The 125,121-nt window shown below is 34.8% G+C and overlaps 2 protein-coding genes, 1 long non-coding RNA gene and 6 pseudogenes across 4 annotated transcripts; 8 read left to right on the top strand and 1 right to left on the bottom strand.

Moving 5' to 3' along the window:
* The first annotated feature begins 24,992 nt into the window (after positions 1 to 24,992).
* Positions 24,993 to 26,528, top strand: LOC120190556 (mitogen-activated protein kinase kinase kinase 18-like). The gene has a single exon (XM_039193618.1). It carries the CDS (start codon positions 25,107 to 25,109, stop codon positions 26,526 to 26,528), a length of 1,422 nt encoding a protein of 473 aa, XP_039049549.1. The 5' UTR covers positions 24,993 to 25,106.
* Positions 26,529 to 30,610: 4,082 nt separating this feature from the next.
* Positions 30,611 to 31,950, top strand: LOC120190439 (annotated as a pseudogene).
* Positions 31,951 to 41,938: 9,988 nt separating this feature from the next.
* LOC120190396 lies at positions 41,939 to 50,136 on the top strand (annotated as a pseudogene).
* An 873-nt stretch (positions 50,137 to 51,009) lies between these two features.
* Positions 51,010 to 53,456, top strand: LOC120190084 (annotated as a pseudogene).
* An 11,448-nt stretch (positions 53,457 to 64,904) lies between these two features.
* Positions 64,905 to 67,113, top strand: LOC120190639 (5'-adenylylsulfate reductase 2, chloroplastic-like). 2 transcript variants are annotated; one of them, XM_039193684.1, is made up of 6 exons: positions 64,905 to 65,095; positions 65,181 to 65,324; positions 65,406 to 65,532; positions 65,758 to 66,559; positions 66,653 to 66,892; positions 66,966 to 67,113. In XM_039193684.1, the coding sequence occupies exons 1-5, from the start codon at positions 65,011 to 65,013 to the stop codon at positions 66,881 to 66,883; spliced, it is 1,389 nt and encodes a 462-aa protein (XP_039049615.1). In that variant the 5' UTR covers positions 64,905 to 65,010; the 3' UTR covers positions 66,884 to 66,892; positions 66,966 to 67,113. The 2 variants fall into 2 exon arrangements, with proteins under 2 accessions (XP_039049615.1, XP_039049614.1); XM_039193683.1 differs by having other exon boundaries at positions 66,653 to 67,113.
* Positions 67,114 to 69,838: 2,725 nt separating this feature from the next.
* LOC120189967 lies at positions 69,839 to 72,708 on the top strand (annotated as a pseudogene).
* A 29,690-nt stretch (positions 72,709 to 102,398) lies between these two features.
* LOC120190141 lies at positions 102,399 to 104,871 on the top strand (annotated as a pseudogene).
* Positions 104,872 to 106,292: 1,421 nt separating this feature from the next.
* On the top strand, positions 106,293 to 107,185 carry LOC120190142. Its single transcript, XR_005522596.1, has 2 exons — positions 106,293 to 106,403; positions 106,832 to 107,185. It is a non-coding gene; the product is annotated as an uncharacterized LOC120190142 (long non-coding RNA).
* A 137-nt stretch (positions 107,186 to 107,322) lies between these two features.
* LOC120190140 lies at positions 107,323 to 108,623 on the bottom strand (annotated as a pseudogene).
* Between the last annotated feature and the right edge of the window lie 16,498 nt (positions 108,624 to 125,121).

The following is a 125,121-nucleotide window of genomic DNA, read 5'->3' as shown; positions in this document are numbered from 1 at the left end:
CAAATAATGAGAATTTTATTTATTTTAATAATTATTATTTAGGAAAAAAAGAAAATAAATTTTTTATTTTTAATGAGTATTGAACTCATAATTTAGAGGAAAAATGTATAAATAAAGAGTTTTTAACCACTCGTTTAAGAGATTGTTGATAGTGTGTATGAAGTAAGATACAAATAATGTGTTGTAACATAATATTAGGGTAAATTATATCAATGGCCACATAACTATTTTTCTATTTTATTTTAATTACCGATCTTTCAATTCTGTCAATCAGATCACTTAATTATTTAAATGATATCGATCAAGTCACTTATTGTTACCATTTAACAGAAGTACTAAAGTGACATTTAAGATTATATACATATATATATATATTCATTGAATTATAAATGTGAAAAAGAAAATACAAAATTTATTTTAAGAATATATAAATCTTAAATTTGTTTTTTCTTTGAAGTTTGTATGAACTAGTGTTTAAAACATATATGAAACCTATCTTATTATTAACTAAATGCAAGGTTTGCTTTAGTGGTTTTGTGCTCCCTACTTCTTTACGTGGCCTATGTTTGAATCTCTCAATGGTCATTTTTCTTTCCCATTTTTTGGCATTAAATATATATATATATATATACATATATTATTGTGCAATGAATAACACAAACGTGGGCGTTTGCTAAGTGGTTAGGAGCATGTACATTGTTCCCTTGGTCTCAAGTTTGACTCCTCTAAGCCCCCTTCGTTTCTTTATAATTTAATTTTCCTTCATTCAAATGTCATCTGATTTAGGGATTAAATTTATTGAATTAAATTAAAATTATGATCAAATTTATATAATATATAAGTATTAAGGATCAAAGATATAATTATACTAATTTAGGTAATTACTACGTCAACACCCCTGTTAAATATTAACGACAAGTGGTTAAGTTGTCCGATTGACAAAGTTAAAAGATTGATGGTTAAAGTAAAATGAAAAAATAACTAAGTGGTCATTGATATAGTTTACCTAATTTTTATATATCGTTGTTACATTCAAATTAATCTATTTTATTACTTGAAATATATTATTTATAGGATAAAGTACACAAATGGTCATTCGACTATATAGTGTTATTTTGTTGAGCCCATCAACTATTAAAAGTTACAAAATGGTTACTCGAGTATTCATATGTTCCAAACTTGTCATTTTTAGGCATAAAATTGACGGTCGTCTGAGCTACACGTTAACATGTTGATTGAGATATAATAGTTATTTGAGATTATGTGATAAGATTTTTAACATATCCCTATCAACGGATTAACATCTAACTCATAATGTGTCATTTTTTTAAAGGAGAATGACGAGTTTAGAATATATGAATAGTCTGGTGACTATTTTGTAATTTTTAATAGTCGGGAGACTTAATGAAACGACATCCTATAGTCGAAGGATCATTTGTGTACTTTATCCTTGTTTATAAATGTATTTATTTTAAATTTTATATCTAATTAATAAATTTAAATTGTTATTTTTCTCAAAGTATCCATGAAAACAAGTTCAATAATATTTTTTTCCACATTTTGTAGGCTTGAAAGGATACAATACTAATAATAAATTTTAGAAATTCTTTATTCTTAAGAAGAAGATTGAATTCTCAATCACTAATTAAAATATAAAATCTTCGACTGTTTCAGAACTCATGATTAATTTTAATTTGACTTTTGATATTACCTATTCAGCCAAAAATTAAACTGCCCTACAAAACTCGAATGGGTGAATTGCACGAAGAAATCATTTATATATAATTATCTTTGCCTTGGAGCTGAAAGCCAAGTCAACGATTTGACATATCGGGTCTCGTATGATTGGCGACCGGCTGGAGCTCAGCTGTGGCTGGGTCTGTTTACCGGTGGGGAAGAGTCATTTACTAAATGGACAGTTTTTAAGAAGAAAAAAAACATTTTTTATATTGCCGGAGGTTGTTTTTCATCTTCTCTCTAAAGTTTGTAATTTTTCTTTTTCATATCATTATTATGTCTCATTTGATTAATAAACATCTGGTGCAACCAACAATCAGTTAGTCTAGTGAGATGAGGTATTAGGTTCTTAAGCAAAGTCAGATGTTCGAATCTTGGTGTTTGCGAATGGAGCAAATTGGGTTGTGAGAGTCTAGCTCGTCTCTGCAGTACCTGATCTAGATTAGTCGGTCAATAAATCAGATATCAGTGATTAATAAACACCTGGTGCAAAATTGCAAATAATAGCAGGAAGCTCATTTAAATAAAATAAAATAAAATGATAATATAGAAAAACACCAATCAACAGTGAAAAATTCTACAATTAAAATTAAATAACGTGTGTGACTCTATTTATATGGATGATATATAGAACTTGGCCTGCAAAGATTAGTCCAACGTGTTACGTACACTGATAAATTATTGAATGCATTTTCTTCTGTTATATTCGAGAAGCCATTGATTAAGATTAAATATATATATTTTTAATTCCTTCCATAATTGTTTGATAAGATCAATAAAATCGTCAGGATTTGGGAATTCCAAGCAGCAATTAAAGCATTCTTTTTCGCAGCGCAAGCCAAAATAGAAGAAGCGGGTTGGATTGAAATTTAATACATTATCTTTTCAAAATATTTAATTATTATTTATATAAAAATTTAATATTTATTAAAAAAGTAAAAGGAAAAAAAGGAAAACCAAGTCAAGAACAGAGTTGTGGCTGCAGTATTAAACATGGCTGGAAGATTAGGTGCATGGTTTGATTTATTGATTATTTCTTATTAATAAGACAAAAGTTAAATTTTTATTTAGTAACATTAAAATTTCGAGGGTTTATCTGAACATCTTATTTAATTTGTAATAAAAGTAAAAGAGTTGGGTAAATTTTGTTTTTCATCTTTGGATTATGAAAAACAGGTAATTTCAACATCAAGTGATACTTGGTTTAGCTTTTTCTCCTCTAGTTTGTCATCTATGATTCGTTTTGAAAATTGATGGAACATGTTGAATGAAGCCAAAAGTTAATGACTAATTGAATTCTATTCAAACTTATATATATAGACAAGAAAGGGACGTCGCCATGCACCTATTCTTCTGAATTTTCCTCTTTAGCCAACAAGTTGTTGGACTTGGAATTCACACCCAAACAGTGCCAAGAAACTCAGATGAAATGACATTGTCGTAACGAGGAATGTTGGCTTTTTTTTTCGTATATTATTTGTATAATTTTAAGGACAAAATACACAAATGATATTTCGATTATAGAATGTTATTTTGTTAAGTTTATTGACTATTAAAAATTATAAAATAATTATATGACTATAAAATATTATTTTGTTGAGTCTCTCATTATTAAAATTTAATAAAATGGTCATTCGACTATTCATATGTTTCAAATTCGTCATTTTCTATAAAAAAATTAACAAATGTATAAGCTGAACGTTAACCTACTGATTTAGATATTATAAAATTATATTATAATGGTGTCTATTGGTACCATCGTTGCTTTCAAACACTGGCTCGACGACATAATGTAAATTGAGATTCAATCCAAAAAATATAACTCAAACGGTTCTGGGATCAAATTTTACCATATCCTAGTCAATAAGTCCACGTCAAGCTCAAACGACATCCACTCTTTTAACATAAAAGGACAAGTTTGGAATATATCAATAGTCATATGACAATTTTTGTAACTTTCAATAGTTACGGGACTCAACAAAACAAATGCATATAGTTTAGGGACCATTTTATAACTTTTAATAGTTGAAGAACTCGACAAAACAACACCCTATAGTTGAGGGACCATTTCTATAAATTACCCTAATATTAATTGGCTAATTAGGAATTTTATTTCTCTATTTTATAAAAAATGAAAAAATAATTTATTTACATTGATTTTTTTTTGGGATAAATCATTTTTATTATCCAAAGAGCAGTTAACTGTTAAAAAAAACATCAAGTTCTTACAAAAGTATCAAGAACTTACAATCAATATTTACAACAAAACAACTTCAATAAACTATACCCCATTGATTACAAAGTGAGATATTAACACTATCATTCTTATTAATGCTTCTACCCCGTAATTTTATAGCCACTGATTCTTGAATGGCATGGAACAAAGCTTCAAAAGATCTTGAGCAGCCTGTAAATAACCTTTTGTTCCTCTCTTCCCATATAGTATAAGTAAAAGAAGTCCAAACAAGCTTCATGATAGTAACGAGTAGGGATTTACCTTTCCAAGTAGCCCAAGCCCAAGCTATGTGGTCATCCCTATTGCGGAAGACGGCTATCAGATAGAGCAAAATCGCAATTGATAATTTGAGAAAATAAAAAATGAAGATAAAAGAGATACAAAATTTACGTGGAAAACCCCTAAAATATTTAGGGTAAAAACCACGGGCAACGGTAGAAGAATTTCACTATGAGAAAATAGGAATTACAACCTCTCTCGATCTACCAAGGAGAAAACAATGATAATTCTCTCTAGATAAAAAGGATAAAACAACTCTAAAGAAACTCTCTAAAATCTCTCTAGTATTGGAAGAAAGCTAGAATGCTTTGGGATGGTTTTGAAGCTAAATGAGCTAGGATATTTATAGTTGAAACCTAAGGACTAATTTGTAAATACCCTAAAATTTAGTGACTAAATTGAATTATCCCATTTTTTTATATTTTAAACAAAAGGGGCCATGCACCTTTTGGTGCATTAATTTAGGCACCTTTCGGTGCTAGTCAACAATCTCCCACTTGAAGATTTGATTGGAACAATCATATCTTCACACCATTCTTTCTACCTTGTACCATCATGTTGCTTACGTTTCTGTCAGGCCACAAGAGAATCGACACCAGCTAAATTTATCAGCGTTGATTGCCTTCGTCATGAAATCTGCTATATTGTCTTTGGTATGGATCTTCTGCATATCTACCGTCCCTTCTTCTACCTTTTCACGAATGAAATGGTATTGAACTCGTATGTGCTTTGTCCTTGAATGAAATGCTGGATTCCTTGCTAGATGCAAGGCACTTTGACTGTCACAAAACAGAGAGACAAACTCTTGATTGTGCCCAAGCTCCTCCAATAGCATTTTCAACCAAATTGCTTCTTTACTGGCTTGTGTAGCTGCTACATATTCTGCCTCTGTTGTGGATGTAGCCACAACTGACTGTAATTTTGAAACCCAGCTTACAACTCCACCAGCAACTTTGAACACATATCCTGTAGTAGATTTGCTTTTATCCAAATCTCCTGCATAGTCAGAATCGACATACCCATTTATTAGTAAGTTTGATCCTCCGTAACATAATGCAACATTTGAGGTCCCTTTGATGTATCTTAGGATCCTCTTTACAATATTCCAATGCTCTTTGCCTGGATTTGCCATGTACCGACTAACCACTCCCACTGCTTGTGCAATGTCTGGTCTTGTGCATATCATAGCGAACATTAAACTTCCCACTGCTGATGCATACGGTACTCGAGACATCTCCATCCTCTCTTCTTCACTGCTAGGACTCATACTGGAGGATAATTTGAAGTTAATAGGAAGAGGGGTAGAAATTGGCTTACAATCTTGCATGTTGAATCGTGATAAGATCTTCCTCAAGTAATTCTTTAGTGAAAGCCAAATCTTCCTATTACTTCTGTCTCGGTGAATTTGCATCCCTAGAATCTTGTTTGCTGATCCCAAGTCCTTCATTTCAAATTCCCTAGCCAGTTGTGCCTTTAATTCTTCAATATGATCTTTGTTGGGTCCTGCAACCAACATGTCATCCACATACAACAGCAATATAACAAAATCGTTATCACCAGACTTCTTGAAATAAGCACAAGGGTCTGCATTAAGTCTGTTGTATCCAAGGCACATAATGAAGGAATCAAATCTCTTATACCAACACCTCGGCGCCTGCTTTAGACCGTACAGAGATTTGTTCAACCTGCAAACCAAGTTCTTCTTTTCTTTTTCTTCAAAACCTTCAGGCTGGAGCATATAAATCTCTTCTTCAAGATTTCCATGAAGAAAAGCTGTTTTAACATCTAGCTGCTCTAGATTTACGTTCAATGTAGCACATATTGCCAAGAGTACTCGAACTGTTGTTAGTCGAACCACAGGAGAAAAAATTTCATTGAAATCAATACCTTCTTTTTGAGCATATCATTTGACCACCAATCTTGCACGATACCTCTCCACTTGATCGTCACCATTTCGCTTGATTTTGAAGACCCATTTGTTACCAATTGGCTTCCTTCCTTGTGGTAGTGGCACAAGGTCCCATGTATTATTTTTATGAAGGGCTTCGATTTCTTCTTGCATCGCCATCATCCATAATGAAGCATCTGAGCTGTTTATTGCCTCCTGGTATGTTGATGGCTCACCGTCCTCTGTTAAAAGGCAGTATGCAATATTACATTCTATAACATAATCTGAGTGCCAATTGGGACGTCTTCTCACACGATCTGATTGACGAGTTATTGGAGCTTTAGAACTCTCTAGTTCTTGTTCATTATGAGCTGGTTCTGCTTCAGAAGAATCTCCTTGTTCAACCTCCTTTTCCACATGTATATGAGTAGTCTCTGACTTTTCAGCGCTAGCATCGTCTTCTTTTCTTTGTAGCTTATCTTCTACAAAGATAACATCCCTGCTAATGATCACTTTGCGGGCAGTGGGATCCCACAAGCGATACCCCTTTACACCATCAGCATACCCCAAGAATTTGCATTTCCTGGATTTTGGATCTAGCTTTGAAATTTCTTGGGGGTTGTACATCACGTACACAATGCTTCCAAATACATGGAGGTTTGAATAATCAGCTGGTTTACCAGTCCACATCTCCATTGGTGTCTTCAGCTCTATTGCAGTTGATGGAGCTCGATTCACCAAATAACAGGCAGTATTGACTGCTTCTGCCCAGAATGATTTTTCTAGGCCTGCATCCCTCAATATTGCTCTTGTTCTTTCTAACAAGGTTCTGTTCATCCGCTCTGCCACTCCATTTTGTTGAGGAGTGTTCGCCATTGTGAACTGTCTTTTGATGCCTTCTTTCCTACACAAGTCATCAAATTCTTCACTTGTATATTCTCCTCCATTATCTATTCTGAAACACTTGATCTTATTTCCAGAATCAAGTTCCACCCGTGCTTTGAAGTTTTTGAAAGTTGAAAACACATCTGACTTCTTCTTAATAGGGTACACCCAACATCTCCTAGAGTAGTCATCAATAAATGAGACAAAATATTTTGCTCCGCCTAGGGATGTAACAGGTGCTTGCCATACATCATAGTGAACCAATTCTAGAACACTTTTGCCTCTAGAATTTGATGTGTTGAATTTCAACCGGTGCTGCTTACTTGTTATGCAGTGCTCACACAAAGTAAGTGATACCTTTGTTAAGCCTGGAAGTAGTTTTTACTCCACAAGGACTTTCATTCCTTGTTCTGACATGTGTCCAAGTTTCTGATGCCATAGCATTGCAGAATATGAACTACATGAGGCAACAGAGGCTTCTGCTTCTAGCAAAGTTTCTCCTTTTAGCATGTACAAGTTTGCTGCTATCTTTTCGTCTTTCAGCACCACAAGCGCTCCACGGAACACCTTCATGATTCCTTTCTGTGTTTCAATCTTGTTAGCATTATTATCCAACAATCCGTAGGATAATAAATTTTTCTTCAGGCCTTTCACGTGCCGTACATCTCGAACAACTTTAATTGTTCCGTCATACATCTTCAATTTGATGGTTCCCACGCCAACGATCTCTAAGGCATGATCATTGCAACTATAAACAGATCCTCCTGAGACAGGTTCATAATGATGGAACCATTCTCTTCTTGAGTTCATGTGATATGTTGCTCCCGAATCAATGAGCCATATATCTGCAAATCGTTTTCTTCCTTCTACGGTGGTTGATGCTTCACAGCATAGAGCATCTCCATCATCTGAAGTGTTTGCGGTATTGCCTTGTGGATTGGAGTTTTTATTTAGACTCCAACAATCCTTCTTCAAGTGACATTTCTTTCCACAGTTGTAACACTTTAAATTCTTCTTGCTCCTCGACTTCGATCTACCATGTTTGTGACTGCTGCTTTGGCCACGTTCTGTTGATCTTCCTCTCATCGTTGTCATCATTGTTAACGCTTCTGCTTGTTGCAGATTTACTTGTTTGTCTTCCTTGTTCTTGCGCCGATTTTCTTATTGTAGAACAGCAGCTGCAACATCATCGAAGACTAAACTGGTGACATTACTGTTTGTCAAGTTGATGATGAGTTGATCGTATGAATCCGGTAGACTTTGAAGTAGAAGTTCAGCACGTTCTTGTTCTCCTATTTTACAGCTTAAGGATGTAAGCTGAGAAAATAAGGTGTTCAGTGTATTTAAGTGCTCTGTCACTGAAGTAGATTCTGGCATACGGAGAGTGTACAATTTCCTTTTAAGGAAAATTTTATTGTGCAACGAAGTGGCCTCGTACAATTTGGTGAGATGTTCCCATATCTCCTTAGCTGTCTTTTTCTCCTCGATACTTGACAATACTTCATCTGCTAATGCTAGATGAAAGTTTGCCATAGCATTCCCGTCCATCTCGTTCCATTTGATGTCATCTGCAAAATCCATCGGCCTTTCACTGATAGCCGCTAGACACCCGTCTTTCCTCAGGATAGCCTTCATCTTTAATTTCCACAATGAGAAATTTCTCCCATTGAACTTTTCAATATCAAATTTCGTTGCCATAGTTTCAGATAGCTCCCACTATTTCACTATCGTGAATAGTTCTCTAGAACCTTCAAAGAATGGGTAATAACTTCTTACTTTCTTATGTTGGAGGATCCACCTTTTGGTGGCAACCAAAAAGACAATAAGTAGATATTACACACTCTAATCTGACTCTGATACCAATTGTTGCGGAAGACGGCTATCGGATAGAGCAAAATCGCAACTGATAATTTGAGAAAATAAAAAATGAAGATAAAAGAGATACAAAATTTACGTGGAAAACCCCTAAAATATTTAGGGTAAAAACCAACGGTAGAAGAATTTCACTATGAGAAAATATGAATTATAACCTCTCTCGATCTACCAAGGAGAAAACAATGATAATTCTCTCTAGATAAAAAGGAGAAAACAACTCTCAAGTAACTCTCTAAAATCTCTCTAGTATTGGAAGAAAGCTAGAATGCTTTGGGATGGTTTTCAAGCTAAATGAGCTAGGATATTTATAGTTGAAACCTAAGGACTAATTTGTAAATACCCTAAAATTTAGTGACTAAATTGAATTATCCAATTTTTTTATATTTTCAACAAAATGGGCCATGCACCTTTTGGTGCATTAATTTAGGCACCTTTCGGTGCTAGTCAACAATCCCAAGAGCATGGTCTTCTTCGAATGCCATTTAGCTGCAAAACCGCATCCCATATTGAGCTAGACAAAGGACAATGAAGAAATAAGTGATCCCTAGATTCCAAAGAGTCGTTGCAAAACACACATTGATTATCAATCTGAAATCCCATTCCAATCAATCTATCTTTAGTTGGAAGTCTATTTAACAGTCATCCAAGTTATAATGTTAAACTTAGGGATATAGAGAGGGAACCAAATTAACTTGTGCCAGTTTATTTTATTCTCCCTATTTCTGATTTGAAGCCATTAGTCCTTTATGGTAATAGCTCTCGTTGAAAGGACTGTCGAAGCTCGAGACCTCATTTTAAGCGAACTTCAGAGGCTTCAGCTCATGTTAACTCCAATTTCCAAATTCCAGGAATTTACATTGATTTGATAGAGTTTTGCCGTCACAATTAATAAAAAGTGGGAAAAGTTGATCTAATTAGATAACATTGTTAAATCTTATTATCTAAATGGGAATGGTGTTGATGTTCGAACAGTAGTTTTAATTTGACTAATTAACTAATGACAGCTAATTTTGATGTATCGCAAAAGGAAAGGCAGCCGTAGCGGACGTGCGAGAAGAAAACATACTGGAACTCACCAACTTTCTCTTGCTTCATGGCAAACCAAGTTTGAAGTCAATTTTCAGCTGTTTAATGTACCGGCTAGTTTAGGTTTCATAATACATTCTACATGCATGTGATTATTATCGTTTATAATCGAGACCCTTTGATTTTTTTAATCTCACTTTTTATCTTTAATATAAAAGACTCTAATTTTTTTTTAATCTCATTTTTTATCTTTATAATTGAGACCCATAATTTTTTCAATCTCACTTTTACTTTTATAATTTATGCCTCTAATTTTTTTTTTCCATTTTTCTAAGATTTATTAATGTAATATTAGATTAATTGTTCAAAACAATAGAATATATTTTCAGTCTATAAGAACTTATTTTTTAGTTTCACTCAGGGCCCCGAAAATATACGAGACAGCTATGCTAATAAAGCATGCTTGAGAAAATTACTTGACAATTAGTTTAAGATTCTTTAACCTAATTAATTAAATATTGTTTTTGTTTATTTTGAATAACTTTATTGTTATATTTAGTTTACTTTGGGTGCATATAAGGCTTCATTATTTTCATTTATTTAGGATGAATTTACTTTAGGTGTAGGTAACGATTTAATTTTTCATCTAAGATTAAACTCTTTATTTATAGTTAACCTAAACATATTTTTTTACCAATAAGAAATACAATAGAGATTTGAGTTAAAAAAATGGTTATAATCCTTTTTCTTTTTAAAGGTGATGTTTAATTTCATTTATTTTTTTATTTATATTATTATATACAAGTTATCTCGAGACGTAACATTCTAATTATCGTTGGTGTTAATTACAACATGATTAAAGATAATATTAATAAAATTATCTGATTATTAATATTAATTATAAGTTAATGATATGATAAACTATTTTCTTGTTTATAACATCAAAACCATATCTTTTATGATTTTCTACATTTAAAGATTTGAAAGAAAAAAAAATCTTGGGTTCTACATCAATTAAGATTAATAATATTTTTATTTTAGATTTTTACCTCCATTTGTTGGTTTTTGAAACAAGGGTTTTCATGCAAATTAATCGATCCACACAAGTAGTATTATTTTTAATTTGTTTATTAGGTTTCCATGAACGTGGCTCAAACGTGTATCTCTTGATTTCCAAACCCTATTGATGGCCGACAAATCGACGACAGTCACGCATGAATTGGCCCTTTTATTATTATTTTTTAACCAATTTAACCCTTTATCATTGTTATATCGGGTAAAAACAAATTAGAAGTTACCGTCATTGGTAATTTGTCAAACAAACAGCAAATTAACTTAATTACTGCCATAGAAGTTAGTCCTCTTGTGATTGTGTTTGTACATGGAAATGGGTCAAAAAGGTTTTGAAACCCACCTGTTAGGCTGTTACTGCTGTTTTCATGCATGTTTTCAACTCGGAATTCCCAATGAGTAGTGTCGTAATCGTCTTTCGGTTGGGCCCCGGAATTGGGCTTCGACTTGGATTAAATGGATTGGAGTCGCCACCGATCACTTTAAAAATATTTAGGTGGATCGGACACCATCTTACCTGATCTGTGTTGTACCAGAAACGTGTCGGGTTCGGGAGTCGGTTACGGTCAAGGAAGGATTAGCACCCTTGAACCGCCCTTTCGGTACCAATTAATTTATCGGTTGTCTTCATTACGAGAAATTAGAAATTAAAATTAAAATTTAAAAACCCAATTCGAATCACTTACCTTTAATCGATCGAAAATATCCCTAAAAAGTCAAAAAGTGTTAGATAAAGAATAAAAAATAGTAAATAAATCAAAGAAGATAAAAAGGAATTAAAAACAAAAGAAAGAAAAAAAATAAAAATGTTAGAAGTAAGGAATGAAATAAGAAATAAACACATAAAATAAATAGTAATTAAAAAACAGAAAAAAAAGAAAAAAAAGGTTGGGGACCAAATAGTAATTAAACCAGCTATCAAACAGTGACTAAAATAGAATAGGCATAAATTACAGGGCCAAATCTGGAAATCATCAAACATAATATATGAATTAGTGACTGAAATGAAAATATAAAAAAATGAAGGCTTAAATTGAAAAAAAAACAGAAAGCTGCATTAATGGCTACACGTCAGGATTATAAAATAAGGAGGACCAAAAGGGAGATTATCCCTTTATATTCAGAAAACACGGATGGTGAGGGCGAAAACGACGTAGTTTTAACGCACCCTAAAACGGCGCCGTTTCACTGAACCCATAAAACCCCCAAAATGCATCTAATTCTCCAAATTCCTCCCATTTTCCAGTTTACACACTCTCTCTCAACAGATATCTCTCTCTCGTCCCTCTCTACATTCCTTCGCTCGGTGAGAAAGCCGGCCCCTGACCGGTAGCCACTCCGCCTTCCGCCGCCGCCTCCGGCTACCACCGGCGGTGGCCGGAAAGTCTAAACAAGCCCAGAACACTCTCCTTGACACCCCGAGCGCCAATCCAAAGTCCAAATCCCACAAATATCCCCAAAACGGCGTAGATCTAAAGTGTAAGCTTCGGTTTTTTACCCTTTAAAACCGGCGTCTCTTGAGTTCCGGCCACTCCTCGGTTATGGCTAGGCTCTTACGTACTCTCGATGAACAAAACCGAGTAACCCTCGATTTTCTGTGATTTTTCTAGTGATTGTTGCTTTGGCTTTTGGTTTCTGTTGTTTTTTGTGTTTGTGGTTTTTGGTTGTCTGATGTGTGTTTGGCTTGCTCCCGATGATACTTGGGTATTGTTCTCGTTGTGGGTATTTTGGCTTTAGGCTTGTGGTTCTGTGTAGACTGGTTTTGTGGTCGATGGTTCTCGGTATCTCTCGATGATGCTGTCTTTCTCCCCCCTTTCTCGGTGTACCCTGTTGGTATTTATATAGCCCCCAACGGGGCTGTTTCCGGCGATGACGGGGTCATTCCCGTACCTTTCGGGCCTAACGTTGTTTCACGTGACCGGGAATCCCGGGATGGTGCAGTCCCGGTTTTCCCGGCCGTTCTTGCTCTCTCTTTGACTGTATAACTTCCCCATGCGCGGCGCCTGTAACTTGATGTCTCTTCAGGGTTTTCCAAACCCTAAACCTGGACGGGCTGGGTCAGGCTCAAATCTGACTGGACCAGACTAGTGGACCCTTTGCTGGATTGATTATTGGACATGAACAATAAAAATAAAATTAATAAAAATAATAATAATACTAAAATAAAAAATGACAATTATAATAATAAAAAATATTTTCAAAAACCTATATATATATTTTCAAAAATATTTTAAAATTATATATTATATATATTTTTTAAAAATGTTTTCAAACTCATAGTTTCAAAAATGTTTTGAAATTATATGTTATATGTTTTCAAAAATGATTTCAAAAACTATATAATATATATTTTTTTTCAAAAATGTTTTCAAAAACTATATATTATATATTTTCAAAATGTTTTTTTTTTTAAAAAAAAATATATTATATAGTTTTCAAAATGATTTCAAACTATATAATATATATATATAAATAATAAAAAAGATGGACGAAAATTAGTGTCTACAGCTGCCCCTCTTTGTCATTTTTCGAGTAACGAAAAATAGGACAAAGATAAAAAGACAAAAATTTTCGTTCGGTGGAGAAGAATAACTCCCTGTTGAATTAAGATGTGGATGGCTCCTCCGTCACGAAGTCGAGTCCACCTTGAAATTATATGGGATTGAATCCGTAGTTCGGAATTGGAATGTGAATGTGGCTTCTCGCTGCCAAATTGTAGTCAACTTCGGTCTTCTTTTCGGTTTAAAGACATTGGTTAAAATTCGACTGGAAAGTAGTTCCTTGACTCTATCACGTGGTTGATAAACCTTCGAGCTGAATGCAATCGAACTCGAAGGGTCTTCATTGGCAGATAGCTATTCTCGACTTAAGCTATGCTGTCGGGAAACAGTTTCTTTGTTACCGAGGCACGGTTAACCCGAGTCTTCTTCTTGACTTAAAAACCTCGACTGCAACCGAAAAGTAGTGAATGATGTGCCGTCGAGCTGAATAGAGTCAAACTCGACAATTTTATTGACAAATAGCCCTTCTTGCCATGAGCTATGTTGTAAATGATATGACCCCGCAGTTGAGTGTAATCGAACTCGGGAGTCTTTGGCAGATAGCCCTTCTCGACTTAAGCTATGCTGCATATGATGTGCCTTGGAGCTGAGCGTAGTCGAACTCGAAGGTCTTTTGGTCACAGATAACCCTTCTAGCCTTGAGTTATGCTGTAAATGATGTGCCCTCGAAGCTGAGTGTAATCGAACTTGGGGATCTTTGGCAGATAGCCCTTCTCGACTTAAGCTATGCTGCAAATGATATGCCTTGGAGCTGAGCGTAGTCGAACTCGAAGGTCTTTTGTTGGCAGATAACCCTTCTCGACTTAAGTTATGCTGCAAATGATATGCCTTGGAGCTGAGTGTAATCGAACTCAAAGGTCTTTTGTTGGCAGACAACCCTTCTAGACTTAAGTTGTGCTGCAAATGATGTGCCCTCGAAGCTGAGTATAATCGAACTCGAAGGTCTTTGGTTGGCAGATAACCCTTCTCGACTTAAGTTGTGCTGCAAATGATGTGCCATCGAAGCTGAGTGTAATCGAACTCGGGGGTCTTTGGCAGATAGCCCTTCTCGACTTAAGCTATACTGTAAATGATGTGCCTTGGAGCTGAGTGTAATCGAACTCAAAGGTCTTTTGGTCACAGATAACCCTTCTAGCCTTGAGTTATGCTGTAAATGTTATGCCCTTGAAGCTGAGTGTAATCGAACTTAAGGGTCTTTGGCAGATAGCCCTTCTCGACTTTAAGCTATTCTGCAAATGATGTGCCTTGGAGCTGAGCGTAGTCGAACTCGAAGGTCTTGGTGGTAGGTAGCCCTTCTGGCCTTGAGCTAAGCTGCAAATAGTTTGTTTAAAAATGGCTTCCCTTTACGGGTCGAAAACGGTCATGATTCTTCCGGTGGTTCCCCTAAGCTGGTCTGGGAAAACCTACTGATAAATTCTGACAGCCGGATATCTTCCGTCGTGGAATTGAAATCTGGCTTGAAAGTGTTAACTGAAAACATGTTGCTCCTGGTGGGTTTGAACCGAACTAGATTTGATCTGAACTGGTTCTCGAACCCATCTGGAATTGGTTCTGAGATTTGTAGTTATGTAAAGTCGGTTGAGGTGTAGCTTCTTGCTGCTGAGTTACACCATCGTTCTTTAAAGGTGCTTGCAAGTCGAGTAACCTTCCTCCTGAAGTCAAAGCTTGACTCTGAAAGCTGCAAAATTATGTATGCTAAAATGATGAATGTGATGCACCTAAGTGTGTCTAAGATGCATGCAATATGAATAAATTATGTGTTATTTCTTGGATGGAGTCTCGTGCTTTGCCTGCCAATCTGGTCCATGGAATCGATCGTGCCCCATTTGCTTCTAGACATTTCATATCTGAGATTGTTCTGTTTGAAAACGTTTTTCTCCTTTTTCTTGTTTCAGGAGAGAGAAATGTAAAGTATTGTTCGCAATTGAATCAAATTGTAAATGTGAGTTCAAAAAATATCAAAGGAATCAAGAGCTCTTTTAATGCTTTCAGAGTTACAAATCTTTGACAAATGTTCAAAGGTACGAGTCGGCTTTAAGTTGGCCTCCTTTCTAAGGTTTTTTGGTAAAAAATGTCATTTTTTAAATATCGCAACATACTTTGGCACTTTAATTGGGTGCGGACAAAATGACGCAGTTAGCATGATCAATTACTAGACCTTTTATCTCAGTCCTCTGAAATCTTTCATTTGTTCAAGCTTTGTAGACTCTTCCAACAAAGGCAGTGCAAAAAATATCGGTCTAAAAATGAAATTCTAGAGTGCTTGTGTGTAGTCAACTATAACAGGTGTTCCTTAACTCCCTTAGTCTATTTTACCGAAACTTCATGCTTAGATAAATTCGATTTAATTTGCCGTTATCTGGCTAGCTGAATCCATAAAGCCGGGGCGTTTAACCAATTGCTTTAGAGGGACAACTTATCATTATAATCACTCTTATCAAGTTAACTGAAGGGTTCATCTCATCACAGAGTCTTCAGCCTGACAAGAGCAGTGGAGCAAACACCGAATTGCCAAGTGTCCGAGCAATGTCATGGTTTGAACGTAATCTACTCATAAGGCCAGGGCTTTCAAGTTTCCTCTATAACCAATTGCCTTAGCGGAATAGCTCAGTTTTTACGGATTTAATTTTCTAAGATTGTCAAGAAGAACCTGTTATAGCCTAGGTGTTTTTGAAAGTCAAGGAATCTCATCTTTAGAGTTTAATTTTCAAGCAACTGACCTAAACTGGATTCACCTACTCGACTCTTTCATTTGTAAAGATCATCATCGTCATTGAACGTCTTAAATAAAAAACATAGTAATTGTCATATGCAAATGATGCCCCATGTTGTCTGTATCTTATGAAAGGAAAATTGGTTAATTCCAAGAACGGGGTATGGTGTTTGAGGGTATATTCTGGATAAGGTCAAAGTCCTTGTTTTAAATCATGTTACTTTCTCAAAGATTCGTAACTTTGAGCCGTTTACAGAGTTTCTTAATTCAAATGATATGCAAAGAATTGCAAATTTGCAAATATGATCCATTGCTTTAAAGTAACATAAATTTGCTTAAAATGTTTTTACAAAAACTTGAGAAAAAAAAATGGAAGAAAAACAAAGTCAAACAGAATGCCTCAAATGATGAAATGATATTCCTCACTTGGATGCCCCCAAGTTGTTGAAGTCGATCCAGTTCTGGTTACGCATCTTTTGTACCACCCTCTTGAATGCGTAACAGTTCTCAATTGTGTGCCCTGGGACTCCGCCGTGATATTCACAATACGCATTCTCATCATACCACTTGGGGTATGGGGGCTTCATGGGTTCTACTGGATATGGTGACACCACATGGGTGTCAAGAAGTTGCTGGTAAAGCTCTTTGTAGGTCATGGGAATTGGGTCGAAATGTTCCCTTTCCCTCCTGGAATCTTGTTTAGAAGTACCTAACGGTACAGCTGCAGTTGATTTTGGGCTGTAGATTGTAACACCTTTGCTGGAGTGTTTGATGTTATTAACCTCTCCATCCCTCTCCCTCATAGGAGGCTTCTTACTGGCTTCCCCATCCTTAATCTTGCCTTGCTTTATGGCCGACTCAATCATTTCTCCGGCCATAACCAAGTCTGAAAAGCTTCCTGATGTGATCGCCACCAGATGCCCGAAGTATGGAGCCTTCAGAGTCTGTACGAAAAGTTTCCGGGTTTCCTTTTCATCTAACGGTGGATGAACTTGCACAGCCAAGTCCCTCCATTTTTGTGCGTACTGCCTGAAACTCTCGTTATGCTTCTTTTCCATGTTTTGTAGCATAACTCGATCTGGCCTTATGTCATTGTTATGCTTGTATTGTTCCAGAAATGACTTGGCCAGGTCCTTCCAGGTCTTGATATTTGATCGGCTTAGCTGGTTGTACCACCGAATGGCTGAGCCCGACAGACTATCCTGAAAGCAGTGGATCAGAAGTTGGTCGTTTCCTCCATATCCTGTCATCTTTCGGCAGAACATGGTGATGTGAGCGGATGGGCAACTATTCCCGTCAAACTTCTCAAACTCCGGGGACTTAAATTTCGGGGGAAGAACCAAGTCCGGGACTAGACTAAGTTCCGCTGCATCGATTTCATGGTAGTCACGGTCTCCTTTGACTATATTCATTTGGTCCTCCAATTGTTTGATTTTTTCCTCCATCTTCCTCGCTTTGTCCTCTTCGTCCAAATCCGGTACATGGTAATAACCTGGATTGTCCTTAAGGTTAAATACAGAGGACGAGGGCTTTGCTTTTGCCGTCGATGAGTCCCCTCGAAGTTCTGGTAAGATTTCAGGTGAGATAACCACTTGTGGGGTAGGTTGTATAGTTACCCCTTCCGATGAACCTGCCCCAGGTGCACTGGTCTGTTGTAGGCCAATTAACTTGGCAACGATCTGATCAACCAAGGACTCTTGGTTCTTTGTGATTGTTTCTAGAGTATTTCGACTGTTCTGGTTTATTTTGTCTTCTAGCTCCCTTTGTAGTTTTAACATATTCTCCTCGATTTGTGTAATTCTGGCTTCCATCCTCTTCTTCTTCAAACGAGTGTTATGTGGATGGGGTGTGTCCAATACTTGAGGCGGTGTATCCAGTATTTACTCCTTTTGATGAGACATGCATATATTAGTTAATGTGAATGCAAATAACAAAATGCAAAGAAAATAAGAAATGCAAAATGTCTAAATATATGATGCATGAAATGTCCGAGGCATTGATCCAAAAAAATGTGCCTGTTATTCTGAATAACCCTTATTGGTGACAAAAGTGTTACATCTGAAGAGACAAAAACTCTTTTTGACGGTACAAATCCTGTACAGCTTCTGACAAATTGATTCGTCTTTTTCACAAGTTGAATATCCTGTCGAACCATTCCGGCTCCTTTGGCTAAAATGTGCAAATAGTGAGATGCTTGCCCCAAAAAAAAAGATCTCGAAGGACTGCATCTCCGACTTTCACTTTCTTGTTCCAAACGAAAGTGTCTTTGGAGCCTTCCATCCGAAGTTTGTCGACTTGTTTTTGGAATTCATCAATTAATGGTCTGCAGCTTAGCTGGGGTTCCGCCACTTGTTATCGTAGTTTTCAAAAGGAGTTTCTGGGCCAGCAACATTTTCCTCGTCTTGCCCCTGCAACCTTTCCTTCTGAGTATTCTTTGACCACGGCTGTACTTCTGAGATTTTTATCTCTTTGTATTATAACCCCTTTGTCCATTAATACAAATTATTCATGTTTAACAAACACATTTTTTGTGGATCAACACATCGTTTTAAATGATGCAAACGATGAACACAAAAAATGAAAGGGTTAGCGAGGTAAATCAAAACAATAAAAAAAATGAAAAATCCTACCCCATATGATATCTACCCCTCATGCTTTAATTCCTACCCGGACATGATCTCTATTCCGCATGCTGATTTCAAACAAATCCTAACCGCATATTTGTCGAGTTCGCATGCTTTGAACAGAAAATAAAGCAGGAAACAAAGCATCCTAGGGTTTGGAATGAGGTCTTGGGGTGGGCTCTAATTCCCTGTACTCTCCCGGTTTAGGTTCTAAAAAGGTACTCGAGTTCTCCTTGCCGGTGCCCCCTTGGGCTTGCCAGACCCTTAGTCCTAAGCTCATTACAAGCTTGTGTGGACTAAGTTAAACTCGAGAGGAAACATTCCCTTATGCCCGCACGGTGAATAAATTCACACGAAGACATAAGGTATATGAATCCCGAAGGTTACTTGCTAGGCCCATACGGTGAATAAATTCACACGAAGGCGTCGCTTTCGCCCCCACTTAAAAGGGTTCGGAGCTCGGGTATAGAGCCTGAGATGAAAACTTTGAAAAATCTGAAATCATTAAAAAATGTTAGTACAACTATTTATTTAAAAAATAATCAAAGGTAAATAACTGGAATCGAATAAATAAATTTAAATTTAAATTTACAATTTTCGCATAAAAAGACAACGGAAAATTAATTCTGGCTTGACTCACTTACCGTCCCCAGCGGAGTCGCCAAGCTGTCGTAACCGTCTTTCGGTTGGGCCCCGGAATTAGGCTTCGACTTGGATTAAATGGATTGGAGTCGCCACCGATCACTTTAAAAATATTTAGGTGGATCGGACACCATCTTACCTGATCTGCGTTGTACCAGAAACGTGTCGGGTTCGGGAGTCGGTTACGGTCAAGGAAGGATTAGCACCCTTGAACCGCCCTTTCGGTACCAATTAATTTATCGGTTGTCTTCATTACGAGAAATTAGAAATTTAAATTAAAATTTAAAAACCCAATTCGAATCACTTACCTTTAATCGATCGAAAATATCCCTAAAAAGTCAAAAAGTGTTAGATAAAGAATAAAAAATAGTAAATAAATCAAAGAAGATAAAAAGGAATTAAAAACAAAAGAAAGAAAAAAAATAAAAATGTTAGAAGTAAGGAATGAAATAAGAAATAAACACATAAAATAAATAGTAATTAAAAAACAGAAAAAAAAGAAAAAAAAGGTTGGGGACCAAATAGTAATTAAACCAGCTATCAAACAGTGACTAAAATAGAATAGGCATAAATTACAGGGCCAAATCTGGAAATCATCAAACATAATATATGAATTAGTGACTGAAATGAAAATATAAAAAAATGAAGGCTTAAATTGAAAAAAAAAAACAGAAAGCTGCATTAATGGCTACACGTCAGGATTATAAAATAAGGAGGACCAAAAGGGAGATTATCCCTTTATATTCAGAAAACACGGATGGTGAGGGCGAAAACGACGTAGTTTTAACGCACCCTAAAACGGCGCCGTTTCACTGAACCCATAAAACCCCCAAAATGCATCTAATTCTCCAAATTCCTCCCATTTTCCAGTTTACACTCTCTCTCTCAACAGATATCTCTCTCTCGTCCCTCTCTACATTCCTTCCCTTGGTGAGAAAGCCGGCCCCTGACCGGTAGCCACTCCGCCTTCCGCCGCCGCATCCGGCTACCACTGGCGGTGGCCGGAAAGTCTAAACAAGCCCAGAACACTCTCCTTGACACCCCGAGCGCCAATCCAAAGTCCAAATCCCAAAAATATCCCCAAAACGGCGTAGATCTAAAGTGTAAGCTTCGGTTTTTTACCCTTTAAAACCGGCGTCTCTTGAGTTCCGGCCACTCCTCTGTTATGGCTAGGCTCTTACGTACTCTCGATGAACAAAACCGAGTAACCCTCGATTTTCTGTGATTTTTCTAGTGATTGTTGCTTTGGCTTTTGGTTTCTGTTGTTTTTTGTGTTTGTGGTTTTTGGTTGTCTGATGTGTGTTTGGCTTGCTCCCGATGATACTTGGGTATTGTTCTCGTTGTGGGTATTTTGGCTTTAGGCTTGTGGTTCTGTGTAGACTGGTTTTGTGGTCGATGGTTCTCGGTATCTCTCGATGATGCTGTCTTTCTCCCCCCCTTTCTCGGTGTACCCTGTTGGTATTTATATAGCCCCCAACGGGGCTGTTTCCGGCGATGACGGGGTCATTCCCGTACCTTTCGGGCCTAACGTTGTTTCACGTGACTGGGAATCCCGGGATGGTGCAGTCCCGGTTTTCCCGGCCGTTCTTGCTCTCTCTTTGAGTGTATAACTTCCCCATGCGCGGCGCCTGTAACTTGATGTCTCTTCAGGGTTTTCCAAACCCTAAACCTGGACGGGCTGGATCAGGCTCAAATCTGACTGGACCAGACTAGTGGACCCTTTGCTGGATTGATTATTGGACATGAACAATAAAAATAAAATTAATAAAAATAATAATAATACTAAAATAAAAAATGACAATTATAATAATAAAAAATATTTTTCAAAAACCTATATAATATATATTTTCAAAAATATTTTAAAATTATATATTATATATATTTTTTTTAAAAATGTTTTCAAACTCATAGTTTCAAAAATGTTTTGAAATTATATGTTATATGTTTTCAAAAATGATTTCAAAAACTATATAATATATATTTTTTTTCAAAAATGTTTTCAAAAACTATATATTATATATTTTCAAAATGTTTTTTTTTAAAAAAAACATATATTATATAGTTTTCAAAATGATTTCAAACTATATAATATATATATAAATAATAAAAATGATGGACGAAAATTAGTGTCTACAGCTGCCCCTCTTTGTCATTTTTCGAGTAACGAAAAATAGGACAAAGATAAAAAGACAAAAATTTTCGTTCGGTGGAGAAGAATAACTCCCTGTTGAATTAAGATGTGGATGGCTCCTCCGTCACGAAGTCGAGTCCACCTTGAAATTATATGGGATTGAATCCGTAGTTCGGAATTGGAATGTGAATGTGGCTTCTCGCTGCCAAATTGTAGTCAACTTCGGTCTTCTTTTCGGTTTAAAGACATTGGTTAAAATTCGACTGGAAAGTAGTTCCTTGACTCTATCACGTGGTTGATAAACCTTCGAGCTGAATGCAATCGAACTCGAAGGGTCTTCATTGGCAGATAGCTTTTCTCGACTTAAGCTATGCTGTCGGGAAACAGTTTCTTTGTTACCGAGGCACGGTTAACCCGAGTCTTCTTCTTGACTTAAAAACCTCGACTGCAACCGAAAAGTAGTGAATGATGTGCCGTCGAGCTGAATAGAGTCAAACTCGACAATTTTATTGACAAATAACCCTTCTTGCCATGAGCTATGTTGTAAATGATATGACCCCGCAGTTGAGTGTAATCGAACTCGGGAGTCTTTGGCATATAGCCCTTCTCGACTTAAGCTATGCTGCATATGATGTGCCTTGGAGCTGAGCGTAGTCGAACTCGAAGGTCTTTTGGTCACAGATAACCCTTCTAGCCTTGAGTTATGCTGTAAATGATGTGCCCTCGAAGCTGAGTGTAATCGAACTTGGGGATCTTTGGCAGATAGCCCTTCTCGACTTAAGCTATGCTGCAAATGATATGCCTTGGAGCTGAGCGTAGTCGAACTCGAAGGTCTTTTGTTGGTAGATAACCCTTCTCGACTTAAGTTATGCTGCAAATGATATGCCTTGGAGCTGAGTGTAATCGAACTCAAAGGTATTTTGTTGGCAGACAACCCTTCTAGACTTAAGTTGTGCTGCAAATGATGTGCCCTCGAAGCTGAGTGTAATCGAACTCGAAGGTCTTTGGTTGGCAGATAACCCTTCTCGACTTAAGTTGTGCTGCAAATGATGTGCCATCGAAGCTGAGTGTAATCGAACTCGGGGGTCTTTGGCAGATAGCCCTTCTCGACTTAAGCTATACTGTAAATGATGTGCCTTGGAGCTGAGTGGACCCTTTGCTGGATTGATTATTGGACATGAACAATAAAAATAAAATTAATAAAAATAATAATAATACTAAAATAAAAAATGACAATTATAATAATAAAAAATATTTTTCAAAAACCTATATAATATATATTTTCAAAAATATTTTAAAATTATATATTATATATATATTTTTTTAAAAATGTTTTCAAACTCATAGTTTCAAAAATGTTTTGAAATTATATGTTATATGTTTTCAAAAATGATTTCAAAAACTATATAATATATATTTTTTCAAAAATGTTTTCAAAAACTATATATTATATATTTTCAAAATGTTTTTTTTAAAAAAAAAACATATATTATATAGTTTTCAAAATGATTTCAAACTATATAATATATATATATAAATAATAAAAAAGATGGACGAAAATTAGTGTCTACAAGTAGGCATCGCTGTTAGTTAATTAATAGAATACTATGATTGCGAGATTATGCTTATCAATCAGGAGAGTTTGCATGACAAAGTATACATTAAAAGAGTGACATTAATATAATCAAGAAATACAGAAGCCAACAAACAGCCAAGACTAGAAATAGTCGATGAGGTGCATTAAAATATAAGTCGCCTTCATTTGACTCAAAACTTGGATTTTTCTTAGTTATTTCTCTTAGAATTGATATTATCCTATCAAATTATTTTATATTTTGTGTCATGTTTAAAATCATTAGAAATTTGTACAAGTGTTACAAGCATCATCAATGCTATAGCTTACCAGATTAAGTATCTGCCCCAACTCTAAATATCATTTATTTTGTGCTTGGTTTTTAACCTCCAGTTTCAACTACCCAGATTAGAACAATTAAGACACCAAACAATTGCATTGATGTATGCATGCGTTCTTGTTCCCTTCTTCAACTCGACACTGAGCTGCCATTACTATTTAGAGATCTACCGTGTGGGACCTCAGTTCTTAATATTGTCCATCGTCCACTATTGTGTTATTACAACATAAAACCATGCTGTGTTTTAAATACTTTCGTCCTTGCTCTGTTCCGCCAGCCCTGGTGTTAGAAAATAGCATTTACTTGCTTTAAACTCCATTTCTTGTCGAGTATTGAACTTTCTTTGAACCCTTAACGAACAAGTATGTGGCAAAGAAAAAGGGGATTCGTATGATTGCCACAATCAATTAAGCATTGGCGATAAGGCATGCAACAAACGTAGGCAAAGGAAAGAAAAAGTTACAAAACATGGACCGAAAGCTGAGTCAACCAATTAGCCAAAAGGAATATAAATGGTGGCCGTCACATGGAGAAAAGCAACGCTCCGATTGGATTTTACTTGAAAAAGACGCCATTTCGAAGATGCCACAAATGTAAAAATGGGTCTCTAAAGCAAATTACTGTAAAAGATCATAACCAACCAACTTATGACGTGGTCTTGCGTTGGTCTAGGGCTGGTCGGTTGGGTTTTATTAGGTTGCTGCCTTTCCTTCTCTCAACTGCACCTACCCTTTTTGCTTTCCCCCACATGCCTTGCACCTATATTATTTGAAGCAATGTAACTAACCATATCTAGTTATTTAAGTTGCAAGAATCAGTTACCCTATCATCAGATTTTTGGTTATGTTTCTGACAAGTAGCCATTGCGTGAACTAATTCAAACATATTAAAAAAAACAATGTACTCTTCACACTTTCACTTGTGCTAATGAGGAAAAAAGAACCTGCAAGAAAACGGCGAATAGCATCATGATTTCGTTAATGAACTCAAGACATTTAACTTTGTTTTAAAGAATCCAAATCCTAAAGTTAATATTCAATGGATAACTTAAACTAGTTCATGAACCACTGATATATTATATAACACCAACAATAATAAGAGTTTGCTTCTTAGTCTTTCATTATTAGTGTTAAATGTAATCAAAGCTAGGAATATACCATTACCAGAGGGCCTCATTGTGCCAACTAGCACCGCACTCTAAGCATGCGGCTCATGTGAGCTTACAACAACAGTATGATTCATGGTTAAGCTAAGCAAGTAAACAACCCGCCGCCCAAGCTTTTAATCCAACCTCCTTTTGCCACGTGGAACTCCATGGTTTCTAGATGGTAAGAAAGGCGGCCGCCCATTGTCCCCAAAACAAAATGTGTTGTTAAGAAGGCATTCATTTCTTTTGTATTAGAGCCGAACCTTTACCAAACTAAAGCCTCCAAATTTTGCTTATAAATGCTTAGTACCCACAACTCACCAAACCATCCAAATTCTCCAACTGAACTTTCAGTTTTCACATTCCTTTCCAATCTTAATGGATTGGACCCGTGGCCGGACAATTGGCCGTGGCTCCACCGCCACCGTTTCTATTGCCACCGCTGATCATTCCGGTCACGTATTTGCTATTAAGTCCTCTGAGCTCTCGCAATCGGAATCTCTTAGGAAGGAACAGAGCATTTTGTCTACGTTAAGCTGCCCTCAAATTGTAGCATGCAAAGGGTGTGACATTTCAGCCGAGAATGGTAAGCTTCTATACAATCTTTTCTTGGAATATGCCCCCAGCGGCACCGTCACTGACGTAATTCACAAGCACGGTGGTTCCCTTGAGGAGGGTATGGTCCGATCGTACACTCGTGGGATTTTACTCGGCCTTGAATTCCTGCACTCTCGAGGAATAGTGCATTGTGACATCAAGGGCCAGAATATACTGGTCAGCGATGATGGGGTGAAAATCGCCGACTTGGGTTGCGCTAGGCGAGCTGATGGGGCATCGACTACCACTTGGTCGGTTGCCGGTACACCTGTTTATATGGCGCCAGAGGTGGCGCGTGGCGAGCAGCAAGGATTCTCAGCTGACGTGTGGGCACTTGGATGTACGGTCATCGAGATGGCTACCGGACGAGCACCGTGGCCTGATGTTCGCGACCCTGTTTCTGCACTGTACAGAATCGGGTTCTCAAATGATGTGCCGGAAATACCATTCAATATATCGAAGCAGGCAAGGGATTTCTTAGGCAAGTGTTTGAGGAGAGACCCTGCCGAGAGATGGTCGGCAACGCAACTTCTTTCACACGATTTCATGAAGGAGTCGATGTTTCTAGTGAAGGAAACTGGCGGTTCTGACTTGGAGTCACCCAACAACGTACTGCACCCACACTTGTGGGACTCCATGGAAGAGTCGGAGACAATTGAGATTCCTTCCAACAAGTCTTTAGTGGAAAGGATCCGACAATTGGGTGAAGACAAACTTGTTTTGTCTTCAAAATTACCCAGCTGGGAATACGATGAAGATTGGCTGACGGTGAGAAGCAATGGCAATTTGGAAGCAGAAAGGTTACCTAACAGACAGGACCATAACCTTTTACATGTCGATGAATCAACAAGCAGTAATGAAGGATACATGGGTAGGATGAGCGAGGATTATGAAATAGTGGTTGATTACTATCTCACAAAGATTAGTGGGCAAAATAGTTTAACCACTAACAGCGAGAGCATTGAGAGTAGGTATAAATTAACTTCATTTGCAGCATGTGAATGTATGATTTACATCTTTTGTATCAATTTAAATTACTCTAATGATAAGCATTCTTTTAATCCACCTGTTATTGCTTTGCAGTCTGTTTTAATTGTAGTCTTTTTAAGGAAGCTGAGTTTTACTGTTGAAGTTTGTTCGGATAATCAAGTTCAAAATGATATAATATTTATCTTAATCATATTTCGTAATTTATTTTCATAAATAATTTTATATTTTGTGAATCAAATATCCCTTGTTGTTTTCTCGTACTAGAACATGGGTGTAATAGGATACAATTTATTTATCGATTTCAATTTTACTTTGTCTTAGCCATTTGAAAATAGAACTCCATGTTCACCATGTGATCATGCAGTTGTATGATTTGGATGGTTTCATTGTCTAACCACAAGTTTTTAGACTATAATTCGTATACAAATATTTAATTTATCATGTTATAAAACATTATTGCGAGAACATTCGGTTTAGACTAATACTTTCCGAGTATTAAATGCTATGAGAATATTAGCTTGCTAGCGAATTCCTGATGAATGGCTTCCATCGACATCTTTTTCATTGATGTTTGACATTATGATCAGTCCAATAAGCTTATAGAAACCAGCAATGCAACGATACATCAGACCCCATTCCCTAATTGGCCGCCATTTTCCGTTTAGTCCACTGTATTAGTTGCCATTGCCAATACACCCGCTATGAGCTATGACTCTCATCATCTCAACCCACGGGCAATGAAGAATGACCACTCCCCAAAAGGACCTAAAATAGTAACAATGGGCCTTAAGTTGCCAAGTTTTAGTGCTTTGCTACCCAACTTTGTGTACTCACCCAAAACTCTCAAAATTATCATTTCCTCCTTGAGAACCTTTGGCGCATTACTTAATTCCACCTATAAGGATCTTAATAATAAAATAAAATGTTATTCTCCTTAAAAAAATTAAAATTTGAATAATTGTGTTTAAAGAGAGTGCTCATGAATTTAATCTCTTAAATTAACGCTAGTATTTTAAAAATGGTGACTTCTTATTCTGAAGATTATAAAAAAATTAAATAATTTTTAAATTTGAGACATTAACCCTAATATTACTTTGCATGTTCACCTTTAATTTTAATCCATTCATTATCCATTAAAATTTAATTATTTAAATATTTACATGTATTTAGTTTATAATTAAAACTCAATTAGTTTTAACCATATTGAATTATTTTCAATTTAAATTATTTTTAATGATATCAAATAACATATAATATTTATATTTGTAATGTCCATGTGATTTAATACTTACTACTTGAGGTTCCCATTGCTGACTTTCAACGTCAATAACGAGCAACTAAACTTGCAACAGACAATCGCCTGTGGACCAGAGTTTTTTGTCTTAGCTCTTGCTTAACATAGTCTGAACACTCTGAAACAGCCAAAAACTGATGTATTTGAAAAAAAAACAAAACCACGTTCAACCAATACAACAATACATTTTTATGGCAATTGAGTAATAACAATAAAAAAATAATGTTGTACTCTATAAACCAATTCCATCTATATGGACTCATGAAGTATCCTGGGACTTTTCGTGCTAGCTGAAGTTGTTATTGCATTCCTTCCATACTTTTCTAATCCAGAAACCTCATTTCTCTCTCAAATTCCCACTCCTAGATGCTAACATAAGCTTATGGCTTTCTTATTTTCTCAAGCTTTCCTTTTTGGACCATAACTTTCATTTTAGTTGGTCTGTCCCAATCAATCAATCATCATGAAGGCTGCAAAATTTTGTTTACAATGCCCAAGTGAGTCACTGCTCAACGTTGACATGGAACTGCAGCGAGGCTGCTAAAAATGACATGGAACTGCAACGGCACGTATTGGTGATTTATCCATCCCACAACAGGCCAGAACTGCAATTTCGTTCAGGTAGGTTCTAAGTACTGGCAGAGGGCTCCTCTTTTTCACATGAATATATATAAACTATTACTCTATTAGTACTCGGAAGGGGAAACAAAGTGATACCGTCCATGCAGTCATCTGTACTTTGGGATACTCCTGCTTGATTCTTGATTTCACATGCATCCAGGGTCTTCCTGCATTTTAAGTTTACATTTAAACTACCACAGAGAAGCATTCAAACTAAATCGTGTTCAATTTTGCTTTCTTTAAAATTTAATATTAACTAATACATTGTCATATAAAATACATGTGTTTATTTAATGTATGCGAATATGCTCGTATAGTGTTTATAAATATGTTCATCTAACATATTTACAAACAATAAATGAACATAATCACAAATATTTTCACAAACCTATAATTAAATATAATTGTTAATAACTAAAATTTTGAGCAAGTACATTTTGTTGATTGATCTGTTCATCTTTGTTCCCTCATATTCTCTTAGGTCATGGGTTCTAAACTCACTATGAGCACTCTATTCTTTCCCATAGAGTCTAGTTTCCCCCCACATCTAAGTAGGATTAGGATTAGATTTAAAATTTATAAAAAAATCATGAATAATAAACAAAATATGTACGCGAGCACTAAATATATATATATATATATATATATATATATATTTATGAGCACTAAACAAATACATTCAATAATATATTTGTGAATAATTAAAATTTTATTTATGGATGATAAACGAACAAAATATTAAAAGTAACATGATTATAATTTTTTAGATATAAAATAAACAAATAAAATAAAATATACTTTTTAAAGTATCTTCTATTAAAAATATTAAATTTAAATAAATAAAGTAATAAACAAATTCATTCATTAAAAATAAACAAAACATACCTCTATTCAAACTATTGTTTAATAAATGATAATACTATATATATATGTATATTTATTTAAATAAATAAATAAATTATGAAAACACTTAAGCTATAAAATAAGTGTATTAATAAAATTAATTGGTATTAAAGCCCCTCCTTAAGTGTGGAAAAGGAAATTAATTTACAAGAGCTTATTTTGAATTGACCAGTCGGAATACAAAGACTTACGGAATTATAAGAAATATTTCAAACATATAGAAAAAGTCAAGATATTATCCAAATATATCCAAAGAACGAAACCCGGATCAATTAATCTCATTCAAATGATACAGTGAAAAATAAAATTGCATAAATTAAACTATCTCGACGATTAAAGGGCAGTGGCAGATGCACTAAGCTCCCATAGGGGCCAAATGCATCCCATTATTTTAGAAAAATGGTTAAATTTAGCTTAATGTGTTAAGGAAAAAAGAAAAAATTACAATTTTTGTATACCTATTATTTAAAAAAAAAATTAAAATTTTGGATCACATTCTTAAATTTCTGGATCCACCACTTTTAAAAGGGTGGTTGTTGTCTTTGGGGTTGTAGGTTCAAGTATTAAATTTTTAGAATAAATATGATCTTATTAAGATGGTTTTTGAATTTTTTTAATTTTATTTTTATAATTTTCGTTATTTATTATTATGACATAGACAATAAATAATACTAAATCAATGTGAAATGGACCTAGATTGTTATATAAGTCATCAACTTCAAAATTATTTAAAATTTAATATTTTGTTAATATTTTTCAAAGGTATTTTAAAAGATTGAGGATTAAATTTAAAAATAATTTAATAATAAATATTTATACCTTAAAAATACCTGAAAAAGAAATCAGAAGTGTTAATATGTAGTCAAAACAAATGCAAAAACCAAAAAAGTTTGAATGCAGATGACAACGTGAAGTGTGTTGAATGTAAACAGCGGCATATTTTGGGAAGTCGTCTGCAAAACTTGAATTCGATTTTCAAGTTATAAATTCAACCATTTGCGCTTATATATATATATATATAATATTATTGATCTCAAAAGATGGAGTTTATGTGCCAAAAGCAAATATATGGAAGCCTTGTGCAGAAGATGTCTATAAATGTTTAGGCTGCTTTGAGTGCTGGGTAGGAGAAAAAGCTGGTAATTAACATGCCTTTGCCGATCTCATTTCCTTTGAATCCATAAGACGTCAAAGCAATGAGTAGTTGTTTTACCGGTTCCCGTGTTAAGACCCCAGCGCAAATAATCTAAAGCGAACCGGTCAGACAAAGAGCCCTAGTCAATTCAATCACTCGGTCAACATTTTCCTAACACGACTTGATCTCCTCAAATCTGTCATTCTTTGCTATAAATAAAGCTTCCAACCCCCTCGCTTTTCATCCAATACAACTGCAAACAGATCTTTCATTTCTTTGCTCAAACCACAAATCTTCCATAACTTACTTCCTATACAAATTCACAATCGGAAGAGTTCTTAAAGAAGAAACGCCGTTATGGCTTCTTTACAAGCTTCTACTTTTCTGCTCTCTTCTTCTTCATCATCTTCAAAGCAAATTCATTCCGCTCTATCTGTTCCAAAGGTTCCATCAATTAGGTTTTCAGTTCCAAAAGCACCCGCCAAAGGGTTGTCTGTGGAATTGAATACTAGGGAAGGGTTCATCAACACAATTCCATTTGAAAAGAATCTCGTTAGGTCACCATTGGTTCAAGGAAGCTCATCCGTTTCAATGCCTACTTTACAACTTTATGCTATCTTAGAGTCCATTACCGACAGAGTGGAGATGCACAACAACGTCGGGCAACAACGGGACAACTGGAACACCCTTCTCCTTAATTCCATCAACATGATCCCGTGGCTGGCTTTACGGCAACCTGCTGCCCTGGGGCTTCTGATTTGGGTTTGAAGTTGGCGTCGACTCTCTTGTTCTCTGCAGCCACGGGAATGTTGGTGTTGATGAATAAAATCCAACCCTCACAACTCGTGGAAGAGCAACGTAATGCGACGAGATTGTTTAAGCAGCTTCAGCGACAAATAGAAACCCAACTTGCTACTGGCTCTCCAAGCAAAGAAGACGTGAAAGATGCTATGGAGAAAGTCTTGGCACTTGATAAAGCTTACCCTCTTCCCTTGCTTGGTGTAATGCTTGAAAAATTCCCTGAAAGTTTAGAACCTACAGTTTGGTGGCCTAAGATCCAGTCTCAGAAAACCAACAAAGAAAAATACTTTAAGGGAAAGGTAGAAAGCAATGGATGGACCGAGGAGCTTGAAATGGAAATGAGAGAAGTCGTTGAGGTGATCAAGAGAAAAGACAGTGAAGATTACGAGAGACTAGGCAACAAGGCATTGAAGATGAACAAAGTTTTAGCTGCCTCAGGGCCAATACTAACTGGAATTGCAGCTGTAGGATCTACCTTTATGGATTCGTCCAATGGTTCTTGGGCAGCAATAATGGCATCGGTTGCAGGAGCTTTAGCTTCGGCGGTTAACACTTTGGAGCACGGTGGCCAAGTTGGAATGGTGTTTGAGATGTATAGGAACAACGCCGGCTTCTTCAAACATGTGCAAGAATCAATTGAATCAACTCTCAGTGAAAGTGATTTGGATAAAAGAGAAAACGGGGAGTTGTTTGAAATGAAGGTGGCGTTGCAATTGGGAAGAAGCTTATCGCAGCTGAGAGATTTAGCTAAAAAATCCAGTTATTTTCGTATAGAAGGAGGCCCCATTGATGAATTCGCAAGCAAGCTATTTTAGTTTAGAGATTCACGATCACAACATGTGCAGATGTACAAGGACTATTCTTTGATTCTTTCATTCATTTAGCTAGCCACTGATTATAATATTTGTGTACAATTTTGTAAAGACAACTAAATTATGAAAATATACATATATACTTCATGGCCCATGCATAGAAACCAATGTGAATCTTTCTGTAAAGTCGATTATCTGTTTGTTTTTTGTGTTCTAATTAATTTTACTTAGAAAACAAAAGAGAGAGAATTGTATAAAGAAATAAATATATGAAGAAATGTCATCAAAGTAAAAGAAAAAAGAAATGAATAGCAGTGCATTTTTCATTGAGGCAATGTACCACAACACAAGGAAATTAAGGGTCAGAATTGGATGTCGACATTTTGACTCTTCCAGCTAATATTTAAGGATTAATTATAAGAAGAGGAAGTGTTCAACATTATACGCTTGGGACTGGGTCTCTCAGTCATTAGGGTTTAAAATTTAAGCCCAACTGGCTATTTCCAAGCTGGCTAACTGGTTTCTATGATCTACCGTTAGTCCGACTTCCCGTGAGCATATAAACAGATTGATAGCAGTGGGATTTTAAATAGTGAATAGCATCCTAGTAATAGTGATATCATTCGAAATTGTTATTATATGATCACGATATCTATAATCATCACAATTATGATAAATGCAACATAACCAAAAACATGATCAAAACTGTAATTTAAATCCCAGTATAGAGGGTCCTAGAGGCTGTTACTTGATACACAAGAACCCTGAAAAACATTTTGATTTAAGCTTGCAGGTATTGCTAGGAATGGTAACGGGGTGAAAGGTAAGTATTATATCGTTAATCTTCATCTCATATGTGTTAATAATAATAATAACAACAACAAAAACTGTTTCTATTAAATAATTAAAATACATATGTGTAATAAAATTTTACAATTTTAAGAAATGAGAGTTTATTTAAAGTAAAATACTTACATTAATTAGTCATTTTACACCAAAAACAATATTTCGTTTCAATTCCTATATTTTCTGTTCACTTTGATACCTAAATTATATATTTTCTTCTGTTTAAATCAAAATTAATAATGTTAAGGTCAGTAAAAAACATGTCATTATCGTGAATGACACCATTTATTTGTCGATATTGTCAGAGTGTTTTCACAATACTGTTAACTTTTTTTTAGTAACATATTCACATATAACTATTATTTTAGTATATGTTTAATATTTATATTTACCATTAAAAAATATGTATATTAAAAACATAATTTTAATTCATTGTCACCTCTCTTATTGTTTTTAATTGTGTTTATTTTGTATTTTGAATGTATAAATATATTGTATTTCTAATTATTGCAGTGTTTAATTGTATTCGATTTTTTCTAGAATGGAACAAAATAAAATTATGTCCGTTTTGATCATTTATAGTAGGTTAATTTTTAATTTTAAAATAAACATTTTACTTTTATATTCGTGGAAATAAATTTAAAATGCTATGCGATAAAATATTTATTTAAAAGAATCAATGATTCAAATAAATCTGATATTCAATTTGGATAGACTTGAATATTAATAATATTTAGTTTTATTATTATTATTATTATATATAATTTATAAGATAAGAGTTATATATATATATACATATTTAAAAATAAAAATACTATATATTAATTTTTTATTAGTATAAGTTAAATACAAGATAATATATGCTTCAACAACAACAACAACAAAACCCAATTCCCATATGCAATGGGGTAAGGGGGAGGTAGGGTAGTAGGCTGCCCCCAACGCCAGGTTGAGAGTAGCTTCCGTGGAAGACCTCCGGCAGTCAGAAAATTAAAAATATAGATAAAATGCAATGCATGTATAAATAAATACAAAAATACATAGTTGAACAGTAATCATATGCAATTATTAATATCATTAATATCATATGCGCGTCTGTAATGGGCAGTAATCCCTGGAAAAAAAAATCCCTGCGAAAAAATCTCTGTATATAGACAGAAACGTAAGACCCGACTAAAATTAAAAGTGGAGAGAATGATACACAGAAGTCAAACGATAGCAAGCCCAGTTCTAAGCCTTCATAAATACCAATAACAGAAACGAATAAAAAGTAGGAGTCATGGAAATTACTACAAAGGCATTAAAAGAAGACAGAGATGATACACCCTAGAGATGTGACCCACACTACTCGACTATCCTAGTATTAAGTCTCCATACTTTCCTATCAGAGGTCATGTCCTCGGTAAGGGCTAAATCCATCAAATCAGATCTCAAGCAGTCTTCCCACTTCGCCTTGGTCGTCCTCTCCTTCTGGCACGTCGACTGTAATCGACTCTACCCTCTGACCGCATCTGATGGTAGCGCCTAAGGACATGCCCAAACACCGTAGTCTTCATTCCCTCAATTTTTCGGAAACAGGCACCACCCCAAGGACATCCTAATAGCAGAGTTTGTTGTCATATCCCACAGAGTCATACCGCATGTCCATCGAAGCATTCTCATTTCTGCGGCCTCTATCCTCCTTACATGATCCTTCTTGGTTGCCCAACATTCTGATCCATACAACACGCTTGTTATTGCCATTCTATAAAATTTTCCCTTAAGTTTTAGAGGCAGAGTTTGTTGTCATATCCCACAGAGTCATACCGCATGTCCATCGAAGCATTCTCATTTCTGCGGCCTATCTATCCTCTTACATGATCTTGGTTGCCAACATTCTGATCCATACAACAGCGCTTGTCTTATTGCCATTCTATAAAATTTTCCCTTAAGTTTTAGAGGAACCTTCTTGTCACACAAAACTCCAGTAGCGGCCCTCCACTTTAGCCATCTCGCCTTTATACGGTGTGTAACGTCATCATCTACACCCCATCTTTATGTATCATAGACCCTAGGTACTTGAAATAATTCTTTGAGGGGAGAACGTGTCCTTCTATGCACTTCTACATCTTCTTCGTTTTGGTCCCTACTGAAGTTTGAACATAAATACTGTGTCTTATCAATATTGATCCTTAAACCTTTTTCTTCCAAAGCAGTCTTCCAGGTAGCCAGTCTACTATTCAACTCAGATTTTGTTTCAGCAACTAGGACAATGTCGTCGGCGAAAAGCATACACCATGGTACACCGTCTGGTGTCGCAAAGATGTCGTCATAATCAAGGCGAAGATGTAAGGGCTAAGAGCCGACCCCTGGTGGAGTCCGATTTCCACCGGGAATGCCTCGGTGTCGCCAACTGTAGTCCTGACGTATATAGTAGATCTACAATACATATCATGAATCGCTCGGATATAAATAGTTGGGATCCGTCTCATTTCCAAAGTCTTCCAGATCGTATCGCGGGGAACGTTATCATAAGCCTTCTCAAGGTCAATGAACGCCATGTGAAGATCTCTAGACTTTTCCCTATATTTCTCCATAAGTTGTCGAAGTAGATGAATCGCCTCCGTGGTAGACCTGCCTGACATAAAGCCAAATTGGTTTTCCGAAACCTTAGTAATTTGTCTCAACCTAGCCTCTATCACCTTTTCCCATAGCTTCATGGTATGGCTGAGTAGTTTAATACCTCTGTAGTTACCACAACGTTGGGGATCTCCTTTATTCTTATAGATTGGTATCACCGTGGACTCTCTCCACTCCTCTGGCATCTTGGCAGTCTCTAAAATAATATTAAAGATATTGGTCAACACTTAACTCCCTCTTTCTCCTAGGGCCAACCACACAGTGATAGGAATTTGATCAGGACCGACAACTTTGTCCCTTCCCATCTTTCTAAGAGCCATTTTGACTTCCTCAAACCCAATCCTACTTGTAGGGCAGTCATTGGCCGAAGTATGATGGTCAGATGACCCATCAACGGTACTATCTCTACAGGGAGAGGCACGCATTAAATAAGCCAAAGAAGTAACTACCCCAAATCTTAATATCATGATCTTTCGCTATAAGAACACCATTGTTGTCCTTAAATCTAATGCTACCTAGATCCTTTTTCTATTCTCCCTAGATTTTGCAAGCCTAAAGATGCCGTTTGTCCTTTTTGTGTCTAATCTCTTGTACATTTCCTCGTATGCCGTATCATTTGCTTTAGGCACTATTTTCTTGGCTTCCGCTTTGCCTCCTTGTATCTTTGTTAGCTCGACCTTTCGTCGTCATTGCATTGTAAAAAACTCCTTGAAGCAAGTTTGTTTGTCTCACCTTAGTTGGACTTCGTCGTTCCACCACCACGATTCTTTATGTTCATTGCCCTTCCCTGTCGACAACCCCAAGGTGTTTTTGCCCACCTCTCTGATGGAATTTGCCATATTTTTCCATAACAAATCTGCATTATTTGAGTTTGTAATTCCAAAACCTGTATTAGAAAAAACCTTACTCCTAAGTCATCAGCTGTCGCTCCATGTAACTTCTTCCAAAGGATCCTAGTTTTACCTAGTTTAGCCCTCCTATGAGTGTTTCGCCCGTGCGGTACGCGGAACACTAAAACCAACAATTTGTGTTGCGATGCACATGCCTCTTCAGGGAACACCTTATAGTCAATGCAAGCCCATCGATCCCGATTTCGAACCAAGATGTAGTCGATCTGGGTACAATGTCCCCCGCTATGAAACGTAATCAAGTTCGTATCTCTCTTATTAAATAAGGAGTTAGTGACCACCAAATCATGAGCAGTAGCAAATTCAAGCAACGTACGCCCCTCATCGTTCCTGCTACCATAACCGAAACCCCCATGAACACCGTCATACCCGTCGGTTGTACTACCTATATGGCCATTGAAGTCTCCCCCTATGAAAACTCTTTGGTCCTCCGGAATGCTCCTAAGTACATCATCTAACTGATCCCAGAAGCAACGTTTCTCCCCTCCCTAGGCCAACATGTGGGCGTACACTGAAAGGACATTCCACCCTCTTCTATAATAGCCTTAAGCATCATGATCCTATCCCGGTATCTACAAACTTCAACTACATTTTCCTTGAGCCTAGATGATACCAAGATACCCACCCCATTTCTAGCATTATCTACGCCTAAATACCACAGCTTGTACCCATTACACTCTCTGGTGCGAGCCCCTTTCCACCTAGTCTCCTGAATACATGCAAAATCTATTTTCCTATTATTAAGTGCATCGGTCAGCTCCAGCAGCCTAGCATTTAATGTGCCTACATTCAACGAGCAAACTCTAAGTCTAGTCTCCTTGACACCACTCTGTCGAGCCCTCCCCCTATACGCCCCATGGGCTCTAAAAGAAGGACATGACCTCAAGAAATCATCTATAGTCGAAGCTATAAGAAACTATGAAAAATGAATCTAAAGAAGACAGAAGATGCACCAATAAAACGCTAGAGAATTGAGGGGTACTAAAAAGCCTAGTTGGTTACTAAGTAGGATTTTAATTTATTGCTAGTAAGTTTATTAGCAATTATAATAAAACACTATAATAACCCTAAAAAGATTTTTAATTTGATATCAAGTAATATAATGAAATTTTTAAAAAAGACGCCAAAATAAGATCTAAAAGATTAATAAAAAACAGTAGTATGTAGAAACTACACTACGAAGCATGTAACTAGATATTTCTAAATTTACAGTCGGAAGTAGCCGAATCTAGTCAAAACAGTGCCTTGGAGGTAACGAACGAAAGAAAGGAGCGAAATCCAACTAGATCTATGACAAACAAAGAAAATTAAAGTTACCAGAAACAGAACTGAAAGAGATCGGAGAAAAGCTTCAACAATTTGAATGGAATTTGAACTGAAGCAGTGCGAGCGTGTTTTCTCTTCTTCGTCTTTTGTCAACAGAAGAATACACTTATGTAATTGATAATGGCATTTAAAATTTGGAAACTTAAGAAGATTATAACAATAATGATTAATAAGAATGAACAGAAAGCAATTTAAAAGAAGATGCAGTTGAATTTTTAAAGTAAATAAAGCAATAAATCTTGAATTTTCAGATCTGGAAAATGGTGTGATGGAGATGGTTTCAAAGAATTCCTCAGCGTATGGAATTGAAGACGCAAAAAGAAGAAAGCGTTGGTCTGAAATTTGGGTGTGATTTAGAACACAAACACATAATTCTCTTGAAAAGAAGAAAAAGATTTCAACTTCAATAAACAGAGTTAGGACACGAAAATAGAAATGAAAAAATCGAACCGAAAATACAAAAAGCTGGGCTTTGAAGTTTTGTTAAAATCCAAACGGTAGATGAGGGTGTAAAAAATGAATGAAAACAAAGAAAAGAGAAGGAAAGTGAGAGTACAAGATAATATAAGCTTGAAAATTCTTAATCATTTGATATTAAAAGCTCGTCTACCTGGAACATCCCAAATCTGGGTTAGTGATTAAAATGAGAATTTTTGAAATTTGGGGATTAATTTAGGAAAATTAAAAAGTTTAGGGATTTAATATGGATATTTCAGTATTGGATTAAATAGTAAATATGAAATGATTATAAGGGTATTATGGTAATTTAGTTTGAAAGATATTTTATCTCCCTTATTTAAGGAGATAACACGTGGGAATAGAGAAATCTGAAACCTTTCTTTCTTCTTCTTGCTTTCTTCTTCTCATGGGTTCAAGCTCAAGTCTATAAGGTAAGTTTGCTTCAGTTGATTAATTTCTTAAATTTATAAGTTGGGATGGAGTGGGTATTATATAAGCTTAAGGTTAGCTATATAAGCTTAAAAACATTAAGAGAGAAATTTGAAAGGAAATTGATTAAGGGTTGAGAAATGAATTCTTGATTTAAAGAGGTTTTTGAAGTTCTAAGGATGGATTTGACTTGTTAAAGGATTAATTAAGAAGTTAGAGGTGATAGAATTGAATTTAAAACACATGGAAAATTTGATGAAATTCTTTGATTCAAGAATTATGGTGAATTATAAGATATGGTGAAGTGTTATAGTATTATAAGAAGGTTTAAATATGTATAGATAAGTTTTAAGGTATAAGAAGGGATTAATAAGTAGAATTTGGGGTTAAACAAGACATTTTCAGGCTCAAAATGTAATTTCTGGGTTGTGTGCATCGATGCATCTTCAATGTGCATCGATGCACTCTCAAATAAATAAACATCGAGTACAGTTGGTGCATCGATGCATCCCCTTAAAATGGAAACATCGAATGTAAATTGTGTATCGATGCATGGTAGTGCATCGATGCACCTGTTAAAGAATGCATCGATGCACTGTAGAATGCACCGATGCACTTCAATGAGAAATTAAATAAATCTTTCTTTCAATCTAAGAAATTATAGATTATAGTATATCAATAGGATACTGATAGTATAAATATATGATTGTGTAAACATCGATCGAAAGCAAAAGTTCAGATAGATCGACAGAGTAAGATACGCAAAGAAAACAAGAGCTTAAGAGTGTTCATTGAGACCAGATGAGTACATGATAGTAAGTGTACGTTATGTTAAGGAATTAAGACTTGCGACGAGTCCAATTCCGATATTATATGATATAAGTACTAAAGCATAAACATTTGGTGATATGGTATATGAGTAAATGCACATGTTTAATTGTTGAATGCATTTTTATGTGTGAACTATGTAAATGCATGTATTATGATAATAGGTCATGTGATCATGAGATATATGATATGTTATATATATATATGAAATGAATGACATGAATACATGTGTTGTATAATAGTGATCTATGAGATATTGATAATAAGACAAAGATTACATGTATATGTAATATAAGTTAAAAGATAAGAAATAATATGTTATATGCATATGAGAAAAAGGTGTGTATATGGACCATGTTTGAACAGATGAATAATGTGAATTTCATGGAAATGCTACGTGAAGTAAACTACGTGACTATGTGATCATATGAAATGATAAAGAACTATGTTATATGAATATGTGAATGTGTAATGAGGTAAAAGATAATGCCCATGTCATGTGTTATGAGAGCTATATGTATAGTTGGCATGCTAAGAGTCGAGGGTCTACGTAGTCCTTCGGGATATAGTGGTCCTTCGGGACATATGTGTTATATGTGGTCCTTTGGGACATCTACGTGGTCCTTCGGGACATTCTACGCGCCCCTAGTGAGATTTATACGAGTTGTGGTGACAACATAGTGCACAACCTCTATGTACTCATATACCTTAAGTTCTCAGTAGTGTGCATGGGCTAACCAAAAAGATAATGATAAAATGTGAGTTACAATGAGAAATGTGTTACATGTTTTATATGATGATATATGTGAATGTGTGTTATGGGTTAGGGCATTTGTTATGAGATGTACATGAATATATGTTAAGGTATATATATATATGAATGAATATCAAGGACTCATATGATGATGTAAGAACATGTTATAAGATATAGAATATGAAAATAAGAGATCGTATGAACAAGAGATAAGAGATAGAAAGGATAATCATATAAGAGTATGAGAAAATATAAATGGTGACATGCATGTGTGTATGTAATTGTTACATGAAAAAGTAGGTATACCAATATGACGTTGTATTACATGATATGTACATGCATTTGATAATTTACTATGTATTTATGTCTCACTAGGTCTATGACTTAGCGTGTAAGTGATTTACACGTAGGTACCAAGAATCGGGAAGAACAGAAATAGGAGTGGCAAGAACAACAACACTGCTAGAAGATCAGATCAGAAGTAACGAATAAAGTATGTCTTTTGTCGTGTATAGTGTTGGATATGTATCTGAATTGATGTATGTATCTGAGATCAGAAGTAACGGATACAGTAAAAATGTTATTTTAATAAAAGTTTTAAATTTCCTTGGTTTTCGTCAAAAGTTAAAGTTTGAAAAGTCAATTTGATACCTCAGACTTGTATCCGGGTCGGATACGGGTTGAGGGTGTTACACTACCCCTGCAAAATAACAGCAATTCTTTAATTATTGAGGTCACTTGTATAGTATATATCATACATTAAATTTAAATATAATGAATTGAACTAATTGATCCCACTGTAAATTATTATAAATTTTATTTCATTTGATCTCAGATACATACATCAATTCAGATACATATATCCTATTTATATATTTTGTGGATTCAAAATATATATTTTTGTCATCCCGATTCCCAAAGTTTTGCTTTGACTATTTCGGACTGACTCGGATTGCACACTTGGTTGTGGTGGGTGAGTCTCCCAACAGGGATTTTCTGTATACATAAAAAACTCAAACTTGAGATATGTTTAAGCGATATTAATATGCTTATCACTTAAATCAACCCATTAGTGATTCAAAATATTTTTTATTTAGATAATATATATATTCAAATATTTTAATTACTATTCACATTGAATTTGAAACAAATGTGAATATTTAACCTTGAATATTCACTGTCTAATATACTTGTTTGAATAATGTATTTGGATTCAGATCCATTATCTACTTTAATTTTTAAAATTTTAATTAAAAGAGTTGGAAATTTTTTGTTCAAAACAATTAAATACAAAATTTTAATAGATTTAAATATCCAATATATAATCTAATTAATCATTATTATAATTCAAATAATAATGCTTGAATAATTTGTGAGTAATGGACGAATTTGGATTTTAAAGAATAACTGCAGATTCAGATTCTTTTAAAAAAGACAATTAAATAGCTTAATGTCTATTCGATTTCAATTCGAAGATCTAATTCACAAATTAAAGTTGATAGATAAAAAATATTCAAGTTTAAATAAATAGGTTAATGGTGTTATCAGTTTGATTTTAATTTTTTTTATCATACAAATAGAGGCTTAAATTCTTAAAAATAAAAGTGGGGAGAACTACATTTCAAAAGATTGAATAGTATCGGGACTGAAAGTACAATTATATCAGTAAAAATTATAGAAGCGAAAAGATCAGCCGAAGAGCCTAGTCAATTGAATCAGTCGGTCAACAATTCTAAACATGACCTGACCTCCTCAAATCTATTTCGTTGTTGCTTAAATAGAGCCTCCTCCAAAGCTTCCTCACCTTTCAAATTCGTCGGCGTCAGGTGCAAACAAATCTTTCTTCTACTCCCTCAAACCGTATATCTGTTAACTTTGTACAAATTCACAAACAGAAGAGTTCTTAAAGAAGGAAAGTCCTCACATGGCTTCTTCACAAGCTTCTACTTTTCTAATCTCTTCTTGTTCATTTTCAAAGCAAATCCATGCCGCTCTATCATTGCCAAAGCTTCCATCGATTAGGTTTTCAGTTCCAAAAGTACCCACCAAAGGGGGCAAAATCAACGAGATAATGCTCTCAAATTGTTTATTTCACGAAATAATGATCTCCCCAGATTAATTGCTCAAATGGAGTGATCTCCACAGTGTTACCGTAGGTCGCCATGGCATCCGGGCGAGCTTGGAGGTCGTCATGGCATCCAGGCGAGCTTGGAGGTCGCCATGGCATCCGGGCGAGCTTGGAGTCTCTGCATGGCTGTGCATGGCGGCATGGCAACGTGGCATGGGTCTGGTGGCAGCATGGCAAGGCAACATGGCAACGTGGGTAGGTTGCCAGGGAATCCCAGCGACATTGTAGGTCGCCAGGGCATCCCATCGACATTGTAGGTCGCCAAGGGATCCCAACGACCTATGCCTTCGCCCGAAGCTCTCACGTGCTCTGTTGTCGCTGCGCCTCTGCTCCCATGCAGCGTGAAATCAGCTACATTATTGCAGCACTTATTACTGCATTATTGCAGCCCGTGAACGTGAATGACTCGGCCACCTATAATTGAAGCAAAGTATGCCCGGTTGTTGTATTATATATTGGATGGATGAGGTTAATGAGTGAAACAATTAAGAGAGAAAGAAAGGGAGAAAATAGCAAAGGAGAAGATAACAGAGAAAAGAGGATGAAGAAGAAAGGGAAAGCACAACATCGAGGTAAGTTTTTTAATTAGTTTATTATTTTTAATTATTAGTTTGTTAGTTTATGGTTTAAGTTAAAACAAAATTTTAGTTAATTATTTAATTAGTTTGTTTGATGGTTATATATTAAAAAAATAATTAATTAGTGTGTTAGTTAGTCTAATATTTAATTAGTTTGTAGTTAGTTAAATAGTTAAGTTATATTTTGGTTGTTGAATTTATATTATATAAAAAATTAGTTTATTAGTAGTTTAAGTTTTATTATAATAAAAAATAGTTTATTAGTTTAGTTATATAAAAGAATAATTATTTAAATTAGTTTATTGTTATAATTATTAGTTAATTAGTTTATTATTAAATTAGGGTAAAACAAAAATTAGTTAATTAGTTTGTTAGTTTAAGTTATATTATTGTTAGTTTAAGTTATATCATATATAAATAAAAAATTATTTAATTAGCATGTTTGATAGTTACATATTAATAAAAATATTTAGTTAGTTTGTTAGTCGTTATTTATATATAAAAAAAATATGTAATTTGTTTGTGTTAGTTAAATGTTGTTAGTTTATTCGTTTAATATATCGTTATATTAAATTTTTGTTGTGTTGTAAAAGTTAGTTAGTTATTTAGATTATATTAGTTATATTAAATGAATTTTAAATACTGTTGTTTACTTTTTTACATTCTTCCAATGGCTGACCAAATTCCACTGCTGAGACTTGACAACGAACATATTTCAAGTCATTTGGGAATGGTGAATAAAATATTTGTTTAATGAATTATAATTAATAATATTTGTTTTAATGAACATTTGGACGAGCAGCGAGTCTTCGTCTTTGGCTACATAAAGTGCCCAAGCCACAACCCATTGATAGAAGAAAACTTGCAAGAGGCTGGATTTTGGTATGTAACATTTGTACGAGATTACAAGTTGGTCCCAGGTTTGATCAGTGTGTTGATTGAAAGTTGGAGACCAGAAACGCACACGTTTCATTTTCCGTGTGGCGAATGCACGATAACTTTGGAGGATGTGGCAATGCAACTCGGGTCCAAACTAATGGGTGCCGGTGGTAATGTCACATGAGTTTAAAAATGTGGCACAACTTTGCAACTTGTTTCTTGGGAAAGCGCCCGTACCACCAGAGTGTAGAGGGTGGCGAGTGAGGTGTCATGGTTGAAGAATGAATTTCAACTTCAACCAAATAGTACGGAGCACGAAATTATATATGCAACACGAGCATATATTACAGTTGATTGGGGGAATTTTGATGCCTGATAAATCCGGTAGTTATGTTCAACTCAGTATCTTCTTTTTTTAACAAATTTTGAGAATTGTAGGCAATATAGTGGGGTTCGGCGATATTGGCGTTCTTGTATCATGAGATGTGCAAGGCGTCATTAGTCGTGAATGATAATAATACAACAGAAATCGGTGGATGTCTGTTGCTGCTACAATTATGGGCTTGGCATAGACTTCCGTTTTTGACACCGATTAGTCGACTGCGGTTACTTTCCACTTGCTGGAAGGTAATATGAATCCTCTATTTTAATATAAAATATTAATTAGAAAAAAATTATTTTGATTAAAATTATTGAACAAAATGTCTCTATTTTTTTTTGATTGATGCAGATGGAGACATAAATTGAAGGCACGGGGTTGGTGCACAACAACATTAAGAGTTCAGGCTGAAGATCGATTAAGCCAAAAAGAGGTATGTATAATCTGTATTTTTTAATTATTATTTAAATTAACTATATTATTTGATTTAAATCAATTTTATTGTTTTTGTAATTTTACATTTTAATTGGAGATCATACATGAATGAAGAATTATTTGCGTTGATACCGCACGATATTTTAGATGGGTTTCAATATTGGTGTGCTGTTACACCATTGATCAATTTTGTTTTTGTTAAGATCCAATTTGGGGATAGAGTGCTGAGGCAATTCCACTTCCACCAACCTATTCCGCGGAGTCCATGGGATCATGACCTCCTCCAAAACTTAGATGGTTGTCGTCCGGTGAATTGGGTTGAGACGCATGACGACCTGCACAGATTTGACCTTCGTCGTAAAGAAGGCGTTAATTGGGTTGAGAAGCATGCAACCTATATTAATGCTTGGAACAATTGGGCTTCATTCATGCCAACTCTTGACGCCATTCAAGAAGACGACTTTAATTTTGAGACTTTGGTTTACCTTGCTTATTTTTGGGATAATGGAAAGCCGTTCCTCACAACAATGGTAGAGAGGCGACAATTTTTGAGGTTTAAGAAAAGATTTGGTAAGCTAAATACTCTCTACCGAGTGGGAGTTCATCTCTACAACCTGAAGCGAAAATGATCGATGAGGATAAAGCCAACCACAACCGTTCGGCGATGCGGGATCGTTGCATCACGCGTTGATGATTCTATTGTCCCGGCATACATACCAGAGTTGTGCAGCCTGAGGCACCCATCTATTCTCCTACGTTTTCGTCGACGTATGACTTTGAACACATGGCAGTTCAAATGCCCCCAATGAATGAGGAGGATGGGTACAATACTCCTGACTAACCACAACGACCACAACGTATCAGACGTCCGCCCCGACATTATCATTCAACAACACCCCGTCATCGACAACAATTATAAACTCGTTTGCTATTTATTACAAATTATATATTGAAATTAGACTAGTTTTTTAACCTTAACAATGATTTTTAGTATCAAATCATTACTGGTATCATTAGTATCAAATAATTAAATATAGTAATTCGACTATTTTAAATCATTAGTATCAAATAATTAAATATTAATAATAAATAATTATTAATAATAATAGTAAATCATTAGTATCAAATCATTAAATATTTAAAAATTAATAAATTACTTTTAAATCATTAGTATCAAATATTAATATTAATACGTCAGCTTCATTGTATTCATCTTCGCATTCCACACCTTGCCATATTTACTTGATATCCAATTGGCTTCGAATAGATGCAGCTAACACTGAACAAGATATCCTTGGATCCTTTTCAACCATCGCCTTCAAGTATTCACATATTACATCGGAGTCCAATAGTCGGTGGTCTTGTTCGATGGAGTTTCGTAAACATGTGTTCGGACCATTGTACCTCATGATGACCCAAACATCGTGCCTTTGATTTTTCGACACTCTGATCTTCCACTTGCACTCTGGGCCATATTTTACACACTTCGCGTATAGGGTTTTCTGGTTGGACTCTGCAACATAGACATCAAAATGGCATTTGATGCAGTACTCTTTAATCGCCAGCGTAGCTTCATTTTTTCCTCTGAATTGTACCCCAACTAAAAATTCACCAGAATTATCGAATGATTCAGTCATTTGGTACGGAGGTAAATGTGGCATGTCTTGGAATTCAAGTGCCCTCATCGCATCATAGTCTATCTCGTACATGTGAGGAGTAGCTTTATACAGTGTTGGAACTTCATCAATTGCACCTCCACCAAAAATATTTTCGTCGCCGCCCAAAACGGGTTCTTCGGTTTCTTCATCTTTGCTTGAATCATTATGAATTTCTCCCATCGATTTTCAGCGTCAATATCAACAACCAATTCCGGTATGTTTCTCGTCTCATACTCTGCTACTGCAGATGTCCCCCCGACTTCATTTACACTTTCCAATAGTGCCATAAAATTGTTCGAGAACCTGTATGTCGGCTCCTCAAACTGACTATATAAAGCCATTTCAGATGGATTTTGAGCCACACCTCTTGATGACCCAGGAACATCACATATGTTACGCATATCAACAAATAACTCAATAACTGTTATTTGGTTGACTCATGTAATCCAACCATGGTTCCAATATCATCATCTTCTTCAAGTGGAACTGCAACATATTTGACTGGGTTGGGGAATATCATAAACCTATACCTCAAACCATCAACTGCAGCTCGAATTTTTCTTTCTATCTTATGCTTCATTTCTATAAATGTGATGTCTTTTTGAACATCATATTATTGGTTTTTCAGACTGAAAAACTACTCCGACCTCATTTTCCATAATCTGTCCATTATAATGGACAATCGTGAAAAAGTTTGCTCATTTTTTCTACAAATAAAAAAATAAATTAATTTAGATTAAAATATTAGATAAGATAATTTCATAAAACATTAAATCATTAAATATAATAAATATACTATTATATTAATGATCAAATAAATTTGTTATTTAACTTGATTGATTGATTGATTACTAATATTACTAATAATGATTTAATATTATTATTAATCTAATGATTTGATATTTAATGATTTAATAATAATATGATTTAATTATGATTACTAATAATTATTATTATAATATTTAATGATTTAGATTTGATACTAATCATTTAGTAATTATTACAATAATCATGATTAGTTTGATAATATTTTTATTTTTTAAAATATCAAACAAATTTGTTAGACAAAATCGTGATAATGCGTTGGCCGGATTATTTCATTCAATTAATTTTACTCCTTACTAATTTACACATACAATATAAATTAAACAAATATTTTTTTAAAACAACACTAAATATTTTTAAACACAATATTTTTTTAACAGGAATTATCTCGCACAAATTAGTTATATAATCTAATATAAACTTACTAACTAACTAATTTACACATACACAACAACAAAAATGGACAACAAAAAATAATAAATTACTCACGTATTTATGCCTTCTTCATTTCCTTCTTTTACTTCTTTGTTTCTTTCTTCGAATCAATCTGAACGCGGACAATGTTGTGGAATAATGCCCTGTATATGTAAACCGTTTAATTTATTTAAACAACATAGCTCCCACAAATTAAATTTATATAATCTATATTATAATAACTTAAATAATAAACTATTTCTTTTATAATATAACTTAGTTAAAATAACACACTAATTAAGCACTAATTAATTTTTTTATAATATAACTTCAACTTCAAAGAACAACCTAATATACGTTTAAAGACACTAATAAATTAATTAATATTTTTTTATATTAATAACTTAAACTAATTAACTAATTAACTAATTTTTATATAATATAATATATAACTTAAACTAACAAACAAATAATTTATACTAACAAACTAATTAACTAGATTTTAGTTTTACCCTAAACCCTAAACTAACAAACTAATAATTTCATATAATAAACTAAATTAAACAATAAAAAATTACCTCACGAAACTATGTTTGATCCTTTATATTCTTTTCTTCTTCTCTTCCTTTTCTTTCTCTCCGCAAAGTTTATATGCTTATGCTTATGCTCCTGGTTCTGCTTCTGCTTCTACCCTAAACCCCATATCATTTATAAAGCAAAAAAGCGTTGGACAGAGTCATTAAATTTGACTATTGAAGAAAATAATATTAGCATTGAATCGTATAATTATTGAGCATTGAAAGGCTTCAATTGAACAACAATATTTGCAGCATTTAGCAGCTAAATTAAAGCTGCAATCATGCAGCTATGGATGCAACGCATGCAGCTACGGATGCAACGCATGTAGCTACGGATGCAGGAATCTTCCAGCTATGGATGCAACGCATGCATGAGTGATAGGGTTAAAGCTTGGTCGGGATGCAGGAATCTCCCTATGGATGCAACATGCATGAGGGACAGCTTGGTCGCCCAGCTATGGATGCAACGCATGCATGAGTAGCTCGAATCTCCAAGCAGCTTGGTCGTCGGGACTCCATGGTGACCTACCATGTCGTCGGGACTCCATGCACCCCACGTGCATGCCCCATGCACCACCCATGCACACCATGCAGCTCCCGCTCCTTGGTCGCCCCGAGTGAATGGCGACCTCCTTGGTCGTTGGGCGTAATCTCCCCATGCATGCACTGATCTCCCTTCCCCATGCACACCATGCAGCTCCCGCTCCTTGGTCGCCCCGAGTGCATGGCGACCTCCTTGGTCGTTGGGCGTGCATGGCGACCTCTTTGGTCGTTGGGCGTGTATGGCGACCTCTTTGGTCACTGTAGAATTAACCTTATCTCAGCAAATAATATGTCCAAAGCATTATCTCCTGAAAAAAAAATTCAAGAACATTATCTCGTGGAATCAGCCCACCAAAAGGTTGTCTGTGGAATTGAATACTATGGAAGGGTTCATCAACACAATTCCATTTGAAAAGAATCTCGTTAGTTCGCCGTTGGTTCAAGAAAGCTCATTTGCTTCAATTCCTACTTTACAACTTTATGTTATTTTAGAGTCCATTGCCGACAGAGTGGAGATGCACAACAACGTCGGGTAATAATGGGACAATTGGAACACCCTTCTCCTTAATTCCATCAACATGATCACTCTCACCGCCGTAACCATGGTTGGTTTTACGGCTTTACGGCTACTGACGGCCCTGGGGATTCTGTTTTGGGTTTGAAGATGGCGTGTTCTCTGCAGCCACGGGAATATTGGTGTTGATGATCAAAATCCAACCCTCACAACTCGTGGAAGAGCAACGTAATGCGATGAGATTGTTTAAGCAGCTTCAGAAACAAATAGAAACCCTACTTGCTTCTGGCTGTCCAAGAAAAGAAGACGTGAAAGATGCTATGGAGAAAGTCTTGGCACTTGATAAAGCTTACCCTCTTCCCTTGCTTGGTGTAATGCTTGAAAAATTCCCTGAAAGTTTAGAACCTACTGTTTGGTGGCCTAGGATCCAGTCTCAGAAACCATAAAAGAAAATTACTTTAAGGGAAAGGTAGAAAGCAATGGATGGACCGAGGAGCTTGAAATGGAAATGAGGGAAGTCGTTGAGGTGATCAAGAGAAAAGACTGTGAAGATTACGAGAGACTAGGCAACAAGGCATTGAAGATGAACAAAGTTTTAGCTGCCTAGCTCGGGGCCAATACTAACCGGAATTGCAGCTTTAGGATCTGCTTTATGGATTCGTCCAATGATTCTTGGGCAGCAATCATGGCAGCTGTTGCAGCTTTAGCTTCAGCAGTTAACACTTTAGAGCACGGTGGCTAAGTTGGAATGGTGTTTGAGATGTATAGGAACAATGTCGGCTTCTTCAAACGTGTGCAAGAATCAATTGAATCAACTCTCAGTGAAAGTGATTGGGATAAAAGAGAAAACGGGGAGTTATTTGAAATGAAGGTGGCGTTGCAATTGGGAAGAAGCTTATCGTAGCTAAGAGATTTAGGCAAAAAATCCAATTATTCTCGTATAGAAGGAAGCCCCATTGATGAATTCGCAAGCAAGCTGTTTTAGTTTAGAGATTCTTGATCACAACATGTGCATATTTACAAGGATTGTTCCTTGATTCTTTCATTCATTTAATTAACCACTGATGATAATATTTGTGTACAATTTTGTAAAGACGATACAGCCGGCTGAACTGTGAAAATTTGAAAAATGTACGTCATGGCTCATGCATAGAAATCAATGTGCATCTTTTGTATAAAGTTGATTATTTGTTTGTTTTTTGCATTCTACTTTTTTTTAACAAATGAAAAGATAAGATTTTTATAAATAAAGTGAGAAATGTCAAATTTCAAAGTAAAAGGAATGAATATGATTGCTCTTCTTCTTCAACTATTTTTGAAGGATAAGGAGGAAGAAGTGTTCAACTTTGTATGCTTGGACTGGGTCACCAGTCATTCCGATCAAAATTTAAGCCCAAGTAGTAATTTCTCACGCGAGCTAGATGCTCTATGGGCTCTAGATTTGTCCGGACCCAAGCCCACGTTGTCTGGTTTTAGTCTCCACTCTCCATGAACATAGCCCGATCGATAAAGGATCCTCGAAGGCTGCTACTTGATACATGAGGAAACCATATAATAACTGTTTGATTTTAGGTTGCTCCCATAGCCTGGATATGGCTTATATATTCTCGCTGTAAAATAATTTCAGATTTCCGGGGGGCCCTGTTCCAGGACTCCACTTTTACGACAAAATTTCAGATATTCAAAGTATTTTTGTATAATGGTTGATCAATTTAGATTCTAAACTCAGTTCAATCACAGACCGATTACATTTAACCTCGGATAAAATCAGCAACATACATTTAGATTCCTCGTCACGACAGCCGTTATGGAGGGAGTAGACACATGTGGTGCGGGTGTGGGACATGACAATGATTTGGAAGTGGTGAAATATATAGATAGTAGATCTCCACTGCTCCAAAGTCCTATAAGCACCACTCGTTGATGATGTGGTTTTGTTGGCTACTTGCTTTTTTTTCTTTCTGGATTTTGCAGACTAACCCTCCACCAATGAAACGATCTCTTTAACACTACCAATATTTAAGGTTTTTTGAAAATATAAAAGGCTATCCTCTTTTTATCTCTAAGCAGAGCAATGGTCTTTGTGCTCTCTGTGACTTTTGAAGAAGAATAACGCAAAGAAGGGTTCTTTGTAAGCCTTTTCCATTCTCTTGCCATTTTTTATTGCATTGACAGTTTCATGTCTTTAAAACATGGTTCATTATTATTTTTCATGTCTGCGAAGAAATCCATTTGATATTTGATTGGTAATACGGTGTTGTGTTGTAAATGTTCACGTCGAACAGATTCATTGGATTGCTTGTGTGATTTTGAAGACAGTAAGCATTTCAATTGAATTATAGCATGGTTCCATTCTGTTTGCACTGCATATTAATCATGTTTTTGTTCTTTCGGATTTTGACAACCTTTTTAGTTGAACATGGCAGAATGCTGTAAAAATCAGTTTCCCCTTTCAGTTAGAATGTTCCAAAATGGGTTTCATTTGACACTGCTTTTGCCTGCTGCTACCTGCTAGTTGTTCCATTTTGACACATGGCTGAGCATTACCTATTCTATCTTCAACTATCTAATTTCTAAAGTGAGATGTGAATGCTAGTCCTAGTATTACAAGATTGTGTTACTGCTTTTTTCTGGAAGATTACTTTTCTTCAGATATTTCAACCTTAGAAGATGAGGGGAAGTCTTTGGCATCTCGGGCAATCGGTTACACGCCATCTTGCTCAAGCTGACAAGAAGGCTGTAGCACGATGGTTCTTTGCTTCAGAGGCTGATCTGAGAAAGACTGTACTTTATGACTTCCATGTTGCTAATTGTGGGAAGATGGTCCCATTTGCTGGATGGAGCATGCCAATTCAGTACAAGGGCTCGATCATGGACTCTACAGTTAATTGCAGGCAGAATGGTGAACTCTTTGATGTATATCCCATATGTGTGGGCTTAGCCTTAAGGGAAAGGACTGTGTTCCTTTCCTCGAAAATCTCGTCATTGCTGATGTTGCCGGACTTACCCCTGGAACGGGAACACTAACTGTCTTTACAAATGAGAAAGGATCACTTATACCTGGTTGTAAATGCAGGCTGTAGGGATAAAGATCTGGCACACATCGAAGAGCATATGAAGGCATTCAAGTCCAAAGGTGGCGACGTCTCATGGAACTTCCTTTTCTCCAGGTTAGATACTAGACTCTTCTAATAGTATGTCTCCATGTTTGATTCTCTTTATAGATTCATTATTTTGCATCCTCGATATTGATTTGAGTCAAACATGCATACTTTTGCTTCTTTATTTAGCATATTTTGCGGGCGTTTCTCCTTTATCAAATGTTTTCTTTTATTCATATGAACAGCTTGGTCTGCTTGCAGTTTGCAGGTTACTGAGATCATGAATTGCCTGTGGCAATCAAACTAAGTTCGTGTTCAGCTCTTATACGTCTATTTGTACTTTGTCCGCTCGCTATACGTAGAAGCAGTCTTTTGTTATATCAATGATGGTGGATTGTCTTTAAAAGGTGCAATTTGACTGAATTCGAAGATATTAAAACATTTTTCTTCTCTTTCTCAGGGTCCTCTTGCTGCCCCAGTTCTTCACAACTGACAAGGATGATCCGAGTAAGCTATATTTTGGAAAATTCCGCATATTGGATATTAATGGTGCAACATGCTTTCTCACTCGAACCGGGTAACCGTCCGTACTTGTTTCTTCTTGCTATTCAAGGAGTAGTAATTTGGTTGGCATGGTGATGCCATCACTTATTAAGATGGCAATGGAGGTTAACTGATGAGTTGTCTCTTTAATCTATCAAGCAGGTACACTGGTGAGGATGGAATTGAGATCTCAGCTCCTTCGGAAAACCCTTTGGATCTTTCTAAAGCAATCTTTGAGAAATCTGAAGGGAAGGTTAGGTTGACGGGTCTTGGAGCTCGAAACAGTCTCCGACTCGAAGCTGGGCTGTGTCTATATGGTAATGACATGGAACAACACCATAACACCAGTGGAGGCTGGACTGACTTGGGCCATTGGGAAAAGGAGGAGAGCAGAAGGCGGATTCCAATGAGCTGAGGTCATCCTTAAACAACTCGAAGAGGGTCCCTCTATCAGGTGTGTCGGCTTCACCTCATCCGGACCACCTCCTCGATCCCACAGTGAGATTCAAGACGAGAAAGGGAACAACATTGGTGAAATCACCAGTGGAGGATTTAGCCCCTGCCTGAAGAAGAACATAGCAATGGGATACGTGAAATCTGGGTTACACAAGGCAGGCACCAAAGCTAAGATTTTGGTAGAGGAAAGGCCTATGATGGAGTTGTCACAAAAATGCCATTTGTACCAACAAAATATTACAAGCCATCCTAAGATCAATCTGATACTTCAGTGCTCAGCTCCAACATATTTCGCATTGTTTCCTGTTATTGTGTTTGTTCTTTCATAAACCTGAACCTCTGCAATTAATACTAATCTCCCGTTTTTCTGTTAACTGACAGGGCATGTTGTAGTTCATTGCTTTATCATGTCTTAAATTCTAGTCTATCGAGAACTTATTATATACTGTGTTCTTCAGATCACGAAACATCAATAGATTAGGAGAAATTATTTCATGAACCTTATTCATCACATTATCTATGGTCCTTATCCAATTAAATGAATACACATCATTATTTTCCATATAAATTAAACTTTCTAAATCATCGCCTTCTTCTTTATACCGTCATCTTCTTTTTCAAATCTCATGTTTTGCCATGCTATTTCTTTAATTTACCATTATAATAGAGATTTAAAATCAAAAAAAAAATTGAAAATTCTTTCAAATTGATTATGTCTTATCATATCTTTTTAGGTTTTTAAATTTCTCTTAACCAATAAAAGAGCATTAAAAACTAAAATAAAAGTATAAGACTGTTAATCGCAAACAAGAAAAAATCATTTTCGTCTCGCTTGCTTTTGACCAGAAGATCCAAACTTTTAACTGAATCTAGATCTCTCTCTCTCTCCCGGATTAAATTTTATTTTTTTAATATACAAATTGGAAAGGAAAGAAGAAAAGCTTCAGTGTTATGCTCTGATTCATTCCTATCTTTTCCATCAGTCATCACCATGATCTTTTTCTCTGTTGAGTTCACTAAGTATAGCCCTCTTGGAGGATTCTGCTGAAGTTGAATGAAAGTGAACTTCAGATTCGGAACCCCACCAAAATCTGGTCCTCTCTGCACTATTAGTGGCAAAAAATTGAAAAATATGAAAATACAAGTTAAAAGATAATCACTTCGAAAAAAACTTTATTTTTTTTATTGATTTTAAATCTCGATTACAATGATAAAATTAAAAAAGAAAGAAAAAATATAGAGATTTAACGTTTGAAGATTAGAAAAGAAGATGATAAGAAAAAAACAAGACGATGTTTTGAAAAGTATAATTTATAAAGATGATGTGAAAAATAAATGTGATGTGTATTCATTTCATTCGATATGAATCATAGATGAGGTGGTGAGCAAAGTCCGTGAAATAATTTCTCATCGATTAGACAGATAATTAAGAGTAAAATTCGTAGATAAATCGGTTGAAACTATTACAAACCTCGTCTAAATCAGTACTTATATAATCAAACAATACACTAATTTAAAGAACTTTATTACATGCAACTTCACTAATATAGTTTCGGGAACTGTATTGCATGCCTTCCAATAAAAAATATTATTTTTAGTTACGTAATATGTTTCAAAAGAAGATTGGTCCGACATGAGCAGCAATATGTTATTAACATAATTTAGGTAACTAGTTACCTGCAACTTGACTCCCCATTATTCACTTTTAGGCTTACAGATTACAGTTAACATATGTAGAAGGGAGCCAACTAGTCGACAAGTAAAGCAAACCTAAATTGATATTACCATACAACATATAGGATGAAGTTACTTCAATCCCAAGCAACGTACAATTTGTTTCACAAACTCACGGTAACCCTCCCGCTTCCGATTCCACCTCCAAATCCTGCACCATATCCTCCGCCAAACCCACCACTATGTGAGCCCCCACCACCACCCCCACCCCACCGCCTCCACCACCAAGTCCCCCATTTCCAGACCCAATCCCACCTCCAACACCACCCCCAAAACCAAATCCAGCTCCCCCATTGCCACCCCCCCACCTCCGCCTCCACCCCCACCTCCTCCACCTAATCCGCCACCGGCACCAGGCCAACCAAATCCACCATAAACAGGGATATAAGGAAAGAAAGATTTATTGTCACCAGCTGCATGCACTTCCTTTTCACCCGCAGCTAGCTTCCTAGCATCAATACGACCGCAAATAAGGAAAACACCAAGAAGCAGGAAAATGGAAATCCTGAAGGCACTCATCGTTGACATGCAATGAGAAAGGGTACCCAGAACGATAGATCATACAGCTTATATATAGATGACTGGGAAGTGAAATTGAGTAATTAAATGACCGGCAGTATTACGATACTTAAAACGTGGATTAGTAGTTTATATCCTATCATCAATAATCCGTGCTGACATGCAGTTAATACAGCCAGCTACGCCTAGGGAAGAAGCGACCCACCACTCTATGGTCATGATCAAATCGACTTACCTACGTGTTGATTTTGATCTTTGGATCATCAATCAATGTTGGAGACCTTCCTTCATCTAACTTTATTATCAGCAATCTTTTCATTTTAATTGGCCTCACTTTCAGGTCCTAACACTTTTCTCCGCGACGATTATCTTCTACTTCCCAAGTTGTAAGGAACCAACCAACCATATGTATGGTGAAACTAGACACATTGTTTGAACTCGTCAAAAGTTAAATTGTCTTGTCTTTCATTAAAATCAAATTGGGTTTTAGTTCGTGTGTCAGTTATAGGGTATCATAACTATTTGTAGATCGACAGACTAGGTAAACCTAATAATCAAACTTGAATTTTATTTGACGCGTCACGTGAGATTATCAGAGAGTTTATCTATTAAAAATCTTGTCTATGCACAATAATTGACCATAGAAAAACTAGTAAGAGATTCTAATAGATGGAAAGGTTTTCGGAGACCGTACGTCTCCAAAGGTATAACAAGGTCGTAACTATTTTTTTTTTCACGACGATTATCTTCTATTCCCCAAGTAGTAAGGAACCGACCATAAGTATGATGAAACTAAACACATTGTTTGAACTTGTCAAAAGTTGAATTGTCCTTTCTTTCATTAAAATCAACCTGGCCCTTAACATTAAACTTCAACTCAACCTCGTCCTCTTCTTTTCCATTTGCATCCAACTTTTCGGTGGTAAAACTACAATTCTTCCATTGAACTAAATGAATTGGTGGTTTAAAAGGATGAGAATAAAAGACGCCAGCAGGAAATAGAATTAAAAGTAACCAAAAGTTTGGTGTATCAGCAGCACTCATATGTTAGATTGCCGACTCTTTGCATCATCAGGCCAAAATTATATATGTTAGGAGTTGGTTAAGTCCATTAAACAGAACCAAATTTGATCGAATCCTATCGGTTAAGTCGGTTTGAACCAACTTTTACCCGCCTAGAAAAAAAGTTTCCTGGAGGCACATGTGAATCAGGCCTGAATTATCAGCCTGTAGGATGGTGCTTCTGGTCAGCGTTGGCCATAATTGGGGGTAGCTGCATTGTAAACTGTCAGGGATTAACTGTTCCGTGGGATGCATGATTAGCATAGACATAGACTTTAGATCTCTAACCAACATTAATCGAGACAATCATTCACATTTAGGGTCTTAGCTTTTCGTAGCCTAAACACGGGCTGGAAAACTTTTTGAGTTCAGACATATGGTACATTGAACAATCAGATGTATTCTATCTGCAGCTGCCTGAGGATGAGCTAAGCAACCTGCAGCACCATATACCCCCAAGTTCGATTGCACTAGAAATTCTTAATTAAAATCCCTTAAAAATGACAAAACAATCCAATTAAAGAAAACGTCAACAGTAAACCAGTTCAAGGCTTGAAGGTGTTATTTGGATGCAGACTTTACATTAAAAAAGCTAAAGATGAAGGGTCAATTGCCAATAAGATAAAAAGTAGAGGCGTCTTTCGGCAGTGAAGTGACAATGTTGCAACTTTACCTTGGTACTTGTCTTTGGACAAATGGGCAGGCCTTTTCGGATACTCTTACTTCAGGGCCTGCTTTAACATATTGGGTTAACTCCGGTTTCTAGCTCCACCTTCAAAATTTATAGGAAACTGAAGTTGAAGTACCTACAAAGAATTATGCAATTTCTATTTTTTTTCGTCTCATTTTATTTTTCATCAAATAGGTCATATTGTAAGTTTTTCATATTGATACGAGTACATTTTTTTAGAGTTTTGGTGATTGGAATTTTGTTCATTCTGTATTGAACTATACTTCTAATATTAAATATTGACTAAAAATAATAATTAAGAAATTAAGTTTTAGTAGATTTTTTGTAATATAAATTTCATATATAATTAAGTAACTATTCATATAAATAGATATTAATGGTTAGGATTAAAATTCAAGTCGAGCCATACGATAAATCACAAATTCTCTTGTATTCTCTTTTTACTCATTACTGAAATTTCTTCTATGTTCGTGATTTTTTTTTCATTTGAATTTTTCACTTAAATTTTGAGTTGTTTTTTTCTCTTTTATTTTGATCGTATCTACTGTCATTATAGATGTTTATTATAATAAATTGGTGTTCATGATATACGAGTTGCTTGTCTTGATAATGATAATGACATCTTCAAGTATGAAATCATGTTGTTAGATCGCAACACCAAATTATATTATGACTGGTGAATATACAACACTTCTAGTACAGATGAATTTGGATGATATCCTACTAGAGTTAGATAAGTTACCTTCAACGTTGACACTTGAAGAAAATTAGCATAAGGATCAAAAGTCTTATTGCATACTTGTAGTTACATTTGTATCTTTTAAATGAAATTCTATAAGTCATATTAAAGGAGGAGACCATCGCTACATTGTGGTTGAAATTGGAGCAATTGTGCATGTCGAAAGCCCTAAATAGCAAATTGCATTTGAAGAAATCGTCTTCCAAGAATTTATCTCAAATTTAAGGCCATGAATATTAAGTATGATAAGAGGAATATAATTAATTATGTTTTATTCGTTACCTTCATCTTATTCGACCTTTAGAAATATAATTTTCTATAATCGTGAATCTCTCACGATTGATGAAATTTCTAACTCTTTAACATTGCATGATAAGAAGAATCATCTCATGGTTGGATCCAACTCTGAGAGAGAATGTCTCGTTGTTCGTGGAAGAATTAAAAAAAAGAGTTATAACATTAATACAAAGACTACATTGAAATCTAAGAATATAAGAAAAATATATTATTATTGTAAGAAAAATATATTAAATTGAGTGCTACAAATTGTAAAATATAAACAAAAGTATGATGCAGATCATAAAGAAAATATAATCAGAGAAATCGAGAAATTAACGTAGTTGAAGACTACAATGTTTTGAACTTTTAGTTATTTATGATAAAGAACCATAAATTTACCCTGCTATTCTTTTGCTCTCAATCTTCATTGCTTTCTCACAGCAACGCAACGCCGAACAATTTACATTTGCCTCCACTTAGTTGTCGGGCACTTTTCCGATTAAGCCACTCTCTATAGTCCATATAGGAAGATCTTCCATATATTGTGTTTACTTTTATTTTTTAAAAGGGATTTCGTATGTTATTGACGAAGATTACATACAAGACGACAACGGTAATAGTCTTTTAAAAAATCTCCCTAGACTTAAATGGAGGAAAAAGAATACATCATGCCATTGTCAAGTTTACACTTGGACACACAATCAAAAATCAGAACTTAACCACACCTCACAAACATCCGAGCCAACAAACACAATCCCAAAACGAGACCTAAATGAAGGAAAAAGAATACATCTTGCCATTGTCAAGTTTACATTTGGACACACAATCAAAAATCAGAACTTAACCACACCTCACAAACATCCGAGCCAACAAACACAATCCCAAAACGAGACCTAAATGAAGGAAAAAGATACATCTTGCCATTGTCAAGTTTACACTTGGACACACAATCAAAAATCAGAACTTAACCATACCTCACAAACATCCGAGCCAACAAACACAATCCCAAAACGAGACCTAAATGAAGGAAAAAGAATACATCTTGCCATTGTCAAGTTTACACTTGGACACACAATCAAAAATCAGAACTTAACCACACCTCACAAACATCCGAGCCAACAAACACAATCCCAAAACGAGACCTAAATGAAGGAAAAAGAATACATCTTGCCATTGTCAAGTTTACACTTGGACACAATCAAAAATCAGAACTTAACCGCACCTCACAAACATCCGAGCCAACAAACATAATCCCAAAACGAGGGAAATTCAAACAGCAACACTACCGAAATTATAAACAAAAGCTAACTTTTGTTTGTTTTACATATATGTATATGCAAATTGCTTTGTTACTATTTTTTTTAATTAATCACTGATATCCGATCTATTGACTGATTAATCAAGATTAGATACTGCAGAGACGAGTGCGACCCTCCAAACCCAATTTACTACATTAGCAAACGTCATGATTCGAACCACTAACCTTACTTAAGGGACCTAGTGTCTCAACCTACTAGATTAACTAGTTATCGGTGCTTTGTTACTATTTCTTAATTGTTAATCAAATATTCCTTCTAGGTTACATTCTACTGTTGTATAGTGTATGACCTTTGGCATGTCGAAACAAATACACACAAAATAATATAAGTATTTACTATTTCATGTACTCTGCTATACCTTATTATGCTGGTTCGATGGGGATGACGGCATAAGTGGCGTCCGTTGCCAAATGAACATATAAAATAAAATTCCATGGTGACCCTTTATACTCTATCGTCAACGTTGCACGCTCCATTATTGCCGCCCTGTCTTTCAGTGAAAGGCTAAAATTCTCTAAATTATTAAAAAGTGCAGTGCACCACTATACCGATTCTTTTGTTTTTTCTTTAAAAGTCACTACTGTTACTGCCTTGCATGTCCTGGATGATCTAAAAAGCAGAAAGCACGAAAACAAAGGGGACTCTTCAACAAACTGGGGCATATACTAAATTGTGGGCCTTTCTTTTGAAAAAATCATTCGGAAAGAGAAAAATGAATACGAAATAAAAGGAAGTGTAATTTCATAATTTAAAAACAGAGAAAATAATAAAATTACACATTTTCAAGATATTAATCTTCGGTTATCTTTGATATTTTAGTTTTGTGTGTGCTTGGGTTACTTTGTAATTAAAAGTATAATATAGTTTTTTTTTACTTGTTCTTTCGAGGCAATATGTATAGTTATTTTTTATATAATTTTATTTTATTTTATTTTATATAATTTTATTTTATTATATCTTTTTTATTTTGTTGCAGGTAGGGGTGTTCAAATAATCGAATTAATTCGGTTAATCGACCGAACCGAATTAATTCAGTTAATTCGGTTCGGTTACCGAATTAGTTCGGTCGATTAATGGTTAATAAAATTTTTAGAATTCGGTTAACGGTTAATTCGGTTTGAATTCGGTTAATTAACCGAATTAACTGAAATTAAATTTTAAATATTAAATATATTATATATAACATATGGGCTCAACCCAAATCATTTAAAACTCAATTAATAATTTAAGATCCAATAACTTTTAAACTTAAATCAATATTAATTAATTAAAAAATTATATAAATTTTTTATTTTATAATTATATATTATTTAAATTAATTGTAAACTGTTTTTTAATTAAAAAATATTAAATATATTATATATAACATATGGGCTAAGCCCAAACCATTTAAAACTCAATTAATAATTTAAAATCCAATAACTTTTAAACTTAAATCAATATTAATTAATTAAAAAATTTATCTAAAATTTTTATTTTATAATATATTATTTAAATTAATTATAAACTTTTTTGAATTAAAAAATATTTAATTTTTATATAAATTAGAATTTTTTTTAAAAAAAATCGGTTAATTCGAAATTAACTGAATTAACCGAAATTTATTCGGTTCGGTTAATATGTTCGAAAAAAAATTCGGTTCGATTAACGGTTAAAGAAAAAAAAAAGTTTAGTTCATTCAGTTATGGTTAATTCGGTTCGGTCGGCCACCGTTTTAACCGAATGAACACCCCTAGTTGCAGGAATCTTGTTCTCATTTGACACATAAAAATATTATTTTTTTCTTCTGAAAACAACTCAAATGATGTTGAATTTTCTACATCGACGTTGCGTTTTTTCTCTAATCAGGTAAAACAATCACATATTATAAATTTTTTTTATTTTATTTACTACTATATATATTTTGCAAGAGAATATCGTCATAAATGAAAATTAATTGAATTTAGGTGTTTCACTCTCATGAAGATTTAAAATATTGGGCGCAAAGCAAGGGGCGCTCTCTTGGTTACGTCATAATAACTCAAAGATCATACACGGATACAAGTGGTTTTTTGTATGAAGTCACGCTTATGTGTGATCTTGGTGGTGAATATAAACCGAAGGAAACAAGTAAAAATTCTGCTACCAAAAAAATTAATTGTCCATTCCAATTGGTAGGAAAGTATTCAAGTATATATAAGTATTGGTTGATAAGTGTAATATGTGAAGAACATAATCATCTTCCTACACAACAAATGGAGAGGCATCCATATGCGAGACGATTGTCTAAAGATGAATATCGATTGGTTAAAGATATGAAAAAGAAGAATGTGCCGCCACGTGACATTTGATTGATATTAAAGTCGCAAAATGAAAATAACGTGTCAACACTTACAGACATATATAATGTACAATATAAAATTCACAAGTAATTATATATGTATGTATGTATAATTAAAATTTCTTAAACTTTTCGTATTCCTGAAACTTTTGACATATCGAAGTAATTATGTAACGTTCAATTTTATATTTTGAATTAATTATCTAAAAACTAAATAAAATATTATATTTCTATAATATCCTTATGTAATGTCTAAATTTATATTAAAATTTCTCAATATGTGTAACATAAATATAAAATTATTCAATCATCGAAGTTTTTAAAAAAAATTTGACACAGTTGCTGACTTAAAAACATAAATATTAAACAACATAAAATATAAAATTATATATGTATGTATAATTAATTAAATAAAAAAGATAACAAAAATTAAAAAATAAATAATTATTACTTAATTATAAAAAAGAATCAAAAGACATAATGATTACATAATGATAATAAAACTTTAATAAAAAAACATAATGGTTACACTAAAATTAACGGATTTAATATATTGTTTGGTATATTTAAACTCACTCAAATGAATTCAAATACAAAGCGGAGCGTCCCTTTCCATGTAAAGATGAACTATTTTGTTCTTTCCAATAACCATCCAATGTTCCAAACACTTGGACCTTCTCATATCTTAGCACCCTATGGCATAACTCGTCTTAAACCATCAAACCTGAATATTATATGTTTTAGCTACTCAAATTATATTATGTAATGCTTATTATTTATAAAAACATATCTTTTACAGTATTTTTATCATAATATATTATATCTATATCTGATTTACCACTACGGAATAGAATAGATCAATTATTATTTTAATACTTTAATTTAAATAATCATGTAATTATAATTGATACTATTAAAATTAAGATGTAATTGTTATACTTTACTGATTAAATATGTTTTAAAAAATTTATAATTACATTGTTGTGTCAATTAAAATAATTATATGATTTTTTAGAGTATTCAAACGTACCATAAATCTCCTGATGTTATTTTGAATATAATCTTATAATGCAAACAAAAATACAGGCACTACGTATACGATGTAATACATAACTTTATGTAAAGAATTTTATAAAATTGACGACCAGCTAGCCACAACACATTTAAGTGCCCTTTGAATGCATCACCAGCTACCAGGTCCCCACACACATTTAGCCTTTAATGCGTTCGAATGGAGTAATCGAAATGTAGATTTCATTTCAAATAGAATTATGCCTCACGTTCGCTTGAGGTTTTAAGAATACTTAATTAAACACAAATCAAACTATTTCGATAGTTAAAAAAAAGACGGTTATTATCTTTTAAAGTTTCAGGTTAAAGTACTAGGAACTGTAAGGGTGTTTAAGTCTTTACAGTCAAGCGGTTAAAAATCTTTAGAACGCATTACCATATAATTACAAATTTTTTTTTAATTAAGTATACATTTTTTAATTTTTATGATTCTAATACATTAATACCTGATGCATGGATTATTATATAGGTAAATTAAAATATATTAAATATTTTATTATTTAAATTAAAAAGTTAACTAATATTTCTTAAAGAATCAAATTATTTTCAATCCAATATAATAAATTTGGGATATTTTAAAAAAAAAAACGAATCATGATAACTAAAGATAATAATATTCTTGACCATCGGAACAAACCATCATTTTCAAGTCAAAAATATTAAACCGGTTGCATCAAAACACTGCAGTTAGTGCCTTATAAGAAAATTATTTTTATAAATATTATAAATTTAGAAGTAGATGGTTACCCAGCTTTTTTCTAAAATAATAATAACAATTATTACCAACTACCTATTTCTTTAAAAATACATATAAAAGTACATTAAATTATTATAGTTTATTGCACTTTCTTGCTAAGCATATTCATTCAGTTGATTTTATTAGATTAATAAGTAGTATGTTTTTATATAAAATCTATACATGATTTTTTATTAATACACATTTTTTTAATTAATCATTGATTTATGGTCTATTGATCGAATAGGGTATTAGGTGACCATCCTAACCAAATTTGATCCATTCGTAAATATTAGAATTTGAACTTTTAACCTTGCTTAAGGAATCTAGTGTCTCGTCCCACCAGACCAACTGGTTGTTGGTTATTAATACATATATTATATATATTTGAAATGTTGAGAAAATTGAAGAAATTAGATAACTAATTCCAATTTATAATGTATCACTTCTTAATCTTTGAATGAAGATATCCGGAGTGAAGGCTAAAGCAGGTTCAATGGTGGGAGTTTTTCTTTTTTATGAGTATCTTTTATTTTATGAGATGAAACACATAAATGATCACTAAATTATATTAAAATAATTTTTTTATTTTTAAAATCTTTGTAATTATAAAATAATTATAAATTATCATGGAAATAGTGATTAAATTTTATCAAATTAATAAAAAATTATCAAAATTTATAACATTAATGTTCCTTAATTTTATTAAAATTTATTATTATTTTATAACATTTGATAATAATTTAATAAATTTAATAATCATTTTATAACTATTAAAATTCTAATAAATAAAGAATGTCATTTTCATATTATTTAATGATAGTTTATGGACTTCATTCGTTTTATTTATCTTACAATGTATAATGTAAAACAGAGAAAGAAAATGAAATTAGATATTTTCCACACCATTTAAATTTATTAAAAAAGGGGAAATATTTTAAAGGAAAAGATCGGGCCATTGTTTATGGCGTGGACCACCCCGAGTGAACCAAATGATTCTTCAGAGCTGAGGTCACAATAAATTGCAGACTCTAAACCGCACCTTACTCTGTCTCTCTCAAATTTCAAATATATATATATATTAGGATTACCACAAAAAAGAAAAAAAATGATAAAAAGGAAGAATCTAAGAAAATAATAGGACCGTCTTTCCACCCTTCAAATACGAACTTAGCCGTCTTTACATTGACCACGTACCCTTGTGCAGACCACGAGACGGAAGCGATGATCCCACTATATTAAGGTCAACCAACCAAAATCATCCACGTCGTCAATTTCATGTTATCCGAGATTGCGTCCGGGTTCAATGAACCTGGTAACCCCCCGGTCTTTAGTCAGCCTATTACTTAACCCTTTACCTCTCTCGCAAACGCTAAACACAGAAGAAAAGAAATCCAGAATCTCAGGGAAAGCCAAAGTTTTTCTCTGTTTCCTGTGAACAAAGGAATAATTTTCGGAAATGGCGTTTACTGTTACTTCTTCTTCTTCCGCTGCAATTTCCGGTTCCAGCTTTTCTCGTTCTAGTTCGTCCTCAGACATCAAAGGTACTTCGAATTCATTTTTAAGAAAGGTTTTTAGGGGGCTCAAATCTCAATTATGCTTATTGATGTTTTTGTTTGGGGTTTCCAGTTGCTCAAGTCGGATCACTCCGGCTAGCGGATCGCCATGCAACGGTGAATCTATCTCAAAAACGTCTCGCTGTGAAGCCCGTGAATGCAGAGCCAAAAAGGAATGATTCCCTGCTTCCTCAGGCTGCAAGCATCTCTGCTCCTGGTAAAATCACTTTTTTCCAAATTGTTAATTTAGTGTTGATTAGAGAGATTTGATCGGGATTAACTATTTATGGATGAACAGAAGTGTCGGAAAAAGTTGAGGTGGAGGATTTTGAGCAATTGGCCAAAGAACTCGACAACGCTTCTCCACTTGAAATCATGGATAAGGCTTTAGAGAAGTTTGGAAACGACATCGCCATCGCTTTCAGGTATACCCTTAGCTCTAAATTCAATACTTTCATTATCTTATATGGCCTAAGCAATTTCATCGAACACAGTAGTATCTAATCTGTAAATTAAATACGGCTTTAATGTTTTGGTGCTACTGTTACTTTTCAAATCACTCGATTCATTTTCTGTGATGGTAAATTTGAGTGTAAATCAGTAACGTAATATTTTAATTGATTAATCAATTCTTCTTCTTCTTATTGCAGTGGGGCGGAGGATGTTGCTTTGATTGAGTATGCAAAATTGACCGGTAGACCATTCAGGGTTTTTAGCCTTGATACTGGCAGGCTGAACCCTGAAACTTACCGATTCTTTGATGAGGTTGAGAAGCATTATGGGATCCGTATCGAGTATATGTTTCCGGATGCGGTTGAAGTTCAGGCCTTGGTTAGGAGCAAAGGGTTGTTCTCATTCTACGAGGATGGACACCAAGAATGCTGCCGTGTTAGGAAAGTGAGGCCTTTGAGGAGAGCTCTCAAGGGGTTGCGTGCCTGGATCACAGGTCAAAGGAAAGATCAGTCTCCGGGAACACGATCAGAGGTTCCTGTTGTTCAAGTTGATCCTGTTTTTGAAGGTTTGGATGGCGTAGTTGGTAGCTTGGTGAAGTGGAACCCTGTTGCCAATGTCGACGGTACTGACATTTGGAACTTCCTAAGGGCGATGAATGTGCCTGTCAATTCTTTGCATTCTCAAGGATTTGTGTCCATCGGTTGCGAGCCTTGCACTAGACCAGTATTACCAGGACAACATGAAAGGGAAGGAAGGTGGTGGTGGGAAGATGCCAAGGCCAAGGAGTGTGGTCTTCATAAAGGGAACTTGAAAGAAGACAGTTCTGCCCAACTTAATGGTAACGGAAATGGAAATGGCGCTGCTGCTCATGCTGACATTTTCGATAGCCAGAGCTTGGTCACATTGAGTAGGGCAGGAATTGAGAATTTGGCGAGATTGAAGAACCGGAAAGAGCCATGGATTGTTGTAGTCTATGCCCCTTGGTGCCCTTATTGCCAGGTATCCCCTGCTTCATACTAAGCGGAATTAGATTGAGAAATGTTGTTTTCATTGGCTTTTATTCTGACGGATCAATGTACAAATTTAAAACAGGCAATGGAAGAATCATATGTTGCATTGGCTGAGAAGCTGGCAGGTTCTGGGGTGAAGGTTGCAAAATTCAGAGGCGATGGTGAACATAAGGAGTACGCGCAGAAAGAGTTGCAGTTGGGAAGCTTTCCCACCATACTCTTCTTTCCCAAACACTCAGCTAAACCAATAAAGTATGCCTCAGAGAAGAGGGATGTGGATTCATTGATGGCCTTTGTTAATGCCCTCCGATGATGGGGTTCAAAAATAATTTGTCGAATTGACAATTAATCAAACGTTGAGGGGCGGTTCGTCCTGGTTTTCAATATCAGAAACCAACTCATGAACCCGGATTTTGTCATATGCTTCCGGCACCCATAGCATCAAAATAAGCTTGTCTGTTTTTGTATATTTAGCACAGTATTCCTTGTTTGGGCCTACTCTGTACATCAACATATGAAGTTGATGAGTTGTTTACAAAAGTCCGTGTGTTAAGCGAATTATTTATAATCAATAATTATTAATTAGAGAACTGTTTTCTATTGAAGTTGGAAGTAGAAAATCCTTGTAAATCGATAACGTAATTTTCATTAAATGTTTTTTTATATTAGTATTAGAATCCGATACTTTTCCTATATTAGTAGTATTTGAATTTATTTACTTTCAACATTTAGTAACAATTTAAACATATTTAAGTTTTATAATTTTAATAAATTTTACCCTTTTTTTCAGTTATTGTATTCTGTTGTATTTTCAATATTATGTTATATATATTTTTATCATTTTTAATAACATTTATTTTTTATTTTTGGATGATAGTATAACGCAACCTCAAAGTATCATATCATTCAATTTTAATATCGTTACAAAAAAATATATTAATATGAGAAAAATAACAAATTCATATACCAAAGTGGACCAATGTAATTTGGGTTCTAATATGAAAAAAATTAGGTAATAATGTGAAAATATAGATAAATTCAGATTTAAAATATTTAGATAATAATAAGAAAAAAGTGAAGAAACTCAGAGGCTAAAATGTGTCTTCTCCTAAATATAAAATTATTTTTAAATACAAATAGATTTAAATAAAATGTAAAACATATATTTTAAATTGAAATACATTTAAATAAATATAATAATAAAATATAATAATATCATATATAAATAAAACTGAAGCCATTCAGTATTTGAGAAATCACCCTCTATAAAGATTATGTTTATGTAAGTAGAGATGGTAAACGGGTACAATTTCATGTATTTTACATCGTATTTATTTTAATTGGGGGCGTAGATGGATATAACTTTAGTAGATAGTGAGCGGGTGTAGATTTAGAAAGTGATATCCGTCACGGGTAGTGGGCGGGTGATGAGTTTAAGACCTTACCAACCCCGCATCCGCCCGCCCACTAAATACCCATTAAATTTTGGATCATTATAAATTTAGGTATAATTTATATGTTTGTTATTTATGTTTATAGGTTTTAATTATATCTTTTATTATGGTGTTTTATGTATTTTAAAATTTATGTTAACACTTAACTCATATAATTCTTAGTTTATTTTATATATTTCTTAATGGACGTGTTTGTTTTACGTTTGTTTCTTATGTATAATTTAAGGTTGTTGTAAGGTGGATCTAGTCGAATACATCTCAAGTTGGATTGTAGGTGTGTGAATGAATTTAATAATGTATTCGTGTGGATTTAAAAAAAATTATTTATCATGAATGATGGATTAGTGATGAATTTAAAAATATTAACTGAGTACGATGTAAGGTTAAAAGGCATTCCTGATTTTTGAAAATTGTTTCCGACATCGATGTACTTACTGCTATTTCAACCTAAACAATCATTATGCTTTCCTGCTTCGGTAATCATTATTATTTAGTCAACACTCAAACGGCATTTTACATTTGATTCTAATCCATCTTTCAATCTTGTGTAAAGGGTAATGAATTGCTGGAAATAGGCCATCCGATATCTAAGCCCACACCATCATGAAAAATCAAGACATTCATGATTCGTTAATATGTAAAGCGTCAAAGCCTAACCAAACGCAAACAAGGAAAAGGAAAGAATAAATAATACAATATTTGTTAGCCGGACATGTGAATTTGCCAAGACATGCAGGTGTTCTGTTTATTATGCTCGTGACTAAGTTGCTTGTTATGGTGTACCTGTGCTTTTTTAGTTAGTGTCCTCCGTGTTCAATTCCTCACCGTATAATTGTCTTTGCTCTTCCTTCATGTACTTTTTTGGAATTTTCTTCCCACCTATTTATACAAATATATTCCATTATTCAAAAAATATATAAATAAACAATAAAAATCATTTCATTCATTATTATTTTTATTCTTTAAGTTTTAAAGATTATTATTTATTTAACGTTTGGATTTATACTTAAAATTTTACATGTTTATCTAAAAATTAAATATACGGATGTGAAAAATTTGATTTCATAAAAAAACTATTTTGCTTAAATTCATAGTATAAGGATCGGTAATCAAGGGTAAATACATAGACCAGGGTGTTACTCCAATAGTTAAATGATACAATTGTAATTTTTTTAGGTTAATTCAAAATCTAATAGTTTAATTTTTCAATTTTAATTAATTTTTCAAAATTTTAATTAAATTCCTAACATAAATTTTGAAGGACGTGAGACAAGATTTATAGATTTGGACAACTCAGACGGAGTGATTTAACATAGTTATTTTTTGGGGGGTCGATTACGAGTCTGAATCCCGCAGTTGATTTTAGGCATGGACATTGTCGACAAGTGAGTTCAGTTATGGAAGTGAGAAGCGAACTGTTGCCCTTAAAATGCTAAACCCCTATGGCAGCGTTTCTCTGGAATCGCCAGCCTGTATTATTCAATAAAGCATCTCAAAGCTCACCGGACCTCATTTACATTGCTGCCCCTCACTTCTTACCCAACACAGCTTCTAATTACCACATTATTGGCTTTGCACTTTTCCTAAAGTAAAGCTCACCAAACAAAAACAATCCAATTGGAACTAGAAAGTGTTGTTGATGATCGTGTGGGCATAACTCTCAGAACACGTTAGAAAGAAAGAAAAAAAACAAGCAAAAAAAAACATTTTTTTCACTTGTCGGCTCTAAGGGGTATTGTGGTAATTGTAAGGCTAGAGATTGAATTGTGGACAGTACCAGAAAAAAGGAAACCATCCTTGGGGAAGTAAAGAAAACCAGTTATGCCCATGAAAGACTTTGAATTTGCTAATCTTTTGATAAATGTCGGTACTTTTCTCCCTTCTTACTGTATTGTCGACCTCTTAAGTCAATCCCAAGCATAACCGATATAAATCCCAAAGGGTTACTGAATCCAGTCTCTTCCATTAGAAAGAACGGAGAGCTTGGGAAGATAATGTTAGGATTTCTAGCAGAGACTGAAGCGGAGGATGCAGAAATAAAGCTGAAGCTCCTCTTCAATGGCGAACTCTGAGTTTACAACTTATTTTATCATCATCATTTTGTTCTGCTTTACAGTTTCTTCAACAGGTAATGTCTCAAAAACTTCAGCAGAAAACAGCTTACTAGAAATCACAAAACCAATAGAGCCTCAGTTTTTATAAATATATATTTTAAAAAATTTACAAATTTTTGCAGCGAAGTCATCAGCTTTACTCCGAGAAATCAAGCTGCAAACACAAGAGCAAGATAAAGAACCGTTTGTGGGTGTTAACATAGGCACGGATGTCTCAGATCTGCTTTCACCAGCGGACTTGGTTTCATTCTTGCAAGTGCAGAAAATTTATCACATTCGATTGTATGATGCGAACCCCGATTTACTCAAAGCATTGGCGAAAACAAAGATCCGGGTCATTATCAGTGTACCGAATAACCAGCTTTTGGCAATAGGGTCATCCAACACCACAGCGGCTTCTTGGGTCGGTCGAAACGTCGTCGCTTACTACCCGGAAACGCTCATCACCGGTATTGCAGTTGGAGATGAGGTCTTAACGACCGTACCATCCTCGGCTCCTTTGCTGCTTCCCGCAATTCAATCTCTTTACAGTGCTTTGGTGGCTGCAAATTTGCATACTCAAATCAAGATTTCAACCCCACATGCAGCTTCCATTGTTCTTGATACCTTCCCTCCTTCTCAGGCTTACTTTAACCAAAGCTTAACTTCGGTTATGGTACCTTTGCTTCAGTTTTTGTCAAGAACTGGGTCTCCTTTAATGATGAATCTTTATCCTTATTATGTGTTTATGGAGAATAAAGGTGTGGTTCCCTTGGATAATTCCTTGTTTAAGCCATTGACACCGTCTAAAGAAATGGTTGATCCTAATACTTTGTTGCATTACACTAATGTGCTGGATGCCATGATTGACGCTGCATATGTTTCTATGAAGAATTTAAATGTTACCGATGTTGTGGTGTTAGTTACCGAGAGTGGGTGGCCTTCAAAGGGGGATTCGAAAGAGCCTTATGCTACTAAAGATAATGCAGATACCTATAATTCGAATCTTATTAAGCATGTCTTAGACCGTAGTGGAACCCCTTTGCGTCCCGAACTAACTTCCAGTGTGTATATACGAGTTGTTCAATGAGGACTTGAGGTCACCCCCAATATCTGAGGCGAATTGGGGATTGTTTTATTCGAATTCAACCCCAGTGTATTTGCTTCATGTATCAGGAAGTGGGACCTTTTTGGCAAACGATACAACTAACCAGACCTTCTGTATCGCAATGGACGGAGTTGATTCGAAGACATTGCAGACGGCTTTGGATTGGGCTTGTGGCCCTGGGAGGGCAAATTGCAGTGAGATTCAACCAGGGGAGAGCTGCTACCAGCCGAATAATGTGAAGAACCATGCTTCTTATGCATTTGATAGCTACTATCAGAAGGAAGGGAGAGCTTCTGGATCGTGTGACTTCAAGGGTGCGGCCATGATAACTACCACTGACCCAAGTAAGTATTACCACATCCATTCCTTAAATCAACATTTGTTTTTAGCTTTACATTGTCCCTCAATAGAGTTGAATTTGTGCTCATAGCCATTGAAAGCGGTTAGTAATCCAAGTGCTTAGCTTATCTTCGGAATCAAACTATTTTCGATGAAGAATTGTAAATGAGGACATTTAACATTCAGCGTTAGTTTTGTTTGTGTTTTCCCTTGATCAAGTTCCTTAGCTACAAGGATCATATATTTTAGTCCCCAACTATTGTGCATTTACCATAGTCCCAAGGCCTAATTCAGCTAACCTGTTGCTTAAGCATTAAGTAGTTAGGTTTTAAAATATTAAGCCCAGTTATCAGAAAGTAAAGTTGTGGGAATATTGCACCTCCAAGTTACAATCCTAAGAAAGAACATGTGTGCATTTTCTACCTGGCAGAGTCACATGGGTTCTTTTCGTGATTTGAAGGTTGGAAAGGGCGTGGAATAACTTTTTCTTGTTCAAGTGAGGAACTATTAGTTCAGTTTGGACACTGGTTCCTAGTGAACCCCACTGCACAACATTATGTTTAGATTACCTAAGAAAATGAAACTTTTCTTTATTCTTTCAGTCATCTTCTATCATTGCCTTGTTCCTGGATTCTCTTTTTCTTTCCCCTTCCATTTATCTACTGATTTTACTGTACCGTATTAGAAATCTGAGAAGTTCTCTTTTTCTAAATTTGTGCTGCATATTTGCAGGTCACGGGAGCTGTATATTTCCAGGAAGGTGAGACATATTGTTCTTAACATCCTTTCCTTTTAGACTATTAATACCATTGAAGCATTATGTAGTTAAAACAAAATGCTTAAGGTTCCTAACAGAGAACTCTTAATTTCTATTTGCAGTAAGGTGGTAAGCAATAGGACGAGAACGATTTCAAACTCGACGGAAGCAAGTGGTGCAGATGAGAGGTTAAAGTTGAACACTTTCTACTGCAGCCAAATAAGTTCAATGACTCTAACATTATGTATTTTGTTATTCATTCCTTTTGTGAAGGCTCCACGAGGAGGAAATTAAAAATAGAAGTGTCTGGAAATGTATCATTGTTTTGCATTGAATTCATAGATCTTTTTGTGCAAAGTTAAAAAGAAATATCGTTGATGATGATAACTATTCTTGAGCTGATATTGTTTGTAGAAATCAATGCAATGATTGTGAAGCTTGGCAGCTGGCAGAACGTCTGTACCATGCAATCATCATGTAGGAGAAATGGGATCAGTTTCGAGCAATTTTTATGGCCAAGACCAGGAGATGATTATTTATAAACTCCTTTTGGGCCATTTTCTTTGTTTGCTTTCAACATTTTCATGTTTGTATGAGATCATGAATAACCTGTAAACCTCGTCCTTTTCAATTCGGCCTTCAACCATCCGTCCATCCATTATTTTCCCTGAAAACATCAGAATTGATGAATTCTTCAATGTTTTTTCTTTTCTTTTTGGTTATATGAATATTCTTCCAATTGTTCTGCCACTAAAATTTGTTCCAAGCATATGATTAGTAGCTTTCTTGATAGGGACAACAAGATGGAAAACGGAAAATGGCCGCATGCTGACAGCAATATTTCACGATATGAAGTCATTGTCCCTGTAATAAAAACTAAAGGTTAGATTTGCTAATAAATAAAATGGATTGATATGCTTTTAAGTCTATGTAATTTTGGCGTAAATTAAACGATTTTAGCGGTTAAATGAATTATTGTTAACTTTAGAAGTCTCGAACTCGAACACAATGTCTTAATGTTTGACATTTAGTTATCACATGATTAAGAATCTTATGCAATTTTCTTACCTTTAAAAATTAATCTTTCTTTTAGAAAAAGAAACCAATCTTCCTATTTATCACTATATTTTTTAATATTTAATACTTTATAATTTAGTCTAAAATTAAAATTCTTTTATTAAATTTAGGGTAAAGTATAGTAATGGTCACTGAACTTTTCTAAAGCTTTCATTTAGCCCCCCCAACTTTTAAAACTTGCAATACAATCCCCCAACATTTAGTTCGTTTGCAATATGGTCCCCCAACAGCTACGTTGGGGACCATATTGCAAATGAACGAAATGTTGGGGGACCATATTACAAACGAATTAAATGTTGGGGGATTGTATTGCAAGTTTTAAAAGTTGTGGGACCTAAATGAAAGCTTTAGAAAAGTTCAGTGACCATTACTATACTTTACCCAATTAATTAACTCTAGTGATAGTTTAATTCAAATATTATTTATTTTATTTTATAATATATCATATTCAAGTATTAATTAATCTTATATTTTATGTTATAAATATAATTAGAGTATTATATAATTTAGTTTGCAATATTATTCAAATTTTAATTAATAATTAAATTAAATTCTATTATAATTCGAATGATTAAAAATTTCTTGGTGATTAACTTTATTACGTAAGAATTCAATAATTTTACCCAAACAACATTCTTACCCTCGTTCTTAGAGGGCGACCTCAATAGCCCGACGTGGTGAAGTGTCTACTCAAGAAGGTGTCAGTTAAGGTTGTAAAATCAGGTAATCGGTCAGGTTTTAATCGGATCCTGACATGTCGGATAAAATCGAGTATAAGTCAGGTTAATTTGATGGTTTGAATCGGATCAGGTCGGGTACATGTCAAATCAGTTCGAGTTATTTTCATGTTGATTAACACCATATCCATATCGGGTTCAAGTCGGGTCATTTTCAGTTCGGATTGATGTCAGTTCAGGTCAAAACAGTTCAGGTCTGAAGCAGATAAAGACCAGTTAATTTCGGTTCAAGTGGACTTCAGTCGGATTTCGTTCAGATCGGGTCACATCATTGATAGATAAAATTTAGGTAAGATGTTTACCAGATACGAATTGAGTTCAGGTCAGGTCGTTTTTAATTTTAGATTAATTATTTTGTCATCTTTCGTGATTGTTGAATTTCAAGTTGTAATTGTATATGATTTCGAGTAAATTACAAAAAAAAAAATCATGGATCAATTTTTAAAAAAATATAAATTTAAGGACAAAATTGAAGAAATATAAAATTACAAATAAAATTTTAAATAAATTAAGGGTAAAGTATAGTAATGGTCACTAAAATTTTTTAAAGCTTTTATTTAGGACCCCCAACTTTTAAAACTAAAAACATAGTCCCCCCCAACATTTAGTCTGTTTGTAATATGGTCCCCTAACATTTACTTTGTTTGCAATATGGTCCCAACGTAACTGTTGAGGAACCATATTGCAAACGGACTAAATGTTAGGGGACTGTATTGCAAGTTTTAAAAGTTGAGAGACCTAAATGAAAGCTTTAGAAAAAATCAGTGACCATTACTATACTTTACCCTTAAATTTATTGTTGTCAGCCATTAGATTTGAATTTTTAAATTTTAAAAAGTAGAGATTTTAAAAATAAAATAAGGATAAAGTATAGTAATGGTCACTAAACTTTTTTAAATCTTTCATTTAGGTCCCCAAACTTTTAAAACTTGTAATACAGTCCTCTAACATTTATTTCATTTGCAATATGGTCCCCGTCGTTACACTGCTGTTAGTACGTTTGCAATATGGTCACTGAACTTTTCAGGCACTTACATTTAGGTCCCCCAACTTTTAAAACTTGTAACACAATCCTTAATTTTATTATAAACCCCAAATTCATTTTCAATCTCGAATTTTCTTTAGAAAATAAATATGAAAATTTTATCTTAAATATTGCTATATCATAGTCTTATAAAATCAAAGCTTATAAATATAACCTACAAAGCTTATTATAAGAGAAATAAAATAGAGAATAAACTTTAAAAAGTCGTATACTAAATAAAAAACCATGAAATTCCTTCCAAATAAAGTCAATAAGTTAATGAATAAAATAACAATTTTATTATGATAATCCCTAATAATTAATTAAGGATTATAGATCTTTATACTTATTGCGTACATGTCCATATTTGACTTGCACATTTATGTATGTGTTGAAAATATTTTTGTGTTTCGATATAACAAATTAAGTTTAAGTGAATTTTAAGATTTTACAAAAGATTTTTTCTAAGTATATTCGATTTAATTAATCGAATATCAAATTATTACTCCAAGTCTTTCAAGTTCAAATTCAAACCTGTTGAAACATTTTAATATTTCGATATAACAAATTAAGTTAAATGGATTTTAAGATTTTCCAAATGATTTTCTAAGTATATTCGATATAACTATTCGAATATCAAAACATTACTCCAAATATTTCAAAAAATCATTTTTGATCCTTACTTAAGTGTAAAATTAAGTTTTAATCATAAAACAATTTCAAAATAATTTTACAAAGTATTTCGAACCAATTCAAAGCCAAAAATTCCAGATTGCTCAGAGGCCGATTCCCCCCCATAGGTGGAACCGATTTCCCTCTGAATGGTTTGGCTCCGAGATTTCCAGAATGCTCGGAGGGAACCGATTCCCCCCAAGGGGGTACCGATTCCCCCATGTTCAAACGGTCGAAATATTTGAATTTTACACTTAGGGAACCGATTCCCTATGAGAGGGAACCGATTCCCCCCACGCTCCAAGCTGTTTTATTAAATGTTTTCACACTAAAACGGCTATAATATCTTCTCTAATTATCCCCAACGTTCAGAAGTGATCCAAGGTGTATTTAAGCAAGCTTAGAAGCCATTGATCAATAACAAGAAACATCAAGCAACTAGAATCAAGAGAGAATCAAAGAGAAAGCATCAAACCTCAAGTTTGAGCATTTCAAGCCCATTTTCATTCAATATTCATTTTGCTTTCAAGAACACTTTTTGTGCTCAGTTGTATTCATCTTTGAGTGTTCTTTTCTTTGTTCTAGAATTGTGCAAACATCTTACCTTGTGAGGTTTTCTTGTAAGTTTGCAAATTTGTAATCTTCTCTTTGAGAAAAGAGTGTTCTCAAGAGTTGGGGTATACTCTTGAGGGAATTGTAAGGTTATCTCTTTGGCCTCAAAAGAAAGAACAAATTAGTGAATTTGTTGGAAAATCCTTAGTGTGGATAGCTAAGGTAGTGGACGTAGACTTTGTTTGAGAAAGTCGAACCACTGTAAATCGCTGTGCAATTACTTTCAATTTTCTGCAAAAGCTTCCACAAAATTTTTTATTGCCAATTCACCCCCCTTGGCCAATTTCGTCATTCGATTAACTCAACAATTGGTATCAGAGCCTAACTCATTTGAAGGTTTAATCGCCTCTTGAGTCGATCCGGGAAGAGTTACATCGATTACAAAGTCATCAATGGCCTCCACTTCAAACTTCGACTCCGGTCTCGATTCGATGCCCGTCAACAAGCCTCCTTTCTTCAATGGAGCTAACTATGCCTATTGGAAGAATAGAATGATGTACTTCATTCAAGCAAGTGACATGGGAGCATGGAATGCTGTAGAAGAAGGATACATCAAACCTCTCACTCATCCAAGGTTGTGGAGTGAAGGAGAGACAAGAATGTTCCAGCTCAACTCCAAAGCCATCCATATTATTTTTTGTGCTCTTGGACCAGATGAATACGGAAGAGTTTCATCGTGTACAACCGCCAAAGAAATATGGGACAAACTTCAAGTCACACATGAAGGTACAGATGAGGTAAAGAAATCAAAAATTAGTATTCTAACGCATAGCTATGAAAATTTCAGGATGAAACCAAATGAAGACATCAAAGCTATGACGGATAGATTTTCAACGATTGTCAATGGTCTCAAATCATATGGAGAGATCATCTCAAATGAAAAGCTTGTGAGGAAGTTAGTCTACTCCCTCCCAAAATCATGGCAATCAAAGAAGAGGACAATCATCGAGTCTAAGGACCTATCGTCCTTAACTCTTGAAGAACTTATCGGTTCACTCCTCACTCATGAGATGATGCTTGAAGATGAGGTGGACCTTGATAAATTTGAAGAGACACCAAAGGAGAAGGAGAAGAAGAAAAACATTGGAGTTGCTCTCAAATCCATAAAAGATGAGAGTGATTCTAATGATGATGATGACGAGGAAATGGCATTGTTTGCCAAACGGTTCAGAAAAATGATGAGACCTTACCAAGGAAGAAATTCAAACGAAACGAAGGCCTCAAAAATGAACCAAAAGAGAAGGACCCAATCATTTACTATGAATGCAAAAAGCCGGGGCATGTCAAATATGATTGCCCACAATTGAAGAAAAAGGGTCAATCAAAGAATAAGCACAAGGCTCATGTGGCTACATGGAGCGATGAAGAAGGTTCCGATGAAGAGGAACAAGAAGTAGCAAACTTGTGCTTGATGGCATTCGGGGAAGATTCTAAGGTAACCTCTAACTCATCCGATTTGATGATTTATCTTATGATGAGTTATTTGAGGAGTACAATGGGTTGGCTTCGGATTATGAGAAATTGTTTTTAAAATATAAAAATGATGTTTCAAAATTGAAAAATGAAAACAAACTCATATCCAAAACCAACAACGATCTTGAAAGTAAAATCAAAAATTTGCAAATCAAACTAGAAGAGTTTGAAAAGAAAAATTTAGATTTGCAAAATTTACTTTCAAAGATCAATGATGATCATCAAAAGAAAATTGATGATCTTAAAACTTCTTTTGATAAAGTTGGAACAAAACATTTTGAAAAAGGTGAAAATTCAAAATCCAACTTTGTTAGAAAAAGTTTTAGAAACTACAATCATAGAGGTCCCCAAAGAACCTCTAATGGAAAAATCATTAGAAGTGTGTGGGTTCCTAAAGAACTCATTACTACTAAAGATAAAAATATCCTACACAAATGGATACCTAAAGGGACTAGGATTTTGGAAACTAATGGATATGGACCCAAAAGAATTTGGGTACCAAAAATAAAAAATTAATCTATGTTTGTAGGGAAAGGAGCATTGCTACAAGGCACGGGAAACAAATTCAAACTCATGGTACCTTGATAGTGGATGCTCAAGACATATGACCGGAGACAAAAGCCGGTTCATTGAGCTTATCGCCAAAAATGGAGGAGAAGTGACTTTTGGAGACAATTCAAAAGGTCACATTGAAGGTATTGGTACAATAGGTAATACCTCTTCCATACAAATTAAGAATGTTTTATATGTGAATGGATTAAAGCATAATCTATTGAGTATTAGTCAATTATGCGATAAAGGATTCAATGTCTTATTTGAAATTAATGGTTGTAAAGTCATTGACATTGCATCTAATCAGATTATGCTTGTTGGTCATAGAATAGGAAACATTTACATGGTGCATTTAGATTCTATTGATATGACTAATTTATGCCTAGTTGCTAAGGATGAGCATGATAGTTGGTTATGGAATAGGAGACTAGGTCATGCTAGTATGAGTGTTTTGCAACGGCTAATTCAAGGTGATTTAGTTCGAGGGTTGCCTAAGCTTAAATTTGATAATGATAAAATCTGTGATGCTTGTGCTAAAGGAAAACAAAAACGAGTTTCTTTTAAATCTATTAATGATGTATCAACTAGTAGAGTATTACAATTGATCCATTTAGATCTTTTTGGGCCAACTAGAACTACTAGCTTGGGAGGAAAACAATATGCATTTGTCTTGGTAGATGACTATTCTAGATACACTTGGGTTCTATTCTTAAGTACTAAAGATGAAGCATTAGAAAATTTCATCACATTTTCAAAAATAATCCAAAATGAAAAAGGATACTCTATCACTAGTGTTAGAAGTGATCATGGAACTGAATTTGAAAATCTTGGATTTAATGAGTTTTGTAATTCTAATGGTATTAGCCACAATTTTTCAGCACCTAGAACCCCTCAACAAAATGGAGTTGTTGAGAGGAAAAATCGAACTTTAGAAGAAATGGCTAGAACCATGCTTTGTGAAAATAATTTGCCAAAATATTTTTGGGCGGAAGCCACAAATACCGCTTGTTATGTTATAAATCGAGTAATGATTAGGCCAATTTTAAAGAAAACTCCATATGAAATTCTCAAAAATAAAAAGCCTAACATTAGCTATTTTCATCCTTTTGGATGTAAATGTTTTGTTTTAAACAACGGTAAAGAAAATCTTGGTAAATTTGATGCTAAAAGTGATGAAGGAATTTTTCTGGGTTATTCCTTAAACTCTAAAGCTTATCGTGTATTTAATAAAAGAACTTTAGTTGTAGAAGAGTCTATACATGTTGTTTTCGATGATAATCCCCTTCCGAGGAAGGATTCTTCTGTTAATGATGATGTAGGTATTGTACAAGCAAATGACGTTAGATATGACGTTGGAGAATCATCATCAAAGGAAGAAACAAAAGATGAGGAAACTCATGATCCCCTCGAGAATCCAACCATTGAAGAAAGGGAAGTATCTTTTCCAAGAGAGTACAACTATGTCAAAGATGGTGAAATTATAGGTGATCCATCAAAAGGGGTAACTACTCGATCTTCTCTTAGAAATATCTGTAATTATGTTGCATTTATTTCATGCATAGAGCCTAAGAACATCAAAGAAGCATTAAAAGATGAACATTGGATTATGGCTATGCAAGAAAAATTAAATCAATTTGAGAGAAGTAAAGTATGGACATTAGTTGAAAGGCCTAGTAATAAATCTACTGTAGGTACTAGATGGGTTTTTAGAAATAAACTTGATGAAAGTGGTAATATAGTGAGGAACAAGGCTAGACTTTTTGCTCAAGGCTATACTCAAGAAGAAGGCATAGACTATGATGAAACATACGCTCCCGTAGCTAGGATGGAAGCAATTAGAATGTTATTAGCATTTGCATGTTTCAATGAATTTAAATTATATCAAATGGATGTTAAAAGTGCATTTTTAAATGGTTTTATAAAAGAAGAAGTATACGTGGAACAACCTCCAGGTTTTGAAGATTCAAATTTTCCGGATCATGTTTTAAAATTGACAAAAGCTCTTTATGGTTTAAAACAAGCTCCTAGAGCTTGGTATGAAAGATTGTCAAATTTTTTAATTGAAAAATATTTTTTAAAAGGAAAGGTTGACACTACATTGTTTTTAAAGAGAAAAGGTAAAGATTTATTAGTAGTTCAAATTTATGTTGATGATATAATATTTGGTTCTACTAATGATGTTCTTGCCAAGAATTTTCTAAGCTAATGCAAAGTGAGTTTGAGATGAGCATGATGGGGGAGCTCTCATTTTTCTTGGGACTCCAAATCAAGCAAAGAAAAGATGGCATCTTCATTAATCAAGCTAAGTACGTCAAAGATATGCTCAAGAAGTTTGGACTGGAAAATGGGAAACCTCATAACACTCCAATGAGCTCTTCAACAAAGCTTGACTTAGATGAAGGAGGTAAATGTGTAGATGTTAAATTATATAGGTCAATGATTGGCTCTTTGCTTTATCTAACTGCAAGTAGACCGGACATTATGTTTAGTGTTTGCTTATGTGCTAGATTTCAATCATGTCCTAAGGAATCACATTTACTAGCTGTTAAGAGAATCTTTAGATACCTTAAGGACACTCCTAGTTTAGGACTTTGGTATCCTAGAGACTCTAGTTTTAGCTTGCATGCTTTTTCTGATGCGGATTATGGAGGATGCAAATTAGATAGGAAAAGCACCTCCGGTACTTGCCAATTCCTTGGAAATATGCTGATTTCTTGGTTTTCAAAGAAACAAAATTGTGTTGCATTATCTACCACTGAAGCTGAATACATTACAGCCGGTAGTTGTTGTGCACAAGTTTTATGGATGAAACAACAACTTTTTGATTATGGAATTGAAGTAGGTACTATTCCTATCAAGTGTGACAATACTAGTGCTATTTGTCTCACTAAAAATCCCATCCAACACTCTAGAACTAAGCACATTGAAATAAGACATCACTTCATTAGAGACCATGTCACTAAGGAAGATGTAGTTCTAGAATTTGTTGATACTTTGCACCAATTAGCGGATATCTTTACAAAACCCTTAGACAAGGAAAGATTTTGGACACTTAGGAGAGAATTAGGTTTGACCAACCTATCTTCACTTAGTGTTTAAAATAATTTTAGCACTTTTAATAAAGCTTGAAAAATGCTTATAATAATAATTTTTGATTGCATTCTTGCTATTAGTTAGGGGGAGTTTGTGATTCTTAATGAAAATTAATTTTATGTTCAAAAATCAATTAAAGATTAATTTAATTATTTGAACATAATTAATGTTTGATATATGAGTTGCTAATACCACTAGAAAAGATTAATTTAGCATTTTGTGCTTAAAAAATCGGATTTTAGCATTTTGGTGCAGAGGGAATCGATCCCCCCCTGAGGGAACCGATTCCCCCTTTGAAGGGGAACCGATTCCCCCCACAGGGGAATCGATACCCCCTGGGGTTCTGTTAAAATCGACAGAACACCCCAAAATCCCAAACCCTCATTTTCTTCTCTCTTCCGCCGTTTTTCACCTCCTACACCCTCAAATCTCCATTTTTGTCTCAAATCGACGATATTAATCGAAATTTACTTCATATATCATCTTCTAAACCTGTTGAAATCATTAAAATCGTGCAAACAACATCTAAATCCCCTCAATCTTCATCTTTCAAGGTAAATTTTTCTAAACTCTTTATTTCATTATTTTTGAACATAGGATTAGTTTCAATTAGTTCTAGGTTGAAATAGTGATTGAGCATTGATTATTTAGTGATTAAAAACTAGATGTTACAACTAATTTCATCAAAAACACAAGAATTTTTCAAATTTTTTTAATTTTCGAAATAAAAAAAAATGTTATTTTTCAAACTATTGTGTTTTGATTAAATTATATTGTTGTTATGAAAAACTATACATATATTGTTTCTCAAAACCATATTTTTCAAAAGTTTTTCAAAAACTTTGCCCATTAGGATTGATTTAGAGAATCTTGAAATATTGAGGACTCATTTGAGTTTTGGGATTAATTGAATTGCATACATTTGTTTTAAAATTGCAGGTTATTCTATCTATTCCGATTTCCTTCACCATGTCAAATCCTAAACGACCTAGGTCTTCATCTAGTCGTTCTAGTCGTCAACCAAATCCACCTCCAAATCCTCATTCTATTCCAATTTCTAATCCCAATCCCACTGATCCTAACTTGACTATCCAAAATTCGTGTTTCAATCATCCTGGGTCTAGAAATCACCGATATTGGTATTATCAGTATTTCGATTCTTACAAAATCCGGGAAGAACGTATTCCTTCTCGTTAAGCTATGTTAGCTATCAATTTTAAATATCTTCCCATTTTACAAGAATGGAAATTTGATAAACTATTTGATCTTGAACCCATCGTTTACCATCAACTTGTTCGTATATTCTACTCTAATGCCGTATGTGTTAAAAACGAAGCTGAAACCGAAACCATAGGAATTCGTTCCTACCTTCTAGGACAATTCTTATATATTGATCCGGCATATATAGCCAATACATTTGGATTAGATAATGATGGTATTTCGAATGAAAAACAAATTTTAGGTTCTCGTTATAAAAGAAGAGATAGTGCGAGTGTCTTAGACCTACATGAGCGTTTTCTTCATCTAATGATTTCTTGGTGGTTTCAACCATCCAGAGGTCGTTATTCTACTCTTAGAGCTTTGGATCTTTGGTGGTTACATTGTTTCGAAAACCGTATTAAAATTAACCTACCTCAGATTATTTTTGCTGAAATTGTTGAAACCGTAAATCTTGTTCCTAACAAGAAACACTGTTCATCTCTAGTTTACGGTTGCTTTTGAGTAATTGTTTTCCAAAGCTGGGCTTAGAGTCGGTCTAGATGCCGTTTTTCCTCTTAAGAAACAAATAAATCTTCTTTCCTTAACGAGAGCGGGATGGGTAAAGGACAAAGAAACCGGTGAATGGGTTCGATCTTCTACTTCGGGAGCTAGTTCTTCACAAGCTCCACCCGAAGCTGACGAAGATCCGAGCTCGAGCAATTAATGCAAGATATCGATGAAGCCGAAGATGAGCCTGATCAGCCCGAAGAGCAGCCCGAGGAGCAAGCACAACAACGCATCAAATGCCTCCATATTTTCAATCCTTTATGGAGACATTCGATTTCCGATCGCTACCATGGACTCGCGCTTTCCTCTATAGAGTCTCATTTATCCACAATGGGAGCTCAACAATTAGAGATTCTTCGGGAGATGCGTGCAAACAATGAATCAACCAACGCTCGTATCAATGAACTCACACACGAGATGGCCGCTATGCGAGCCGTTTTCCTCCTACCGATCCGGATGCTTGATTTATGTTTAGCTTTAAGACTTTGAACAAAATGAATATTGTTTCAACATTTTGATTTGTTTGATTTGTGGATTGTTGGATTTTGGATATATGAATGGTGTGAACTATATGTTTGGTGTGTTTTATTCATTTTGCATCATTACATTATCATTAGAAATATGACCAATTTTGCCATATCACATTATTTATGAATATTGATTTATGAAACTAATGGCTAACCTCTCTTTTGATTGTGATCTTAGCAGCTTAAGCTTATAATTAATAAATCAATTGGCTAAATGATTTTCAAAACTTGTTTTACAATGTCTTTTTGATTTAACAAAAAGGGGGAGAAGAATAAGTGTTAAATGTTTTACATGATAAATTGAAGAAGTGTTAAAGTAAGGGGGAGTAATTTCAAAACTTGATTTCAAAAATCTTAAAATTACTAAAATGTTTTGTTATATCAAAAAGGGGGAGATTGTTGAAACATTTTAATATTTCGATATAACAAATTAAGTTAAATGGATTTTAAGATTTTCCAAATGATTTTCTAAGTATATTCGATATAACTATTCGAATATCAAAACATTACTCCAATATTTCAAAAATCATTTTTGATCCTACTTAAGTGTAAAATTAAGTTTAATCATAAAACAATTTCAAAATAATTTTACAAAGTATTTCGAACCAATTCAAAGCCAAAAATTCCAGATTGCTCAGAGGGAACCGATTCCCCCCATAGGAGGAACCGATTCCCCCTGAATGGTTTGGCTCCGAGATTTCCAGAATGCTCGGAGGGAACCGATTCCCCCCAAGGGGGTACCGATTCCCCCATGTTCAAACGGTCGAAATATTTGAATTTACACTTAGGGAACCGATTCCCTATGAGAGGGAACCGATTCCCCCCACGCTCCAAGCTGTTTTATTAAATGTTTTCACACTAAAACGGCTATAATATCTTCTCTAATTATCCCCAACGTTCAGAAGTGATCCAAGGTGTATTTAAGCAAGCTTAGAAGCCATTGATCAATAACAAGAAACATCAAGCAACTAGAATCAAGAGAGAATCAAAGAGAAAGCATCAAACCTCAAGTTTGAGCATTTCAAGCCCATTTTCATTCAATATTCATTTTGCTTTCAAGAACACTTTTTGTGCTCAGTTGTATTCATCTTTGAGTGTTCTTTTCTTTGTTCTAGAATTGTGCAAACATCTTACCTTGTGAGGTTTTCTTGTAAGTTTGAAAATTTGTAATCTTCTCTTTGAGAAAAGAGTGTTCTCAAGAGTTGGGGTATACTCTTGAGGGAATTGTAAGGTTATCTCTTTGGCCTCAAAAGAAAGAACAAATTAGTGAATTTGTTGGAAAATCCTTAGTGTGAATAGCTAAGGTAGTGGACGTAGACTTTGTTTGAGAAAGTCGAACCACTGTAAATCGCTGTGCAATTACTTTCAATTTTCTGCAAAAGCTTCCACAAAATTTTTTATTGCCAATTCACCCCCCTCTTGGCCAATTTCGTCATTCGATTAACTCAACAAAACCTTACTAAATGTGTAAAATTGTGTTTTATACTTAAACTATTTTTGAAACAATTTTCATAAAGTATTTTGAACCAAAATCAAGCCTAAAATCAATTTATCAAAGTGATGCACTGATGCACCAATCCATGCATCGATGCACCATTAATTAAATTGAACATCGAATGCATTTCATGCATCGATGCACATACCATGCACCGATGCACATACCATGCACAGATGCACTGAGGATTTTATGAAAACATGGAATGCATTTGATGCATCGATGCACCAGCCATGCATCGATGCACTCAGGCTATTTTGAAACATCGAATGCACTTGTTGCATCGATGCACTCTTAGTGCACCGATGCACTAAGGGTCTAACGGTTAAAATATTTGAATTTTACACCGATGCACCATGGGTATGCATCGATGCACTGACGTTCCCAACTGAATTTATTAATTGTTTTCACACTTAAACGACTATATTGACTCCACTAAGCATCCCCAACATTCAGAATCATTTGAAGATGTATTTAAACAAGCTTAGAAGCCATTGATCAACAACAAGAAACAACAATCAACAAGAATCAAGAGAGAATCAAAGAGAAAACATCAAACCTCAAGTTTGAGCATTTTAAGCCTATTTTTCATTCAATATTCATTTTGCTTTCAAGAACACTGCTTTAACTCAATTGTATTCATTTTTAGTGTTCTTTTCTTTGTTCTAGAATTGTGCAAACAATCTACCTTGTGAGGATTTCCTTGTAAGTTTGCAAATTTGTAATCTTCTCTTTGAGAAAGAGTGTTCTCAAGAATTGGGATATATTCTTGAGGGAGTTGTAAGGTTATCTCTTCGGCCTCAAAAGAAAGACAAATTAGTGACTTTGTTGGAAAATCCTTAGTGTGTATAGCTAAGGTAGTGGACGTAGACTTTGATTGAGAAAGTCGAACCACTCTAAATCGATGTGCAATTACTTTCAATTTTCTGTAAAAACTTCCACCAAAATTTTAATTACCAATTCACCCCCTCTTGGTCGATTCCGTCGATCGATTAACTCAACAATTGGTATCAGAGTCTCACTCATTTGAAGGTTTAATCGCCTCTTGAGTCAATTCGGGAAGAGTTACATCGATTGTCAAGTCATCAATGGCCTCTACTTCAAATATCGACTCCGGTCTCGATTCAATGCCCGTCAACAAGCCTCCTTTCTTCAATGAAGCTAACTATGCCTATTGGAAGAATATGATGATGTATTTCATTCAAGCAAGTGACATGGGAGCATGGAATGTTGTAGAAGATAGATATATCAAGCCTCTCACTCATCCAAGATTGTGGAGTGAATGAGAGACAAGAATGTTCCAGCTCAACCCCAAAGCAATACATATCATATTTTGTGCTCTTGGACCAGATGAATATGGAAGAGTTTCATCTTGTACAACCACCAAAGAAATATGGGATAAACTACAAGTCACTCATGAAGGCACCGACGAGGTAAAAGAATCTAAAATTAGTCTTCTAACACATAGCTATGAAAATTTCAGGATGAAACCAAATGAAGATATCAAAGCTATGACGGATAGATTCTCAACGATTGTTAATGGTCTCAAGTCATATGGAGAGATCATTCCAAACGAAAAGCTTGTGAGGAAGTTAGTTTACTCACTTCCAAAATCATGGCAATCCAAGAAGACTGCAATCATCGAAGCTAAGAACCTAAAGTCCTTAACTCTTGAAGAGCTAATCGGTTCTCTCCTCACTCATTAAATGATTCTTGAAGATGAGGCGGACCTCGATAAGATTGGCGAGACACCAAAGGAGAATGAGAAGAAGAAAAACATTGGAGTTGTTCTCAAATCCATAAAAGATAAGAGTGATTCAGATGAAGATGATGATGACGAGGAAATGACATTTTTTGCCAAACGGTTCAGAAAAATGATGAGACCTTACCGAGAAAGAAAATTCAAATTAAATGAAGGCCTAAAAAATAAACCAAAAGAGAAGGACCCTATCATTTACTATGAATGCAAAAAGTCGAGGCATATCAAATATGACTGTCCACAATTGAAAAGAAATGGTCAATCAAAAAATAAGCACAAGGCTCATGTGGTTACATGGAGCGATGAAGATGAACAAGAAGTAGCAAACTTGTGCTTGATGGCATTCGGGGAAGATTCTAAGGTAACATCTAACTCATCTGAATTTGATGATTTATCTTATGATGAGCTATTAGAGGAATATAATGGGTTGGTTTCGGATTATGAGAAATTGTTTTTAAAATATAAAAATGATGTTTCAAAATTAAAAAATGAAAATAAACTCATATCCAAAACCAACAACAATCTTGAAAGTAAAATCAAAGATTTGCAAATCAAACTAGAAGAGTTTGAAAAGAAAATTTTGGATTTGCAAAATTTACTTTCAAAGGTCAATGATGATCATCAAAAGAAAATTGATGATCTTAAAACTTCTTTTGATAAAGATGAAACAAAACGTTTTGAAAATGGAGAAAATTCAATATCCAACTTTGTTAGAAAAAGTTTTAAAAACTACAATCATAGAGGTCCCCGAAGAACCTCTAATGGAAAAATCGTTAGAAGTATATGGGTTCCTAAATGACTCATTACTACTAAAGATAAAGATATCCTACACAAATGGATACCTAAGGGGACTAGGATTTGGAAACTAATGATATGGACCCAAAAGAATTTGGGTACCAAAATTAGAAATTAATCTATGTTTGTAGGAAAAGGAGCATTGCTACAAGGCACGAGAAACAAATTCAAACTCATGGTACCTTAATAGTGGATGCTCAAGACACATGAATGGAGACAAAAATTGGTTCATAGAGCTTAACGCCAAAAATGGAGGAGAAGTGACTTTTGGTGATAATTCAAAAGGTCACATCGAAGGTATATGTACTATAGGTAATACCTCTTCCATACAAATTAAAAATGTTTTATATGTGAACGGATTAAAGCATAATCTCTTAAGTATTAGTCAATTATGTGATAAAGGATTCAATTTCATGTTTGAAACTAATGGTTGTAAAGTTATTGACATTGCATCTAATCGAATTATGCTTGTTGGTCATAGAATAGGAAACATATACATGGTGCATTTAGACTCTATTGATATGACTAATTTATGCCTAGTTGCTAAGGATGAGTATGATAGTTGGTTATGGCATAGGAGACTAGGACATGCTAGTATGAGTGTTTTGCAATGGCTAATTCAAGGAAATTTAGTTCGAGGGTTGCCTAAGCTTAAATTTGATAATGATAAAATATGTTATGTTTGTGCTAAAGGAAAACAAAAGCAAATTTCTTTTAAATCCATTAATAATGTATCAACTAGTAGAGTATTAAAATTGATCCATATAGATCTTTTTTGACCAACTAGGACTACTAGCTTGGGTGGAAAACAATATGAATTTGTCTTGGTAGATGGCTATTCTAGATATACTTGGGTTCTATTCTTAATTACTAAAGATGAAACATTAGAAAAATTCATCACGTTTTCAAAAATAATCCAAAAAGAAAAAGGTTACTCTATAACTAGTGTTAGGAGTGATCATGGAACTGAATTTGAAAATCTTGGATTTACTGATTTTTGTAATTCTAATGGTATTAACCATAATTTTTCAGCACCTAGAACCTCTCAACAAAATGGAGTTGTTGAGAGGAAAAATCGAACTTTAGAAGAAATGGCTAGAACCATGCTTTGTGAAAACAATTTGCCAAAATATTTTTGGGCGGAAGCCACAAATATCGCTTGTTATATTGTAAATCGAGTAATGATTAGTCCAATCTTAAAGAAAACTCCATATGAAATTTTCAAAAATAAAAAGCCTAACATTAGCTATTTCCATCCTTTTGGATGTAAATATTTTGTTTTAAACAACGGTAAAGACAATCTTGGCAAATTTGATGCTAAAAGTGATGAAGAAATTTTTCTGGGTTATTCCTTAAACTCTAAAGCTTATCGAGTATTTAATAAAAGAACTTTAGTTGTAGAAGAGTCTATACATGTTGTTTTCGATGATAATCCCCTTCCAAGGAAGGATTCTTGTTTGAATGATGATGTAGGTATTATAAACATAAATGACGTTGAACATGACGTTGAAGAACCTTTATCAAAGGAAGAAACAAAAGATAAGGAAACTCAAGATCCTCTCGAGAATCCAACCATTGAAGAAAGGGAAGTATCTTACCCAAGAGAGTACAACTATATCAAGGATGGTGAGATTATAGGTGATCCATCAAAAGGGGTAACAACTCAATATTCTCTTAGAAATATTTGTAATTATATTACATTTATCTCATGCATAGAGCCTAAGAATATTAAAGAATCATTAAAAGATGAACATTGGATTATGGCTATGAAAGAAGAGTTAAATCAATTTGAGAGAAGTAAAGTATGGACATTAGTTGAAATAGTAATAAATCTACTGTAGGTACTAGATGGGTGTTTAGGAATAAGCTTGATGAAAGTGGTAATATAGTGAGAAACAAGGCTAGACTTGTTGCTCAAGGCTATACTCAAGAAGAGGGCATAGATTATGATGAAACATACGCTCTCGTAATTAGGATGGAAGCAATTAGAATATTATTAGCATTTGCATGTTTTCATGAATTTAAATTATATCAAATGGATGTTAAAAGTGAATTTTTAAATGGTTTTATAAAGAAAGAAGTGTATGTGGAACAACCTCAAGGTTTTGAAGATTTAAAATTTCCAAATCATGTTCTTAAATTGACAAAAGCACTTTATGGTTTAAAACAAGCACATAGAGCTTGATATGAAAGATTGCCAAACTTTTTAATTGAAAAAAGGTTTTTCAAAAGGGAAGGTTAACACTACATTGTTTTTAAAGCATAAAGGTAAAGATTTATTATTAGTTCAAATCTATGTTGATGATATAATATTTGGTTCTACTAATGATGTTCTTTGCCAAGAATTTTCTAAGCTAATGCAAAGTGAATTCGAGATGAGCATGATGGGGGAGCTCTCATTCTTCTTGGGACTCCAAATCAAGCAAAGAAAAGATGGCATCTTCATCAATCAAGCTAAGTACGAAAAAGATATGCTCAAGAAGTTTGGACTGGAAAATGGGAAGTCACATAACACTCCAATGAGCTCATTGATAAAGCTGACATAGATGAATGAGGTAAATGGTGGATGTTAAATTATATAGGTCAATGATTGGTTCTTTGCTTTATCTAACTGCTAGTGGACCCGAACATTATGTTTAGTGTTTGCTTATGTGCTAGATTTCAATCATGTCCTAAGGAATCACATTTACTAGCTGTTAGAGGATCTTTAGATACCTTAAGGACACTCATAGTTTAGGACTTTGGTATCCTAGAGACTCTAGCTTTAGCTTGCATGCCTTCTCTGATGTGGATTGTGGAGGATGCAAATTAGATAGGAAAATCACCTCCAATACTTGCCAATTCCTTGGAAATATGTTGATTTCTTGGTTTTCAAAGAAACAAAATTGTGTTGCATTATCTACCACTGAAGCAGAATATATTTCAGCCGGTAGTGTTGGCACAACGTTTTGATTATGGAATTGAAGTAGGTACCATTCCTATCAAGTGTGACAATACTAGTGCTATTTGTCTCACTAAAAATCCCATCCAATACTCTAGAACTAAGCATATTGAAATTAGACATCACTTCATTAGAGACCATGTCGCTAAGGAAGATGTAGTTCTAGAATTTGTTGATACTTTGCACCAATTAGCGGATATCTTTACAAAACCTTTAGACAAAGAAAGATTTTGGACACTTAGGAGAGAATTAGGTTTAACTGACCTATCTTCACTTAATGTTTAAAATAATTCTAGCACTTTTAAGTATAAATAAAAAATGCTTATAATAATAATTTTTGATTGCATTCTTTACTATTAGTTAAGGGGAGTTTATGTTGCTTGATGAAAATTAATTTTATGTTCAAAAGTAGTTTAAAGGATTAATTTGATTGATTGAACATGATTAATTTTCAATATATGAGTTACCAATACCACTAGAGCCAATTAATTTAGCATTTTGAGTGTTTAAAACATATTTTTTTGACATTTTTGTGCTTTATGCATCGATACACCTAACAGTGCATCGATGCATCCCTTTGAATGTGCATCGATTCATCATGTTGATGCACCGATGCACGCCTTGAATGTGCATCGATGCATCCGTCGGGTTTTGGGTTTAAAAGGCTTATTTTTCTCATTTGGTTCAAACCCAAAAAAACTAAACCTCTCTAGCCGCTCGTCCCTCTCACTCTCTAAATTCTCTTCTTGCTCAATATCAACAAAAATTTTTCGGAATCTTCGAGCTCTTCAACTCCTAATCCTATTTTTATCATCAAATTATGCAAAACAACATCACATTCCCTCAAATCCGAAAATTTTCAAGGTAATATTTCAAAAACTATATTTCATTGATTTTTGATCTTAGGACTAGTTTAGATTAGTTCTAGGATGAACATTATATCGGGCATTGATTTTTTGATGATTATAAACTAGATTTTACAATCAATTTCATCAAAACTCACAAATTTTCAATACATTTTTGAATTTTCGAAATTAAAAAAAAAATTGAAAATCTGATTTTAGTTTTTAAATTTGATGTTTTTGATTTAATTATGTTGTCTTCATGAAAAACTATACATATTATAATTTTCAAATGTTGTTTTCTAAATAGTTTTTCAAAAACTATGCCCATTAGAATTTGGTTTAGAGAACCTTGAATTATTGCGGACTCATTTGAGTTTTGGGATTGATTAAATTGCATACATGTGTTTCAATATGCATGTTCTTTTTTCCGATTCCTAAACTATGTCTAATCCCAAACGCCCTAGAACTTCATCGAGTCGTTCTCGTTCAAACCAACCTCCTAATCTCATTCCTCCTCCACCTTCATCTCTATTAGAATCTTGTTTTAACATGCCTGAACGTCGTAGAGACGAATTGTACTCTAGGTACATAAATTCTTTTCAAATTTATTGAATCCGGGAAGAGCGTATTCATTCTCTTCAAGCTATGATAGATATTGACTTTGAATACCTTCCGATTCCTAAAGCTTGAAAGTTTGATAAAATGTTTCAGCTCAAACCTATTGTTTATCAACAGTTAGTCTGCATTTTCTATTCCAATGCGGTATGTATTCAAAATGAAACTCAATGTGGGACTATAGCCATTAGATCATATCTTTTAGGCCAATATATTAATATTGACCCTACGATTATAGCTTCACGTTTTGAATTTGATATGGGGTTATATAATGAGAATGAAACTGTAGATTATCCACATGTTCCAAACGCTAGTGTAGTACTCTACGATCTTATCATAATTTTTCTTCATTTGATGATCTCTTGGTGGTTTAGACCATCCGGAGGTAAGTACTCCACTCTTCATATTAGGGATTTGTGGTGCACTGTCTCAAGAATAAGATCAAAATCAATTTACCCCCATTATCTTCAGTCAACTAGTTGATGTCATAAACATTCTTCCTTCAAAACATGTCGAAACATTAGTTTATGGATGTCTTCTTAGTAACCTCTTTATCAAACTTGGTCTAACGTCTCTCTCGACAATCCTATTGTAACACCCCCAACCCGTATCCTACCTGGATACGAGTCTGAAGTCACATTGACTTTTCAAACATTTATTCGTATAAAATAGTGAGTAATTTAAAATTTTTTATAACATTTAACTTATTCAAAATGTTTACAAAATATATCAGAGTTCATACAATTTATATCTTTAGACTACATGCCAACTACACTCTATATACAGTACATATATTTTATGATCTGACATTTGGTAAGGAGAACTGACCTGTCTTGCTCCGTATTACTCTTTACTCTTCTCGAAACCTACGTGTGAAACAATCACACGCTAAGTCGTTGACTTAGTGAGGCATATAAAACATATAATATTTCATGTAACATAAATCATACATAAACATATACCATCATTATCATTAAGAAACACACATAACATCATATGGTTCATGTAACACATTTCAAACCACTTACCTTTGATAACCATTTATAAACACATCGTATATATATCACATTCAATATGTTTGTTTTATCTCTTTATTAGCCCATGTACACTATTGAGAACTTAAGGTATGTGAGTACATTGAGGTTGTGCACTAATGCTGTCACCACAGCTCGTATCAATTCCCTCATGGGGCACCGAACCTTAGTTCAGTATTCGTCCCGAAGGACCAGGCCATAGATCCCGAAGAACCTAGGTAAACAGTCCATATGTCCCGAAGAACATAGGTAAACAGTCATGTCCCGAAGAACATAGGTAAACAGTCCATGTCCCGAAGAACAAACCACTTACCTTTGATAACCATTTATAAACACATCGTATATATATCACTTCAATAGTTTGTTTTATCTCTTTATTAGCCCATGTACCTATTGAGAATTAAGGTATGTGAGTACATTGAGGTTGTGCACTAATGCTGTCACCACAGCTCGTATCAATTCCCTCATGGGGCACCGAACCTTAGTTCAGTATTCGTCCCGAAGGACCAGGCCATAGATCCCGAAGAACCTAGGTAAACAGTCCATATGTCCCGAAGAATAGGTAAAACAGTCCATATGTCCCGAAGAACTAGGTAAACAGTCCAATGTCCCGAAGAACATAGGTAAACAGTCCATATGTCCCGAAGAACATAGGTAAACCCTCGACCCTTGGCATGCCAACTATACCACTAGCTCTCTTATCATATAACATGGGCATTAACAATCATAACAGTTCAATTTACTTATTCATATCCTTTCTCTTATGAACATATATCTTTTCTTTTCAGTCGTACCAAATGTACGTGTAATCATTGATCTATAATCACATGTCATTCTCTTCGGTCACATACCATATGTATGTGTAAACATATATCTAATATCATATAACACGCATCACAAATGCATGTATTCACATAAATCTTTCTTATAGCTTTATTCATATCACATATCATATAAGCTCATATCTTATTTCACATATACTTCCATATACATATATATCTCATAATCACACAAATCATAACATTGATCACCATCAAATAACATTTTAGGAGTTACTTTTACCATAGTAACTCCATCACTAGCTCATCGCAAGCCAATGTTTATTCAATATAGTACAAATTAAATTGCACTCACCTTAGCTTTGCTTTGATCGATTCTAATCCTTCAGTTGATTCAGAACGGAATCACGTTCTATATCTACATAATCATACATAGATCTATATCAGTATCATAACTAATATACTCTAATGGTTCACTCTTAGACCAAGAGAAAAGTCAATTTCATCTTTTAATGAAGGTATGCATCGATGCACTACTGATGCATCGGTGCATAAAATATATTCGATGTTGTATTATTGCTGAGATGCATCGATGCACCGATTGCATTCGATGTTTCACTATTAATGGGATGAATCGATGCACTACTTATGTATCGATGCACGAATTGCATTCGATGTCTTTATTATAAAGAGTGCATCGATGCACTACCAATGCATCGGTGCACATTCAAACAATTTCTGGGTTTTAACCTTGATGCATCGATGCACTATGAATGTGCATCGATGCACTCTGCCCAGAACCTCTTTTAAACCCGAAAATCATCCACTCTTCGCTCAAATGCTTCATATTTCATCCCCTTTTATTCCTAACTTTCATATACATGTTTAAACTCATTTATAATAAATTATCTCGTCTTTAACCTTAATATCCTCTCATCTTTATTAACTTCAAGAACCATATATTTTTAACATGTTTTAAATCTAATTCTAACACTCCATATTCCTTAATTAGATTGATGACAAGTCAAATTCCTTCTCAAAATTCACTTACTAACTCTTTCCATAATTTCCTTAAGAAACTCATTTTCTTTATCTTTCATAACTTCTTTATCTTTTGATTTTAGGACAACTTAAGCTTTCCATAAGTTTAAGTATTACCTAATGATCAAAACCACTCTTAAAATCACAAATAATCAGCTAACAAGGAATCTTACCTTTGCAAGCTTGGCTCTTCTCTCTCTCGTACATGAAGAAGAAGAAGAAGAAGATGAAGAGAATATCTTCATCCTTATCCCTCTACACATATATCCTTATCATATCTATTTTTAATTCATTTATTAGTTAAATGACATTTTGCCCTCTACTTCATTTGATAATTACTAAACAATTTAGGATTATTTCCAGATAAATCATTGAACTAGTCCATTCTTCTACTTTAATCACCAAATTTCTGAAAGTTTACCATTTAGTCACTAACCCGTAGTTTGGGATGTTACAACTCTCCCCTCCTTATAAGAAAATTCGTCCTCGAATTTTCACTGCACATCTTAATAAGAACATATCTTCTAATGTTCTTATAATGCTTCCCTGACTTATTCTTTCTTGTCATCATCAGACACTTACTTTTCAATCCTTTAGTTTTCCAACTATCTTTTTCGTTTATACATTCATCTTTTGTTGCTTATCATATAAACAATAACCAGTAATATCAATCCATTGTTGTCTTTTCTCCCATTCGATTATGTATTTTTCCTTTGACCTTTCTAATATTCATATAATATTACTTATCCTGTAGACAGTAACATCAATTCTTATCACTCTAAATCAAAAATCAATCAATTGATTTCTTTCCTCATTTTCTAATTAATTCACCACAATCCAACTTTTACTCATTTTTTCATCCTTGCCTGTATACGATACACATAATCTCTTCATATAACCTTACATACTTTTCTTACTTCTAATCAAACTTATAATCTGTACTTCCTTATAACCCTTTATCATATTTAATCCTTTAAACACCATCTTTTCATTTCTTTATCCATTTATCCTTTTATTATCAAAATCTTCTTATAATTGTATTTTCCTTCATCAGCTTCTAATCCTTTAACTTAATATACTCCAACTTCATAACTCTGTTAAACAACATCGATTCTTTTAATCTAAAGTAAAAACCTTCATCTAACCATTCATATACATTCTTTGCAATTGGAATTATTTCACCAATTACCAAATCTCAATACTCATCTCACCCCTTTATAATACTTTCATTCTATGAGTTAACGAAGTATACAATTGAAAACACATCGGAATATCATTCAACATCATAAATCATTCTCTAATCTTATACAGACATTCCCTGAGGTTTTTGCTCTTCTCCCTGCCTGGCCAGGGCAGGTGAATGCTATTACCTTCAGGTCTATCGTCTTGTATTTCACTTTACAACTCTCATATTATTTCTTCTATCACATATCACGTGTGCATATAATCATCCAATTCATCATATAACGTATCAATTAACTCTATTAACAAGACATCACACTCCTTACCCTATCAGATCAGATTTTTTTTCCACTTTGTGTTGGCATGTGCACTTTTTAAAACACTTTTGATTTCGTTTTTAGCCTAGAATCGACTAAACCGTATCTCTAATACCAGTAAATGTAACACCCCCAACCGTATCCGACCCGGATACGAGTCCGAAGTGTCACATTGACTTTTCAAACATTTATTCGTATAAATAGTGAGTAATTTAAAAACTTTTATAACATTTAAACTTATTCAAAACGTTTACAAAATATATCAGTTCATACAATTTATATCTTTAGACTACATGCCAACTACACTCTATATACAGTACATATATTTTCTGATCTGACATTTGGTAAGGAGAACTGACCTGTCTTGCTCCGCATTACTCTTTACTCTTCTCGAAACCTACGTGTGAAACAATCACACGCTAAGTCGTTGACTTAGTGAGGCATATAAAACATATAATATTTCATATAACATAAATCATACATAAATATATCATCATTATCATTAGAAACACACATAACATTATATGGTTCATGTAACACATTTCAAACCACTTACATTTGATAACCATTTATAAACCCATCGTATACATATCATATTCAATATGTTTGTTTGATCTCTTTATTAGCCCATGTACACTATTGAGAACTTAAGGTATGTGAGTACATTGAGGTTGTTCACTAATGCTGTCACCACAGCTCGTATCAATTCCCTCATGGGGCACCGAACCTAGTTCAGTATTCGTCCCGAAGGACCAGGCCATAGATCTCGAAGAACCTAGGTAAACAGTCAATATGTCCCGAAGAACATAGGTAAACAGTCCATATGTCCCGAAGAACATAGGTAAACCCTCGACCCTTGGCATGTCAACTATATCACTAGCTCTCTTATCATATAACATGGGCATTAAACATGACAGTTCAATTTACTTATTCATATCCTTTCTCTTATGAACATACTTTTCTTTCAGTCACGTACCAAATGGTACGTGTAATCATTGATCTTATAATCACATGTTCATTCTCTTCGGTCACATACCATATGTATGTGTAAACATATATCTAATCATATAACACGCATCACAAATGCATGTATCCAATAAATCATTTCTTATAGCTTTATTCATATCACATATTCATATAAGCTCATATCTTATTTCACATATTTTCCATATAACATATATATCTCATAATCACACAAATCATAACATTGATCACCAATCAAATAACATTTAGGAGTTACTTCTTACCATAGTAACTCCATCACTGGCTCATCGCAAGCCAAATGTTTATTCAATATAAGTACAAATTAAATTGCACTCACCTTAGCTTTGCTTTGATTCGATTCTAATCCTTCAGTTGATCAGAACGGAATCACGTTCTATATCTACATAATCATACATAGATCTATATCAGTATCATAACTAATATACTCTATGGTTCACTCTTTAGACCAAGAGAAAAGTCAATTTCATCCTTAATGAAGGTATGCATTGATGCACTACTGATGCTCGGTGCATAAAATGTATTCGATGTTGTATTATTGCTGAGATGCATCGATGCACTCCTTATGCATCGATGCACCGATTGCATTCGATGTTTCACTATTAATGGGATGCATCGATGCACTACTTATGCATCGATGCACGAATTGCATTCAATGTCTTTATTATAAAAGAGTGCATCGATGCACTACCAATGCATCGGTGCACATTCAAACAATTTCTGGGTTTTAACCTGATGCATCGATGCACTATGAATGTGCATCGATGCCTCTGCCCAGAACCTCTTTTAAACCCAAAAATCATCCACTCTTCACTCAAATGCTTCATATTTCATCCCCTTTCATATTCCTAACTTTCATATACATGTTTAAACTCATTTATAATAAATTATCTCGTCTTTAACCTTAATATCCTCTCCTCTTTATTAACTTCAAGAATCATACCAGATTTTAACATGTTTTAAATCTAATTCTAACACTCCATTCCTTAATTAGATTGATGACAAGTCAAATTCCTTCTCAAATTCACTTACTAACTCTTTTCCAGAATTTCCTTAAGAAACTCATTTTCTTTAATCTTTCATAACTTCTTTATCTTGATTTTAGGACAACTTAAGCTTTCCATAAGCTTAAGTATTACCTAATGATCAAAACCCACTCTTAAATCAAAAAATAATCAGCTACAAGGAATCTACCTTTGCAAGATTGGCTCTCTCTCGTACATGAAGAAGAAGAAGAAGATGAAGAGAATATCTCTTCATCCTTATCCCCTCTAACACATATTTATCATATCTATTTTAATTCATTTATTAGTCAAATGACCATTTTTCCCTCTACTTCATTTGATAATTACTAACAACTTTTAGGATTTATTTCCAGATAAATCATTGAACTAATCCATTCTTCTACTTTAATCACCAAATTTCTGAAAGTTTACCATTTAGTCACTAACCCATAGTTTGGGATGTTACACCTATCCCACTCCAAAACCAAATCAATCTTACTTCCTTGAAGAAAGTGATTATAAACAAGACGAGAGAAAACCGATCTTTGGGTATTTCAACTCGGTAAGCAAACCCCGGGAGCTAGCTCTTCACGAGCTGCTCCTAGCTCTTCTCGTGCTCCTCCTCCTGCACCGGATGCTGACGATGATCATGAGTTTCAACAACTTATGCAAGATATCGACGATCACGTTCCAGATGATGAGCCTGCACCGGAATCGGCACAACAAGAAGATCAAATGCCCATATTTTTGATCCTTCTTGGAGTCGTTTGATCTGAGGTTTGCCTCCATGGAGTCTCAGATTAATGAGTTACAGCGGGAGATGCGTTAATGTATGGACGCTCTCACTCTTGAAGTTCGAGCTCATTATCCTCCTTCTCCCGATCCTCCTATGGAGTGAATTTGTTTCCATGTTATGTTTTCTTGGATTTCAAACTTGTATTAATTTTTGATATTTCTGGATGTTTGTTTTGGATTAATAAGTGTTTGAATTTGTTAGGAGTTGGATGTTTAGATTTTGAACTTATTATATATATATATATATATATATATATATATATATATATATTTGGTTTGATTTTATTATTTTTGAGCTTAATGATTATTAATTTTGCATCATATTAGTTCATTTTGACCAATTATACCATTTCACATTTAATTATGATTATTGTTTACTTGTTTAAATCGATATTTAAATCTTTTTGATTTAACAAAAAGGGGGAGAATATTAGTGTTTAAAAGGGAGAAGTGTTAGTAAGGGGGAGTAATTTTTCAAAATTGATTTCAAATTTTAAAAAATCTTAAAATAACACAATGTTTTGTTATATCAAAAGGGGGAGATTGTTGAAAACATTTTGTGTTTCGATATAACAAATTAAGTTTAAATGAATTTTAAGATTTTACAAAAGATTTTCTAAGTATATTCGATTTAATTAATCGAATATCAAATTGTACTCCAAGTCTTTCAAGTTCAATTCAAACCTTACTAATGTGTAAAATTGTTTTTTTATACTTAAAACCATTTTGAACAATTTCATAAAGTATTGTGTTTTATCAAAGTGATGCACCGATGCACCATCCATGCATCGAGTGCATCGTGCACCATGAATTAAATTGAACATCGAATGCATTTCATGCATCGATACACATACCATGCACCGATGCACTGAGGATTTTATGAAAACATCGAATGCATTTGATGCAACAATGTACCAGTCATACATCGATGCACTCTGGCTATTTTGAAACATCGAATGCACTTGATGCATCGGTGCACTCTTAGTGCATCGATGCACTCTTAGTGCACCGATGCACTAAGGGTCCACAGTCAAAATATTTGAATTTTCACTGATGCACCATGGTATGCATCGATGCACTGACGCTCCCAACTGAATTTATTAATTATTTTCACACTTAAACGTCTATATTAACTCCACTAAGCATCCCCAATGTTCAGAATCTTTGAAGGTGTATTTAAACAAGCTTAGAAGCCATTGATCAACAAAACAACAATCAACAAGAATCAGAGAGAATCAAAGAGAAAACATCAAACCTCAAGTTTGAGCATTTCAATCCTATTTTCATTCAATATTCATTTTGCTTTCAAGAACACTACTTGTCAATTGTATTCATTTTTTAGTGTTCTTTTCTTTGTTCTAGAATTGTGCAAACAATCTCCTTATGAGGATTTCCTTGTAAGTTTGCAAATTTGTAATCTTCTCTTTGAGAAAGAGTGTTCTCAAGAATTGGGGTATATTCTTGAGGGAGCTGTAAGGTTATCTCTTTGGCCTCAAAGGAAAAACCAATTAGTGAATTTGTTGGAAAATCCTTAGTGTGGATAGCTAAGGTAGTGGGCGTAGACATTGATTGAGAAGTCGAACCACTCTAAATCGTTGTGCAATTACTTTCAATTTTTTGCAAAAGCTTCCACCAAAATTTTATAAGCTAAACGTCCATTGCTTTTGTATGCATGTTACAAGTTTCTTTATTCGCGATAGGATATCAACATTAATGGAAGAATCTCGATGAATCATTCGAGTACGATAAAGATTACTTAAGTGGGCATATAACATTGAAATATTTTTGTTAAGTTTGTAAATTTATTTGTATTTGTTTTCTTTCAAAAATAAAGGAGTTCATTTTTTTGTATAACATTTTTTAACTTGAAAATTTTACGGATGTTTACATATTTCATTATATTTCATTCAACGGTTAGTGTCTGGTTCAAACGATCATTACTTTTTTAATATAAAGAGACAAGTTTGAACATACGAATATAATGTGATCATTATGTAACTTTTAATAGTCAGACTTGATAAAACAAAACTCTTAAGACATCATTTTGTAACTTTTAATAGTTGGTGAGACTTTATAAAATAATATCATGTAATTAAGGTCATTTATATATTTAAGCATTTTTTTAATTGACTTGTAAACTAGAAGTATTTTATATAAACAAACATGAAAAATAAGTAAATACACCTTGAATAGATTCGTTTGTATTACTTTGTTATATCTCTTGAGGGAGATTAGTTTGTATTACTTTGTTATATTTGAGTTTATTGTATTACTTGTTATATCTCTTGAGGGAGATTATTTGTATTACTTTGTTATATTTGAGTTTAATGAATCCTAGGGCACTCTTTTCCTCCTTGTGCGGATTAAGGAACTATTTTTAAGTTCCGTTAATCACGAAGGGGGTTTTATTGAAGCCTTCTATCCTATAAAAAAAAGGAATTTGGGGTTAGAATGAAATTAAGGATTGTGTTGCAAGTTTTAAAAGTGGGAGACCTAAATGCAAGCGCCTAAAAAGTTCAGTGACCATATTACAAACGTACTAACGGCAGTGTAACGTCGGGGACCATATTGCAAAAGGAATAAATGTTAGAGGACTTTTACAAAGTTTTAAAAGTTAAGGGACCTAAATAAAAGATATAAAAAAATTTAGTGACCATTACTATACTTTACCCTAAAAATAATTTTGAATATAGTAAAAGTGGAGGATAATTATTTTTTAAGTTGGTCCTAGATTGCGTGTAACCCGTCCCTTTCCTTCTCTTTGCCCCCATAAAATAATTTTGCCGTTAACACAAACCCAAGTTTAATCTCAATCCCCAAACCGTCGTACCTTTGCCTGACACATTTTCAGCTTTCTTCACCCCTCCCCCTTGGTTTACTCAATTCAGAAAAATGCTTCGGTAAAATTAATTAGGTGAAGTGAAGAAGATAGGGACGCAATGTCCAGATCATCATCGGCGTCCACGATGACGAGGTTTCCATCTATCAACCGGAGGACTACAAGCACAGCCCTGTCCATTACTCCGTCGTTTCGGGCGATCATTTTACTTTGACTCGTCTGCTTTCCACTCTACCAAGCTAGCTGATCCTGCTCACATCCACTCCGAATGCGACTCACTGAGTCAGAGCGCATAGCCGATCAGATTTCCGCTGTTATAGACCGGCGTGACGTCCCCTTCCGTGAAACTCCCCTCCACCTCGCAGTCCGCCTAAACGACTCCGTAGCAGCCAGAACTCGCAGCTGCTGGCGCTGACGTGTCGTTCCAGAACGCTGCAGGTTGGAATCCACTCCAGGAAGCTCTCTGTCGTCAGAGCTCTGACATTGCCTTGGTCCTCCTGAAACTCCACCACCGTTCCGCCTGGTGCAAATGGCGCCGCCGTTTACCTCGCGGAATTGCCGTCCTCCGCCGAATGCGACTTCTACATGGAAATCTCATTCCACTTCGAAAGCTCTGTTATTCCTTTCGTCGGGAAAATTGCACCTTCAGATACCTACAAGATCTGGAAACGCGACGGTAACCTCCGAGCCGATACGTCATTGGCCGGATTCGACGGCTTAAAATCCAACGAGCTGATCAAAGCTTTCTATTTCTCGGCGACGGGGATCATCGCCACAACATCCCCAGCGTTTCATTGCTAGTACTAAACCATGACGATCGTAAAATCTTCGACGCATTCGAAAATGCCGGAGTTCCGATGAGTGAATCCGATATTACAGGGTTTTGTTCCCAAACAAGCGTGTACCGACCTGGATGGACGTAACCAGAGCGGAACTCGTAGCGAGAACTAACTGGAGACGCCAAGAGAAGACAGAGAGCGTCGGTGAATGGAAAGCTAAAGTTTTCGAAGTACATAACGTGATTTTCAGCTTCAGGTCACGAAAAGTCGCAAGTTCTGAAAACGACAATGCGGGAAGTGAAAGTATTACCCTTAGAGCTTGACGAAGACGAGACGGTTTTCTGGTTTGTGAAATCCAAATTTCGCTATGCCTGATAGGAGAAGGCACAGTAATTTTGTCAGAGAAGAGAGGGAGTGGATTTCAGTTGGTCGTAGGAGTGTGGATGTTGTTTCCCTTCTTCAGCTCCGCCTCCTAGTAGATCGGTGACTTTTCCGATGATAAAGCCGTGCCACCTCCGCAAACGAAGGAGAAAGAATATGTGAAGTTTACGGCCGTCCGTTTGGTTAACGGAACAGTTCCCATTGAAGACAGAAGAGTTATTACCGTTACTTGACATTTTGGCTAACAAGGTGAAAGCTGTTCGAAGGATGAGAGAGCTGTTGACAACCAAATTCCCGCCGGGAACATTTCCGTCAAAGTAAGTATAATAGTTTTTTATTTTAATAATTTTTGTTGTTTTTACAAATTAGGGGGCCCACGTATGTCTTTCTGTCTCTAGAGGGTGTCTCTTTTGTGTCTTTTTGCGTTGGTCAAGCAAGCAAGGGCCTGGCCTCTGCTGTAGCACCATTTCTATAGGACACAAAAGCGTGTTTTAAGTTCTGTGCCGTGCTTTTGCTTTTGCTTTGCTTTGCTTGTCTATCTGGTCGGAACGCCGACTTCTTCGGCGGTGCGCTTTTAGATCCAACGTGATTTCCCTATATAAGGGACCACCACATCCGCGGTTTCTTTTTCTCCACAGACAACAAGGCTTGCTTCGTGAGGCCTTTTTTAAAAATCTTTTTCCTGGTTAGATCATGTTACCATCGTTTGGACGGACCATGAATGATGACGTGTCAGGATCACGGATGTTCAGGCGGGACCTATATATAGGTGTAGTTCAACCGTTTAAACTGTCTAATCTCCGTTTTAGAATAGGGAGATCTTTTTCACTTTTTGACTTGAGTGATTTTCGGACAAGGTGAATCGTAGTAGTTTTTTTATTGGTTTCGCACTCTGTGTAAAAAAACATGATGAATTATTTGTTTGGCGTGGGGCAGCTTGCACTTCCGGTCGTCCCAACAGTAAGAGTGGTGATAACCTTCACAAAATTTGTTGAACTCCAATCAACTGATCAATTCTACACTCCGCTCTCAAGTCCTAGACTTTTTTCCCATGTGGAGGCAGAGGCCAAGCGGTGGAGGGCCCAAAATCAGATAATAACCCTGATCCAATGTCTTCTTCATCGTGGTCGTCCACAGCATGGTTAAGGCGAAGCAACAGTCGATCGTTGTCCGTGAGCAAACATCGGCAGCAGCACGTGTTCTTCTTCAACGGCACAACCTGCAGATCCTTTTGCTATTCCTAGTGGTTATACTTGGACAAGTGTTGATGACAAGTCTGGTAAATTGAAGAAATCAAAGTCTACCAGGAAATCAAAAGTGAGATGTATGACACATTAATTGGTAAATGAATTGCGCCATGCTAGTTTGGTTGGTTTCAACTTGCAATTTTAGTTTTGCTTGGATGATAAAGAAGAAATCATATTTTGATGTTTATTTATCTTCAAGAGATCCATCTGAACCCTTTCTCTTACTAATTCTGATCCAAGTTTAACCTTTTCCCTGTCGATAAGATTTTAACAAAGAACTATTTTGAAAAGTGTAAGATAGGTAAACATAACTATAAGAAATGCAGAATTCCAATGTATATATATTTGTGGAATCGCCACGCCTTGCTTTATGCATGATGGGGCATCCATCAACAACTAGAAAGAAAACCAATGGAAAAGCAGCATTTAATAATCCAACCCCAAAGCAACTGCTTCTTTTTTTCTAATGATTGTGGCATCAACAGTCAGCAATTCATGGCAATTGGATGCAACAAAGTCATCGAGCACTTAGCCGGGCAGATGATCAATGGAGTTAGCTGCCAAACCAGGATATTTTACCTAAATCATTTCTACTCTTGAAAACGGCCCTATACCAATCTTGAAATCTTTCAACATACACCAGTCAGTGTCAACAACTACTAGTTTCAATTGTTATTCAAATATAGAACTACGGTGTTCAATTGTGGTGTTTAGGGGATGTTAAAGGGAAAGGCCTCACCTGCAATGATCAAACCATGACTAATGATTAATATTGATAAATGATCTTCTGTGCAATCAATTAAATTCTTCACAAAATTTGAAAAGAATACATTACTCGTCTCGAGCCATTATGATGGATTCAATTGTAGGATTTAAGAATTTATAGAACTTGATAACCTCGATCCTCCAAGTGCCTCATCTCTCTCCAATTTGATCCTCAATGTTTCTAAACCCCGTAATTGAACCTGCACACAACAACTCGATGCCTAAGGTTAGTATTGATAAGTATATTGCGATCTATGAATCGTACTCTCTTCAATCAAGATATTTTCAAATATTTTTAAGGGTGAAAATAAAATAAATTGCGGGATCAAATAACCATAAACATTTAAAATATAATACATTTTAATTGTAAAGTTTCAAATTAAATCATAATTAAAAAAATATCGTAACAAATATATGAAAGGGATCAAATATTGATAAAATTTCTTTTCTTACTTGTCACTTTATGCTACCATTATATATATTTTTTCCTTTTTCCCAGAAAAAAAAAGCACCGTCCCAACACTTCATTGCCTACACACTCTTTTTAGATGCCATTCTTAGTTAAAATAAACATATAACATGGGATTCAAAAAAAAAGGATACAAATGTTAATATAAATATCATATCTCAAGATAATTGCATGAATCAACAAAGAAGATTTGACATCAATATTTAATCATCAACGTGCATTATTAGTAATTTTTAGAAAAAAAGAAACAGGAATGAAGATGCTCCAAGGAGTTTGCTTCAGATGATGGGAACAAGTGATTTGGCAAGTCCTTTAAAAAAAATAAAGGGACAAAGCCATCCCTAGTTCCTTTCTCTCTTGCGTTTTTAAAGGTTCTTGAGCAGAAATCCCATTATTGTTCATCTGCTGCTGTTATCAATTTGTTCTCACGCACAGCAACCATTGTTAATCATCACCAGCACCAGGTGCGTACTAATCTCTGCTTTACTTATTGCTTTTTATCATTTCTGCTGTTCATAACAAATACACAAGTTTAAGTCTCATTTCTTCTACATACTTCCTTCTTAGCTTTCATAGGAGTATATAGTCTCCTAACCTACTTCTGCAATTCCTCGTTTTGATCCTATTTATATATATACTGTTCTTAAACTCTTATTATTTTTTTCGTATCGAAGTATGATATCATATATGATACAATAAGCGTAATATACACGAAAAGAGAAATAAGCTTTTGAAACAATGATTTATAGTACTCCCAAAAAAGGATCTATGTTTCAATCATTGATTTGGCTGGAAATGGTTTCATATTTTTCTTCTGATTTGTTGCAATTAAATCAAGGTTATGATCATTGGGTATTGGTTTCACAAACTTGTTTTTGCTCTGATATAAAAGAATAACAAGAATCTATGGCGAGTGAGGCACCAAGCTGGGCTGATCAATGGGCCGGAGGATTTGGTGCCATGGAAGATGAGGACGCCACAGCTAAGAAAGAACGACACCAAGAAACCCAAAGGGAAAGGTGGCTTTAAAACAGCGGCTTTGAAGGGAGCCAACAGCTTCAAGCTTGGCGTTTCCAAGGGCATAACATGGATAAAGAGTAAATGCCAGAAAAAGCTCCTCCAAATGAAAATTAGAAAAAATTGCAACTGCCAAGGCTTTGAGTTTTGATCTATTCCTCAATTCATTTGAGGGACTTATATTCTCCAATTTAATGGCAGCCTTAAAGCATAAAAAATAGTTTCATTGAGTACCTTTAATGGCCTACCCAACAATCACTATGGAAAATGACTGGATAACGTTCATGGGATGAAAGAATAATATCAAAAATGACTTCCAAACATTTAGAACTTTCATATAATTCATGAATCATACTTGAAACTAGTGTATTGGGTGGGGTACCACTGCGAATTTACACCTTCCTTTTAGATATTTACATAGATTGATAGCATTATGCTTGAAGTAAAGAGGAACCAAATGTGTTCTCTCCACTGTAAGTCATATAAAGAAACCATCTTCATCCTTGTTTTCCTCATAAATTGCAGACATCAAGGCAGCTGTACCCAAATCAAAAATAATTATCATAAAGCCTCTGCGATAGGTTAATAACACTTGAAGATAATATATCACACCAGTAGGAGGAGGGTGTTGTTCACAAAGACAAATATAGCTTTTTCGGCACTAAGCTTAATCCTTTTACGGACAACATAGACAAATTGTCCGACAGTCAAATCAGCAGGAACGAGATACCTAAGCCACAATCAAAAAGAATTTTAGAAAAAAGGACATAAAAAGGTTATCAGGGCAAGCTTGGAAAATAATAGACTGAATAACTCGAATGGCAAAGAATTGATGTTTCCATGTATCAATTCACTTTAGAAGCACAGCAAGTATTAGAATAATAGCTACCGGAAAACACAAACAACAAAGACAAAGACAACTTTAATCGGGGCAAGTGCAACTAACTCTTTTTATCAATATCAGGAACGTCGCTCTTTCCAGCCTTCTCAACAATAATCTGCATGGTTTCCCATAAGCAAGATGAACTTTAAAAGAACAATGCAGGATAAAATAATGTTCAAAAGGAAATATGGTAACTGAAATATTCTTACGGGAATTCTGTCAGGATATTTCGCCCTGATGCGAGCAACTTCATCCATCCTCTTTTCTGAAAATTAGGGAATTTAGAAATACCAACATTTTGCAACCAGATATCATTACAAAATGACAGGAAAACAACATAGAAATGCAAAACGAGAAGATATAGCAGAACATGGAATAGATTACGGACAAATATAAGCATCTGTGTAGCCATCAACAGAAAACTTGCAGTCTAGCTCTTTCAATATAGTACCCTTTAAGATAAGTTGAAACGAAGAAACATATCAACGGTTTAACAAAGAGATGACGTCAATTGAACCAGGGTTTAATAAACAAATTAAGTCTAAACAATGAAGAAACAAATCAGATATTTAATCCCCAAAAAATAAAAACACAGAAACCCAAATTGATTTTAACACAACAAAGATTCAACAGCAATTTTCAACGAAAAATGAAGAGACAGAGATCAGGAAAAAAGAAGAAGGAATCAACGAAACCAACCCAATGGATGGTCAAGCTTGAAGAAACTTTTCGCCATTGCAAGACTCGGCCTGATTAGCCACTGCAAATTTCAAACATCGACATATCAACACAAATAATTTTTTCTAAGTTGAGAGAATAAAAAGAGATAACATATCATAATAAAACCGTCCAAAAATAACAATAGAAGAAAATGAAACCTCACAAGGAGGAGGGTTTGAGAAATTGTCGTTTTTTTCAAAAAAATTACCAGTAATCGATATATTTATTGATCTAACACATTAAATTATTTCTTGATCTAACACCCGTAGCAGTAAAGCGCGCTCCTGTCCCGTGCTATATGTTGATTTGGCGCTACGTAGGGTATTCGCACCCCCTGTACCGCGTTATACACTGACATGACGTACATGTGGGTATAGTACGCCCCCTGATCCGCGCTATACGTGACGTAGGGGTATAGCGCCGCCCCTGCTCAGCGCTATACTTGGGTATCTGAGAATTATATCAGGGTCCGCGCTATACCTTTTATATGAATAATTACATATAGCGCGATGCAGGTACCGCGCCTTATATGGTTATAAATACCCTTCACTCCCGTTAAGTTTCTCACATCTCCTCACATCTCTCCTCTAAGCTTATAATTAATACAACAATTCCGTCAATGATAATAATTATAATTTTCTCATATTTGATTTAGAAGTTCGTGCGATTTTTCGTTATAAATTTGTTATAACTTTTTTATTATACTTATTGTTTGTTATGATTATTTGAAAAAATATTATACTAATTATTTTCAATTAATTTTTGTGTTTTGTAAAATTGAAAAGTATGAGCATACGTCAAAATAGTTTGCGGTGCAGGTAATAATATAAAATTATATTATTTAAATTATTTACGTTGATATGTAAAAATTCATTGTGTTATATTTTCGTTCATATATAATTTATTTAATCAGGTTTGTTTCAGTTATTTTTTTTTTGCAGATATAATATTGCTGCACTTTTAAACTCAAAGAATGGCGCGACTTTCAGCTATTGTTTATTATGATGATGAAATTCGAGAAGATGAAACCGGCGTTGTTTTCGTATCAATGAGCGTGTTAAATATCATTCAGAGAAACATAACTCTTGAGGAGCTGATAACGAAGATTTCGATGAATATTCATGTTTGGAAGTAGTAGAAGAATGTCGTCGTTGAAGTACAGATTTCCAACATCATTGTTGCCATTAACTTATACAGCGTTCGAACTTTCGAACAATGATGATGTTCAAATGATGGTTGAAGCTCAAAGTAATTATTCAGACGCCGCTATTGAGATGTATGCACATTTGTTCAAGTGCGTGCTGTTCGGGGTCAATCATTAGCTCCCTATGGGCTGGCTGAACAAGTTGATTAAGTTGACAGCCCGACTACAATCTCAATGTCGATATGCCTTCCAGTCAAGGGGAATGAGTGCAAGTAGTAGATTCTTCGACCTAAATGTGGAGGCATGGAGGAACCATCATCTCCACCAGAAGAACGCTTCGTGAGCCTGATGCGGATGGTGCTGAGACTAGACTATTCATTCACCAGAATCACCGCAATTTAACTCCGATGATGATGAAGTTCCAGGAAATGTGGCACAAACTGACCCTCCTGCACACATGTATGAAACTGCATATGTGCAATGTACGAGCCAGGAATTTGCGAATATGCCTCATCTCGGTGACTATGGATATTACTCATCAATAAATATGATGAGTTATATTTAGGCATGGAGTTTTCAAGCAAAGAAGAAGCAGTGATGGCTATAAAAAATTACATATCCGTAATTCTGTTCAGTCCAGAGTCAACGATCGCGACCGGAAAATATGTATGCTATTGTGCCCGACGAGAAAACAGATGTAATTGGGTTCGCGTATCGAAAATAAAGAGGAAAAACAACATATGGGAACTAACAGTATACAACAGTCCTCACACATGTTGTGCTGGAGGGGTCAACCAAGATCATCCCAACTTGGACTCTGAAATGATATGCCAAGCCATCATGCCCATGGTAAAAACAAGCTCTCATATAGTGTTGCAGTGTTGATTCAGCTATACAATCGCAGTATGGGTACACTGTCTCCTATAAAAAAAAGCTTGGTTGGCAAAACAAAATGCCATTGTCAAACTCATGGCAAAGGGATGCATTTACAACGAACTTCCAGGTTGGTTTAGGCTAGTCGGACGTTGAATCCTGAGACAATTGTGGACTTCGAAAGCTCCTATGCATACCATAATGATCGAGTTCTTCGCGATCGAAGCCAATTCTACGGGTTTTTGGAGTTACCCACAGTGCGTTAATGCTGCCAAATACTGCAAGCTTGTGGTCCAGATCGATAAGACTTTCTTGTATGAAAAATACAAGCAAGTTTTATTATTGACAGTTGTCCAAGATGGCAATCGCAACATTTTTCCAGTTGCTTTGCTCTTGTCGAAGGAGAAGATAAATTCTTGGGTTTTTTTCCTCCGAAATTTACGTGCACATGTTATCACGAAGGAAACATCTGTGTCATATCAGATCGCGGAGCTGGGATCAAAGCAGCAATGGAGTTTTTTGGTCCAATATGGCAACCACCCTTTGTCCAACATAGGTATTGTCTCTGACATTGCTGCGAACTATCATGGAAGGTACAAGAAGAATGATGAGTGTCAATTAATTGTGCGCATGAGTAAGTGAAACTGATGTAGTTTGTTTTCTTTCAATCGTTTTAATTTGCAAAGAAAGTAAGTTAGTAGTTATACATTTTTTGATCAGTTACGAACTACTTCCTCGAACGTTTGAATCAATGCTTCAAGATTTACGGGCGAAGAACGAGGAAGGATACGATTACATCAGCCTCATCGATAAAGAAATGTGGACGAACGCATATGATGGTGGATATCGATATGGACACATGACGACCAACTTGGCAGAGGCATCAATTCAACCTTAAAGGGTGCACGTCACTTACCTGTAGCGCTTTGGTAAAAACTATATATTTTCGTTGGGGGTGCTTTTTGCGAATCTTGGGGGACAAGCTCAAACCTGGATGCAAGGCGGTCATGTCTATCACCCTAGATTAGTTGCAGATCTATAGAAAAAAATTGTTGCATCAAATGGAATGTCTGTAACAGCTTCTCTAGAAGGCATGAAAATGTTTCGTGTCACAGAGTTGCCGCAACCTCTTCAAGGGATGAAGCTGTGTCGTTAAGAGTAAATCTAAGGGACAGAACGTGCGACTGCAGGTTTTTTCAAGCTGAAGTATCCATGTGATAGCAGCTTGCTTGCATACACGTCAATACTATAACCATTTGTGGATCTTGTATACCTACTATCTGAAGGTTTTAAGGTATACAAATTTGAGTTTCCCCCCATAGGTAATGACAAAGACCCTGATGAGGTTCAAGATTGGCTTCCGATTGTACCAATCCGAGTTTATTGAGGGAGCCTGGTCGTCCAAAATCCAATCGAATTCACTGCGATATGGATATTCGAGAAAGATCTAGACAAGACAGAAGATGTGGGCATGTAGAAACCCAGGACACACTAGAAAAACATGTCCACTTCTGTTGTCATCAAGTAACAATTGATGAGGAAATGATGTATTTGTTTATCAATAATAATCTTGTATTTTGTTGAAATCATTTTGATGTTTCAATATAATAAATTAAATTAAAAGAATTTAATTTTGAAAAAGATTTTTTCTAAGCATATTCGATATATTAAAGCGAATATCAAAATATTACTCAAAGTATTTCAAAGTTCATTTTAAATCCTTACTCAAGTGTAAAATTAAGTTTTAATCTTAAAATAATTTCAAAACGATTTTAAAAAATATTTCGAACTATTTTAAAGCCAAAAATTCCATATTGCTCAGAGGGAATCGATTCCCCCCAAGGGGGTACCGATTCCCCCTGAATGGTTTGGCTCCGAGAATTCCAGTATGCTCGGAGGGAACCGATTCCCCCTAGGGGTACTGATTCCCCCCACTGTTCAACGGTCGATATATTTGAATTTTATACTTAGGGAACTGATTCCCCATTAGGGTACCGATTCCCCCACGCTCCAAGCAGAAATATTAATTGTTTTCACACTTAAACAGCTCCAAAAATTTCATTAATGATCCCCAATGTTCAGAAGTGATTCAAGGTGTATTTAAGCAAGCTTAGAAGCCATTGATCAATAACAAGAAACATCAAGCAACTAGAATCAAAAGAGAATCAAAGAGAAAGCATCAAACCTCAAGTTTGAGCATTTCAAGCCTATTTTTCATTCAATATTCATTTTGCTTTCAAGAACACTTATTGTGCTCAATTGTATTCATTCTTGAGTGTTCTTTTCTTTGTTCTAAGAATTGTGCAAACAATCTACCTTGTGAGGATTTCCTTGTAAGTTTGCAAATTTGTATTGTTCTCTTTGGGAGAGAGTGTTCTCAAGAATTTGGGGTATAATTCTTGAGCGTTTGTAAGGTTACTCTTTGTCCTCAAAAGAAAGACAAATTAGTGAATTGTGGAAAATTCTTAGTGTGGATAGCTAAGGTAATGGACGTAGACTTTGGTTGAGAAAGTCGAACCACTCTAAATCGCTGGCAAATTTCTTTCAATTTTCTGTAAAGCTTCCACCAAAATTTTAATTGCCAATTCACCCCCTCTTGGCCATATTCGTCAATCGATTAACTCAACAATTGGTATCAGAGCCTAACTCATTTGAAGATTTAATCGCCTCTTGATTCGATTCGGGAAGAGTTACATCGATAATCAAAGTCATCAATGGCCTATACTTCAAACTTCAACTCCGGTCTCGATTCGATGCCTGTCAACAAGTCTCCTTCTTCAATGGGGCTAACTATGCCTATTGAAAAATAGAATGATGTACTTCATTCAACAAGTGACATGGGAGCATGGAATGTCGTAGAAGAATGATACTTCAAGCCTCTCACTCATCCAAGATTATAGAGTGAATGAGAGACAAAAATGTTCCAGCTCAACTCCAAAGCCATCCATATTATATTTTGTGCTCTTGGACCAGATGAATACGGAAGAGTTTCATCTTGTACAACCACCAAAGAAATATGGAAAAAACTTCAAGTCACTCATGAAGGTACCGATGAGGTAAAGAAATCTAAAATTAGTATTCTAACGCATAGCTATGAAAATTTTAGGATGAAACCAAATGAAGATATCAAAGCTATGACGGATAGATTCTCAACGATTGTCAATGGTCTCAAATCATATGGAGAGATCATTTCAAAAGAAAAGCTTGTGAGGAAGTTAGTTTACTCCCTTCCAAAATCGTGGCAATCAAAGAAGACGACAATCATCGAGTCTAAGGATCTAACGTCCTTACTCTTGAAGAGCTAATCGTTCATCCTCACTCATGAAATGATGCTTGAAGATGAGGTGGACCTCGATAAGATTGAAGAGACACCAAAGGAGAAGGAGAAGAAGAAAAATATTGGAGTTGCTCTCAAATCCACAAAAGATGAGAGTGATTTAGATGAAGATGACGATGACGAGGAAATGACATTGTTTACCAAACGGTTCAGAAAAATGATGAGACCTTACCGAGGAAGAAAATTCAAACGAATTGAAGGCCTCAAAAATGAACAAAAAGAGAAGGACCCAATCATTTGCTATGAATGCAAAAAGCCGGGGCATGTCAAATATGATTGCCCACAATTGAAGAGAAATGGTCAATCAAAGAATAAGCACAAGGCTCATGTGGCTACATGGAGCGATGAAGAAGTTCCGATGAAGGAACAAGAAATAGCAAACTTGTGCTTGATGGCATTCGGGAAGATTCTAAGGTAACCTCTAACTCATCTAATTTTGATGATTTATCCTATGATGAGTTATTAGAGGAATAATGGGTTGGCTTCGGATTACGAGAAATTGTTTTTAAAATATAAAAATGATGTTTCAAAATTGAAAAATGAAAATAAACTCATATCCAAAACCAACAACGATCTTGAAAGTAAAATCAAAGATTTGCAAATCAAACTAGAAGAATTTGAAAAGAAAAATTTGGATTTGCAAAATTTACTTTAAAAGGTCAATGATGATCATCAAAAGAAAATTGATGATCTTAAAGCCTCTTTTGATAAAGTTGAAACAAAACGTTTTGAAAATGGAGAAAATTCAAAATCTAACTTTGTTAGAAAAAGTTTTAAAAACTACAATCATAGAGGTCCCCAAAGAACCTCTAATGGAAAAATCGTTAGAAGTATATGGGTTCCTAAAGAGCTCATTACTACTAAAGATAAGGATATCCTACACAAATGGATACCTAAGGGGACTAGGATTTTGAAAACTACTGAATATGGACCCAAAAAAATTTGGGTACCAAAAATTAGAAATTAATCTATGTTTGTAGGAAAAGGAGCATTGCTACAAGGCACGGGAAACAAATCCAAATTCATGGTACCTTGATAGTGAATGCTCAAGACACATGACCGGAGACAAAAACCGGTTCATTGAGCTTAACACCAAAAATGGAGGAGAAGTGACTTTTGGTGATGATTTAAAAGGTCACATTGAAGGTATTGGTACTATTGGTAATACCTCTTCCATACAAATTAAGAATGTTTTATATGTGAATGGATTAAAGCATAATCTATTTAGTATTAGTCAATTTTGTGATAAGGGATTCAATGTCATGTTTGATATTAATGGTTGTAAAGTCATTGACATTACATCTAATCAGATTATGCTTGTTGGTCATAGAATAGAAAACATATACATGGTGCATTTAGATTCTATTGATATGACTAATTTGTGCCTAGTTGCTAAGGATGAACATGATAGTTGGTTATGGCATAGGAGACTAGGACATGCTAGTATGAGTGTTTTGCAACGGCTAATTCAAGGTGATTTAGTTCGAGGGTTGCCTAAGCTTAAATTTGATAATGATAAAATATGTGATGCTTGTACTAAAGGAAAATAAAAGCGAGTTTCTTTTAAATCCATTAATGATGTATCAACTAGTAGAGTATTACAATTGATCTATATGGATCTTTTTGGGCCAACTAGGACTACTAGCTTGGGTGGAAAACAATATGCATTTATCTTGGTAGATGACTATTCTAGATATACTTGGGTTCTATTCTTAAGTACTAAAGATGAAGCATTAGAAATTTCATCACATTTCAAAAGTAATCCAAAACGAAAAAGGTTACTTTATCACTAGTGTTAGAAGTGATCATGGCACTGAATTTGAAAATCTTGGATTTAATGAGTTTTGTAATTCTAATGGTATTAGCCATAATTTTTCAGCACCTAGAACCCCTCAACAAAATGGAGTTGTTGAGAGGAAAAATCGAACTTTAGAAGAAATGGCTAGAACTATGCTTTGTGAAAATAATTTGCCAAAATATTTTTAGGCGGAAGCCACAAATACCGCTTGTTATGTTGTAAATCGAGTAATGATTAGGCCAATTTTAAAGAAAACTCCATATGAAATTTTCAAAAATAAAAACCTAACATTAGATATTTTCATCCTTTTGGATGTAAATGTTTTGTTTTGAACAACGGTAAAGAAAACCTTGGCAAATTTGATGCTAAAAGTGATGAAGGAATTTTTCTGGGTTATTCCTTAAATTCTAAAGCTTATTGAGTATTTAATAAAAGAACTTTAGTTGTAGAATAGTCTATACATGTTGTTTTCGATCATAATCCCCTTCCGGGGAAGGATTCTTGTGTGAATGATCATGTAGGTATTATAAATACAAATGAAGTTAGACATGACGTTGAAGAACCATCATCAAAGGAATAAACAAAAGATGAGGTAACTCATGATCCTCTTGAGAATCCAACCATTGAAGAAAGGGAAGTATTTTATCCAAGAGAGTACAACTATGTCAAGGATGGTGAGATTATAGGTGATCCATCCAAAGGGGTAACAACTCGATCTTCTCTTAGAAATATTTGTAATTATGTTGCATTTATTTCATGCATAGAGCCTAAGAATATTAAAGAAGCATTAAAAGATGAACATTGGATTATGGCTATGCAAGAAGAACTAAATCAATTTGAGAGAAGTAAAGTATGGACATTAGTTGAAAGGCCTAGTAATAAATCTACTATAGGTACTAGATGGGTATTTAGGAATAAGCTTGATGAGAGTGGTAATATAGTGAGAAACAAGGCTAGACTTGTTGTTCAAGGGTATACTCAAGAAGAGGGCATAGACTATAATGAAACATACGCTCCCGTGGCTAGGATGGAAGCAATTAGAATGTTAGCATTTGCATGTTTTCATGAATTTAAATTATATCAAATGGATGTTAAAAGTGCATTTTTAAATGGTTTTATAAAGGAAGAAGTGTATGTGGAACAACCTCCAGGTTTTGAAGATTCAAAATTTCCAGATCATGTTCTTAAATTGACAAAAGCGCCTTGGTATGAAAGATTGTCAAACTTTTTAATTGAAAAAGGTTTTTCAAAAGGGAAGGTTGACACTACATTGTTTTTAAAGCATAAAGGTAAAGATTTATTAGTAGTTCAAATTTATGTTGATGATATAATATTTGGTTCTACTAATGATGTTCTTTGCCAAGAATTTTCTAAGCTAATGCAAAGTGAGTTTGAGATGAGCATGATGGGGGAGCCCTCATTTTTCTTGGGACTCCAAATCAAGCAAAGAAAAGATGTCATCTTCATCAATCAAGATAAGTACGTCAAAGATATGCTCAAGAAGTTTAGACTGGAAAATGGCAAACCTCATGACACTCCAATGAGCTCTTCAACAAAGCTTGACTTAGATGAAGAAGGTAAATGTGTAGATGTTAAATTATATAGGTCAATGATTGGCTTTTTGCTTTATCTAACTGCAAGTAGACTGGACATTATGTTTAGTGTTTGCTTATGTGCTAGATTTCAATCATGTCCTAAGGAATCACATTTACTAGCTGTTAAGAGAATCTTTAGATACCTTAAGGACACTCCTAGTTTAGGACTTTGGTATCCTAGAGACTCTAGCTTTAGCTTGCATGCCTTTTCTGATGCGGATTATAGAGGATGCAAATTAGATAGGAAAAGCACCTCCGGTACTTGCCAATTCCTTGGAAATATGCTGATTTCTTGGTTTTCAAAGAAACAAAATTATGTTGCATTATCTACCACTGAAGCCAAATACATTTCAGCTGGTAGTTGTTGTGCACAAGTTTTATGGATGAAACAACAACTTTTTTATTATGGAATTGAAGTAGGTACCATTCCTATCAAGTGTGACAATACTAGTGCTATATGTCTCACTAAAAATCCCATCCAACACTCTAGAACTAAGCACATTGAAATAAGACATCACTTCATTAGAGACCATGTCACTAAGGAAGATGTAGTTCTAGAATTTGTTGACACTTTGCACCAATTAGCGGATATCTTTACAAAACCTTTAGACAAGGAAAAATTTTAGACACTTAGGAGAGAATTACGTTTGACCAACCTATCTCCACTTAGTGTTTAAAATAATTTTAGCACTTTTAAGACTAAATAAAAAAATGCTTAGAATAGTAATTTTTGATTGCATTCATTGCTATTAGTTAGGGGGAGTTTATGATTCTTGATGAAAATTAACTTTATGTTCAAATATAGTTTAAAGATTAATTTGATTGTTTGAACGTGATTAATTTTCAATATATGAGTTTCCAATACCACTAGAGAAAATTAATTTAGCATTTTGTGTGTTTAAAATCGGATTTTAACATTTTGGTGCAGAGGGAATCGATACCCCCATGAGGGAACCGATTCCCCCTTTGAAGGGGAACCGATTCCCCCCACAGGGGAATCGATACCCCCTGGGGTTCTGGTTTTATTGGGCAGAACCTCATATTTTTGCTCAAACCCTCATCTCTCATTGCCGCCATTTCTCATCTCTACTCTCTCCATATCTCCACTTTTCCTCAAAACAACGTTTTTAATCAGAATTATCTTTGAATATCATCTTCTAAACCTGCTAGCATCATTAAAATCGTGCAAACAACATCAAAATCCACTGAATCTCATCTTTCAAGGTAAATTTTTCTAAACTCTCTATTTTTCATTGATTTTGAACATATGACTAGTTTTAATTAGTTTTAGATAGAAATAGTGATCGGGCATTGATTGTTTAGTGATTAGAAACTAGATATTACAACTAATTTCATCAAAAACACAAGAATTTTTCCAAAAATTTTGAAATTTTCGAAATAAAAAAATTTTGTTTTTCAAATTATTGTGTTTTAATTGAATTATGTTGTTATGAAAACTATACATATATTGTTTTTCAAAATCTTATTTTTCAATAGTTTTCAAAAACTTTGCCCATTAGGATTGGTTTAAAGAACCTTGAAATATTGAGGACTCAATTGAGTTTTGGGATTGATTGAATTGCATACATGTGTTTTCTAAATTGCAGGTTATCCATTCTATTCCGACTTCCTAAACCATGTCCAATCTTAAACGTGCTAGGTCATCATCTAGTCGCTCACACCGTCAACCAAATCCACCTCCTATTCCTGAAATTCCAATTCCTAATCCTAATCCTATTGATCCTAATATGACTATCCAAAACTCGTGCTTCAATCATCCTGGTCCTAGAAATCATCGTTTTTGGTATTATCAATATTTTGACTCTTACAAAATTAGAGAAAAACGTATTCCTTCTCGTCAAGCTATGATAGATATCGATTTTAAATATCTTCCTCTTTTACAAGAGTGGAAATTTGATAAACTTTGTAACCTTGAACCTATAGTTTACCATCAACTTGTTCGCATATTTTATTCTAATGCCGTTTGTGTCAAAAACCGAGCTCAAACTAAGACCATAGAAGTTTGTTCCTACCTCCTAGGACAATTCTTACATATTAACTCGGCTTACATAGCCAAAGCATTAGGATTAGATAATGATGGTATATCAAATGAAAAATAGGTTTTAGGTTCTTGTTATAATAGAAGAGATAGTGCGAGTGTCTTAGACCTTCATGATCGTTTTCTTCATCTAATGATTTCTTGGTGGTTTCGACCATCCGGAGGTCATTACTCTACTCTTCGTGCTTTAGATCTTTGGTGGTTACATTGTTTCCAAAATAGTATTAAAATAAATCTTCCTGAGATTATTTTTGCTGAAATCGTTGAAACCGTAAACTTAGTGCCAAATAAGAAACTTTGTTCCTCTCTAGTTTATGGTTGCATTCTAAGTAATCTATTTTCTAAAGCCGGGCTTAGAGTAGGAAACAAATTAATCTTCTTTCCTTAACGAGAACGTGATGAATAAAGGATAAGGAAACCGGTGAATAGGTTCGATCTTCTGAAAATACTCCGGGAGCTAGTTCTTCACGAGCTCCACCAGAAGCTGACGACGATCCCGAGCTTGAACAATTAATGCGAGACATCGATGAAGCCGAAGATGAGCCTGAGCAGCCCGAGGAGCAAGCACAACAAACGAATCAAATGCCTCCATATTTTTAATCTTTTATGGAGACATTCGATTTCCGATATGCTACCATAGATTCGCGCTTTACTTCTATAGAGTCCCATTTATTCACAATGGGAACTCAACAATTGGAAATTCTCTAGGAGATGCGTGCAAACAATGAAGCAACCAACGCTCGTATTAATGAACTCACTCATGAAATGGCCGCTATGCGAGCTCGTTTTCCTCCTCCCGATCCTCTTATGGATGCTTGATTCTTTGTTTTGCTTTAGTACTTTGAACTTAAAGCTTATTGTTTAAACATTTTGAATGTTTTTGGATTGTTTTCTTTTTGTTGTTGGATATTTGAACTTATTTGATGGATTATAGATGTTTGAACTTATATATTTGGTGTGGTTAAATTTCTTCATTATTGCGTCATTTACATCATGTTAGATATATGACCAATTTTGCCATGTCACATTATTTATGAATATTGATTATGAAACTAATGGCTAACGTTTCTCTTGATTGTGATCTTAGCAGCTTAAACTATATATATAATCAATTGGTCAAATGATTTCAAAACCTTGTTTAAATTCTTTTACGAATCTTTTTGATTTAACAAAAAGGGGGAGAATGTTATTAAATTAAAAAGGGAGTTTTTGAAGAGGAGTAGTGTTAAAGTAAAGGAGATTAGTGTTTTCAAAATCAAAATTCATTTTGAAATTAGAAAATCTTAAAATGTTTTGTTATATCAAAAAGGGGGAGATTGTTGAAAACATTTTTATGTTTCGATATAACAAATTAAATTAAAAGAATTTTAATTTTGAAAAAGATTTTTTCTAAGCATATTCGATATATTAAATCGAATATCAAAATATTACTCAAAGTATTTCAAAGTTCATTTTAAATCCTTACTCAAGTGTAAAATTAAGTTTTAATCTTAAAATAATTTCAAAACGATTTTACAAAATATTTCGGACCATTTCAAAGCCAAAAATTCCAGATTGCTCAGAGGGAACCAATTCCCCCCAAGGGGGTACCGATTTCCCCTGAATGGTTTGGCTCCGAGAATTCCAGTATGCTCAGAGGGAACCGATTCCCCCTACGGGGTACCAATTCCCCCCACTGTTCAACGGTCGAAATATTTGAATTTTACACTTAGGGAACCGATTCCCCATTAGGGGTACCGATTCCTCCCACGCTCCAAGCAGAAATATTAATTGTTTTCACACTTAAACGGCTCCAAAAACTTCATTAATGATCCCCAAAGTTCAGAAGTAATTCAAGGTGTATTTAAGCAAGCTTAGAAGCCATTGATCAATAACAAGAAACATCAAGCAGCTAGAATCAAGAGAGAATCAAAGAGAAAGCATCAAACCTCAAGTTTGAGCATTTCAAGCCTATTTTTCATTCAATATTCATTTTGCTTTCAAGAACACTTATTGTGCTCAATTGTATTCATTCTTGAGTGTTCTTTTCTTTGTTCTAAGAATTGTGCAAACAATCTACCTTGTGAGGATTTCCTTGTAAGTTTGCAAATTTGTATTGTTCTCTTTGGGAGAGAGTGTTTTCAAGAATTTAGGGTATAATTCTTGAGGGTTTGTAAGGTTACTCTTTGTCCTCAAAAGAAAGACAAATTAGTGAATTTGTGGAAAAATCCTTAGTGTGGATAGCTAAGGTAGTGGACGTAGACTTTGGTTGAGAAAGTCGAACCACTCTAAATCGATGTGCAAATTTCTTTCAATTTTCTGCAAAAGCTTCCACCAAAATTTTAATTGCCAAATCACCCCCCTCTTGGCCATATTCGTCAATCGATTAACTCAACATACTTTAATTTGCATTTACTTCAAGTTAATGTCATTCGATAATCTCTGATTAAGATTAAAACAAACAAACACAATCATTAAATTTTATCAAACTAATAACAATTTGGTATTTGAATATAATTTTAAATACAACAAACTTACAATAAGAATTAAATGGTAAATGATAACCAAATTACAATAACTGATATTAAATGGTAATAAACAAAATTAACTGAAATACATTACAAAAAGTCCAACAAATTTAACAAAATAAAGTAAGTATTAAATGAGAAATAATAAAAAATTATAATTTAACAAAATGAAATAAATACAAATATAATAAAAAAATCTATCGATGCCTGTGATGCGAATGTGTTCCGCAGGGCGGTGACTGTCGGTCTCGAGGAGGATTTCTTCTTATCACTGGTTTTGACTCCTCGATGTTATCATCATCACCGTCGTCGTCGTCGTCGTCGTTTTCGTCCTGAGTAGGTACATTTGGTTGATGAGGAGATGATGAAGATGAAGCACTTCCATAGAATAAGGACCCTGGAGGTGTATGACTGACTATCCTACTGGCCTGCGAAAACTGGGAAAACACATAAAACCCAGACATCGCTGAGTGTGAAAACTGTACAAGAGGTGTATGTGTTGCGGCCATGGGTGATGAGGCTGAACCCGTCAGATATCCAGTATATGAACCCCAAGTCGGATCTGCAAACATAGACCCATAGTAGCCTCTAGGAGGGGTCATCTGTGATGGTGGCGACGGCGGGGGTCATAAAACCATGTGAAGGCGGCGTCATCTGGTAATGGAAAGGTGGCAACATCATATATGGTTGTAGCATCATAAATGGCTGCGGTGGCTGCTGTAAAGGTCATGCTGGTGTAGCTGAGGATGAACCGGAAGCACATGCTCTCCGTCCACGAGTCGGGGGACGACGGTGTTATGTCGGTAAACGTCTCTGTCGACGTCGCGGAAAGGTCTGCCCTCGTGCATCCTCGGGAAGCCGAAACGATTTCCCGTTACTGTTGAACCACTCATAATAACCGTCAACAACACTCAAGAGGTCAAGTAAAATGGGCTCTCTACGGGGAAGGCACCGATGTCGATCCTCCCATGACACGTCCCACTCATGTTACCTCACCAGCTAATTTGTATCTGTCTTGCCGCGTCTATCTAAGCTATGCAACTCGTCCATATTGTGAGGTGCTTCCGGAATTGGTTGAAAACAACCAAATTATCGGAGCACGCAATCAGTAGAGTGCCACTCAACGGTCGCATAACAGATCAGAGGGATCATCGCCATCCAAACATCTGATGGGCCCCTCAACTCAGGTGGGATCACCGCCCTCACATCATCAGTACAATATGGCACCCATTCAAACTAAAACAAATATTATATAATTTTTTATCAAAATAATAATCTAATTATATAACTATAATCAAAAATTGATTTTTAAACATTAAAATTCATACATGTGTGCCAGCCTTCTGATCGATTAGCACCCTAATTTTTTCTAAATCATCAGGTAGCTCCTGATGATTTTTCCTATCAGTAGACCACCTATTCAAGGAAAAAAATTATTATACGTTGTATAAAATTATTAATATACAAAATCAGTTTTATAATTACCTCAGAAGTAGTGAAAATACAAATGAGTTCTTCACAACGGGACATAAAAAGGGCAATCGATACCATGCCCAAGACTACAACAGCAGGAGACATCCGTCGATAGCATTACGCTTGTAGTCAGTGGCTCCACACATCTCTCTGTACAACAAAGTCAAAACTGTCAAGCCCCAACTGAATGATCCGGCCAGACGAAAGTCGCTAAGATGTCGCAACCACATACAGTGAACTAGGTTGCACGATTTGTCCGGCATCAATAACCCTCCCTATCAACTGCAATATGCATGCCCGTGCATACATCTTAACTTCATCTTCAGAGGTGTCTGCGCTCAACTCTTGAAAATTGGCATCTAACCAATTTAACGGTATCCTACCTCCGATAAAACTTTCCGGGACACGTCCTAGATTATCCCGACACAAAGTAGTCCAGGAACCCTGCTAGATCCCTGATATCATATCTCCATCCACCAGAAAACCTAGGTGTATAACAACATCCTCAAGTGTAATCGTGCACTCTCCGCACGAAAGATGGAATGTGTGGGTCTCCGGCCTCCACCGCTCTACTAAGGCAGAAATAAGGTCTGGTTCTATCTTACAGTGACCCTGATATCTACCTATGTAACCAAATCCAGCCTCTACTAAATACGGCAAGACACGGCTATGTATCACTAACTTAAGATTCCTAATAAAAGGATCTAATATAGGGTCCTTCTCCTAAAATTAAATAATTACACAAATTAATTCTTAATCTAATAATCATGCATTAAATAAATCAACAAATTATTACAAATAATTTAAATTAAATTAAAACGTTAAAATGTTACCGTATCAACAAAGTGTCGAGATATATGATTTCCATCCAAGCGAAGTAAATCGCCTTCCATTATATATATGCAAAAAAATTATATTAGTAAAATATTAAATAAAGTAAAATGCTTAAATAAATTAAATACATAATATTAAAAATATTATAAAATATACCTTAAACAGATAAAGTATTTGAGAGAATTTGAGAGAATATGGTGTGATGAAAGTAATAGAGGATGTGGATATTTATAGGGAGGATTGGGGGGTAATTAAAGGTATAGCGCGCCCCCTGTACCGCGCTATACCCCACATGTCAGATAAACAACTATAGTGCGGATCAAGGAGCGCGCTATACCCACGTGTAAGTCATGTCAGCGTATAGTGTGGTATAGGGGGCGCGCTATAAGGGGGCGCTATACCACACGTGGCGCCAAATCAACATATAGCGCGGAGCAGGGAGCGCACTTTACTGCTACGGGTGTTAGATCGGGAAATATAATATGACCGGTGTTAGATCGGTAAATATATTGGTCACGAGTGATTTTTTTGAGAAAAACGCCTGAGAAATTAGGATTTCAATAAAAAAAAGAACTTGACTGAATGATCGATCGATAGATATGAAAGGGTTGATTTCAAGCAAAGAAATTTATAAGAAAATTTAAAATTTATAGAAGAAAGGCAACAAGGAACCTTCTAAGGTGACGTTTGGTTCGCTGTAATGTTTATGAGGGAATTGGAATCTGTTAGGAATTGGAATCTGTCAGGAATTGGAATTTGTTAGGAATTGAAATATAATTCCATATTCTGTTTGGTTGGCAGGAAATGGAATTGGAATCCAATTTCATATTCTGTTTGGTTCGCAGACATGTTAGATGAATTTGATTTCAGTAATGTAAAATAACAGAATTGCCCTTCTTGTTTTTTTGCTTTATTTTATTTTGTTTTACAACTTACATGTAG

This window comes from Hibiscus syriacus, unplaced genomic scaffold (genome assembly GCF_006381635.1).
Source record: "Hibiscus syriacus cultivar Baekdansim isolate YM2019G1 unplaced genomic scaffold, ASM638163v2 tig00116962_pilon, whole genome shotgun sequence".
In the NCBI taxonomy this organism is placed as follows: Eukaryota; Viridiplantae; Streptophyta; class Magnoliopsida; order Malvales; family Malvaceae; genus Hibiscus; species Hibiscus syriacus.
The sequence above is the reverse complement of the archived record's forward strand: the minus strand, read 5'-3'. Positions and strand labels throughout refer to the sequence as shown.

Bases quoted from the DNA above. Each gene is read 5' to 3' on its own strand.
- LOC120190556 (XM_039193618.1), top strand. From the start codon at position 25,107: ATGGATTGGACCCGTGGCCGGACAATTGGCCGTGGCTCCACCGCCACC.
- LOC120190639 (XM_039193684.1), top strand. From the start codon at position 65,011: ATGGCGTTTACTGTTACTTCTTCTTCTTCCGCTGCAATTTCCGGTTCC. The intron at 65,096-65,180 runs GTACTTCGAATT...TGGGGTTTCCAG, and splicing joins TTCGTCCTCAGACATCAAAG to TTGCTCAAGTCGGATCACTC. The intron at 66,560-66,652 runs GTATCCCCTGCT...AATTTAAAACAG, and splicing joins CTTGGTGCCCTTATTGCCAG to GCAATGGAAGAATCATATGT.